The sequence below is a fragment of the Clinocottus analis genome, unplaced genomic scaffold (assembly GCF_023055335.1).
Source record: "Clinocottus analis isolate CAN_PGR_092001 unplaced genomic scaffold, fCliAna1.0.p SCAF_1, whole genome shotgun sequence".
NCBI classification, from domain to species: Eukaryota; Metazoa; Chordata; class Actinopteri; order Perciformes; family Cottidae; genus Clinocottus; species Clinocottus analis.
Genome location: NW_027175820.1, coordinates 18,804,967 through 18,949,145, shown reverse-complemented (window position 1 = coordinate 18,949,145; position 144,179 = coordinate 18,804,967). Strand labels below are relative to the sequence as shown.

The window sequence follows — 144,179 nt, the reverse complement described above, 5'->3', positions numbered from 1 at the left end:
GGTTTCGTTGGCTTTTTAAGTGTTCTTTGGAAATCAAATTACTGTTGTTTTATCTATTTCCTGGTAGTTCAAACTAGGACTACCAGTGGTAGTAGTAGTAGTAGTAGTAGTAGTAGTAGTAGTAGTAGTAGTAGTAGTATACAATGGCAAATAGTACTAGTAGATTTATTTCCATTGTGTAATAATGGTATTGCAATATTAGTTGTGTACTTAAAATATGCAATTTTTGAATGTGTATTTAAAACTTAAAGCAAATTAAATATATGGTAACATGTAGGATAATAAGAATGAGGATAATAATAGTTTTTAGCCAATACTCAATGGTAAGAAACTAAACATACATCTAAACAAATGCGTACATATCAAAACATAAATCTAAAAACTGTTATATTATGTTCCAGCACTAGGTGGAAGTATTGCCTCAAACACTGTCCAGTAGCGAGGCGTCTGGGTCTTATTGTTGCATCAGTCTATAGAAAATGAGTAGAAGGGGTGTTCCCAATAGTTTGGTATTTTACCAGATAGTTACCGTACTCGTACTGCATCATGTTTGATGATTTTTTTTCCATGAACCATTTCGGTCGACGATAACTTGCACATTCGTAGGATAATAGATCTAAAACATACACAAATGTACTGACTAGAATCTCTAAAAGGGCAACTAAAGTGGGAAATATATATTACCATTGTAACCGAAAAAGTGTTTTTTTTCTCTCTCTCGAAAGTAGAGCACGCCATCCGCTGTCACATGTTGTATTCATGGGCCGGACTCCTGCTCTACTGATGCGTTCAAGCGCTGCGATTGGCTCCGTAACTTTACAAAGCACTTCCATCGTGTACTGTATCAAGGTATCATTCCGCGTCGTTCTTACTTTTTAGTTTTAGTTTCCTAACTTGCCACACGCATAATGGTAAAATAAAAGACATGTTTGATTAAATTGTGATGACTACAGTTAGTATATTTGGGGCAGGATTGTGTGTTATTTGTAATTTATCAGTATTCTCTCGGATGGATATGTCTCAGCATCCCCAGGAAGTAGTTCCGCAGTGCGAGGGACTAAGAAGATCACCTTGAGAGCTAGGCTCAGTGTTACATCTTTATAAGCAGTTGTTCAACGAGACAAGGTGGGTGTCCTCGATATGGGCTGCTGCATCTTGATCGCTCATCGAGCCTATTAATCCTCCTGTTATCTGATAACTTGTGTGACACTCGCGCCGTCACATAACGCTAACTGCCTTCGAGACCTTTTGGCTTTAATATATCTTTAGCTAGCGTTACATCCTGCGAGGTGGTAAGTCCATGAATGTGTGATGCAGTCACTGGCAGTTAACTATCGCTGAACTATCTAACGTTGTAATACACCGTGTCTAAAAATGCTTACGTGTGTGATTAACGTAACGTTAGAAAGGCCATTTTTAGTCCTGTTATGCTGGTTTGGTATTTTTCTAACAACGTTGTCGTTCCAAAATGCAGTTAAAGATGGATAAATGGAGGGCATTTGTTCCTTCGCCGAGCAGACTTTTTTTGTAACGAACTCACTAACACGCTGTGTTCTTGTGTTCTGCTTAAACGCGTTTATTATATCAAAAATCGATGAACTAAAATGTGATGCATAGAACGTTTAACGTTGGAGAATCGCTTCCTGTTGCCTCCTTGTGTGGGTGTGGCGGCTTCGTCTTCTCGGGCTCCCATTGGTCAGTTTCTGTGATGTCGCTCTAGATCAGGAAAATGTGACGCAGGATGAGAACGTGACCTTTAGCGCATCGATTTCACTGCAGTGCATATAATAAACGTTATATTGCTATGCATTACTTTTACTTTTGTAACTCGTGACTCAAATGTATCAGAGCTAAAACTCCACTGCATTGTTAAATGTCGTGTGTCGTCGTATTCATGCACATGGCAGTTAGTCAGGAGATGCATTTGAAAACGTGCATCCTTTTATACGTCACTATTTCTTAGCATATTTCACCAGAAACACTTAGAACAACCTTGTTCACCATGTTGTAGAAAAATAACCATCCTATACCAAATATAGTTTGAAATATGTACTATACCTTAACAGCTTCACTGCAGTTGCATATTGCAGTGGTGCCAAAGAGAACAGAACTTGTTGACACTAAATATATGGACAGAATAGCAGGTCTTCTTACCCTTTGACTAGGTTGATGTTATTGCTTTGAGCTCTCTTACAGCTGTGTTGCCCTTGGTAAGAACATGTTTTGACCAAGGCGGGGCGTCATTTATAGGTCCATAATGAATAATGATGTCATATTGTGTGTCAAGTACATCTACTGTGACAACGGAAGGATATTCATTGGGCCCTGCGGTACAGCCCGCTTGTGCTGTGTTATGTTGTGAGAAATAATTATTTTGGGTACAACAAAAGCTGGAGACTGTCATTGCTGTGTCCTTCCGGGCCCTGTTGACAAAATGGAGTCTGCATCCCAGGGGCCCATCCCAGGTTATCATGTCAAGTGACCATGCATCCTGTTGAAGTTATATTTCTCTGCCTCACTTAATTATCAGTTGTTGACTTTTTATATATGTTTTTTATTTGTCCAGTGAGTATACTGTTAAATTGTAATTGTATCTGTTGCTATAGTTCTACTTTAAGAAGCACATTGGCATGTAACAATCATATGCAAAGATGACTATTCATTGTGATGTCTACCATCTACTGCAGTCAATGGATGGCAAAACTGTCAATTGCCGTTGATCCCCTGTTGTGGTAAAACAGTTAATAGCTGAGCTGGTGGTCAGTGCAGTAGACTACACCTTTTGCATCTGGCACTGTTCCCATGCAGTTCCTCCTCAGTATAGCTGCATGTATGTGTGAAGCCATAGGATGAATATAACCAATTATGGGTATGCCTTTGTCACTGCAAACAAGACAAACGTGATTGCATTGATGAAACTATGCACTTGATGAAAGATGCTTGGGTTGAATATGTTGCCAGATGATTTTGTGAGTATTTGAAATGCACAGAATTTGCACAGCATGCTGTACCATTTTATAAACTTAAACCCACAAAGTGCTCTATGTAATGATTGTTTTGGAGTTTACAGGCATACATGGCGTGAATACGATTGTACATTCTGAGTATTAGATTTCTACAAACAGCTTCTGGATGCTGTGTGTTATTTTTAGCCAAGACTCTGTTTTTAGACGTGGAGGGAGGGGGCTGTACAACCTAGGTTGGTAGTAATATTGCTCGGAAACTGCTGTCGTGTGTCGTGGCGTGTCGTGGTGGAAGTCTCATGTACTTCTACTGTATACAGATCATGGCGATTGCCCGGTCACAGCAGGTGCTTTCCATAGCCTTTATCCCTATTGAAGGGATTTACTCTTGAGCACCTGAATGTGTCATGTATGCACGTGCACTGCAGCAGTCAGCTCTGCTTGGACTGCTGTAGCAGGGAGTCGTTCGCTCATCGGCATTAGAAGATCCAACACACTGGGGTTGTTGTGGAGGTCATTGGCTGTTCCGTGCCTGTTAGTCCCTAGAAGGAACAGAAAGATCGACTGGGGGTATGTAGTGCAACTTGCAAATGGTACCTTGTTTGAGTGTGACTGATGAACCGTCGACTGTATCTGTGCGGCAACTGGGATAAGCCCAGTGTTGCGTCACATCTAGTTATGGTACTAAATGTCAGGTGACTCTGACAGCAATGATATCACAGCTGCTAATTATTGCGCAGGCATGTTTCACAAGTGATGAGGATATTTTTTCAAAAAGACAGAGATGGCTACAGAGAGTATGTTGTAACGGGGAGTATCTTTTTTCAAAGGTAAACATATTGGGAAGGGATTTGAGGGGATTAATAGCAGTGGGCTCTAAAGTTAGCCATGCATCTTTGTGTGTTGTGTGTGTGTATCATTTTATTTGTATAGCGCTTTAAAAGGTACTCAAGGCACGAACAACAGAGGCAGCATGTATATGTATGTTTGTCCTTTTTCTTATGACAGAGGAGGGTGTCTGGGTTTCATTGAAGTGACAAAGATAACAGTTGTGACTTGTTAGACAATTATATTTGGCCCCTTGACAGAAAAGACAATTAGCAAATGTTTGGTGGATGCATATTTCAAATCTGGAAAATGTGTTGAAGGTAAACAGACAAATCATAAAAACAATCCTTTTCATAAGCCCTGCTCTATATTGAATGTGCAATGAGGGACCTTGTGTGTTAGGAACTGCTAGTTTTGACATTGCTGAGTACGCTCACTTTTAGTGTTTTGGACCTGTGCACAAGCTGCTGTGCGGTGCTAATTCTGTTTTTTGGCTAGATGTAGAAAATGTCTTTATTAGCCAATTCCATGCATACATCACCGCTTGTGTTGAGTTTGAATGAAGTGTGTTTTACAATGCCTTATAGCTCATTGGTGTTTATACAGGGGTTACCCTGTATATAGACCACACCATATATATTATTCATATTCCATTAAACAATACCGCAGTGGTACTTGCGGACACCTAAAAGGAATCTATACTCTTTTTGTAATGGATTCATATGTTTTATTATGCATCTGATTTGTAGACCATATATGTGTTTGACTAGCAAAACTGCTTGTAAGGGGATTTGCCAAAACCTTCGTTTCAACCTTGCCCTTTAAGGCAAATGTGCATCCCCTTTTCAGTTTTGCAATTGCAACCGTCAGTGTTGCGTTGTCCTTAGTATTACATCAAACTCAGAAGTTGTGATAACTATATTGATCACGAAACCCAGTTTGGAAAGATATTTAACTAAATGGCCACCATTAGCATGTCTAGATAGTTCAATGTCTATTGCTCTTTTTGAAATTAAATTGATTAGTCAATGCCCTATTTGTTACCAAAGCCCAAACATTATTAATGATAGTACTATGCAACAGGTTAGGATAACAGCATATGCTCACATTGTAACCAGCAACACTGATATTTCTAATGAATCAAATACTTCATTGAATATTCTTCCATTCCCACAGGAAATAATTTAAAGAAAACAACAATACCACAATCTATTACAGTTACTGCGTATATTTCAAGCTCTTTTCCCCCTCTGCAGTCTTTCCCAGTGGTTCAGCCCACTCGGATGTCTGCCCCCAGCCTTTTCATGAGTCTGTGTGTTGCAGTAGTGCGATGTGACTGAGCTCACGTAGAGCACTGGTCTGCCCCATTGCCTGTTACATCATCATCAGCCAGCAGCTCCATCCAGTCTGTCGTAGTGTCTCTTCCTGGAATCCCCCACCATGATGCATTTATCATTAGGATGTGAAGAGTAAGAGGGGATTAGAGTCAAATTACTTAACTGTTGAACGTGTCTTCAGTGACACAAGCAACTGCTTCAATTACAAATTTGCCATTCTTTGTCTATTTTTTTAAAATTCAGAACAGGTATTGAGTCTGTGGAGTGGTGATCAGAAAAAAGGGGGGATCCTCTCATAATTTTCGCCTTGAAGTGACATCCACTTGTTATCCTGTTGCTCTGCCAAAGAAGCAACCAGTGAGAGTGTTCTTCGTTGAAGTGCACTTCAATGTATAATTTAAACTATAGGAACCTAATCTCTCCGCTGGGTGGTTTGTCAAGCCTGAGTTTGCGTTTAGCAGGGAGTCATTATATTTGAGAAGTCACTGAGTGAAATGTACAAAAGGCTATTGGTATCTTCTAGCAACTACTTTTAAATCTCTCACACTATAGTTTCTTAATTTATTTTATCCTGCACATTTAGCTTTTTTTAAACTTCAATCGTATTATTTATTGTTATTGTAAAGTGCCATAAGTTTAAAATGTTTAATCATATACAGTATGTACAGTTTCTTCATTGTATCGATGGGAAATATTGATAGTGAAAATTACACAAGGTGCACAGGGTGCATATCTAACCACACGTGTGTACAAGTGCATCATCAGTGTATTGCATTTAAAAAATATAGTATTTATTTTTTTATATCCCAGTTTCTGTAAAGAATTACATTTAGAAATAAATACCCAGAGTTTTTAAATATGTCATATCACGAGACTGACCACTCAACCAAGCATTTTAGCCTAAGTCAGCTGGACTGTAGTTATGTAGTTACAACAACCAGAGCCATAGTGTGAGCAACATTCCTCATCATTATGCTTCACGCTGCTCAAACACACCGCACGTGATGCCTTAATCATGTGTATAGTGTCTCTAATTCTGTCGAGTAGACAGAAAGGTAAAACAGGAACCACCTCAGGCAAGCCACTGTTCATCTATGTCACTATTGAGCCGTTTAAAAAATGCTGTAATATCGCTTTTCTGCGACCATGTGCAGTATTTAGTAATATTTTGTCTCTTTTCAAGCAATAATATAATAATGAAATATTGCCGTTCCAACCCTGTAGGTTCGCTTTGTGATGGTGTTGTTGCTATGGGTGACTCATGCGTGGGAACAGACTGTACAATATGGTGTCACGACTCCATAAGATATACTACTCTGCTCAATGTGGTGGCAGTGTAGTGCAGACGGCCTTCCCTTCACATTTTCCTTCGTATTTCATATCAACATTCATGTATCTGTTGTCAAATTGTGAACAATCGGAGCCTCACTAAAAAGTCATTTGTCCTAAACATACATTTAGTCACTGTAAAAGTTTTTGGTTGTGCAACCTGAAAAGCAAATAGAAGCTCAAGAAAAGATAGTATTGTGCAAGATAGCTCACAATATCCCTGTTTTGTTGAAAAAGAATTGCAGCGGCTACATTTTATAAACCCAATCTTAGTCTTTATTATACTTAGTCTTGCTGGCTGATGTTAGTTGAAAAAAGATATGCTGAAGGCAAAAAAAAACGTTTTTTTAGTCCTTGTTGTCATCAATGAAAAGGATTAATTGATTCCTATTGGGACTTTTCTTTTTTTATTTATTTATCACAAGGTTAGCCACGCAGCACAAGTACAGTGTGTCGCTCAGGCCTCTCAGAACGGAATACATTATTACTTTCTAGCCAGTGACTTTAGTGTGAAAAACAGCCCTCATCCTAGGTCTGTGGTCATTCAGATATATACGTGTGTGTGTGTTTGTGTGTGTGAGAAATTCTGGTTCTGTGATAAACCAAAGAAAGCGGTCAGGTGCCACGGCTGTGTCCTCTATATTTACTTTTTGTTCTCTGCAGGACTTCTTCAGCTACACCAGTTATCGCCATGCCTCAATTAAAGTCTCCAGACCTGGGCTCTGCCTTCATCCAGACACAGCAGCTCAACGCTTCCATGGCTGACACCTTCCTCGAACACATGTGCCTGCTGGACATCGACTCCGAGCCCACCACCGCACGCAATACTGGCATCATCTGCACCATTGGTTGGTCAACATTTAGTTGCAATATGGTTACTACTAGGGTTGCATCAATAGCGGCTATTGTTTATTACAATGATTAACATTTCCTAAAAAATGTAACATTTTAAAACCTTGTCCTTTCTTTTCAATGACCCCCTGCAGGGCCAGCATCTCGTTCTGTGGAGATGCTGCAGGAGATGATAAAGTCTGGAATGAACATTGCTCGCTTGAACTTTTCCCATGGCACACATGAGGTGGGTCTTTGTAGTCTGTCTGCTATACATGTCTTGGTCAGGTACAGATAAATAGTCCCATTGTTAAAAGTCACTCTCAAACAGTGCTGATAATTTCCATCGAACATGGTTTCACGTTTTATCAAAGAATTGTATCGGTTGGTATATCGATTTACATGGGAGTCTTGCTTTTTCTTGTTTGTAACTCTTTTCATAAGATAACTATAGTGAAAGAGACAACAATGCTCATAGTGAAAAACATATTCTTTTTTGACGTCTGCAATAAGCTTGGCACTTGGAGCTAGACTTGGCCAACCACTTTGACTGGGGAAAAAATAGTAGCACTGTTAAATTAATTAGGATTAGAGTCTGGGCTAACCAACAAAGTTCATCTTAAAGTACTGCAGCTATTTCTGTCACTCAAAGCATGCTCAGGTGAGTTGCATTTATGCCCCAACCCAGTTCCTGTAACCAAACAAACCTGAGGGGTGGAAGTCAGCAAAGAGTGAGTCTACCATGCTGCCATTAGTTTATATAATATAATTAGGCAGTTAGACCAGGAGAGCTGTATCTCATTGGCAACCTGACTCTGCCCTCCAGGTCCCTGCAGGAAGAACGAGATGGCCATCTTGTTTTTATCCAATCTAATTAGAGCATTACCCACATGGAACAAGTGGGGCTTTTAAAATGTATTTTAACTTTTTCATAGTGTCAGTTTAGTCTGATGTTACCGTGTAGATTAAGAGTCTGCAAAATGCTCACTGCATTGACGTGACTCATAAATGCTCCACATTTTTGAGTTTTGAAAATATTTTTTTTGTTTAGATAATAAGGCTGTTAATGCTAATGAAGGTAATAATAACTGGTTAGCACAAATGTGTTTCACGCTGCTAATTCCTTTAAAGCGGTGACACAGGTCTGCGTGAAATCATTTGAATTACATCCAATGGCTTATAAATTGGCTTCGAGGACGACCACCATAGAGAATATGCACAATGTTGTTTGAAGACCAGAAAACAAAAGTAGCGGTTGGAGTTGAATATTAGTGAAAAGTTTTCGATGGTTTGTAGGGGCTTGTTTGTTTCAACAAGATCAAACATTAGTCTAGATTTGGAGAACAGCAAAATAAATCGGAGCTTTGTTGGCTTGGGGTTCTATAAATAGTACCTGTATCTGTAGCCTCCTGGCCTTTATCTCCTCAGCTGGCAGCACGCCTAGACTCTGTCATTCAGTGTGTACAAAAACCAACACTAAGGTCACTCCACTTTAAAGTGTATAGTATATAAAATATGTTGCAAATCCCAAAAATGTTAAAGGTGCAGTGTGTAGGATCTGGTGACATCTAGCGGTGAGGTTGCAAATGGCAACCAACTGAAATTTCTAAAATGGTAATGGCTTAGAGCCAGTGTTTGTCAATTCTGGGCTACTGTAGAAACATGGCGGCCGGCTATAGAAGAGGAGCACCTCATATGTAGATATGATCGGATCATTCTTAATCAAAGAAAACACAACCTTTTTTTAAATGTTCAGATATTCTCCTCTAAACGTTAAACGTATTATGTTTTTAACAATGGATCCCCCTTGAATGCTACACACTGTTACTTTTACTAATGTTAAATGACATGAGAACTGCCAGAACATAAACTAGAGTTTCACCTTACATTGTGTCCTGATGTATACTCATACATAGAGTTAAAAGTCACCTGCTCTAAATTTACTGCAACATTAGTCTTTGCACTGTTTACCAAACGCTGCAGTAAACTTGACAGCTGCAAAGACATCATCCTCCTTTATTTATTTTTGGCTTGAAAAAAATTTAAACTTTTTGAAGCTAATCTTTCAAAAGATTTCATTTCAAAGCCTGGGTGCTGAGTAATGTGACTTTTTTTCAAATTTGTTATTAGTTTTTATTTATTATTTGCTGTTGGTGAAACCACCATGCTTCTTTTACTCATAGTGCACAGGCTCAGTGAATTGCCGTAGTGAAAGGCAGCGAGCCAATGTGATCACCTGCCACTTAAGTTATTACTGAAAGCTCCGGTTAGCCGGGTGGGAAGTTAAGCAGTGTGTTTGAAGACAGCTCTCGGCTGGAAACGCTGTGCTACATTTTCATAAGCCTGCCTTAAATGGCCAAGAAGGCTGAAGCAGTAATATGTATTTTAGGGTCAATGCCTTTATGACCATGTAGTGATGTCGACTCATGTTTATTACTGGGCGAGTTGTCAAACAGACCTTATCTGCTGAATAAAACGTCAATATAAAACATCTAAATCACCAGTGCCTCTGCATGGTTGCGATTTTCTTTTTATTTCAATGTGTACAATAAAATCAGTTAATTGGTTAGAAATATACGTTTGAGGTCAGCATCACAAGTGTGCTCAAAATGAATCTTGTTTGGTGTTTCCTCTGGAGATATTTCAACGTGTGTCATATGTCTCTTCCTTTTATGTAGTACCATGCTGAAACCATCAAGAATGTGCGTAAGGCCTGCGAGAGCTTCGAGCCTGGCAGCATCCAATACAGGCCCATCGGCATTGCCCTGGACACCAAGGGCCCGGAGATCAGGACTGGCCTCATTGCGGGAGTAAGATCAGCATTGACTACTCGTCTTCAAAATGGCGCTATTAACATTTTTGCATGCAAATAAAGCAAACTGATGTCTGTTAATGATTTGACAGAGTGGCACAGCCGAGGTGGAGCTGAAGAAGGGCAACATGATCAAGATAACCTTGGACGATGCTTATCAGGAGAACTGCAGTGAGGAGATCCTCTGGCTGGACTACAAGAACATTCCCAACGTCGTCGAAATCGGAAGCAAAATCTACATCGACGATGGACTCATGTCCCTTCAGGTCAAGGAGATCGGTGAGTTGAGGAGTGGCAAACATGAATAAAATCTCTTGTAATCCATTTGAACGTTTAGAAAACCCCTGCTGTGCATTAATACCCAATTAAAGGCTCAGCCCATTAACAATTTCTTGTCTCTCCAGGTTCGGATTTCCTCATGTGCGAGATTGAGAACGGCGGCACCCTGGGCAGCAAGAAGGGAGTGAACCTCCCCGGTGCTGCTGTGGACCTGCCTGCTGTTTCAGACAAGGACATCCAGGACCTGCAGTTTGGTGTGGCGCATGGCGTCGACATGGTCTTCGCCTCCTTTATCCGCAAGGCAGCAGACGTACACGCTGTCAGAGCGGTGCTGGGAGAGAAAGGCAAAGACATTAAGATCATCAGCAAGCTTGAGAACCACGAGGGTGTACGCAGGTGTGTGTATGGAGATGAAGTGTTTTCATCTTTTCCGTGTGTGCGTGCGTGGTTAAGTCATTAAAGTCATTCAGATCTTTAGTTTACATCAAAATATACTTGTTCTGAATATATTTATTTTAGCTGTGTTTTTAGGAATGCCTCGCGTTCACATGGTATTTTGAAACCTTTAGAATCACATAATGATTTACAGTTTTACTGTTTAATGAATTATTTTCTATCTCCTGTGCAGATTTGATGAGATCATGGAGGCCAGCGATGGCATCATGGTTGCCCGCGGTGACCTGGGGATTGAGATCCCCACAGAAAAGGTCTTCCTGGCCCAGAAGATGATGATCGGTCGCTGCAACAGAGCTGGCAAGCCGATCACCTGCGCCACTCAGGTTAGATAAAAGCACGTGCTCTATTTCTTCAGCTGTATTATCCCCAGGGGATAGGGTTTAATTGATAAAAGACCAGCTGCACTGGGCAGCTTGTGTGTCAGTATCTGCATAATGTGAATGCGCTGGAGGGCAGTCTTACGTTAAATCTTTGTAAAACATAATGCGAGCATTCAATTTTATTTTGTCTCACTCAAAAGGCTGTTATTTTGTTAGATGGATGTATGCATGCATGTTGCCCTCTAACACGTCACATGGACACCCTTTTTAGATGCTGGAGAGCATGATCAAGAAGCCCAGACCCACCCGGGCTGAGGGCAGTGACGTAGCCAACGCCGTGCTGGACGGAGCCGACTGCATCATGCTGAGCGGAGAAACCGCCAAGGGTGATTACCCTCTGGAGGCAGTACGCACACAGCACATGGTGAGTTAATGTGTGTGTATGTATAATACAAATATTTGAAGAATGTATTTCATATCAAAGCTTACAAGTTATAGTTTTAAAATGTAAGGATTGGTATTTAAAGAAATGAATTATGTTTTATGGGATGATTTTGCATGATTTGTCTCTTTATAACTTCCAGCATGCTTTAAGACTGAGAAACACCTCTTTCTTGTTTTCTTCATTTGTGTGTTCCCCTGAACACATCTATTGCTTCTCTTTTTCCACTTGGCCTAATAGCTGCTGAAGGTGTCAGCAGGATTGTTAGGTCAAATGGAAGTGACTCTCATTCATTAATTGTTTTCCATCTACCTATTTTCAATTTAGATGATTACTGCCTTTTAGGTATGATAATAATCAGTGAATAATCAATCATCATTACAATAGTTGATCACTTAAAGATAATTGTAATAACACAACCCTATTTGTGCATCCCTGCAATATAAGTGCGAGCTGTGCAGATATCTTAAATGTCCGCATCATTTCCATACAGTTGGGAGAATTGTGTATATAATACAATGTTTTTTATACAATAGAAACACAGTAATATCTGTAACTTACCCTAATAAGTCCGTCCAAACTGAGGTAAATGCCTGTAAACAAATTCACTGTCCTGCTCTCCCTCGCCATTTCTTAAAATTTCTCATGGTATCCCCCAACTGATACACCCAATTTTGTCAACAAGGATTTACAGTGCACATTTAAGTCACCCACAACTAACTACACTGGCATTCTTAAATAACAATAAGGCTGGTGTAGAGAGAGTGGAAAAATCCGCTATGGGTGATGACAAAAAGGAAATGATGCACAAAGTGGCTTGGAATGATGCATTTATTGTGGAAGATTTGTGCTCTCTGTATTTTATAAACTTTTAATGATTAAATAATTATTGATCATTAACAAGGCAGATGACGGGTTTAGTAAATGGACAACTAAATACCAACAATTGTGTGTTTTGTACTTATTTTCAGTCAGGGACAGATGCAAGTAAACACAATCCTGAGATGTTCGACTTAATACTGGTCTTTACTTATATAAAAATCACAATCGGCATCAACTAAACAGATAACACACTAATTGTTCAACACACCAGTGCAGTGACAGGTGTGCACCTGCAGAAGTGACTCAGCAGCACTGCAGCTCCTGCCTTTGCTGCTTTTATGCTAAAGTTGCATGGTGTTCTTCACAATGCAAGGTAAACAAAGACTGCCGGTGACCTAAAACATCCTCTTATCAGGAAGATTTAATATTCTCTTAACATCTGGTAGACTAACAGTGATTATATTCTTCTCATTTATTTCATATGCTTTTCTTGTTCTATCCAACTAACAGTTTTTAACCATTTCTTCACGTATTTGATTGACTTATTTTTTGTTTTTAATAGTTTTATGTCATTTATTTTGATTAATCTTGTCTCTGTCATTTTGGTACTTTAAATATTGATGTTAATTAGTCCTCGCTAAAAGGTTATGCTAGCAGCACAGTTGTCTTAACTCCAGATTAGCACAAGTTATATTGTACTGTTTTATTTCATTCTAATACCTCATGTAAAAGTTTGTTGTGAGATTTTGCCTCCTGGATATGCTTTAGCATTGATAATTCCTTGTTTCCCCTACTAACTCTACACCTAAACTGTTCTATGACTTGTCCCTTTTATCTTTCTCTTCTCTAACTTGGGTTCTTCTTGTGTGACTCTAACATTGTCCGTCTCTCTCTCTCTCTCTCTCTCCTGTGTTCCCGTCCTTTTCTCCTTTTTCCACCCGTTTTCCTCATTTTCCATCTGTGTGTACCTGGTGTGGGAATGCCTTTGCTTGATGCATCTTGCCCTCACTTGTGCCAGATTGCTCGTGAAGCCGAGGCAGCCATGTTCCACCGGCAGGTGTTTGAGGACCTGCGTCGCTCCACGCCGTACTGCAAAGACCCCGCCGAGGCTATTGCAATCGGCGCTGTTGAGGCTTCTTTTAAGAGCTTAGCCTCTGCCATGATTGTGCTCACTGGCTCTGGAAGGTAGGCAGGTTATCTGGTCCGAGGAGGACTATGATATCCGTACTTCAGGAGTCTGAGGAAGAGTAGGGCCAGACAGGGACTGACTGAGAACATAAACTGGCAAACGCCTAATGGACTGCTGGTTGATATTTACCCATGTGGACAAATTTACACAATCTTCAAAGCCCTGCAGTTTAAAGGCTCAAATTCACACAACCCAAAACTTTGATGTCTTTTGGCCTTTTTCAATGTGATTAGTGTTTTTAAAAGGAACAATTAGACCACATTAAACCCACAGCTAACCTTTTAACCATGAGTCCTGCTACGCTTTTGCCAGTCACAGTCAGTGGTGTGAATGACTCGGCGTTCAGTCGTGGGTGATCGAGAGTAACCCCGCCCTTACCTCATGGTCCCTCTGGACTTAGATAGCACGAGAGGCCGAGGCGGCCACCTTCCACAGACAACTGTTTGAAGAGCTGAGGAGACACTCCCACCTGACCAGAGACCCCTCAGAGGTTGTAGCTGTTGGTGCTGTTGAGTCTGCCTTCAAATGCTGCGCTAGTGCCATGATTGTTCTCACTAAGACTGGAAGGTAAGATAGTCAATGGAAGAGGGGAAATGATCCTGGTCCTGAAGGTAAGGCGTCGCCAACATACCTCCTGATTTTACCTTCAACATCTAGTATGCTCCTGCAGATTCCCTCTCCAATGATTGTGTGTGTATGTGTGGCTGTCTGAATTGTGTTATATAGGGTGGGTGGAGATAGCAACAGATTTCAAGAGTGGGGTCCATCATTATTCCAGTCCCAATGTCCATCCTTCCCATACTTTCTTTGATATCACACGAGATTTAATCAAATTGAGTGCATTACTTGTACACATCGTAAAGGTACATGCATGGAAACTTGTTGTTGCAACCTGAATCCATGTAAATTGCGGGTCTGGTAATTTCTTCAGCCCTGAGGCCTCACTGGTTTAATGGAATGCACATTGAAATCTGAGTGTGTGTGAGTGGACATTTGGATTGGGCCACTACTGTGATTTTAAGCCTCTGCACACCAGAGTTGTCATTTATTTTAGCTAATTAGACGTCTCAGTACCTCACAGAAGTGTTCACTCTGCTCAGCTTTCCTGACTATCCTATTAGTTGTGTTGCACCTGTGTGGGCAGGTCATTTGTTTTGTACCTAAATGTTTTGAGCTCAGCAAACACCAAGTGTACAGGAGTCCTGCTGGAGGCCAAAAACCTCTGAAAACACCTCCCTTATGTGGGGTTCAGGTTGTTTAATCTCACTGAATTGCTTTCTCCAAGAATCAAGCTGACATAATTCACATGTATTAAGGTTAATAGCTTATACAGACCAAAATCATTATTCGACGTTAGATATTATACTATAAATATGTTTTGTGCACAATTGAAGTAATGCTATGCAAAGATACAGTTCTCCTCTGTAATCATCATCATCATTATGTATTTATACTGTTGCCATCATTAGTTCAAAGGAACTTAAAATGTGTATGTGTATTTGCAGGTCCGCCCATCTGATCTCCAGATACAGGCCCCGTGCACCCATCCTTGCTGTGACCCGTAATGCCCAGACGGCTCGCCAAGCCCACCTGTACCGCGGCATTTTCCCCGTCCTCTACACCAAACCTGGCCACGATGTGTGGGCAGAGGACGTCGACCTGCGCGTCAACTTTGCCATGGATATGGGTAAGTAACTACTGTATGTCACGTTGAGTGTTTTGTTTTATGCAACTACTTAATAGAAGTAAAAGTGTACATTTTTAAGACGACAAGCACACAAACGTAGAGTGAATTCCATTTTGCAGGGTCCACCTAGTGACACTGCACACTGTAAGATGTCAAATAAGCAATGTTAAGTTAAAGTTCCAGTAAAATGCAAGTTAAAGCGTCTTAAGCTTCTGTACCGTGAATATGCCCAAGCGAAATTGAATACTTGAGCTATAGTTGTACAGTTACAAAAGAGATGAAAATTAAATCCATTGCATTTGATTGCACTGCTAATAAGTGGGCGGGCTTAGGTAGCATGGAGCTGCAGAAGACTGAAGCTCATCCCACTTCCCATTGTTGCTAAAAAAAATGCTTGTATAATGGATTTCATATCTTGTTTAACATAAAGTAAAATGATAAAGAAATTACCACAATTTCTTTTTTTTAATATTGTAATAGTTTTACATATCTTGTTAAATACGTGCACAGTGTGACTGGATGGGATCAAAAAGATGTGAAAAAAGGCATTGTTAATTTCAACTTGACTTCACTTTCTGTTTCATTTTCAGGCAAGGCCCGGGGCTTCTTCAAAGCGGGAGATGTTGTCATCGTCCTGACCGGCTGGCGCCCAGGCTCTGGTTACACCAACACCATGCGTGTGGTTCTGGTGGCTTGATCGGCCCACGGTGCCGCTCTGCTTTCTCCCTCCACCTTCATCTATCTTTCAGAGCTCTCTACACCACTCCAGCTCACAGCCCCTTCTTGTCCAACACCTGGGCTCAGACTCAAGTGCTGAACAATTAATCATTTAGGCAATAATGTAACGTACATAGAAAATAAATAGATAGCCTAAGGCTGGCCAAGGAGGGGGTTTCCAGTGGGTATCGAGGCTCCATTCATAAAATTCCATTTAATGTCTCCATTCCTTTCACGTTGATTATTCAAATTTAAAACCAGGCTGCAGGGCCTCAGATTAACAAAACCCTGACCAGAAACTGCTGTATTTATTCACTCAAACACTTGTATTATTCAAGGTGATCCGGTCTTGAGAGTGAATGCATCCTGGTCTGTGTGCATGCGCATACTGGCTCTCGTTCAGGTGGAGTTGGTGGTGGGGCAGGATGATCTTAAAAGAGCACCTTGAGTACTGTAGTTTACTAATCACACTCCTCTGCCGATGGAACGAACAAATTTGTGGCATCCTAAATCAAAGGGCTCCTCCGACAGAACTGCACTGGCTCCACCACTCCACCCAACCGGATCCCTTTGTAGTGCCGTCTGTTTGAAGTGTCCTCTCCTAATGCATCGAAGTGTATCTGTAAGTGTGGCACTCCCAATCTCCTCCAGACAATGTTACATATGATGTTATACTTGACTTTTGGGAATGGTGAGGGTTTGGTTTCGGGACATCCAATACTGCTTATATTTTGTCTGACTGTAGAGAAATGTTAGTTTTGGATGTCCACCTCAGGTGTTGAAGTAAGTTACTGTATTTGTGCTAATTGATGCGTCATAAAGCCTTCACCTTCTTTTGCATTTGGATCATATGTAAGTTGGCACTTATGAATCATGTATGGTTCACTACTGTTGGCTGATATGAATAGGCACTTTTAGAGTTGTTGTTTTTTTCATTGGGGATCTGATGACGGGTAGATTTCCCGTCCCTCTCAACCCCAATTGGTGATGGGTAGAAACCCTCTGCTTCTCCTTTATGTTGGTGCTCCACTGTAGTTGTCTTCATGTGTCTTACATGCTTTTGATTGTACCGCTAGAGTGTATGAACTAATGTTTAGCTGGTGTACTGTGCTGTCCTAAAAGACTGAGTTCCATCAATAAAAAATGAGCACTTAACGTCTGTTTGCCTGGAAAATGTTTTGTTTGGCAGTTAATAATCATGGATTTATGTTCAAGCGTGGTAGTGGAATAAATGAACCCATCAGTGAATGATTCAGGTGAAAAACTCTTAAAATACTCAACAATGTTTTCATGTGTGGTTAGACCTACGACATCTAGGGCGTAGGTGTGATGTATTCAAGAGCTTACGAATACCGGTATGTTAAGCATCTTTATCAAAACACATCAACCATGTTGAAGCTAATCATTGACAGCCGGATGAAAAAAAGTGTGTCTTCACAGGAAGTTAACATGTTCCAAAACTGTTAGTGTATTATTAAGTCCAGTTAGAACAAAGAACCATTCATGCTCCAGAAGGAACTTGTTTTATTTAACACGGGGATATCATCCAGCTTGTTTCACATTACTGGCAGTCCTGGCTGTACACCACCCCCACCTGCCTGCGGATCTCATCCTCCACCTCAGCCAGCAGAAGAGAGTCTGCATGGGAGACGACTGCACTCTCCTTTAACCCTACATGGAGAAAATCACACGGTAAGAACATGTACAGTACTGATCAGTCTGCAGTTAGAAACGTAGTAAATAGCCATTAGGATTTCAGTGATGCTGATGCCATCTTGTGGGGAAAGTATGGAAAACATGATATGTTGAATGTCACAGTACCTTTGAGCAAACACTGTCGAACCTCCTCTGCCTCGTAACGCATCCCGGTGCTGTTGAGGAAGTTGAGAGGCAGATGGGGCTCTGGTACTGGGTACTGGGTCTCCTTCCCGTTCACTACTAATGATGTGGGGCACCACATATGGGTAGGGATCTAAAAAGCATGCAACAGGATATTTAAGACTTTTTTTTATATTATAGACTTTTTTTGTTTTAGACTATTATAAATGTATTTGATCATGCGGCTCTGCTGGGATGACCTACCGTGATGCTGCCCTTTGTCCCCACGATAATGGCATCATTTGGCAACTGTATACCTGAAGAGCAAGTAAACACTGCCAGCCTGTTCCTGGAGAACTTCAGAGTGACAACTACAGTCTCATCCACTCCTGCAACAACACACAGACATATGATGTACATTTGACGAATAAACAAAGTGTACATTTAGTGACATGATTTTCAAAAGTGCAACATAAATGACTGTTGCAGTGTGTCCAATGCGTCCTCTGCAAAAAGAAAATGTTGAGTGAGTTCATTTTCCTTTATAGTGGGGAAGAATATAAGTGTCTGGATTATCATATCTTAACTTTTATTGTGCCAGTTAAGACATAAGATGCAAAGTCTTTCCAGACACAAACACTCCCTTGGTTAACGATTCTCAATTCATAAACGGCGTGGAATCCCACTGACGAATATTTTACGAGCTCCGACTTAAAAGCTCTATTTAAATTTATTATTATACGAGAGACGGCAAATGAATATATATGTCTGAGGTCATTGGGCAACTATCCTGCCACTGTCAACCTGTGATGATGTGTTTCAAGCAAACAGAAATGATTGAAGAGGAAGACTTGGCCACTACAACAGTCTTTTTAATGACTCTTATCACTCATATCATGTGTTTTGGGAAACGAATGAGCCATGTTTGCAACACTTCCCGAGTTTTAATGAAGCGACACAGCTTCATTGAAATACACGCATATCATTGAGATCCCGCTATTCTCATTACCTGTCTCATGTAAGACCCCCGTGGCCTGGATGCACTCCGGCTTCTCTCCATTATACACCATGCATATGAACTGCAAGCAGTAGACACCAATATCTAGCATCGCTCCTCCGCCCAGCTCCTTCTGCACTGATCTCGGCACGTCCTTTAATGGCGCGCCAAACTCAGATCTGACCATCTTAACCTCGCCCACCTCCCCCTGGGCCAGCAGCCGTTTGATCTCCACTGACGCCGGGAAGAATCGGGTCCAGACAGCCTGAGACAAGCAAAAGGCAAGGTACTTTCTACAGTTATATTTGAGTTACTCTGCGTTCTGTTAGGTAGGTGTTGACTTACAGGGGAGCTCAAACCTCACAGCTTAAAATAAAGGGTTTGCGAGCTCATTTAGTTATTACATCAGTTCTTGTTTCAGTGCTTTTTTTTTTTTACAGAAAACAAATTGCTGTGTTCATTTTGCACTGATGCAACATATGATAACCAATAATAGTTTGTAGCGTGACAAACCCCAGTTTTAAACATTTTACGTACATATAACATTAGAAAAGAGTATCACATAAACATGCTGCAATAATTGTTCTGTCTCTTAGTACACAGTGAAGAACAAAGAATGCTGTAGATGAACTTTTTCACTCGAGAGATCCCGGCCCCTAAATGAAGTAAAAAGTAAATCAATTAAAGCATTGAAGATGTTTCCCATCCGTACCTCCATGAAGAAGACTTCGTTCCTCTTGGCAGAGGTCAGGATCTCCTTCACCTCCTTGCTGTTCATGGCCAGCGGCTTCTCACACAGCACATTCTTCTTGGCATTCATAAAGAGCTGACAAGTGCTCAGGTGGTAGGGGTTGATAACGCCAATATACACCACATCTAAACAAACATAAGCAAACAATCCAGAGAGAATGTTGTCGCAAGAGAGATTGTTGAGTACATGTTCCACCGGAAATGAAAACAGTCAAACTGAACTGGAAATAAGTGGAGATTTAACAGAGGGTTGAAGCTATAACTGCATTGTGAAGCTTCAGCTCACACTGAAGTGTCCTGAAATAGCAAATGCAAATAACCATCCGCAAATCTAATGTGACACAGGTCTGACAGAAACCAACCTATGTCTGGATCTCTGGCCAGCTCCTCATAGCTGCCGTATGCACGGGAAATGTTATGCTTTTTGGCAAACTCCTCTGCATGCTCTAACTGGCGAGCTGCCACAGCCACAACCTGAAAATACAGTTTCATGATATTCATTGTTGCAAGACAGTGCTTTTGTTCCACCATAATGAAAGGCCCCAAATTATAATCTCTTGATGTTAAGTCTCTAAGGAAGAGTCAATATTGCAACATCACATGTTCTGCATTGTGTAATGCATCTCATACTACAACTGAGCTTGGACCAGAATGGCAAAATAGTTGATTTGGCAATTTCTTACAATCTCCCCCTCTTCAGTTTGTAGTCACTACATGTATTGACTTAAATATGCCACTTGGACAGTTGTTCTTCTAAACATGAGATCAAACTATTTCATCTGAACGTCTTTAATTATCACGTTTGCCTCAATAAAGTAACATGATTTACGGTACAAAGAAAGCGTGCTAAAGTATTCTAAAAGCTGCAAAAGGGGGCTTGCGTTGCATTTAAACTCATTAACGAGTAATCGGCAGTGGACACGAAAGCTGCAGGTGACAGATCTGTAACGTTTCCTGCTTTCAACACCGTGACCTGTGGCTAGCCGGAAACGTCAGAAATAAAGGGGTCGAAACCGAGTGATAATCCTCGTCGAGTCGGAGATTATTTGAAACCAGTTCATTTATGTCTGCGTATCGACTCATACTGGTACCTGATGCTCTCCAGCAGGAAGGGTTTTCAGGGCTACAGTGAAGTCATGACTGATCTTCCCGGCGCTACAGATTCCCCACTTGGTTGCCATGTTGGACACGGTTTAAGAGATTGAGAGTAACAGATTGAGGTAATATATCAGTACCACATCACTGCCACACGGTGGGGGAAGAATACTGGTTTTAACTCGCAATATAAAACGATGAGTTGAACAAAAAGCGTGGATAATATAAATGTAATATTGTTCAGTCTTCTCTTATTTCTTCCAATTGTCAGAATTTCACTTTTATTCACGATTACGTTTTGTAATTATCTACTATTTACGTATTTTTTTAAATCTAATTCTTTATTGTTCATTTGATAAAATACAATAAAAATAATCATTTATTAGTCCAGCAGTGGGGAAATTGCAGGATTACAGCAGCAGGTAAAGTGCACACAAGAGACATAAAAAACACTAAAGACGGACAGACAGACAGACAAACAAACAAATAAAAAGTATTTATAACTGTATTTATATTTGAAACGAAACATTACATTAATCACGTATACCCTGACTTGTACAGGGATTTCTTAGTGACTATTTATAATTAAATTGCTTGGCATTATATTGAAGCCATATGGTTTATTGTATTTAACCTCTGCACTTAATAAGTCATATTAATAGGTTGAAGTTGCGCCACAGAAGCCACATAAATAGATTAGAAAGAAAAGTATAACAATTTCCTCACAAAATTAACTTAAATATGTTTTGCTAATGGACCCCTCCAATGTTCACAGTCCAAAAACAATATTAGGACGGGAGTAAGAAAGTAAATGTGCACGCACTAGGACCATGCGGAACGCACCAGGACGCACTAGGACCATGCGGAACCGTCGCCCGCTCAAGCTTCCAGGCCCGACCGCTGTGTGGTTTTTTAGAACTTGTGAAGCACAGCACATGACATAAATATCAATGAATAAATAAATACAAAATGGTATGAATAAGTACAGCAATACATAAATAGATGTTTGAATACAGAAATAAATAAAATAATAGTTATGCTTCACCAAAATGCTTCACCAAGACATTCTGTATGGAAGATGAGACATAAAAGCGAGAAAATCAACAGCAGGAAGTGGACCTTTTTGTAAGGTGAGATGAGGCCAGTCAGAAGTAACACAAACAAATAAATACAAACACATGGTTGCAGCATCCCATGCTAGCTAGTGTGCACATTTAAACAACTTTTAAAGCAAAACAAGTAATTATATGACCAGAGTCTACGTATCTACTCATACTGATACCTGATGGTCTTAGAAGAGGAGTTTTCAGGGCTACAGTGAAGTCATGACTGATCTTCCTAAACTACAGATTCTCCACCTGGTTGCCGTGTTATAAACCAACAGATTGAGTTGAGTTCAACAGTGGCACTTTGCTGCCACAAGATGGAGGCACAGTGTAATTTTTATTATCTCTGTGCCGTTGAACAGAAATAATATGATGATTTGTCCAACAACTTAACCCAGAGAGTGATCATGACAAATAGAATACCAGAATAAATAGAATATGTTTTTAAAAGTTGTTATGTAATAGCTTATTCCTTCCTTCTTCCCTGCCTGGACTCCAGGTCGACGCTTGTTATTAATATGTATCTAATATATCTAACCCATGTATTATTATATTCCTTGAGGCTGAATGGTCCATATATTTAACCTTTGTACTAAATAAGTAAATGTAAAAGGTTAAAGTTGTGGCATGGAAACAACATGCATTGTTCGTAATTTACTCATAAGTCTTTATTTTTATATCTGCAAATTTCAGCATTGTTCGTTCACAGAGCAACAGCAAAATAATGTTACTGCATTAGCATTCCTGGACTGCATCCTGTATCACTGAGACACTGCACAGTTTTTAGGAGGCCTACACTACGAGGCCGAAAGGTTGGAAAACAAGTATTAACTGAGCCGTGCTCTTTGCTGACTCATAAAGGCCTAACCTTGAAAAGCACGCTTTGCAACCTATTTCTATATAGAGACCGTGAGCCTATTTATACACGAATGCAGGGGTCAGACATGACAAAACACTTTGATTCAAATGTGCCACTCAAAGTCTCTTCTTCTCTCCAGTGGATTGTGTTTGAATTCAAACACGGCTTTTACAATCAATCCTGTATTGGGTTCATCAATCACGCACCCCACAGTGACAGCTGGGGATGCCTTTAGAGGCCTAGGACTTGATTACAGAACATGGCTGCTCTGTGTGTTTACATTGTGATTTATCTGGTTTAAGACCTTTTAAAACTGTCATTTTTAAACCGACAGTGTCAGCGTGTTGTGTACTGTATTATAAGGACCTGCAAGGTCTTTTTCACAGTGACTCGGGGGTAGGATTACAGTTTGGCAATCTAACGGGTCGATAACATGCAAAACCCAAAAAATGAAAAGCAAACAATACATGCATTGATTTGCATGGTAGATTAGATTTGTACAGCTCACTACAGTATGTTATCCAAGTCACAATTGTCTCACTGACACTGTGTCTGCTCGGGCTTTGTCACACACTGCCATGAGTGATCTGCTTATACCAAAGATCCAAAGCCTGCCTCGAGCAGCTCCCCCTGTTCCATCTGAGTAGGTTAAGGTCAGGTGAAAACAGCCCGGCTTTGATGTAACTGCCTGTCCTGGTAGAAGGCAACTCCCACCTGTTTCCTGATTTCATCCATGATCTCTGTCAGTCAGACGGAGTCTGCCAGAGGCATCCGTGGGCTCTCCATAAGTCCTGCAGATGAAGAGGGGTTTAACAAGGACATCAGACTGACTGAAAGACATGTCCGTTTATAACCACAGTTAAATTATGGACACATCACAGTGAGGCGTGAATGATCTCATAGCAGGGATGTACAGAGTATGTAAATTCATAAGAGGCTAAACAAATAGGGGTGTAATACAGTATAAGCTAGAGGACATCCCAAGGACTGATAACTGCATTCTGAATCAATCTGATGAGTGCATTCATATATTCATATACAGTTTCTGACGAAGCTCCATTGAATTCTTGCAAACTTAACTATTTGTGTTGTGTCACCTCTTTGAAGACAAATACACAACTTTCCTTTTCAGCCTCACTTCTTCTGCCTCATAGCGAAGCCCAGTGCTGTTGGTGAATTTCAGAGGGAGGCCGGGTTCAGCCGTCGTTCACCTTGACTGCCGAGGATCTGGAGGGGAAAGAGGACATGCCTTTTGGTGTTTATCCAATTACTCAACTCGTAACTCAACTGTCAAATGCAGTGTATATGGATCCTTGACTGAACGCTTCAGTTTAATTAAATGTGAAACTAATTAGCAGTCAACTCATTTTTTTCCACGTCTCGATCATTTCTTGATTAAGTCAAATGTTCCTGTGCAAGACTACCATAACTTACTTTAATCGAGGCCCCGGTGGCCGCTGATGATGGCGCTGTTCGGAAGTTGAGCAGCAATTGAAAAAAACGCAGAAGGCCATCCTGTTCCTGGACAACTTCATCACCACAACCTGAGTCATCCACTCCTGTCAAACGTTTGGAAAGGTAAATCATTGAAACAATGGTGAACAGCAAATGGCTGAAAGGTAAAACAATTCTATTCGGGATTTACTGGCATAAAGTCAAAAAGACCGTTTTTTGTGTAGCTATTAAATTCAACATGTTATATAACAATAAGTAGAAGACAAGAAAAGACTCATTACATAGTGTGGTGGACTTACATTGAAGGATTTATTGCCGTGAGACAGTATTCCCCTGTCAATTTTTGTGTATTACTGTATTCTCCGGGGAGGCTTTGGATTAGTCTGACACTTTAAAGATAAGTCTGGGATTTTCTGTGTGAAGAATTCTTCCCTGAGGTGTTTACATTGGACAGTTTCTTTAAAAAAAAAAGTTTCTTATGCATCACACAAGGGATTCTCATTTTTTTATGGTTTTAATAGCTACTTTGTGATCAGTGATTCATGCAGTGTGGTTAATGAGGATAATCTACATCCCACCTCTGCTGCATGACCGGTGTGCTGAATCATACCTGAGTCAAGCAGCACCCCTGTGGCCTTGATGGACTCTGGCCTCTCTCCATTGAACACCATCAGCACAAGCTCCAAGCAGTACACTCCGATACCCAGCAGCGTGCCACCGCCCAGCTCTTTCTCCACAGAGCAGGGGGATGTGGAGCTGAGGGGAGCAGAAGTAGGCTTTGACCAGCTTAAGCTCTCCTATAGGGCCGTCTCCGCCAGCAGCCTGCGTACCTCGCCGTGTACGAGGAAACAGCGTGACCAGATGGCCTGAGAGGAACAGAGCAGAAAACCTATCACCACTGCGACAGTAAACAGAAACAGTTTATACTGGAGTTTCACCTGAGTTCATCAGCACAGCTCTCTACTTTCTCCACCTGCCATGAGAGCTGTGTGCAGAGATGCGCTGGTCAAACATGACGGACAAGATGTGTTCTTGCGCCATGTGGCATGAATATTCCCAGGACATTCAGGGTTTTGCTTCGTGCCTTATTTCTTCTTCCTTTTTTACTTCCACCGAGCAAGAGAAGAAGATGGAAAACACTCTCAGCAAATGGGGACGGTTTACATTGTCATCTAATTATTCGCAGGAAAGGAAATGATGCAAAGTCTTCTTACCAAATGGTCAAAGAAAAAGTCATTTATGAGCAACATTATCAAAATAGTTTTCTGCATGTGATACATTTGTATTTCCACAGGACATTAAAAGGGAAGATGTCTGTGTCTTATGATTATTACCTTCCGGTTTTAGCCTATAATCACACCTTCATTTTGTTTTGTGTTGGCACCAAACCTGCACCTGCTATGATTCCATACTGCCATATAGTCGCCCTTCGGCAAAGGGTCCTTCAACCGTACCTTCTTCAGGAAGACATTGTTTTTCTTGGCCGGGCGACGAGGTCTTTCACCTGTCCGGAGTTTCTACGCGACACGTTCCCGGCCTTGAGGAAAAGCAGACCGACTGGCCAGTGCTCTGTGTGCACTCCCAAGTACACAATGTCTGTGAGGACACAGATGTTCCAGGCTCAGCTTCAAACAGCGACACCAACAAGCCATTATCTCTGCCTGTGCAGCCGCTCACAGCTCTTAACTCACCAATGTCTGGGTCGTTGGCCAGCTCCACATAGCTGCCGTAAGCCTTAGGAATACCATGCCTCTTGGCAAACTCTTTGGCATGCTCCCAGCTTCTCAATGCAATCACTGCTATCTGTGTGAAAGAGGAAAAACACACACACACACACACACACACACACACAAATGCATCACAGTGCTGCTCTGTTTAGTGCAAATGAGACAACTTGGGTGAAAATGAAGATGAAGTGAGCTTGTTTGGACAGAGTACCTTGGAGCACCTGGCGAGTTCTCGGGGGCGGAGTCTTCTTAGCCACGCTGAAGTCGTGGCTGATCTTCCCCGCACGACAGATCCCCCAACGGGTTGCCATGTTGACTTGGAACGTATAAGTGACAAATGAGGGGGATGCTGGTCTAGTAAAGATTTGAGCTGCTGGCGAAGTGTGACCTTGGGAAAGGCTGCATGTTCGGGGGGAAGAAAGCTACTAAACTGTCATGCCTTCGAGCCAGCAGCACTTCAGCGAGAAGGCTCCTGAATTTATATGCTGGGGAGGCTGGATGTGTCACCTTCCCTCTGCTCCCACCCTGAGGTAGAGTGTGCAACACACACAAACACACACACAGACATAGACACACACACACACACACACACACACACACACAGACTGCTGTGTTGTTGCTGACACAGACCTTTCAATTTGGGCTGAAGTGGTTTGTACCAGTTGTCTCTCACGATCTGTAACCGGATTATCAGTGGGGGCTCTAAACAATAACAAGCTGAAGGGGAAAAAAGCTGAAAGTTGAATGTGTACAGGGCGAGGGCTCACCTTGCCCGCTGATCAGCACTCTCCCACTGTACAGGTCAAGTATTTGAACCAAGAGCTGCTTTGTTTCCCACTGAGAGAGCCACTGATTAGCCTGCGTTGGTCCATCAGTCACACAGAAGCCAGCGCTTAAACCCGAGTCTCATGGGGGTTTCTGGGATGAATAGATATGCTGGGTTCACAGAATGCTCATAGTGCCCACGGCAGGGCAATTTAACTGGTCAGTAAGCTGAGCCAGGATGACTATGGAAAAGCATCAGCTCAGTTGCCCTTGAGCTAAATATTATCCGTTTAGACAGACAGGCGGTTGTGTAAACTTCCTGCCACGTGCTGCCAGTAGAGGACACTGTGTTGTCAGCAGAGTTTACTTTCTCTCTCAAGCTCCGAGGAGTTGGCGTTTGTCATTGTACGGAATTACATAAAGGTTTGCCAAATCAGGTGAACTAAGGAGAAGGGAGATGCACTTTCTATCTGCCAGAGTTCATATAACTGTGTTGAATTTGTTGTCATCTGTGGATCGTAAAAAAAATTAAGTTTCACATCATATGAAACATATTTTCTATCTCAATGTATACCCATTTAATATTGCAGTCAATTTAAAGTAGACTCCAGTGATTATCTTGTCCAAGAATGCCAGTCTTGAGTATACATGGTGTTTTTGGTCTATGTGGTGATTGGATTTACATGAGGACATAGTGTCAGAGTCAGCAACTTCCTCATGATGAAACAAATATGTTTTATCAATGACTCTACTCGATGGCGGCTTTCCTTTTGCATTTCACTTCCAAATTAATACTGGGAGCTGTGTGCCGTCGTCATAACAACAAGGTACCAGCTGGGCAATTTGTATGCAAATGGTATTGGGCTTGGCCTGATATCCTTGCCTGTACCACAGTACCTGGTTGCCATGGGAATGCCCAACTCCTCCTTGAGTACCTTTTTTTTCTCACTTTTCTTTGACCACGCACGGACACAGCAGTGTTTCTCTGGTATCGCCACAGGTGTGAAAAAAAAAAAAGAGGTAAAAGTGTGAGGGAGGATGTGCAACCTGACAGGGCAAGTGCAACTAGATTTTCAATTGGTGTGAAGCAATGAATTGGTTCTGTGCGGCCTGGCTGGACTGCCAGCAGACAGACACGCAGCACAGAGGCTCAGGTGGTCGGAGAAGGGTGATCTGAATAGGACTTGGACGGGGTCGCCCGACCGCCGTGCACTGGGACCCCGAAGCTCTCACCCTCAGCTGAGCCATGGATGCCTACTTTTCAGCCGAGAGAGAAAACATAAAACTGCAGCTGAAAGCGTCCCTTCCTTTCATAAGCTCAAGGTCATGGAGGAAAAAAAAAAAACCCACTGCAAACTGACCTGTTTTACCATTCGTGAAGAGTGGCTGAAGAGTGGAAGGTGCTGCAGGCCCTGGGATGGAGGTGGATGGTAAAGACGGCTCCAGAAAGGCAAATGCTGATGAGCCGAGTCATTCAGAAACCTGGAATACAGAAAAGGGAGCCAGGGCCTCGCTATTCAGCACGGCTGGGAGGATTGCCTTCCACTCCTTTCACTTCTCACTGCCTTTATTTGATTAAGAATTCATGCATCATCTCTTGTCTGCGTCCCTTTTCCACCAGGACACGCATGGAGCAAGACCGGTCACAACAGTTTACTTTGAAGGTGCGTCCCGTTTTGCATGTGAAGGTGGCTGATCACAGCTGACAGTTTTGTTTTACACATTGTCACATCATTTCACCTGTACTTATTGCTATCAACAACAACAAAAAACTCCCTTATTGTTGTTGTAACAAAATAATTGTGTAAAGAAAGAAACATAAAACACAAGAAACTTGTTTTCTTTTGTTATGTGAAGTTGTGGAATTCTTTTAGAATTTGTATTATTATAGATAGTACTGCCTACATTGTGGCTCTGCAACCCCAGTTACCATGTAACAGCTCCGTATTTCATCAGCAACTTCAAGTTAATGGGAAATAAAAAAGGACCAGAGAGAGGCACCCTAATCCTATTTTGATTGATGCGGATATGCAGAGGGTTATTCCCCCCTTCCTCCAGCTGTCAGTGTAAGTGAGAGCCATCTTGCTGCTTTGTATTTTTTTTTTTTTGTCGGGGAAAAGAAACAGTATTGCAGCAGTTATGGGAGCCCCATCACTCCGTCTCAAGGTCACTGCAGAGGAAGGGTGTCAGGCTAGACAAGCGCCAGAAGGCGCCGGCCATTTTGAGGGGAGGTTGGGAGCCTGATGAATCCAGGGAGGGAGAGGGAAGTGTGCAGAGAGGAGTAATAAGTCATTTTGTCAATGCTACAGCATGTTCTGATGTGTGGGACGGGTTATTTATTTTTTTTTCCATTAGAAAAAGTATGATAGAAGGAGACTGAGAGGAGCAAGCAGAAATGGGAGCCTTTGAGCCGCCCAGCATTGTGCTGGCCCTTTGAGAGTCCTATCTTTGTCTGCAGTACACACACACAAACACACACACACACACTGGGAGGCTGAGCTGTGGAGCAGGAGCAGGCTGGACCAGAGCTGACTTAGCAGCCCTTCATCTGGATGTTAGCGCTGATAGCGAGGGTAGCAGGATGTAGAGAGAGAGGAGAGCAGAACATGAAGCTATTACACCGAGTTACTGCTCATTTCAACCAACTCTTTATCCATTTCATGGTTTTTGTCAGCTGTTTTTGTGAGGCTGAAAACTCTCATGAAAGTGAACAGAGAAGACACATTAGGCAACACGTCAGCAGCCTGGTTATTGCATGTTTATTTTACATAGTATTATTCGTTGCACTGTTAATGACAGTACAGAATAAGCACGCATCAATTGTGTGCATTACAACTAAAATGCCCCTGAATGATGGGATCTAATCCTCACTTCTGCAAACCTACAAACCCCATATTTTAAGCAAAATGAACTTTGGTCTAACACTTGCAATGTCTCATTGTTGTTATCTTTACATATACAAGCAAATATTAATTGTGTATTACTCTGACCAAAGTTGCATGCAGAAGTATACGGCGAATGGGTTCATCAAGGTAAGTTTTTATGTTAACAATTGTGCTAAAATGTGTTTTTTTCCTGTAATGTTAACACTTAACGGACGTGAAAAGAGGGGGTTTCCAACCAATGAAGAATGCACTTTGAGTGTAAGTTTTGCCCCTGTGGTGAATGTCTATTTCTATTTGAGTGCTAAACAAGGTGTCTACTCTATCAGTGCTGTTGTTCCACTGGAGTAAGTACTATCTGTCTCCATTAAATGCAGCTTGCATCTAGAGGACATGGGACACCCACTGCCTCTCTCTCTCTCTCTCTCTCTCTCTCACACACACACTAAAAACCAAAATGAAGTAGTGTCTCTATCCAAGTCCACATGGTGCCTCCTGGTATCGGCTGACTGAGATTGTGTGAGGCGATATGTAGCCCATCTCAGAGCCACTGCTGAGGTGAGAGTGATAGACATGCCAAGAGCCAAGACATGGAGCAGATACCAACCTCTATCATCGTCGAACCGATGTCATGTCCATCATGGAGCGTAGACGTCGACGTCTTGAGGTGAAGCAGGATCAGGAGTAGGATGTCGGCATACACAGTCACCTGACCAGCCAGATGGTTTGTTACAAGGAACCGACTGAGAAGCCGTCATTAGAAAGGTGAAGGCAGGCACTTTCAAAAAATACTGACGGTGATTGGATGAACCATCTGTCAATCCAACTATTGCTGGAGCCAGTCGAGAGAAGAGAAAACACACTTGTTCCATTGAGAATAGCCTTTACTGCAGTTCTTTGCTTTTCTTTAAATGAAGATATTATGAAGATAGAATCACCTCTGTTTTTCGTTTCTCACACTTCTAAGCCACACACATGGCTGCCAGCAGCTCCTCACAGGACGCTGATTTGTCCAAGCATAAAATACATTACTTGAAGCCTGAGAAGTTGGATTTTTGTTGTGCTGTGTGGAGAGAACCCAGAGAATACAACGTTTTTCCTCGATGTGATAATACATTTAAGTGTAACTGCTGTAGTGGAGCCCAGGGACATCAATATGTTGTTGGATACAGAGCAGCAACAGCTGGTAGTCAATAGCGTATTCCACATATTTAAAGTATTGATGAATTGAATCCATTAAAATGTACAAACCATTTCAAATAAGCTAAAAATACAAATGTTTTGAGGATAAACACCATCAAGCGTTCTCGTTATTGACACATTATTGATACATAGAGCATTGCCAAAGCATGCATTACCCATTTATAAACCCACAACTTTAAAGTTTATAAATCACAACCCATTAAAAAGTTGTCCCGACATGTTGTAATATTGATGAATACTCTCCTTATTACAACGCCTAACTTAACTTCGCAGTTTAAACATGTCCTCCTCCTGGTAAGACGTCCCTCAGCCCCCTTCCTCTCCGGCGTGACAGAAAAACTGTTCACTGAGACCAATGTAGCCGCTTCACCCACCTTTTGATTTCCCACTCCATCAGCGGTCTGTATCCCCCTTGTTGGCCAGTCACACTGGCTCCTCTGCGGGGAGGCCGAAGCCATTAAGCAGCCAACACACTCCGCTGCGTCCCCGTGTTTAATTGCCTGATAGGGTTTGTGATATTTTTATCAGCTGTCCTGTGGCGGATGGCTGCTAAGAGGGGATATGTGTGTGTGTGTGTGTGTGTGTGTGTGTGTCTTTATGTGTCACGCCTCGGTACACCTCTGACAAGAGAACTGCCGGGGCTTGGTGCAGGAAACCCGGGGCTTCTGTGCACCTGCATATCAAACTGAGTGACCCAGCCTCTCAGCCGTGACATAGCACAGAACATCCGTACCTAAATTGAGCTTTCGCTTTGACGCCTCATCGCCATCTTGCTACGATAATGAACTCTGTCTTCAACACTTAGGAGCTGATTTTCCCACATACAGCACACATTTGTTCCTTCGCAGAGGCGAAATGAGGATATTTTCATCTTGGTTATGAGGTTTTAAAAAAATGGCTCTCGTGGATTGATGTTTCACTCCAAGCTGCCGTCGGTATCAGATATGGTGGCTTTTCCGGCGGGGACTTTACATACAGATAGAGGACCAGGGTTGCTCTCGCTGTCGCTCACACGCATGCACAAACATACATAGGTAACATTAGCACTTCCCTGCCGGCAGTTAGGTTTATTAACTGTATGCTTCAGAGTCAGAGTGATTTGGGGCTTTGGAGGGAGGTGAAGGGAGAAAGGAGTGTCGGTGGGAGAGCTGAGAGAGAGAGAGAGAGAAAGAGAGAGAGAGAGAGAGAGAGAGAGAGAGAGAGAGAGAGAGAGAGAGAGAGAGAGAGAGAGAGAGAGAGAGAGAGAGAGACAGAATTGGATACTTATTAGAGCACTGGAGCCTACTAACTGCCGACCAACACAAAACCAGGGAAAAACCAATTCGCTCACTTTTTTGGCAGGGGATTAGGAAGTGGATTGCACCTCTTTGAGTGCAAGCTCTGTCTCATGTGGGAATTATTGAATTCGTTCAGCAACTCCCTCAATGCAGTTTAAGAAATTTCACTGCGGTCAATCCGCACACTGATTGGATACAGCCAGTTAGTCACACCAGCTTACAAAGCAAGCACACTTTTTCCCAAAATATGGTAGGTGTACAACTTACCTTGGAATAAATACATAAATATGCACCACATTTCGTGGTATGTCTTGATCTTTCCTGACCATATTTTCTGAGTGGGCAGTTAACTCAAACAATAAAATGCTTACAATTTCTCAATTGCCAAAAATATTTTTTTTATGTTTGCTTCAGGTGGTTTTTGTCTTTGTCGAAAAGAAGTGATGAAAACCAATAGGTTTTTTTTTTGAGGGGGGGAGGGGGTAATACTGCGGTAAAAAAATACTTTGTGGCAAATACGTTTATGATACATGCATGTTTTAAACTATGAAAATCCACTTCCAAATGAAGTCCACTTTCATGATTTTTGAGTGTGAATGCATTTCCCAGAAGTAAAACGCATAATAAATCAACACCATGGTAGCATGAGTGACTAGTTTCATTTCAACAGCTTTTAGCAATGATCTTTTTTCTCTTACTAGCGTCAAAATTCCCAGAAGAAATACCTACTGACGTATTTAACCTATTGAGCCCGAATCCCCCCCTGGGTGGGGCGAGAGCTATTCGAGGTCTGTTCAAGTAGTCATATGAACCCCAAATGAGTTCTAATACTATTTGTGAACAAATGTAACCAAGAAAAGAAAATGTGTACCATATTTTCATTATAACTATAAACATCCAGCATGATCTGAGCAAGATTTCCTAAAAATACCTTTTTGAGCCGCCTCCGAGTTTTTCCAACTTCATGGTTCAAGGCCTAAACAACAACCTACAGAGTTGTAAGACCCCGTTTGTAACGATGAAGACCTAAACAAATCGGAATCTGCAGGAAAAATCATAAAACAAAGACTTGGCCTGTTCCTAAGGAGTTTTAGTCAAAAAACTGTGTCGTTCAGTTCAAAAACGGAAAAAAGTTATAACCTTTATGCCTAAACATGCTTGGATTGGGGCCTGTTAGGTATTAACATTTGCATTAATGCCTGCTTAAGAGTGTGACGCGTTAGAAGAAACATCCCCGGACCACGGAAGCCGTTACAGTCTGAAAAGTCAATGGTGTAAAAATAAAAAAATAACCTGGCCGCACTTGGATTTTCGAGGTACTAATATACTACCCACAATAATCTATCGTACTTTATTAGATTCCTACAAGCTCTGAGGGTAAGCAAGGTGTCTTATTGAAATCCGACTTTGTAAAGTTTATTTATTAACGATCTAGTGAAACATTATGGCCACGCGCAAAAGTGACAGCAAGGTTATGGGGTTTATGTAATTACATAATCTTATTAACAGTAAGTTTTTTTTTCTGTTAGGCTATAACTCTTCCCACAAGGCCCTACTGTATTTCAGCAATTTAAATTAAGTTAATCAACATCGTGGTTCCGGAGAGCCTGTAGAAAATGTCACTTGACTTATTTTATAATTTCCTTGTCTGATAATGGCCGCTGCGGGGCTAGGGCTGCTCGAGGCAAAAAAGGTTTTAATATTCTAAAACAAAACTCATAAACATCTTAAGCTTGTGTTAAACACATATTTTATTTCCAAAAACAGATTATTCATTCAAAATCGGTTAAAATACTTTTTAGCCACATTTCAATAGCAATAACAGGGGCATATTGTTTTGCCACTCAACATGTTTTAGTAGTTATTGAAACAAGGGGTCCTTAGTTTCAGATAGAGGTAAACAATCTGGCTTCTCATTTCAGCCAGAGCTCATTCTCAGTGTCAAATACTGACACCTTTTAGCTTCTGTATGCATCAAAAGAAAGTCAAAACATGATGACATAGAGTGTGTGACATATAATACATTTCACTTCACAAACAGTAATTTTAATCCAAACCCAGATATTATTTCCTTAACCTAACTAGGTTTCGCTGCCTTTAAGCAAGTGTTTTTTCACTACGCTAACAACATGTTAACGGCAAACGTACCTGAACGTAATTTTGGCGCGTTAGAAAGTGACACCGAGGGGTCCAGACCAAGCATCATAGGAGTTTGGAATGAGAACAAGTTTCTCATTTCTAGCTGGCGACTAACAATTTTGTGGCCTAAACTGACTCACGGATTGTATCAGCTGTAGCTGGCAAGCTAATCAACGTTAATCAATAAGTTGGTATAAAGACGTTCTCCAATTGACTTTAATGTTGCATGCTGACTTTGTTATTTTTAAGTTTATAAATAACAATCTTGTAAAGGAGTCGTAAATATGCACTTGATGGCAACACACATGATATGATGCTGCGTAAGACTGAGGCTAAAGCTGCATGTCCCAAACAAACAAAAAACAGCATCCTTACCAGCTGAAAAGACTTAAAGAAATAAAGAAAATGTTAATTGTTGCAGTGGAGAGCCAGTAAGTCCTGGTACTATGAGTATGATGAGTAAATAAATACTCACACTCCAAATATAACTCCTAATGGAGCCCGATGCAAACCACTTTAAATTGCTGTGCCTATTGTCGTTTCGCGGATTGTCGATTGGGCAACAGGGAAAAGGAGATATAGGTCAATAAGAAAATCAAGAAACACGTCCGACTCTTCTAATCACTACATCAGAACTGAGCATGCATAATTATCTGAATGTCTTTGTGGTAGACAGAAAAATCATGAAATATTCAGAGTTTAACTGCCTCCTTTAATCCCAACGGCTGTGCCAGGATTAGAAAGGAAGCAGAACTGGATGTTCAAAAACACCGCCTCTTTCTCTTCCTGTCTGTCCGTCTCTTCCTCACAATCGAACGTGCACACGCCTACAGTGCACGCAGCGTGGCCGCGGACGACGCCATTGCTCGGCCATCACCTTATCGTTTTTTCCTCTCCCCTGCACAAGCCTCACATGCTCCTCCTCTTTCCTTCACTACGGGTCCTCTCCTGCACCCTATCCTCCAACCTTCTTATCACACACACACACACACACACACACACACACACACACACACACACACACACACACACACACACACCAAACACAATACAATTTTCCTCCCTCCTCCCTCTTGTAGTTTTTTTCTCTGGGGAAGTTGGCGGCGTACTGTAACTCTCTATTGTATCCACTGCTGTGGGCTATGTGGTTACACACTCAAACAGACATACGTGCAATATAAATCTTGCACACTTTGCAAATAAAAAAAACGAATCCCTGAGACACCTGAGGAGGAAACATCAAAGGTACAATAGCTCCAAAGGATCCACCTCTGCTAATGAAAGTGAGTCATCCTTTTACACAAATTAGCATCTGCTTCCTTCATGTTATGTATAGACTCTCGCCTCTGGGAAACCTGCTTCCTTGATGGCTGTTGGTAAAGATACAGACAGGAAGATTATTTTTAGAAGACACCTGACTCTGAACCATGACACTCGACTGTTACAAAAACAATGGAAAATACCTCGGTGGAAAAACACTCCTGTGTGGTTATCATCTACGCCAAGCATTTACATAAGTTACGACGAGCAACACATACACATCTGAAGTCTCCAGCTAATGTGCACACTTTTTAAATATACCATAACCAGCAGTGATTTGAAACAATATTTGGAAAGTGCAGATTTGTTGCACGTTTTTATTTTATAGTAATACCTTTATTTTGTATGTCAGTCACATAGCAACGTTTTACAGATATATCTCTGTTATCAAGAACCTGCCATAAATGCTCCAACTTCGCAGTGCTGACTGGCAGAAAGAGAGAAAGGCTGCATTGGCAAATGCCTGAATGACCTGCATATCACCTAAAGCGGTATGTGACTTGATTCTTTCTGAATTCATATTGGCAAAAGTGCCCTTCGCAGCAGCAGCCAAACAGAGGACCAGCCCTGGTCACAACAGAATATCAGTCATTTATTGGTGTTTCACAATTTATTAGGCCGTGTAGATATTGTGTTGAACTTAATACATTTTTCTCGAGGTCTCCCTTTTTGCACACGTCTCATTCTTTAGTCTCCTCTGCCTCGTTCTTTCCTCACCCACCCCTCTCTTTCTCCCTCCACAGTCCTCGTTTTGTGAATGTGCTCATTCAGTGGATTGTTCAGGAGTCCTTTAAGCCATATAGTGAGATCTATTCCTGACTCTTAAGCACTCCAGAGGTGGTCAGCGACAAATTATTATTATGTTCCACAATGGGAAAAGAAATCATTCAGTGAAAAAGCTTTCAGGCTTTCATTGTAGTGAGGTCTAACAATCCCAGCTGATTCGGACTCCACTCACTGCTGCATGTAACAGCTCTCCTGGGCGATATGACATAACATTACAGGCCACTTGACGTGAAGAGGGCGAACGCAATGTGGACTGTGACTCTTTTGCTATGTGCATTCCATCTGTTACCTCGTTGATAAGAAACATTTTGTCTATGAATTTGGGGCACGCATCAAGATGGCCACCACATGCCTGTTTTTTTTTTTGTTTGTTTGTTTTCACATAAGGACTTCAACCCATTAATCCAGGGGATTCTACTCATAATTGATATGGATGCCTACCTCCCCCCACCAGTTTAAAATACATTAATTTGCAGGTGAGATGAAGCGTGGAGGTCAGCAGGGCCAGTGTGACATTCAGTGCATTGGTTGGCTGACTTCAAAATTGCACCGCCTTTCCGCTGCCCTCCAGAAATGATTCTGCTCAACAGACTGGCTCTTCTGCACCGTTATAACTTTGGGAGTCAATTATGACACTCAAACTGTCTTAATTATTCTGAACAATGGCTGTAATTATGCTTTTCTAGATACGGTTCATGATAATTTGATCCCAACCTCCCTCAGCTATTCATGGCTCTCACATCGGCATGATTTTATCACGCAACATATTGTGCTGCTAATATTAATTTTTGTTTTCAAGGCCAAAGACAATTTAATAAAAAATGATTTTATGATCGCTCTCAAAGCTGGAAGAGGAGACATGGAAGGAAAGCAAGCCTACCACCACAGCCAACCAAGACGCTCCATTCTTAAGCCTGGCAATGGTTTAGTACAAGGCCATTTGCTGTCAGAATTTAAACCCACATGATTTATGGTATGGCCGCCCGGGTCTGCTTTCTCTCTTTGGTTCAAAGGATGAGACTGGCTGCAAAATGCTCAAGGGCACAGGCTAATATGATAAACTGGGAACAGAGGCTGCAGGCTGAGGGGGTTGGGCCTCCTGCAAACTACAGGTTAACCTCAGCCTGTGAGAAGCAGGCGCTGGTGTATGTTGAGGGATGCTGCAGCATCTCTGGAGCCAAGAGAGGAAGAGGGATGAGATCTTTTTTTCCGTATCAACTCACACTGGGGGAGAGGATGAGGAGGAGGATGGTATTGTAGGGATCACCAGTCATGGAGGATTATCATTGCTAAAAATAAGAAACTGGTATTTTCCTCTCATTCAAATTAGTTCCTCTTGGGTTTTTTTTTTCAGCTATTATTTTTAGTAGAGAGAGTGGTTTATGAAAAACGCATGAATCATCCACTGAACGGTATTGCATGCTAATATATTGAAATGCATGTGGTCTCTTTGCAATGTTAAGTTTGTTGTGGAGAAAACAAAATTGCAGCTTACTGCACAGCGTTTCAAAAACCAGGAGCAAACATCGCTCGCCTTCAAATTAAAAGTCAAAAAATATCCACTGGAATATTTTACTCTCATGCAAGCAATCGGTTAGACAGAGTAGGGGGCATATTTTGGGGATAGCGGATATCACATTTTGGAATTAATCTCTGCAATTCAATTCCAAGGAACAAATCAATAAAAGATATTTAAACATTTTATGAGCAACACAAGAAGGATTTAGGCCTCCCTAGTCAGAAGTGGGCATCTAAGTGCATCAGCCTCTCAGGGTTGGTCTGGAGGGGGGATTGGCTGTGCTTAGAAACAGACATTTAGGACGGACTGTTAGCAGATGGCTGGGTGACAACTTGAGCTGCTGGTTCTTGTGCTGACATATCACAGTGAGGTCGCAGCTCAAGGCAGCACGTCGTCACATCAACATCTGTCTCTCAATTCCGATTAACACTCACCGAATAACATAAAAATGACCAGCAACGGTTATTAAAAGAAGAGTTGACTGTGAAATACGTTCAATGTATGTACACAATATGAATAAAGCAGGGGTGGAATAAGTAAAACTAATGTCACAAACATCACCTCCACTGAATCTAGATCACATGATACGATGAGCAAAGTCTTTGGCAGTCCGTACAAACATCAACATCCTTAATTTGAAATTCTAGTTAACAGAAATACAGTTGCCTAACTTGACGAAAAAATCTTTCAAATTTGACTCCTATACACGCATTCACACACCAATAGTAGTAAGCAACAATGCGAGGTGAATAACGGGAGAGGAAAACATATATAAATAAAAGAACAAAGTTCTGCTCCACAAATCGTTTCTTTTGTTGATCCTATATGTGGGAAAGTCTCTTTGATGGGACTAACAACTCATCGACCCAGAGCCGGAAGACATTCTTTTATGGTCACAACATCACCAAAAAATGCGGGTTTAATCTTACATTTTTACTTGAACACTGTATTGTTTTTCATAAGCCTAGCTGTTTCTGTTTGTAAATTTTTAAAAAAATGTAATCTGAAAAATAACTAGGAACCCCACAAAATTAGCAATATTTCACAAATGTATCTGGATGCAAGTTTTAAAGTGGACCCTGAAGTACCTTTTTAATTTATGCTCTGTAAATGTACCTGTAAATGTTTCCATCACAGTCATGTGTATAGAACTCATGGACAAGGAAATCTAATTTGACATGCGTACACTGAGCTAATCAAATTTCACATGTCTTCTCCTGACGATAGGAACTATTAGCTTGGAGCCTTTTTTCCTAATTCTAACCCACACATAGTTCAGCTGCTTTCCTCTTCCTCTAAGTAGGGCATATGTCTCTTTCCTGACCATCATGATATTTCATTAAAAGGACAGAAGGACTGAGCAGAGGGCCTGGGCTTTTTGGGTGTGGGGTTGGCAGAGCAAGGGGCAGAGTGGGGACATCAGGTTGGCAACCTGTGGCCATCTTTCTGATGTTATCCATGCGTATGCTTTCATGAACTTAAACCCAGGAGGCATGCACAAGTACAGAGTCACCCACATGCATGAAAACACACGCATACACACGGACACAGAAAGAAAACTTTCAGCCATGTGCGTCAAAAGCTGGAGCAGTGCAAAGTTGGCATTTGGACAATATTTGTGAACAAACTGGCAGATGTCAAAAGGCTTTGAAGGCAGGGTTTTAAAGGGAAAAAATGCACTAATACGGATGTGCTGTAGTTACTGTGTGCTTGTTTCTGAGTGCTCTGGGCCCTGGGCTGCCAAAATAACATAGTGCCAGCCGGCCAGGCATCCTACAGGCGTGAGAAGATGTGGGAAAAGTAAAAGCATTTCACTGAAAAACAAACTTGTAAATATAAAAGTTAGATAGGACAAAAAGAGGATGTGATAAGAAGGTAATGTAATTTGTGATGTACTGGATATAAGTAAGAACACTACATTTTATCCATTACTGATCTGTACAGATCTTAGACTTTCAGGACGCTCAAGTTTCTCTGAAATCCACCCAAATCCCCATGTCCCTCTCACATGCCACTACTAACACATTCTAATCTATGTAAAAGTCGAGGCTTTCACCCTCCTCCAGTACCAGAGTGAAGATGAAAATGACTATCTGGAAAAAGAAAACACTTGAGACACATGCATATACAGTGCTTTAACCCTGAGGCCTGCAGGGTAATGGTGGGATTAATTACTGTTGAGTTTGACACAAGAAGAACTAGAGCAGATTATCCCAGATGCTGCAGAGGAAAGCATTAGTGCTGGTGCTGGTCGTCCCACTGTATGGCAGCAGAGAGACAGCCACCTCAACCGCGAGGATGTCACCGTGACATCGCTGATTTGGCCCGCTGTAAAAAAAAACAAAAAAAAACATACCGAGGCAGCAAAGGGCTCACGTGGCAGCAGCGGCCATTCAGCGATTACACCGCGTTCCCGCGTGCTCTCTTGTCGCCATCAGATGCCGAGCGGGCGACTGTAAGCTGGCCCCTCTCCTCCCAGCAAGCAGGCATCAGAGAAGGGGAATAATGTGTAATTACAATAGACAATCTAAAACAAAGCCCTTCACTTTCAATGAGTTGCTCTTGGAGAAGGGAAGGTTACCTCAAGGGGGAATTCTAATGAAGCAGATGGCTGAGTGTTCACAGGGGCCGACGCAGACTGTCCTTTTTACGGACTGCCAACATTCCCAGTATTGCGAGGAGTCTCACCTGCCTCTTGACCGCTCTTTGTGTGCATCTGTGAGGGAAGGTTTGTTTGCTGAAAGACCCATCTCAGAAGATGGAGGGGAGAAACGCACACATTTGTCATTTACTGCATCCACACACCTGTAGGCAAAACATAAACGATACAAATTGCCTCAGAATGCCCCAGAGGGGTGCACATATTGTATTCTGCTCAGCGACTTTGTGATGTGCAATAAAGAGCATGATGCATGTCAGCAGAGAAAAGAAAAAAAAAGACTCCAGGCAGATGTTCCTTATTTTTATTCTATACCGTTTTATTTCATCCAGTATGTGTGCTTATCGACAATGCAGGTTCCGCCTCACTCTTTTGACCGCCACACAAACCATGAGTCACGGCTACTGTGTGTGTGGTTGTCGCGTGGGTCAGTGCAATGTCCCGCAGGTACACATCCAGTCACACCATACCTGTACAGTTCCCTTATTGCTTTTGCCCATAGTTCCCGTGTTAAATGCAGAAAAAAATAGATATCCAGTGATCAATAGCAAAGCGGTCAAAATACTGTCTTCCCCAAAAGGTCAGGTGTCCTTGTAAGAAGTGTTGAACCAGTCGCTGCCTTCGGATAGAAAGTCTTGTTCTGTAGCATTATGAAACAATGTCCCGCTCCTGCGCCGCACCAAAGTAAAGAGAGTATACAATGCAAATGACACGTTTCCTTAAAAATCATGAATATGTTATGAACTCTGTACACACACAATTCGGTGAACATTGCTTATCATTATGGTGATGATGACATCACTTATTAAGAGAGTCTAAAATAAATACAGAAATATAAATAGGTCCTATGGAAATATATAAATCTGTATAAGTACCATGTCAACAGTAGGTTTCCAACATCAGATTAAGTGGAATTATAGTACACACTTCCACAAATGAAGGATAAATTCGAAAGCAGGATTTTTAGAGTAAACCTTTATCTCTCCAAATGTAATATAAACGTGCCCTTTCTGTTTCCCCCCAGTTTAATCCAGCGAAGAGCAGCATCACCTTTGGCTTCCACACAGGATTTTAAACCAGTAGAAAAACATATGATCCAAATCTAAACATCTAAGTATATTTGTTAGTCTGTTATGTTCAATTTGAAATATGAAAACGCACAAAAGTAGGATGAATCACTGACTTCATATTGACAGCTACAAAGAGAGACTCAAGCCTATTAGCTATACAGTGCCGTTACCATGAAGGATCTGAAGGTGATACAGTCGTAGTGTGAATTTATTTGCTCCCCACTATTGCATGCTTTCCCTAAACTAGGTCATATCCAGGTAACACTGCCCAACAGCTCACTTTGTGGTCAAAATAACATTATGTGTTATTCCATCTCACTGGAGTGGCAGCAAAAGAGGTCAGTCGTATTAGACGCTACGATAAACACAACTTTTCACTACATATAGCAATCTTCATATCATATCCAATCACTCTGAGGTACATTGTCATACGGAGCACCTGATTCTGGTGTAGGAAATAAATTGAGCGATTGGAGAAGGTAGGAGGGATTTGTGGTCATGAATGAATAACGAGGGCCTCGGAAAAAAAGACACACGTGCCTTTTTCTCCCGAGAGAAATTGCAGGTTCGATTCCGCTGCTGCTACATCTAATCCTCAATCACAGCAAATGATTTCATTAGTGTGCATCGCTGATTCACCAACCCGTATTCATGGGCGAGTAGGGTAGTACAAAGGGAGAGGGAGGCTAACATTAGGCAGTGAAATTGGAAGTGCACCAAACAGAATCGGAGAGTGCTGCTTTACAGAAACAACCATGAATTTGGAAATGATACAGAGGTGCCATGTGGAGCCCCACCAAAGCTCTGTGATGGGGGGTTACGTTGAAGCAACTTACAAACCAGTTGGCTGCTTCACAACACATCCAGCAAGGGCCAACAGCAGGGCCAGAGCCGGGCCTGGTCTCAAGCAGAGGAAAATATGAATAACTTCTGCCAGACATTATGAATTTATGTATATTTCCCTTAGGTACCCCTAATTCTCAAGACCTGGTAGCCCTGACCTAGATTTGATTCAGTTGAAATAGAACAACATTTTCACACAAATGCAAGATATTGAAATTACACAATAATACCTTCCAGGATCAAAACACAGACATGGCAGGTGTTCTTCCATCATTTTCTCTGCGCTGACTTCTGAACAAATTAGCTTGGAGCGTTTTGGACAGATTGCTATTGTGATCTTTCTGTGACTATTTCCTTTGTTTTTCTCATACAACTGTTTTCTCGCCATGTTCAGAAGGGTGACGCAGAGAGAGACATCATGAAAATAGTTCCCCGCATGAGCAGGTGAGTCACAGTTGTTTTCCATATGTCGCTTCTCTCAGAAGACAAAGTTTCAAAGGCTCCATATCTAATTCCCAGCTGATTCATCTAAAAATACTGTTCCTCTACTACATTACGCTACTAGGCAGCAACAAATAGTCTGGTTGGATGCAAATATCAAATCCTCTATTAGAATAAACATTGATGTCAGGTGAACATCTTGTTACTCCTCTTTTAGTTATTTGCACGGAATGAAGGATTACATGGTCTTCTGTGAGTTGAGAAAACTATTATGAAACCCATTTTAATTTACATTACATCATTTCAAAGCTGCAATGTCATCAATAAAAAAAAAACTGCTTTTCTCAATTCCAAGTTGGCAGTTTTCTTGCATTAAAAGTCCAAGACAGATTTTGCAATGATGTTGCCCCAAATTAAACAGACAGGACATCATGCAGATTGTGTCAGCTCTCTAACTGACAGTGACAGATTTAGCTGATACACTGTGCCAAACCTCCCCAAAACCACTTATCTGTGATAATGGACCAGACTAAGTTCAGGCTGACTAATCAATCCCTGTCCAATGTCTATCTCTCAGTAAACTATGACCTCTGCCTCCCTTTCCCACCTTCCTCCGACAGCGTCCAGCCTCAGGCATCGACCGTGCTTGGCAGTGCGGGAGACACACTCAAACGCGCACACACACACACACACACACACACACACACACACACTAGCAGCTAGCTACATATCAATGCTCCATATGAATTGATTGAACATTGACATCCACAAGCTATATGCCACAAGTCCTCACGAGAAAACAGATGCCCTGTCAGCATGAGGACCCCATAGGGTAGTCGTCTACCTGTCCTCCCTGTGGCTGAAATTCTGACTGCATCATTCCCTCAGTGCATCAATGTCTCCTCCATCTACACATTTGTCTCACAGATCAACTTCAAACTGTTCTGCAACTCCACGTCTTAATAAGGTCATATTGTGAAGAAAAGAGGGGGCTTTACCTGATGTGCGAGGCAAGCAGTCTGTTTGATTATGTGCAAGGCTAGCAGATACAGGAAGACTAAGGTTTTAATGCCTATGTGTTTTTATTGTGTCGTGTGCTTCAGAGCTGTGTCTCTCACCACCATGAGCCACTCTGGATGGTTCCTACCATAAGGCTCAAGGCCAACAAAATGATTCAGAGACTTTCAGATAGTTAACTGCAGATGCAGATGAAGTGTCTAATGTGGGAGATGTGAACAAACAACTGCTCAAGCTATTAGTAACTGTTACTCCATCTTTGAAGAAGACCATGAAAAGGTCATGCGTATCCAGATGAATGCTATGATCCATTATTGATTTCACTTATGTAATCTAATTCAAAAGTAATTCTATAATGATAAGCTAATCATGGAGTTCTTGCTGTGTCTACTTCCCCTAATTCTGCCTAATCAAATCACATGTCAGTTGTTGATAGACTACATTTCCCATGACTAGTAACACAGCTCATTTATGGGCATACTGCATTCAGCTGTTGGTCATGTGGCTCCATACAAGTGCTGCCTATATAACTGGCCTGTCTAATCTGACTGCAATAAGTGGAAAATCAATTGGTCATAGATTTGTTCACTGCAAATTCTGTAATTTTACAAAATGTTGCGGAAAGAAAAAAAGTTTAGTTGAATATTTATTATTTTTGCCAGGAGAAATACATGTGTGCATTTCAGTAAATGAGCATACGTTCAGCTGTGTGTCAGGTCATTAGTATCCCTATACCTTATTATAGGGACTTCTGGGAACTTTAATGAGGGAAAAACGTGGTCACCGTGCACCTCTGTGTGCGAGTCCATGATAGCCTGTGAGGGTCAAGAGATTACAGACACGTCTTGTTAAATTAGGCTGCTGTGGCTGAGTGCTGTGACTGAGTTAGGGACTCAGCTGTCTGAGTGGAACCTGGGTATGTCTTGGTGATGAGCAACAGAAAACATGTAGAAGCATATCACTGCTCCTGTCCTTTGGGAGTTTAGTGATAGCTTCCTCCACTGTGTATTCGGTTTTCTTGACCACTTTGAGGCTCTCTGACAGCTCCACTAGATTTTGAATGAATACACACATATAATATACCTTTTCCCATCTTTGATTTTTACTGTTAAATCTAAATGCTCCATGTATGTACTTTATACTATTCAGAGACGAAATGTAAATAAAACTGAAGTCAAGATCCTTCAAACATCTTGACAAAACTCAAACCAAAGGATTTCAAGGTCTTTCCTGTTCCTTCGTGCGAGCAATTTCTCTCGGAGTGACAAAAGCAGCGCAGGAGTATGATACAACTTTAAGGAGAACATGCAGTAAAGAGTTGGCTGTTTTGGACAACTTACTGAGTCGTTTATTCAGATTGCCTGACACTAATTGAGTCAGTTCTGTGTCTTGCTAAAGGACACTTTGGCAGAAGAAATGGCTACTGATGAAAACGTCAAAGATATTTAACCAATGGCCATTTCAGTTAGGGAACAGTCTCTTAAGCCCCGAGGGCACAGTGCTACCATTGCTACAGTATCTACTTTTAGCAACATCTCAAACTCAGCACTGGCCCTCAATGAGGAAACATGTCTATATTGATCACATAGCAGCTATAGTAGATGAAGTAATGTAGAAATCAAATATCAAGTGGCATATTTCCCTTTTCGGATATTTCAGCATGTTTACTGTATGTACTGCATTTGCCCAATGACTGAATGTCTAGTTTTGTGGTCATTATATATTTGATTATTTTTGAGCAAACGGTTCATGCAATACACAAGCTGTAGTTAATGGAAGTCCTAGGTTTTGAGTGAAAAAGGCCAACATCCTTTTGATCAGTCTAGGAAAAAGTCTTTCCTTGCATCCGACTGTTCCATTGAATCACACACTTATCCACACTAACACACATTAACAGTTGCACACAGTCAGGAAAGAAAAACAACACATTAGCTTTCTACACACATTGGTGGCATGAGTTTGGAAGACAAAGTGAACTTCTTCGGACATGGTTGAGGACTCTGCAGAAAGCCAGTCATTCACATATTGTTATGCTTCAATATTGATATGGAGGGTTGCTTCTTGCACCCCTTCCCCCTGCTTCAAAAAACATTATTATTACAATAAAGTGGTATAAAATAAGGATTGACAGGCCAAGAGGAGGTGGATGAACCCCACAGGAAAAGTCTTTTTGGTTTCCTAAAATGTCTTCTCCATCTCTTATTAGGTTTTGGATAAATAAGTACAATCTAATAGATACATTTAAGGATCAGCAATATGTGATCCTGTATGAGATGGTACAAGATTCAGCTTTTCAAAGCATTTTGTTTTAGCTAAAAAGTTAGATATTTTTTTAAACACACAAAAAGCATTTATACATGCAGGTATTAGTGCATAGGTTCCTGCGGAAAAAGAGTATTATTGTGTAGTCAATTGAATTGTCGTCCAAAACTACACCAGATGAATTTGGCATAGGTAATAAAGAAAATGACTGTCCTTTAGATTTTTTTTTTCACACCCTCCTAGTCCATTGAATAACTTATCATTTAAATATATATGTATATATTTATCTATGTACAGTATGTATAAATAAAAAGACGTCAAAACATAAAATATATAGAGAGTATTCTATAGCTCCGAGTTACCCGGTAAAGTGTCATTTAAATCACAGTAATTTTAAAGATCTTGGTAAAATGAGGTGGGACACAGTGAAGTCTGAAGACAGAAAAAAAAAACATCTCACACATGAAGATAGTTTGTGTGTGTTTCAATTTAGAGGAGCACAGGAGGGTGTGATCAATCCTCACAAATTGGAAGGGAGTTTAGAGCGAACAGTTTGAGGTTCTAGATCTGATGAGTAGGCAGCAGAGGCCCTCCGTAGAGGCAAGGCCGGGGAGGTTCCAGGGGACTGGTGAGTCTGGTGAGTGTGCCCCGGAGATATGTGGATTGGATGAGTCATGTGTTCTGGCACTGAGCTACAGGGTTTGGGCACAAGAGTGGGCGAGGAAAACGGTGAGGGGTAATATCCAGTTTCTACAGAGGGGCAAGCGGTATGGTGGCCTAAGGCCTGGACCACCTCTTGGGGCAGAGATGGGTGCGAGCTGGATAAAAGGTCCTCAGAAAAGTGGCCCAATGGAGAATCTCTCTCTGTTGTGTGTAGCTGGCTGGGAGGCTGTGAAGGGAGAAAAGAGTGAGGCATGAACGGAGAACTGTAGGATCCTGTGGCACTTGAAGGTTCGCTGTAGTAGAAAGTCCTACCCGCCACTGGGCTTTGAATAGTAGGGCTGGGTGCCACTGGGGTAAGGCAGGGGGAGGCGTTTGCTGAACCATACTGGGCTAGGGAGGCTAGGGCAGACCTCTCCAGGGACATCTGGTGAGGCAGTAAGCCAGACTGGAGGCCTGCCAGGCTGAAATGGCTGAGAGAGGATGGGGAGCCCTCAGCAGGCTGCTGGCTGTGCTGTCCTCTGCTAGAGGAGGGGGAGCCATGTGGAGGGGAATGGAAGAGGTTTAAGCCACTAGTAGTCCTTCCTCCTCCAGCAAACTGCTGCAAAGGAGCTACCTGAGGCGGCTTGGGAGGTGGCTGGCTGTGTAGAAGCTGCCCAGGCGTAGGGCTGGATGAGCCGGTAGATATAGGACTCTGACAACACGAGGAACCAAGAAGCCCAGCTGTAATTCCAGCAGATGTCCCTCCTACAGTACAAGCAGTAGGACCTCCTATATGGCTCCCTACTGCTCCTCCTGATGCTCTGCCAATATGTCCTCCAATCACTGTTCCCCCAGGCCCACTCTTGCCTCCTATACCTACTATATCGCTAGTTGTGGATCCATCTGAAACCCTTCCCAACAATCCTCCATTATTCCCTGACATAGAATTGCCAGACACTCCTCCAAGTGGTCCCCCAGAGGCCCCTCCTGTCACTCCCCCAGAAACCACTCCTATTGATCCACTAGAAGCCTTTCTGAATGATCCACCAGTGGTCATCCCTCCCATTGACTCTCCAGAAGCCCCTCCTACTGAGCCCCCTAAAGCTCTTTTTATTGATCCCCTAGACGTCCCTCCCATTGATCTCCTGGCTGCATCTCCTATTGACCCGCAGGTAATGCCCCCGGCTGATCCTCCTGATGCCCCACCTGCTAACCTGACACAAGCAGCACCTCCTGGTCCTTCAGATATTCCTCCCATTGAATCCCCTGAGATCTCGACTACTGATCCACCAGTAGCTCCCCCCAACCCAAAGTGCACTCCAGGCAGTGGCCCTATCGTTCCAGTTGTGAAGTCCTCTCCAGCCCAAGCAGTGTCTCCTCCCATGGCTCCTTCCAAAGACCCTCCAACTGCGCCACCTGAAGACCACCCTGTAGCACCACCACAGGCTCCAACTACCCCTCCACTTATCCCTGACCCTGTGCTTTCACCTGTATATCCTTGGTTGAAGAGGTTTGAGAGAGGTGGGGTGCTAGACCGAAACGGCTGTTGACACTGTGGTTGTGGGTGTAGTTGAGCCATACTAGATGAAGGTGAACCGGAGGAAGAGCATGGTCCAAAAGGGAAAGCAGAGGCCCCTCTACCACTGGATCCAGAGCCAGTCCCACTAGGTCCATGCTGGCCTCCGCTACCTGAGGCCTGTTGACTAGAGCCAGTTGGCCCTGTACCTGACGTCATGTGCAGAGCCCGAAAAGAGGCCAGCAATGGCATGTCCATCGCAGTGTCCAGTTTAGAGGCTGTGCTGAAAGGGGAGTCCCCGGCAGAGCCAGGTTCTGTGGATGGAGAAACAAATGTGTGGAACTTCTTTAGCCGGCTAGGAGGGTCCTTCAGGGACCCCAGAACAGAAACCGGAGGCCTGAAAAGACTATGTGGAAGGTGGGGATGGTGTGTCAGGGCAATGGCTACTGAGGTGGTGGCAGCTGCTGCTTGGAGAGGGGCTTGGATGAGGGGGGCCCAAATGACAGGGGTAGGAGATGGAGGTGTCTGGGGTGGAGCGTTCTGGAAGAGGTGGGCGCAGTGGGCCATATCCCTGTCATGCTGCACAATTTGCTGAATGATCTCACTCTCCTGGTAGTTCAGTACACCGGAGCTGAGGTCGTGTTGTACCTTGTGTTGCAGGATTGAGTTTTTCTTGCCTGTAAAAGCAAATTCAAATACAAAATCAGACACATAAAAAGGGACAGTTGAGAGAAAAAAACATAAAAGAAAAATTTTAGAACCGGTTCGACATTTGGGCGTAACCAAACTATTTTCACACAGCCCTTTCCAATAGAATAAGCTGGCACAGCAGCAGCGATGAAAGTACATAACAAAAGAAATGTGCACCTGAAGATCACAAGTGAGATAAAGGAAGGAAAAGAGATTTAAGAAAGAGACAGAGGGATGGAGCAGAATGGGAAAGACAAAGCATAACAAAACACGGAAAAGGAGAAACAACAAAAGATAGGTGGGAGATAACTACCCGAAGACAGAAGCTCAAACTGACAGCTGACGGTGTAGGCGTTGTATGTTTGATTAGTTCTTACTGTGATTATCTAGGTAACAGGGACAAAAAATAATGCAAACATTGTACCATAAGGTGCCAGTTCTGCCTGAGATAGAGTGTGAGCTTCACTGAGATAATAGGTCTAGTCATCTCTATCTCTCTTTCCTGTTATGGGCTGTTGATATAAAAAAAGGAGCATCTTGAAATCAAAGACAAACTTGAAATTGTATTTTTTTCAAAGTTTATAACTTATATGGGATAAGCCACTTGATGACACACGAAAAGCATAATACCTGAATTTGAGATTCAATACAGGAATCCAATTCAGATTCAACTTTATTGTCGTTGCACAGAATACAAGTAAAAGAGCAATAAAAGCATCTGTCCTGAAGTGCAAAAGAATGGACTTTTTCACAATATGTTTGCTCCTAGTTGCTTCCTTCCACTTTCAGCCTACAACCACAATTGCTCTGAAGTCCCTGTGAGCTGAGCACAAGGTCAAAGAGACAAAATGAAGTTGCATCACTATGACAGGCATACTAACTGCTGACCCGACCTTACACAGAAACGTATGCAACTCTGGCCACAGAGTCCATTAGTCATTGTTGAATGGTCGCACTAGCAATGACAGGGTTAATTCATATGACTGCCATTTTCAATTTGGAGCGCACAAAAGGCAGTGAAATCCGAATCTATTGTAAATGCAATTAGGCCCAGATCAATCTCTCCATTTTCTGGTATGGCTGTTTGCAGATTAGAAGAGATGCTGCATTGAGGTATTGAATCCACATCCAGCTTGACCCTGTCGCGATCGGACCCTTTATCACCTGCATACCTCAAATCAGATTCTGAGCCCATCAAGACAGTAATTACTTTGTGGATAATTGCTGTGTAAGTTACGTAATAAGTAAAGAAGGGCGTATATGAGCATCACGCCCAGGAAAAAGGACATACATAGGAGACAGAAACATCAATATCAGCCCACCAAATCTTTTCAAAGCAGCCATTTTCTACAAAGAGAACCCCTCAAGCAGTTTCTCTATCTTCCATTCTAAACATAGCTGAGGATAAAACTGAGCATGATGCGATGGCTGAGTGATGATACAGGCATGCCTTTCATTGTGAATTTTTCATCTACTCAGACTGAGCCTGGGAACAGCGATGGATATGGAAAGAATATCAATTGTATGCGTCAGAGAAGTCATACATTTCAATATCAAAGCTCTATCTGCATGTTTATATGCAGATGACTTTGAAAGTAATTTCTGAGTATCAGTGTGGATTGTTATACATTTCTTTACAGCGTATTGGACCATGCTGAACATATATTTTCTTACCAATACGGTCCAGCCTGTCCAGTGCGACAGTCTCAAATGCCCTTCTCATCATAGGATACTCCTCCAGCACCTCATTGAAGTTGTCCACGGAGAGAGAGTACAGGCGACAGTATGTGTCCGCTCGGACACTGGCTGTTCTTCTGCCCCGCGTCAGCAAACAAATCTCTGCAACAAAACACAGCAGACAAGAGACGGTAATGTAATTGAGTTCATTTAAATTTTTCCCCCAGCAGATACTGAATGCTAAGTGGCACTGTGTAAGCAAAACGTGAACCCAAGACTGGGTTTGTGTCATCTTTTAGCATTACAACCTTCTCTTTAATTGCATATGGCATTACTCACAGGAATGGCATATTCAGAGGTGAGGGGTCTACCAGCCCTCATCTGCCTTGCCCAGGAAAATAATGGCCCAATAAACAAGCTATACGGCTATAGAGCCCTGGCAAGTGTGTCTGTACTGTATGCAGATGTAGCACGTGCATGCATGCACTAGTCAAGTGGGATGTGTTTCTGTCAGAGTCAGTATCTGCACATAAACAAATGTATGTGAAAGTACTTCATTTGTGTGTCTGCATGACGACTATGCCAGTGTTTTATTCATGAGAGCAAGGCAGTATGGGAGAGTAAGGTATAGTTAGATATTCTATATATACACTTTATATACAATATGAAAATGGATATACTTACATTGATATGTACTGTATGTTTATATAAAATGGTATTTATATGGACAGGGGTTAGATGACTTTGATGTATGCGTTAGTGTGCCATGTGTTTGTATACATTCCCTAATGTCTTTTCTCTTTAGCTTTCATCTCATCTTCTGCCCTCCCTTCCTTTGTTTGCTATCACACTCTCTTTCTCAGAAACCCATTTCCAGCTCATCTTCACACACATGCTCTCAATTCTCTCACATAATGCATTTCCCACCTTCCCCCCTGTAGCCTACATCAAATCCATTTTAAAAAAAAATAATTCTTCACCCAAGTTATCTCCTGAAATCATATGCATAGTTTGACTCTGCACCATAACTATATTTTCTCCATTGTCCCATTCCCTTTTTGGATATTGCACATCTATAGAATGTTGATGTTTGTGGGTTTTGTATTAACATTTCCCTGACCTCCCGTCACACACAAACAGATGCACGCATACACGCACAGAGATGGACACACAGTTAGAGCCTCCTGGTACAGTCTTGGCTAGTGTCTGATTTCGTGAAAAACATCAGTAACCCTGTATTTTTCGTCCTCTCTATGTGGGTATGATGACATTGAGCTGTGTGTGACAAAATACAGTATGATGCTGTCAACACGTCTGTGTGTTTTCAGGGATAGCTACATCCATAGCAAATCATGACAGAACCTCTCTAATCTCTTTTAAAAGCAGTTCCTATCAACATATTAACAAAACCTACACATTAGTCTGGACAGTGTTCACTGCCTAAGTGCTTTGATAGTACGTTCGTACTCAACCTATGCATACTATTCATACTGAAGGCATGATACATTATGTTATGGAAGCGTCTAAGTCTTGGTTAAACAACTTTACAACTTAAAAGATGAGATGGGACATTAACCTTTTGTGTTGTACCACCTTTATGTTCCATCGGTTGTTTCTTAAGGATGTCAGAGTTTTGCTGATTTTTAATGCATATAACTTTTGTGTCAACAAGAGAGTAGATGTTTGTGTGGTTTGTTGTGGCCTTCTGCTGTTTATGCAAGATTTGATCAAAGTAGCCAATTGCAATTTGACAATGCACACCACTCACATTAGGAACTGCAGGTGGAAAACTTTCTGTAAATGACAGCCGTAGCAGGCAGCTGCATAAGGAGATAATTAACTGAGAGGAAAAGCCTTTCAGTTAATTAGCCACAGCATGATAGCTGTTGTCGATGACAGATGCTGGCAAGCACCAGATATTAAATCTTCCCTCTGTCTTCCTGGTATTACTGAATAATCAGGTTTTTTTTTTTTTTAAATATCTGTGCAATTTAAGATTAATTAAAATCACTATTCTCTATGGTCAAAAAATTAAAATACAGAGTGACCCTAAACACCACCAATAAAAATGGCCTCAAACATTGTCTTGGAGCCGAGTGACCGCAAAACAGTGTAAAACACGACCTAATTTACATTGTGTAGCGTTCACAATCCAGAAATTGTAATCGATTTCATTAGATTTTACAGGATTTTGTGGTTGAGATGATTGTTAATGATGCTTTAAAATATAGGATAGGTCAGTGGATGATGGGAAAATGCATGATTTGACAGAGCAGAAAATGAGTAATGTACTCTGTACGTGGCATAAAAAACAACCTCATGTGCAGTGCATTACTGTTGATGCATATATGTGAGAGGGAGAGAGAGCATGGGTGAATTAACAATGGCCAAGTTAGCAAGAGAGCAGCGTGCATGTGAGAGAGTAAAAATACCACAATCTCCTGTCTCTGCGTGCATGTGTATTCACTATATTCCCTATATGTGTATTTACGTGTGTGAGCGTGCGTGTGTGTGTGTGTGTGTGTGTCTGTGTGTATGTACTGTAAGTGTGTGTTAGCGGGACAGCCCTGGCCATTTCTGTGGTGGGGTTCTATTTCCCAAAGCACTGCTCCAGTAATCCCCTCTGGAGAGGAGCATCATAGCTCTGTATTAAATCCTCTTGTCCCGTGGCCTTCTGGATGAAGCCCACACTGAAAAGACGAGGCGGTGAGCTGCAGTGAGCCCTCTGGCCTCATCCAACTGTCTTTGCAGAAAGAAAGTGAAGCCCAGACACTTAGCGGTGCCATCTGAACTACAAGTGCAGGGCAAAAATCCTTGGCAGGGTCCAGGTCTGGTGCAACTCGGTCCGAGTGGACAAAAAAGTGATTTGCGGATGTCTTTGAGTGCTGAGTGGCTACAGCATGCGGTCGGCCTGAAGCTCAATAATCTCCTGAATATCAGGACTTGTACAACATATTTGGCTTCACACAAAATGCAATGAAAACAACTTTTTTGCTCATATTAACGCAAGATTACTATTATTTTTCGAAGTAATAGATCATTCACAATTAATCTATTGAACATTTAAGGTTCTGCATTTTATGTTTCTATTCGTCCCCAAAAATACATATAACCATTATTTTATTTCTACTAAGTGTAATGTGTACATGTGTCACAAATGTTAAATAAATAAACTTTTTTTTTTTTTAAATTAAAAGCCGCACAGTTGGGATTTGAATCATCAATCCTCTGATTGACAGACAGGCATTATAACCACTTATCCATAGTCAATAGATGGAAGTTCTGATATTACAAGAGATATTGCCCAACAGGCCATATTCATTTGTGGTGTTGATGAGATTTTGTCGGTCACCGAGGAGTTCCTTGAGTTGATCCCCATGACAGACATCACTACAGTGAATTACATTTTTAGCGCTCTCGTAGAAGTGCTGGACCGGGTCACAGTGGACTGGACCCGTGCTGTCTCAGTGGGGCTACAGACGGTGCTCCAGCACTGATCGGGAGAAAAACAGGCGTTGTGACGAAATTCAGGGAGAAAGTACAAGCTGCAAATGGAGGATAACGTTTTTAGACATTTCACTGAGTTTATCATCCAAAAACCTTCACCAATGACTTAAACAGAGAAATACTGTCGTCATGTATGCGTTGTTATGCTGTGATTTTACTGGTACGGCCCACTTGAGATCAAAATGGGCAGCACCCTTCACTAAAATGAGTTTGACACCCCTGCTGTAGATTGTGTGTACAATATATATATATATATATATATATATATATATATATATATATATATATATATATATATATATATATATATATATATATATATATGAACAGATTAATTGTAAAAAAAAATGTCATGAGTTATTAAAAAAACTATACACTCATCATTATGAAATGTTAATTATTTAAATAAATAACATCTCAGGGAAAAAAAATCCAAATGACCCAAGGTTTTATTTAATGACAGTGGTTTGTCACCACCCCTATATTCAGCCAATTGCACTTCTCTGTCGAGCTCAAAACGGCTTTTGCTGACGGTTCGTGACTTACATTCAATGTATTTATGAACGCTCTACTCCCACTGCTTACTCACATCAACCCCTGTGGCTCTTCGCAATGCTCCCCAAATCCTGCATGAAATCATGGGACAGGCTTATGGTGTAGCTATCCTGTAAGGGGCGTATGTTTTCTCCTGAGACTGACTGCCGCCTCTACAATTATCCATTTCTGTGTGGTCCTTAACAACAATGAGATGATTCACAATCGGCCCAAAATTGTGGGCTTTGTCAGCTCAAATTAGCAAAGCTATAATATCGTCATGACACAAGATAAGTGATCACTCTGAATACAATTTCAGTGCACTCGCGTATTTTGTCCATATTTTGTTTATTCTAAAAACATGATTTTGGAAAAAGAATGAGCGCAAGTAGTGAAAGCAAAGATGCAGCTCTGAGAATACACTTAAAGGTCTACTTGATAAATCTGCCCATCTGTCCTGTCCCCTGCTGCCCTATTCTGCTTTGAGTTCAGCTGGCCCAACTGTTCTTGTTCCCAAAACTGTGTTTGGCAAGTTAGTGCTACAGACACAAAGATGCCTTAGTGTACATCGGTGCACTAAAAGATGTCACTTAGTCATATGCAGTTTATATTCACATATAAGTGACAACGCATTCATCAAAGATTAATGACACCAATTAAAATTGGATGCTGCTCAGGGAAAGGAGGACTACGACGTCATGTGTTGTGACCTTGGAGAGAACACATTTGACTCGTCTTTTGTAGGATGTTGCACCCCACATGTCCTAGGCTCTTACTGGAAAGACTCTTCCCTTGAGTTCTTGTGCCAGCTCTCAAAGTGGAGAGCAGACGGCATGCATGCAAGATGCGTGTGTGAGTATGTGCGTGTGTGCAAGAGAATGCAAGAAAGGAAAAAAAGGGCTCTTCTTGTGTGTCTTTACATTTTGAATACCGCACAGTGTAAAGCCATGTCTGCATGTTGTACAGATACTTAGAGGGCCAACAACTATGCTCTCTAGGAGAGTTTTTATTGACTACAACTGCACAGGGAGCAGCAAGCAGAGCAAAATACAGTCAATAAAAACAAGTCTTTTCGAGGTAAATCTGGTGAACCACAGAGATACAAATGAAATTTTAAGCTCGAGAAATCATTAATAACCAAGAGTTTAGTCTTTAAAAAATAGGCTTGCACTTATCAAAGAGTTCATTTAGGCAATGAACACCGTGGTAAATGGAGGCTCAAGGTATCACTGAAAAATACAACATTATAACTTGATGGATGGATGGATATATACTTTATTCATCCCCAAGGGGAAATGTGTAGGTGAAGTAGCAGCTTAGACACAACAATAAAAATACCAGAGATGAAAGATATTTAAGGCGCAGAGAGTATTCATTTAGGAAATTAAAGCAGGAATGATTTCCTGTAATGGTCCTTGTGAAAACCACAGACACATATCACTCAAACCAAAATCATCAATCTTCTAAAACAAGTGTGTAAAACAAATGAGCGCAATGTGTGTTGCCTGGATGTATTTTTAACGTGCATTTCTAGATCTACATTTCAATCTCAAAAGCAGATACAGGCCACTTACAAACTACTGCACACCAGTCAGACTGAATGTAAATTTTGGCCTTTGAATGTGCTTTTAAATAAGTCTCTGTGCGCATGTATCTGCATGTGATTGTGCCTGCCTTCCTCTCTGCTTATAAGTATGCATGAACGTACATTAACAAGTATGAGAAGGACTGGTCTGGGATAAAGTATCTGTGTCCTGCAGCCTGGTCTGGCAAAGCTCACCTGGACTTTGAGTCCTACTGTCAGCTTCCATCTCCCTCCCCAAACACTGCCCCCAGCCCACAGAGCGGACACTCTCTAACCTTTGAAACATCCTCGGTGGGCTGCCTGATTCCCCATGACGCACCATGCTCACTCCCTCTTAACATTAGCATAGCTGTGCAACACCTTAGGTTTGGCCGACATGCAGACATTTGGGGTATTTCTGGTGTTTTTCTACACTGTGGGTGATGCTGAAGTCCCGTCACATCTCATTGTCTCTTTTTCACCCCCTGACCTGAGGCTGGTTGTGTTAGTAAGGGACAAAAGACACAATAAAACAGTGTATGTGTTCAAATGCAAATCCACAAATCAAATTGTTTGGGGGTTTAACATGCTTAAAGTCACACAGGCACTCTGTACTTTTAAACATATAGTCAGTAACTACTGATGATGGCAGCACATATCCATGATGCAAGTGGATGTCCAGTAGTACGTGAGCATTTCTTTATAATATTGTATCATATCATTGTATCACACATTTGTCTATCCAGTAATACCATGCAAACTTGTATGTATTTGTATAATGGTATGTGTATTATGTGGCATCACATCATATTCCCAATCTCGCATTAAGCCCTTAGTGTTTTGATGACAAATAATGTTGTACAACATATTGTGTCGTATCACATCATAAATCAAAGCATGTCATATATATATATATATATATATATATATATATATATATATATATATATATATAAAGACTACTCTATATATCATCATATCCCTCTTTCTGTCACTCACTCAACTGCTGCAGCGCCTCGATCTTCAGCTGATGCTGCTTCAGAATAAGAGGTGTAGGAGTGTTAACTGGGTTAAGGGCCCGGAGGATTACCTGGGCCATTGCTGCTGCCAGGCCCTCTCACTGACTCATTCAGTCAGAGGGGCCATTTGGCAGCTCTAAAGCACAGCCATGTCTAGGGCGTTGAGAAGGGAAAAAAAACGACAACAATAAAAATGAAGTAAAAGACAAGGGCGATGGGAGGAGTGTTAGTTCCCTGACCCAGGATTCATAGGAAACCGGTCGGAGATCTGGTAAAGCCAAAAAGATCAAACAGGAGATTGCAAACTGTGCAGTCAACATAACTCTCTCCGTACTCTTAACTCCCACTCTTTGAATGAGCAGTTTGACTGCTACAAGCCACTCTCTCAGAGGCAAAGTGAGACATCTTAGAGGTGCAATCAAAGGCAGCTTTTGATAAGCACCTCTGATTGGCATGTAGTGACACCACAAGGTCACTGAGCTCTGCTCCAACCAAGACAGAGGAACAGCCTGAACTGGCAACACATCAATTTCTGCAGGCAACAAATGATGAACTATAACAACACAATAACCTGCTCAGTCTGGGCTCTGAGAGGGCAGCGGAGATGCTGTTAAGATAAGTGTTCCAATACTGAACTATAAGGAGAGAAAGAGGGAAGTGGAGGCAAGGGTGGAGGGTGCATGTTTTCTTTCTGAGCCCAGAGCAGCGTCCAGAGAGCAGGCTTGGCAGCGATCCATGTGTCCCTTGGCGTTAGTACTGCAGTCACATTACATTTCCTTCTCCATTGGATCGCTGTGTGCCCAGCCGACGCTCCTATCCAGTTCATGTCGTGTCAACTTTCGACTTTAGGCTCTCTGGCTCGACCTAATCCAACAGCTAACAAACTGGAGCAGACTGCTGAGTATATAATTGTGTAAATAATTCAGGTCATTGGAATGAAAGAGTTACGGTACATGAGTTTGATAAGAAGTTGATGAGCACATACGCAGGCCATTTGGCGTACTGTAATCTGGAGCCTGCCGACCCGGAGTGTCTTTGACAAAAAGAAAGCTCCTCGATGACTGGATGGAGGTTACTCTACATTCGCATGCTTAAACATTCACATGCAGGATGGCGAGTCAAAGCCTATCAATCCATGTAGAGCAGGCCGCCGTGTTGTGCAAATAATATGAAAAATACTTGCTTTTGATTTCCCGCTTGCTGATACTGACAGACACACTGACACCCACATGGGCCACATACTCTCTGTGCTGATCCTGCAGCAATTAATTTTATGAATGACTAACTTGTGTTTGGTAACAAACTCCCAGTGGCTCTAGGCTTACCTCACTACCCCCCCCCACGCCCACCCTTTCCTCCAAGGAGTGGCACTGCCAGGAGTAGTCACATGATAATGGAGTCAAAAGCCTTGTGCCTATAATGCACAAGAGGGTAAAATAATTACTGATCCAAGTCTCAAGATTAAAGCGAGCAAGCCAGTTTATGCTCCAAAACCAGTACATTTGCACTTTTGTAGATTACACTCAGGCTGCAACCTCTGGCTCTTCCCATTGAGGCACATGCTGAAGTGTCTTAAAATTTGCATTGTCTTTGCTACAGGGGGCAACTCCTCCGGTTGCAAAAAGAAGTGAGATTAAATGGAAGTCTACGAGAATATAACCTAACCTCTCATGAGATTTATGGTCTCAATCGGTAGTTTCTTCTTGGATAAAGCGTGATTGACCATAAAGCGGAGTATGCTTTAGGGCCGGCTTCCTGGGATTGACGGGTCATTACCGCTACCAAAGTCGTATATGGCATCTTTACGTCACTCCTCTGCATTCCAAATATGCTAACCTCTGTTCATTGGTTGCAAAAAAAAGCGTCGTGCCGACAGCCACAATTCAAGATGTTAATGCCAAAATGGCCAGGCTTCAAAACAGCAGTCCACAAACCAATAGATGACATCATGATGACTACGTCCACTTGCTGTCCACTAGTCTTTGGTTACACTACTCGTATAATCAAGGAAAAAAAAAAAAAAAAGAGTCAAAAGTAGATCCATTCCCACTGATGCATTTCAGTTTGAAAGTACACACAAAAACAGCACCATTCCCACAAAGCTTATGCTAGAAACAAGTCTATGAGCTCTCTTTTAATCTGATTTCTGCCTTGCTGAGGAGGGGCCGATGGATGGAACATTTTGGATAACATTTTAGACAACATGGCCCCAGCTCGCTCCGGGTCCATGTTGTCTGAAATGTTGATTAGTTTTGGCATGTGTAAAGATAGATTGCCTGCCATCTATTCATTATTTCTCTAGAACCCCCCTGGAGAGAGGGCATGGAGATGGACTTGAGCAGGCAAGGCGTAATTAAACTTCCAGAGGCAGGTCATGTGCTGTTAAATGCTTTGCCACCATTTCTCATTACTTAACAGTGTAGACTGAATGATACGCTGTCACTGGGCAAATTAATTGGTATTTGGTGAGGGCAGTATGGCAGCATTGTCTTCTACATGTGTCATAGGCTCTGTGGGACCATAAGAGGGCAATGCATTATCTGACCCTGATTAAGAGCATAACATGAGTTAAGTACATAACAGCTCTGGGTTATTGCACAAGTCTTAAGCCTTCATGCAGTATGCCATTTCACAGATTTCTGTCCCCGTTGACCGTTGATTGCATATTTCTTATTTTGTAAACCAGCAGGTACAGTTTTCTTAATTTGGGTTTGCCCTACATTGAAGAGACAGCTCATGATGTGAAGGGAAACGTCCTGCATAAAACATGAAGCAGAATTTTAAGTGAGGTGACAAGCACTCTACAACATACCACTTGTTCTTCATGATGAGCCAATAACCGAGCCAGAACAGCATTTTTTCAAATGCCTTACGAATACAAATTCAAACAAGCCAACCTCTTAAGGTCCCAAAGGAAAGCATTATTCATATTAAAACAGAAAGATGTGTGCGTATGTGACCTTTGAGTTTGCCAACTCATCTTACCTCCAAAGTAGGAGCCATCTGACAGCTTGGTCTCTTTATTGCCTTTGGTTAGTACACCGACAACCCCGTGCTGTATGAAGTACATTTTCTTGCCGATGGTGCCCTCCCTGATGATATAATCCCCAGGCTGGAACACCTCAAACCTCAGTTTGGTAAGCATGGAGGTGACAAAGTTGGGGTCCGCGTTGGCAAACAGAGGCATGGACGCCACCAGCTTTCGACAGTTAAAGTTGATGATTTCCTGCGTGAGCACACAGAGAAAGCAGTTAGCATTACAAAAGCCATTGGCCGAGCTGTTCCAACCTCAAATAAGAAAGACATTAGATTAACAAAACAAAAATGTCAGCCGTGGAAACAATTGTTTTTGTTTTTCTGAGCTCTTCTCGGTATTACTCTTGTTGGGATTCGGCAACAAGACATACAAAAAGAACTGAACTGAGGGGAATGTTAAGAAATACACAAGCTTTTGAATGCATCACATGAAGGAGAAGACAGACAGGAACTCTCATCCCACCTCTCTGAGCGGCTCGTTCAGCTCTCCCAGGATGCTGTCCTCATCAAACATCTTGCCCTGGTAACGATGCTCGTAGTAGTCATGGATTCTCTGCCTCATATCTGCTGGCAACTTGTGGAAGGACATGTACTGCTCCACCTGTTTGTACTGCGGGGACACCGAGACACACAACAATTAGGTTACTCAAAGGCCATAGTGCTGTAGCTCTGATACACAGCCACGGGGAACAGCTGGCACCGAGGTCACACACCAGGAAATGGAGACGCGTGCATACGGACCATCGGGGCGTTTGCAAGTTGTGCTCAACAAGACAGTGATTTTCCAGCGTTTGATCTTACCTCTTACAGTCTCTCAAAAGACAGAAAGCAATATTTCCATATCTGCTGCAAGCAGATTGAATATCATTGTACCGCTTTGGATAAGATATTGGAGAATTTTGAGAGGTGTGATCATTGTCGACTAAGCCACGCTGGAAATTCACTGACGCTTGTACAGCTTTCACTATTGTGGCTGATCAGGATCTGGATTGCCATCTCAAAGTTAGGTAAATGTGTCACATCAATATTCAGTTGGAGTTTTCATTAACAACATTATATTAACATTCATTCACGGAACAAAAATAATTTGCATCCATATATATTATCCATTAAGAAATAAATTGTGTAGTTTGTTTAATTCCATAGTGCCTTGAAATTAGTCTGTATTGGGAAAGTGGAGAAAGTGGAAGAAAAAAGGAATGGGATGAAGTGATTATATATCTACATAATGCATTTAAACCAGGAAAAGGAAAGAAAAACAGCCGGAATATATTAATATAGGCACTATAGATGAAAGCAAAGTCACATTAGGACAGCGCACTAGAGACATTTATGTGTGTGAATTCAGGTATGTGTGTGTGTGTGTGTGTGTGTGTGTATATATATATATATATGCATGTGTTTAACATGTATTAATATTAATATTTTTGTTACAAAGCATACAAATGTAGAAAATGACATTAGGTTCTGTCTGAAGGCGTTATATGCATGTGTTGCAATAAGTAACACAAAGCCTGAACAAAATACTTAATAGTGGATTCACTGTATGTGTCTCCACCCTCCAGTCTTTATGTTCGTTAAACATAAAAGGAATAAAATGTGTTAGACAGCCCTCTATTCATGCTACAGTATAGGAAGCAGAGATGCAGATCAAAATACACTGAGAGCACCTCGGGAATAATATCAGGTAGGATCCTTGACCCTCAGTGATAGAGGGAAAAAAGAAAGGAAAAAGAAGAGAGAAATGAACCATTCACAGGGCAATGCTGGAGGTGCTCTTTGATCACCATTTCTGCAGTGCCAATAGCCTTACCACTCAACGGCATGGCTGACCTCAGATGTCTCCCTCTTTATTATTCCACTCTACTACCCTAGTCACCACTTTTCTTGTAGGAGATCATCAAAAGGCCATTCTTTTTGGAAATATAGCACAGTAAATGAGGGCAGATGTCTCATGCAAGTCAGATTATTTTTTTGTGGAAGCAAAAAAGCTGTCAGGGTTCCTGAAAAGATGTGATTAGAGGTGGATAGAAACACATATGTGGGTTTGAATCCTCACTTAGCAAATTTTGGAATGAGTCTGATCAGAGGCCAACAACCTACTGACACTCACTGAGTTTTTAAGCCTCCACAATGTTCTCTTTTGTCACCCCTACTTTTACCAATTCAATTGTGTTTGACCAGTGCCTTTGGAGTCCTTCACAGACAAAGAAAGCCTGCTGGAGTTAGTTTGTGCGTACATATGTTACAGCTCCCTCGTCCGTGACCAGTTTACTATAAAGTGTTTATTGCTCCAGCTGGCGAGGATTTTAAATACCTTGTTAGGTACATTACGGTCTACCTGTAAGTGCAAGGGAATATGATCTGAATATGAAACGCATGCACCCACAGTCTACAAAAAGAAACGTAAGATAAGGCAGAGTGGCTGAACCATTATACTGTATGTACAGCATAAAGACATTGCTCATGTGATATTACGAAATTATCCGTTCAGCTCGCCAAGTGAACGTCAAGTGAAAGATTTGACAATGTATACGTGCCGATACCTTGGAAAGTCAAATTACTTGCAGAGGCAATAATAAGATGTGGAAAGGAGCTTTTACATATCCAGTCTCCTGTGTGGATGTGGAGAGATGGATGGGGGGTAGGGGTTCGAGTCTTTATTCACACAATCCTTTTGGCATAGAATTGAGTGTTTACTGATCTGATGATGAAATAGAAGCCTTGCACAGAGAAGACGATTCACTCCCTTACTCCAAGAAACAGACAGCTAGAAAACAATTACAGACTCCAGTCCTTTTGGCTGCAGAGTAGTGCAGCGAAGATGGCTTGTCTGCGTGTGACGCCAGGGTGAAGATGACAGGTGTAACCCACATTCTGCATCTTGTCGAATGTCTTAATGTCTCCTGCATTAGACATGCCACAGCATGGCGCTCAGTATCAAAGACGTGGATTATCATCTCCTTCAAAACGACTCTCCTTTTTTTTTTACATTCATAAAAAAACAAAGACATTCATGCTCAGCTTTGCAGCATTTTACAATTTGATTCTCCCAGCATGAAAGCGCATTAGTCAAGTGAACAAATGTAAGATAATGTCTTATTTCTTTTATATTGTGATGAGTACAAGTACAATACATACCGTGGCTGAGTCAAAGGCATTTTATATTTACTTATCACTGCTGAGTCTGAGAAGAGAAGCTGACAGGGATGTAAAGACACCGGCCGCAGGGGGACGGCGCTCTCCCGATGCTGCTATGGGCTGATAACACCCCCTGTGATGGGAAATTATCTTATCGCCATCCCACTGTCACCAGGAAGACCCCTGCTGCCCTGCTCTACTTGGCAGCATTATGGAGGTAACCATTCCAGCATCCGCTACCTTTGCTGCACTCTCTTTGGTTCAGGCTGCAGGGGGGCTGTTCAAAATGTAGATGATGAGATTCCCAGGATTGATTCTCTCTTCCGTTCCGTCTCGCTTTAGCTTGACATTTGGGATTATACGCTAAATTGTTAGATTAAACGATTCATACCCCTTTAATATCGGTGGAGTATCCACAAGCAGACTGTTAGCTGTGGGGGTGAGCCTATTAGCTTCCAATCTGGGCAATATTACACAAAAAGCATACTCGACCTACTAAGCTATACATTGCTGCATCTCCACGCGATTTCATTTCACAAATCCTTTCTGTCCCTTTCTTGGTTTGGATCTCTCTCCACATGGCTATTCTTTGGTTTCCAATTCATACTTTGCTTTTTCTTTCTGTCCCTCTCCTCTTTTATCATGGTATTTATCCCCCCCCTTCACCCTTTCCCCCCAATTCCCTTCTCTCTCACTCAGCTCTCCAAACAGATGCAAATTTAGTTTTAAAGTAAAATATGAATAAATCATTTCCCAAAAGAGATGTCCCCAACTTCATTATACTCTCTAAAACATTTATTTTTCTCCATTGGTCTTTCTCCTAATATATAACGTTGTGTTGTATGGTCAATATGTATGGGTCATACAATAAGGTTAACTAAAGTCGTAGATTTGTTAACCGACAAATGCCTGAAAAAGGGACAATAAAGAAAATAACAAACCACTTAATAGCAAATACTCCACCTGCTTTGTATGTGTAGGAGGACAGCTTAGTCTGGCGCATGGGCATGTCAATGAGAAGTCATTTATATACTGAAGTATCAAGCTAATGTGCGACAGGTGGTCTCATAAAACAACAGCCACCACCTGTACAAATCATATCTCATAACTAGCCATTGATTACCCATAATATGCTAGGAGACTGAAATGTCTAAACTATTGGATGCATAGCAAAAGTGAGAAAGCCAGCGCAGCAGCCTCCCCAAGGTCCTAGTGCCCCATGGCTAAGAATTAGTGTGTTTACATGATGGTATCAATTCGAATTTTGCTTTAGTCGGACTATGCTATCTTTCGGGGCAACTGCTATTATCCTAATATACATGGCAGTGAATAAATCGAATCACTGGCCGAAAGCATGTCATATCCGATACGATAGGTGGCGCTGTTTTCATTACATCTAGTGGTGATACAGCCATCTCCGCTCGACCTCTTCACTCTTCATAAAGGAGAGAATCCCGCTATCTTCGGTGGTTGTCGGGGAGCTAGCGGGGAGCAAATAGGGAACTAACAGCAGCGCTAGCTGGCTACAGCAGAGAGCTAGCGGGGACACTAACCGAAGGTAGTATCGGCTTGTAACCCGACTTTTACGTTTGTATGTTTCTGCCGGCCGGTTCCTGTCAGTGACAACTTATCGTCTCTTTCGACTTCCGGGTCACGACCTGGGAGGGAGGGAGGGAGGAGGCGGCGGGATCTTGCGCATGCGCAAAGACGAGTAGTTCAGCTCCTAATCCAATTCACCGTTTACATGCCGCGGTGTCCGAATTATCAACCGAGTCGGATCAAGTTATCCAGGGGTGTTAATCGGATCGTAGTCAGACCCCAATAATTCGAATAAAGGTGTTTACATGAAAGGGATAATTCGATATCAGTCTGATTAAGCTAGTAATTCGAATGCATGTAACCAAAGTCAATGACATTAGGCTTTTGGATTGTAATTTGAAGGAGGAGAAAACAAACTAGAACCCACACACATATGTAGCATGTTTGAGTTATAAATAATGTGTACATGTGATAAACAATAGTGTATTTTAATGACCTCACCAAAATAACATTTACATTTTTTATTTATTTTTTTCAAGCCAAATTATTTGTGAGGGCTGAAGAACATTTTAAGGGGGCTTCAGCCCCCCTCGAACGGTCCTAACGACGCCCCTGGTTTTGGTTATACTATTATATTACCTCTGGGCCATGTTAACAGCCCTGGACAAGTTGTGTGAAAACAGGGAGGAAAAGGGAACGTAACAGGGTTTAGATTAATGTCATTAGCCAGGTCCAGACTAATGAGAACGTCTTTTACTGTAAGGCAGAATCAGACTTAAGCTCCTCAACATGTTGACAGCTGTGTCCTTGGGCTGACTGCATGGGTAAAGCATGACTTAACCTCTACGAGGCCACACAAAGTTATTGTTATTGTTGAATGAACCGCATCTTCTTTTAAATTGTTTCTAATGCCTTTAAAATGGTTCAATACAGACGTAATTGTGTAAATATGTAGCTTCACTAAGAAAACACTAACATTGCATGTTGTAGTTCGCTGCCAGAATTAATACATTTCAAAGAAAGGGACAGATCTATAAGTGCAAATATAGTCCTCTTCTGATGACTATTTACTGTATTTCCAAAAGTCTTGATTGGGGGATTGAATTGGGGGAACAAGAGATCTCTAGAGCCTCTTCACCCGCAAATAATCAGCGTTGGGCCACTTATTTACTATTCCCTAAAGAGCTGTGTTTAATTGCCATGTGTTAATCAGAGACTTAAAGGGGAGGGGCTGCAGCACCCCATTGCCATTTCCTTCTAAAGCCACTCGGGAATGGCATGCCACAACACGCTGCTCATAGTCCCTCCTGGGCATCCCTGATTCCATCTCTAACTACCAACAACAAACAGAACATCACTCAGTTATCCCACGCTGAATAATATTAGTAATACACTATTAAAAACCTGGGATGAGAAATGCTGAAAAGGATCAGAGGGCTTCTATAAAGAAAGTGAGACAACATGAATCACAAGACACCTACAAATGAATGAGATTATCTCTTTTGTCGGGTGTCCCTATCCCCATCCCTGGATGCATTTCCACTGTAGAGGGCCGTAGTGACAGATAAGCAGCGGCTTACAGAGAGCTGGAGTGGCAGGCATATCCTGTATGCATAGTCATATGTGCAGCCATCTTGTGCCCCCAATCTGGAGAGATGTAATTCTTTTTGTGTGATAATGGCTCTCAACATGCCTGAGACAAGAGGGACGATTCCTTGGGGGAATTTGGCAGATGCTTAACCCATTCCAGCTTACAATGTTTGAGACTAACTGCTATACAGGAGTGCAATTCAATAGATTATTGAATACTACTACTACTGGGGTATTATAATGCTACAGGAGTTGACACTATATAACATACAAAAAACTACAGCATTGCACTATTGGTATAACTGTGTTACTCTCCCAGAGTAACATTCTACTCCTGTAGTGACAGCTGCATATCAAATTAATGTTGGAACAGAAAATTACTTAAAATGACTTCGCAAATCACCGCCACAGCTCAAATCTGTTGTCATATTTTACTTAAATATATCAAATGCTGACACAATTACCATTTATTCAAACAATTTATACAACAACAGATGCATATACATGATGATTTACAGCTTTATCTGTTTATTGTCACTGCAAATTGAATATCTTTAGTTTTTGGACTGTTATTTGGACAAAACAGTCTGTGGGACATTTTCATTATTTTACTATTTTATAGATTCATGTTGGATTTGAAAAATAATTCCTAGAAAAATTGACTTGGTACAATTAAACTCAATTTAACTAGCAAACAGTCTTCAAATAAGACTCACAATAAAGATTGAAAATGTAACTAACACTCATGGCTAGAGCCCTCAGCACCCTCTAGCACACGGGAGTCACAGAGTAGAAAAAGGAGCGCTTCGGGAAATTGAACACCATGTCCAGCTTCAACCTGCCTCGATTCTATTCACATCTGATTTGGACCCAACCTAACCCATGCAGTCAGATACATCTGCAACAAATTGAGTTGCAAACAGGTGGAAAATGCACCCACTTTAATATTCTGCACCAAAAGCTCTGTATTTACACACAGCAAAAGACTGGCACGCTGAAGATGAATCAAATAAAGGAATTTCTCATCTCAGTGTGAGCCACATTTCAAACCCTGATATTTAGTGCAATTGTTGGAATCTCTACTTTGTGTAACAGTTAACGAGCTGCCTGATTCCTATTTAAGAGCTCATTTAAGTCTGCGCGCTAGCTTCTGACAGCCTGGGCATTTATCACATGGTGCCATATTGTAATAGAATTCTATTCAGAAAAGATTATACCCAGGCTTTCTGATGATAATTTTCCACCATCTTCGAGGGTAGAGCTTTTTTTCTCTCCCTCTTTTCCTATTTCCCGTCTGTACTCTTCTGCAATTCCATAATAGACTGATTTTCTTCATAAAAGTCCCTCAGAAGGGGGGTTACATCTCCATGTAACTGTTACCTGGACATTGCCTCTGCTGGCCTTCAATTTCACAGCTCACCCACATGATACACATATTGTGTATCATGTGTGTGAGAGCTCCATGCTTTATGCTTTACAGCTCATTTATCGTGGATAAATAAAGAGCTAGTGTCAAATCAAAAATCTGCATGCATTTTGATGTGCCGATGGACGTTGCTGTACGGCTCATAATTTATCTGCTTTTTGAGTTCTTTTACTATTTAAAAATAATTCGGTATCTACCTTCCATACCGCTGTGGAAGTATTGGGTGTGAATTTGTGTTGATTGCCCATTGGCTGTTGCCTGCTTGCTTAGACAGGTCAAATGCCATTCACAAGGCAACTGAAATACAGCTCTGTTGTATTTAATGTTCATGATTATCAAGAATGCCAACTACTTTTGAACTTTGTAATGACTGTGTAGGCTCAACAATTAAAACACATGCCTGGGACTTAGGGGGCTGCATAGTGTCTACATTGCAGATAATTCACAATTGATGCTACTTCACAAAGTGGGGGTGGATGCAAATTATGCATTTTTGTAATATTGCTGACAGCATCTTTGGAATATCAACACGAGCAACTGCAAACTACAAAAATCCATCTCAGCTTGCCAATGAAACAGAGACCAGCATTAACTAATGAGTCAAAAAGTCTGATTCCTCATACTTCACGGTTGGTAATCTGCCACATCAGCTGTGCTTGTGTTGAGTCAGCTCGCCAAATTAAGTACTGAAAAAGTCTGAACACTGCAATGTTGTTAAAAAAACAAACAAAGCAACGGGACCAAGAAAAAAAACTACATTTAATGGCAGAGCAGTAGTTTAACATACTTTTGAATTTTGACAGTAAGTAATTTCCCTCTTCAATTTCATGATGAACGAAGAACAGAAACTATCACTTTGTGCAAACCTGTCTTATACAATGTGTTTTAAATACACTGGTTTTGATAATAATTGAAGCCTCTCGATGTCCTTGTACTTTGAGTACCCACTCTAAGACTGAGTTTGTGAGTTCAATAACACTCTCTATAGTGCCCTGACAAGAGAGCACAGATTATTATAAACGCATATGCTATTATTATTTAAAGTATCCACCATACATTATGCAAATATCAAAAGATTTCTTTTTTTTTTTTTGAAGAGTGTCTCTGGTATTTCAAAGCAGTGGACTTATTGTTTTTTTTTCCTTTTTATGTAGAGTGCCTTATGTCATTTATTTAACCCAATATGTGTCATTCTCTTTAAAGTTGTGTACCTATTATATGCTGCTGTGAATTTGGTATCCCTGTTTTTTTATCATGTCATGTATTGTATTGTTATGGTAATCAGATTACCATGCTGTTATTGTGTATGGTTTAGTAATGGTCTATTAACAGTAAGCTAACCTGCAAAGTAGAAATACCCTTCCATCACATCTTAGGTAACTTTAAGAGATGACTGTTTGCTTTAAGAGGTGGCTATTTGAGCTGTTACACAGAGCCACTAAATCTTACTTTACCTAATGAGACAGTGTCAGGTGTGTATAATAACTTTGTCCACAACGGCTGCTGTGTTATTGGTGCATAGCAGATTTCTCTCCGGACTGACTCCAACCGGAGATGAACAGCTGTCCCTGTCATGGCTGCTCAATGAAAACAGCAACCTGCCTTCCTAAAAGTCCAGGGATTGACCAATGGATTGTCTACTTCTTGAGTGCACGGATTATGGTATTAGTCTGACACGAAAAAGCAGAGTGAAATCTCCGGGAAGCAGATCCCATTGTCACACAACCGATGCGAGGGCCAATGACAAAAAGGTTTATGTCTTTGAAGGAACTAACCCTGATAAGCAGGTAGGAAGAGGAGGGGGAGGAGAAGGAGGAGGAGGAGGGGCCATAGTACAGTCGAGTAGAAATTACTACTATCTGGCTCACACAGCCAGATGTGCATGTAGTGACAATGCACCCAGAGAGTGCCTTATCACTAAGGTATGTGGAAAGATAAATGAGAGAATTTGCACTCTTAAAAATTAATTGCAGTCTGCAGTAATAACCTTTCTGCAGACAGGCACCGTGGGAAGCTGTGCAAGCATAGTGGAGCCTTTTTAGCTCACTGGGGGATTCTTACAGTGCCTAAGGGGGTGATCCCAGAAATGGCTGCAAATGGCTTTGGTACCACATGCTGACTAGTGCTGAGACAGGCCAGCTGTTCAGTCTACTTGGCAGCAAGGCATCTCTAAAGCAGAGCAGCAGACGCGTGGAGAGTGCTGAGCGGGGAGATGGTTTGCTCCTCTTTCATTAAACAGCTACTCAGATCAGCAGCATTAGTCATGTTCCGACTCACATGTTTTACTTTATGGATTTTTCACCATTTTAGCTGGTGAGAATCTGGCGGAAAACTAATCTCTTTGTTTCTCACCCCAAGATCAGTGAGGTGTTAATTTATCCTGTGCCCATTTTCTCCGTTTGAAGATGTCGTACCACGCACCCATTACGTCAGCTAATCTGTTGCTCTGCTCGTCTGCCTGGATCTTTTCCTCGGCCCTCTTTCACCCACACTCTCCCTCTTTCATTTGGGTGGGGCCTCTGGGGCCTCCGCCTCCATTCCCTAGAGGTCATCCACTCCCGTCTCTTCCTCGCTAAAGACAGTGGGCAATGTGGCAGCCTGGCAGCTCGGCTCATTATCGCCCACGCTGCGCAAACAGAGGGCATGGCACTGTGGAACATGGCTTGGCCTTCACAGCCAACTGTTAGGGGGTTTCCTTTCCCTGAGCTGGGGAGGCTGGGGTTGTAGTCACTAAGAACCACTGCATCAACCCGTCCAGTCTACGATGAAAAAAGTTGACTTGCAGGAGCAGAGAAGATGTGGACACCTTGCTCAGTATGCCCTGATACCTATTAGTGCTTTCTGTGTGCTGATCTAAGAAGACCATGTATTTCCAAATTAAGTGTCTTTTCTTCCTTTACAGGGTGAGAGAAGTCATGAGTACTATACTCATATACTGTGTGAGGTAAAGTCTTTTGCACCGTATTGCTACAATTTGCTTCAAAACAAATTATCTTCCTGACAGTGAAATCTAACCACGCAGACAAGATACACATATTTTTTGATGAAGTGTGACTCGCACTTTCCTAGAACAACCCCGGAAATCATCACATTTTTAAGTGTTCTTCAGTATCAAAGTAATCCAGTTTTCTGAGTTTACATTGGAAAAAGAAACTTTGAATCGTGCCAATTTGAAAGAAATCTAGGCTTACAAAGCTCACAGCTAACTAACCTAATACATGGCAATATTACACTACTTCGTTACATCTCCAAAATCATCATAGGGTATATAATGTTTCTTTTTATTAACATTTTTTTATCCTTGGAGTTGACATGGGAGTCATTTTTGTCTATGAAGGAGCTCCACAATACACGACTCTGGTTTAGAGGACGGATGATGATTGTTTTCCCTTTTTGGAAGAGTTATGATGGAACACCTAGATGTCTGTGTGGCTGCACAAACGCCAAGGAAATTCAATATTTGAGTGAACATTAAAAGAGAAAATAAAACAAAGCTTTAAGACAAGGACAATCCAACATTTTGCTTTACTTGGTTTTAAAAAATAAACCAAGGCAACACAGCTGTAAGCAACACGTCATCTCGACTCACCTTCTCCTGGTACTGCCGTCGAGATGAGTCGAGGGATTGGATGAGCGCGGTCGCGTGGCCCACAAACATGGCGTAGCAGGTAGCACCCACAATCATGCTGAGGATGGTCAGCCACACGTCTGTCATGCCCACAGGGGGGTACATGCCATACCCAATACACAGCATGTGGCTCATAGCTTTGAAAAGGGCGTAGGAGTACTGCTGTCCCCATGTGTCATTCTGGATGAAACAGAGGAGTTGAGGTGAGTTAGGGTGAGAACATTTTATCTCTCTCTCTCTCAATTCAATTCAATTAGCTTTATTGGCATGAACGTTGCAACAACAATATTGCCAAAGCATCAAGACACAGTACAAACACAAAAACACAGGAATATACAACTTACACAGATAACAAAAATAATAACAACAATAACTAGAAAATTTCGCAAGAAATTTTGAAAGTGTGGCTACTACTGCCGTAAGACGTCGCAATATATAGCTTTTGTTTCTGACGCCCGTCTCTCCTCCAAAGCACTTGAGTTGGTTTGTGTGTTAAACTGATTGGCCGATATGAAGCACCTGTGTGCTGCCGTCGTCATGGTGACCAAGTGAGCGCCAGCAGACTGATTAGAGGCAGACTGGACTGTGGACTTAAGGAAATAAACTACTGAACGTCCTGAACACACACAAACGTATATGAAATATCATATGACCTTATTAATGATCACAGTGTTGACAACTACACAATATAAAACACACGTAAACGTCTTTGTGTGTGTATGTATGTGTGTCTGTGTATGTGTGTCTGTGTGTGTGAGACAAACAGACAGAGAGACAGAAGTCATCTGTGTTGTGTGTGTGTGTGTGTATGTGTTTGTTTGTGTGTGTGTATGTGTTTGTTTGTTTGTGTATGTGTGTATGTGTGTCTGTGTGTGTGTGAGACAAACAGACAGAGAGACAGAAGTCATCTGTGTTGTGTGTGCGTGTGTAAGTGTCTGCGTGTCTGTTAAACTGCCCTAACGAGAACACCTGTGGGTCGCTAGAGCAAAGGTTGCCATGGTGATGACTTCAAAGGGACTTCCTTACGCTGAGCTTAATAGACCTAAATACTGTGGAACTCCTTTCAAACTATTTAAAAAAATGGTACTTTAAAAGCCACTATTGCTTCGATATCGCATATTGAGCGTTAGGAAGACCTGATGAACAGATACTGTAACTGGCGAGTCTGTACGATAAAACATGTGTCTGTACGGACGATTTACAAATCAGGTACGAGCTTCAGGGGAGACGTGGCTTTGGAGGGAGATTTAACATGGCGGTGGATGGCAGAGCGAGGTGGACTTGCTCTCACATTCAGTCCGATTTCAAGACGTCTGAGTCTGTTGGATTCCTATTGACCGCAGTTTATGACAGAAGACAAGATTTCCAACGTTTCTATCCAACAATGGTGTATGAAGAGTGAACATTGTGGGAGTAAAGACAAAATACGTTTTATTTTTTTAGCAGTTTCTGTCGCTTCTTCTCACTCTGTTAATTGGTGCGCCACCCTCTATGAACATTTCGTGAAATTTTTTTGACAGTTTTTGACGTTTTTTGCATTTTTCGGGAAAACGGCCGGGCGAATCTCTTAGAAAAGTCATACCTCACGATTCCCGCGCAAACCGCACGTTTCGATGTATTTTTTACGCATGTGCTGGCAACGCTCTGGGAGGAGTAGTGGTTTGACTATAAGAAGAATAATAACTAGAAAGAGCATTTCCTGCTGAAAATGCGTTGGAATGCAAAAAGCTGAAGCTTATAGCTGAAATATTTGAAAGAAATAGCTGAATATAGCTGAACATAGTGGAATATAGCTTAAATTAGCTAAATATAGCTAAATATATTTGAAAATGAAAGAATAGCTGAATATATGTAAAAATAGCTGAATATATTAATATAGCTGAAAATAGCGGAATAGATGAATATATAAATAAACAGCAAATCATTATTGAAAATATAGAAAAGGCAAAATACCTGCTAAAATTTTACAGTTCAAAGTCATTTAATTGAACTGTTGAAAATCCTTGTCGTTTAAATGTATAATTGGAAAAGTTGAAAGGAAAACTGCATCATCTAATTCAGGGGTGTCAAACATATGACCCGGCCCACCATAGTGTCAAGTCCAACAGAAGAAAAAAAAAAAAAAAAATTTAAAAATTAAAATCTGCCGTAAGTGGGGTTTGAACCACTGACCCTTTGCTCCTAAGGCGGAGTTGCGAACCACTGATCCACAGGCGTAGTTGGTGAGAAACCTGATATTATTGAGTCTCTACAAAACCATCTGTCAAACCTCAGGACGTGAACGTCAGTGACGCTGTTAATCCTGACGTCAATAACAAAAGTGACCTGCACACACGCGCGCACACACACACGAACGTGCACGCGACCATAATAACACGTTAACGCGGCCGTTCGCGCGCGCGCACGGCCGTTCACGCGCGCGGCCGTTGAGGCGCGGGCGCACCCGTTGGCGAGCGTTTACACGCGCGGCCGTTTCACGTTAGTGGGCGTTTACGTGTGCTGCCGTTCACGCGCGAGCACGGCCGTTCATGTGCGCGACCCGTTCGCGTGTGCGGCCGCTTACGTGCCTGCTGCCTGTAGATGCACAGACCAAAGGGCTGCTGCTGGGGACGGACCGGCTCTCCCATTCAGTCGGACTTCAACACGTCTTATCTGTTGGATTCCTATCGACCGCAGTTTACGGCAGAAGACAAGATTTCCAACGTTTTGAGCTATAAATTATGTCCAAAGAGTATACGGTTTGGAGTAGAGAGCAAGTTTAAAATATGTGTATCGCCAAGTGCCCTCGCTCTGGAGTATGACGTCACCGCTGTGAGCTGCCCAACACACAATAATGAGAAAGGCAGAAAAGGTGCGGAAAAACTATAAAACGAAAACGCCGACAGTTAAAACAATATAGGATATATCAAAAAGATGAGTAATACAATAACAGCTAAACGTTTTGTCAACATTTTAAAGGTGGAATGGTGTCTCTAGTTGAAGGCATGACAGACTCTTTCCCTTTTGAAGTTGAAGAGTTGAAAGCGGATTTGAAGATGTTCTTCATTGGAAACCATTCATTTTTTTTTTATAAAAAGCTGAATCATTTTGAAAATTGAGAAAATATGAAAAATGTAAAAGCGTAGATTAATAGCTAAAGGTTTTGTCAACATGTGAAATTTTATATATTGTCTCAAGCTCAACGTATGAAGAAACTGTAAACGTTTCAAGTTGAAGATGATTTGAAGATTTCCCCATTGGGTCCCATTATAAAAAAAAATCATAAAAAGCTTAATAATTCAAAGATTTGAAAAGTCTGAAATATGAAAGGTCTAAGCCATCGTGTCCTTAGGTAACTGAATATTTTTATAATTGAACTTTTTTCTGTAGCTGAAAATATGAAAGAGTTGAAGAGGTCCAAAATACGGATGGAAGAAATAGAATAATAATAAAAATAATAAGTTTAATAAAGATTTGAAGAACAATAGTTGGAATGCTTGCAGCATTCCAACTAATAATAAGCCCGCAGGAGAACATGAAGTGTGCTTCCAGCATGGGGTCTATGACCCCATGCGGCTGAAGCCACACTTAATAAAACAGACTGAGAGTGTGTGTGTCACTCACTGTCCCTCAGGTTGTGACACAACAGGACATAAGGAGCAACAAGTTGTGCTGTTTTCTTCTCCCAGGAAGATTCTCTCTCTCTCTCTCTCTCTCTCTCTCTCTCTCCCTCTCTCCCTCTCTCCCTCTCTCCCTCTCTCCCTCCCGCCCTCCTTCCCTCCCTCCCTCCCTCACCCTCTCTCTCTCTCTCTCTCCCTCTCAATGGTGTTGATGATGGCACATTAAAGGTCAATGAGCACTCTAAAAAGCTCACACACATACACGCACATGTTCAATTACTACAAAACTAATGGCAGACGTCCACTTCGCATTGCCTTGGTTCAATACAGAGCAGCTGGCAGGGTAAAACATACTTTTCAATCTGCAAACATTTGGAGCAAGCTGCAGACATTTGGGCAAGAGCCTAAAACAGAGCCCCGAGAATGGAGCGTGAGGCACTAGAGGTTTGCATGACAGAAACTAGGTCAGCTATTTAAAAAAAAGAAGTGATTTCTCTTTGAGTTTTCTCATTTGTAGATAAATTGCCCCTTTTCCTTTAGATCCCGGTAGTAGTTCACAGCAAATCAATATCAACTCTCTCCTGAGGGTGACATGTCCAAATTGCTTTCAAACTCATTTCCACAGCGGAAAAGCAGAGAGAGATAGCAATTTTATTAGTGCCCTCCTGAAAAGGTAAGGAGCGATGACCCTGCAAGATAATGGGACAGCTACTGTAAAAGAAGACAAAAAGTGTCTCTAATGATTCTAATCAGAGCCAACCCAACCCTGACTGAGTCAATACAAACTCGTCGTCTCGCAGGTAATGTGAGTTAAACATGAGAAACTTTCCATCAGACAGGTAGCTGGCCTCAAGGCTTGAATGAATTCATAAATATATATTTGTTATTGCCTCACATTGAGAGACATTCTTCTACGTAATCCAATTAATTGTACAGTGTTTACAATCTCCATTTTGATGTTAATGAGAGGCTACACCCCTCACACAGGATTTGAAACTATAAGTACATTATATGAGTGTTCCTCCTCACATCTCAGGGCCTCTGTGCTACGAGATGCAAAGGGCGGTTTTGGAGTGTAGAAGTTTGAGGAGGCAGCCAGTGGGACCTTTTTGTCACTTTGTCACAAGGCATTTGGCATTGTGAGTCCATATTCCAGAAGTTTAAACATTTAAGAAATAAGTAAAGCTTTTTTCAAGATCATAAAAGTAATAGTAATATTTGTCTGAAAATGTTAACTTTAGAACAGGACTTTGTTTTTTTTGGGACAGCAAATATTTGCAGAACTTTATTTCTTTGTTGTGGTTTTATTTATTTCTGTATCTACATCTGCAATGCGTTTAAGGTTTAAAATATGTCCTGCAGAATAAAACAAACAGATCGTTTACATCCTTGTTTTCACTGTTGCAGAAAAAGCTTTCATGATGAGTCTTAGTTTACATTACGCTGCCTGACAGCTCAGCCTTATGTAACTTAATATAATCCTCTTGCAACTTGGTTTCATGCATTATTGAACTTGTATTAAAATGCATCTTTAATCAAATAAAAATGGACGTGGATGTGGTCACGCATTGTATGTCACCACATGCAACATAGAACTCTAAATGAATGTATTTTGTTTTAATCCATATAAGTGAAAGACAAGGAGGTTTGGTAAATGGGTTGGTCAACTCGGCTTCTGGTTTGATCCCCATTGGCGACGCTGTACCTGAGCCGTACCGTCTCACCTGAATGTGTGTATCGAACAGGTATGGAAAACAACCAAAGATTAGAAAACGTGTGTAACATCTCAAGGGACAGTGGTTTGCAACATCTGTCGTTTCCTATGATTAGATATAACAAGTGAGCATGTCAGGGATGCAGTGAGGCACGATGAACCAAATGCATCATACCTTGAGCGATGTAACTACTCATGTGACATCTGTTCTGGCACGGAGAGCTGAACACACAGCTGACTAGTGCTGGTCTGTGTGCAACTCAATGTTGGCTTCCTTGAATTTGTTGCCACAGTTTAATCTGTCATTTTTCCGGTAATAAATAAAGTGTTCTGTCTTTTACTTGAATTACTAAATTACTTTAAACAAGTAACATCAGACTCTATTATGAATATCAAATCCTACGAATGAAAATATCATTGTGAATTTGCCTCCAATGGGAATTGTGACAGAGAATAGTGATCATTGGATGGATACTTAACAACTAAATTCACTAAACTGGCGGCTCTGTTGGTTGAAAGCGTTGCCAATACACTTATGTAATCCAGGGAGCTTTTATTCCACTATTTGGACATCTTTACATTTTTCTCTGAAATTCTCTCGTCAGCTTCTTTCCTTAAGGGTTAAATACATGTTGATTTATTGGTAGATTGTACTGAATCAATGAGGGCCCCACCACAAAATCTGACAATAACTCTAATGCTAATTTAGCATGAGAGCCATCAGCTGCAGATGAATCAGAGTCACGCATCAGGTGTGACACAGTCTGCTTCCATAAGCAAATAAAATACATCTCTATCCTGAGTCGGCTTTAACGGAGACTCTTTTAACAATACAGCTAAATTAAAGCACAGTGTAAGTCCTCATTGGAAGCTGTCAATATTCCACCAGTGTTATCCAATATCTGTCCTCCTCATAAAATCAATGTCCCCTGCAAAGCCGTCAGTGTCTCGACCCTTTTAAAATATGGACAGATCTCGGTAGCTCCAAATAAATAAAAAACAAATTGAATAAATTGTACAAACGTAGCAGATAAATATATATTTGATTTGGAGCTTAACATTTTATATATTACAGATATGCGAGGCAATCTTTCCCAGGATGCTAAAGGGTTTTAATACAATAATTACTAAAGCTGACAGATGAGATAAGACAGGGCATAATCTTATTCCAGAAGGCAGGGGGGACTGGATGCAGGAGAAGCACTCACCACCATCTTATTTTTGGACACCCAACAGTCGGCAGGGAAGTCTTGCAGCATGGGCACCAGGAACTGCAAGCAGCCGTCCCAGTGACACAGCAGCAGCATCATGCCGATCAGGTTGACTATCCTCACCATGGCGCTGGCTAGGTCATAGGTCATGTGGAAGATCTGAGGAGTGGGAGAGGAAGGAACCAGGAAACGGGTAAGGGTAGGACGATTTAACACGCTAAAGGGACAAATCCCTGATACCTCTTACAATGAACACGCACAAACACACACACACACACGTCCTCAACATAGATTGATCCCTCCACAATCAGTGACTTCTCGGTTAATTCTTTGATTACGTCATGCACACAGTTTGGGGTTTAAGAATTAGACAACAATGTACTAGCCTGTATAAATCATAGCTTTTTTCCTTTGTACACGGATGAGCTGGTGGATGCAGATGTTGCCGTTCTGAGAGCAGTCCACCGGGGATGGTCGGCAGAGTGGGACCAGAGCTTTAGCTCCCCTGGTGCCAAAGCGCTCTTATCATCAGCCACTCAGACAAACACAATAATGGTACAAGGGTAGAGGTGGCTGTGCTCCTGGGGTGGAAGTGTTCACAGGCTGCGTTTGTTAATCCTAATGATAAATATACTCATAAGGCGCTTCAGGACTTCTGGGCTGGTGACTTTAATGGCCTCAACCATTCAAAGCCTCTTAATCCCATTGAAGACCACGGTGTGCACTGCTCACTGCTCCACTCCTTATTAAAATCCACTCAGTGCCTTTTAAGAGCTTGTGACTGAGAGGGGATATTTCATGTGCACTTTATTGTTCAGCAGTAGGGGATGATATCGAGGAAGATGAAGAGATCCACATATTTGTCGCACAACTTAGCCCTCCTTCCTAAAGCACTGGGCTTGTCCACTGTACTGTTTCCCTCTGAACACATACAAATGTGAGTACGCATCTGTGTACTTTTTCTCTGTGCGTGTTAAGAAGAGGGCTGGCAGGGATCAGTGTGGTGTTTGTCCAGGACAGTGTGGGTGCTGCTGCACCATCGAATCACATCAATTCAGCTCCGTCTACAGGCCAGCATGAAGCCAGAAGTATGCCCGGAAAAATGTGCTTGGGCTAAGAGGGGAGCCAGGCTCTCTCAGAGTGGATGGAGACATCCCCACTCACGCACTCTCTGTGTGTCCACACAAACACACACACTGAAAGCAAACATGTCTCTCTACCACTCCGTCCCTTCCCTTCTTTCTTTTGGCTGTTGTTCAAAATGTTTAGCCTTAAGCACTTTAACATCACCTAAGCTGAATCATTCGCTCAGCTGCATCTTTTCTTGCTCAACCCACCAAATCCCTTAATTGTCTCCACTTCTGTTCACAGCTGCACGACAAATGTGAGCTATTGTTTTGTTTTTCGCAAACACAGTGACAAATAAGGTTTGTTATCTGTGAATCAATGTTGTGTGATGTCAGATTTCCTGCTGGAGCCGTAATAGTAATCCATAACATTAAAGTGTTAAATGTGGCGAATGAATAAATCACAAGGTACCTTTTTCCATTTCCCACGTTGAGACTGATATATTTTTTATTTTTGAAATTGTATTTTAAGACAGGAAAAGGAAGCTTTATAAAACACCGGCTGTTTTTAAATCTATAAAAACTTGCTGTCGAAGATGTGTAGGACAATAGGACAATGTGTAGGAAATTCCTGGGACAATACAGATTGGCAGAGCTATAAATCATACAGTGCATTGTTTATGTTTTATATCATTATTTTAAAGTTAGTCATATGAGAATTTGGTATCATTAACAATATATGCAATATTACATTTACTCAGGCTCACAATAAACGCCACAAGAGGTTGATGTTACATGTGACAATCGCGGAAAAAAATGAAGCACATGTAAAATGTATTTTTCATAGGTAAAAAAAGTAATTTTCACTGATAAACGTGTTTGTGCTTTACATCTCAATTGTTGATACAAGCTGAATGTGTCTACAGCAAAACCTTGTTATTCAAATCTGTAACACAAATCCCAGAAAGCGTGATTACTGTTGCCACCCAAAATGATGCAACACATTTGTGGAAAATACTTTTTTATGGGTCACGGTGATCAAATGATCTCCTCGTGGACCCATCCAATTCTGTCGGTTGTCCTTGAAACCGTCGACATACTGAATACTACTGTACTCTCTGCAGTGTCGGTATATTTTTGAAGCGGGATGAATTCCTTTCAATATCTCGTGGCGCCGCCTGAATGACTCATTACTGTTCAACAATAGCTCCTGGTGCATTCCTACCGTAGCTGTGCCCTAAAAAGACCTCTGGTACTTAACCACCAAGAGGAGAATAAAGCCTATGCAGACTGTCACGAGGAGTAATACCATGCAAATCTCCAGTTTGTAACCCAAAGTGTACAGTCACCGGAGGAAGGTGATTCCCCTATCTCTCTCCACAGCTGTAATCAATTCAAATACACTCATGCCAAGCAGGAACAGACTTTCTACTTATAACATTTTTTCCCCCCAAGATTGGTTCTGTTAGAAGGTTGTTAAAGAATCATTACTCTGAAGCAAAAAATGATTCTCCCTCTTGTTTTATTTCTGACACCTTTTCGTGAAACAGAAAAAAGACAGCACACGCAGGAAGCCTGCGCTCTGTGTGATTTAACATGCACTATAAAAGTGCGTATACATAGTATTTAACGCGTATTTCACACATCATTTGCATACACACCATTTCACAACATGCCGTGTTATAAGAAGGATGATGGATTGCTGACCACTTTGTTTTAATTGATAGGGAAGCAGAGTGAGCCTGGCTGTATTAGCATCAGGATAAACAAGAGAGCTTTGATTGATGAGGGCACGGAGACGCAACGCACACGCTCGTTGTTACTCTCACTACCCTCATTAGGGCTCTCCATATGAGAGGCCATGCTGATATGTGCTTGCCTTTTTTTACATTTTGTTTGATCAAAAACATGGGTCAGATTACATGACCGATATAATAAGTCAATGCTAATGTTGTAGTTTCATAAATGCAACTAATGAAATAGCAGTTACAAGTTTGTAAGCACTTTGATCTTGAAGGTGTATTTCACAAACGGTAATTGTGTGGAAGAAAGAAAAATCTCAGTTACAAGGCAAAGGAATGGAAAAAATGGAAATGAAACTACTACAACTACAACCCCTAGCACTATTGCGGCTACTAATACTAGTATCTTAATGTACAGTTTTACACGGGCAAGCAGCTAAACCACATATAAACCAATGGAAGTAATAAACCAAATATATTCACAGATAAATAAAACCTGTAAATGAAGAACAAAAATCTGAACAGGGGTTGCGTGCTAAAATCAAAAAGTAATCTGTATACTTGTCGGCCAGCGATCATGCCCACACAGGCAGAGAGAGAGAGAGGGTGAAGGCAGCTGCAGAGTCATCTCAAACAGATGGAGTTAGGGAAGTGTGATCCAGGTGAGAGAATAGATGCATATGTCCCACGGTGCTGATGGTAACTGCCCAGACACATTTGATGTAGCACTATAACGAGGCATCTGGTGTTTGGTGCTCACGCTGCTAATGATGATGAATGTTTGTAATGATGGAGACTCGACACTTAAGAGAAAGCTAAATTCTTCACTCATATTGTTTTTTTTTAATTGATTTTCAACACGGATTTACTTTTTGCATTGTTTTGTTTTTTTACATGGTTCAATTATTGAGTATGTACTAGTTAAATTTCAGTTTTATTAAATGATTTAGAATTTAATTCAGTTTTTACACTGCACTGCATTTGTTTTGGCTCAGCACCTGTCTTGTAAATCTTTTGTTGTAGTGCAGTTCAAACGTTGTAAACAGAACAGCTCTCCTTTCAAGTAGTTTATTATTGGGTTTAATGTTCTAGTAAATCATGAAATTTCAGAGATTTCTGAGTTTTGATTCAGCACCCACGCACAGCGTCGCTCAATATGTTGGTTCATTATCATCTGCTTGTACTACGAAGACGTGGTTTACAATATACATAGGAAAGCATGACCTTTTATTCACACCAGAGGATGATAATCTTATTAAATCAGGTTTAAAAAATACAGTTTACGCAACAAAAAACTATTTTAGTTTAACAACGGTTGCAGTTTTAGCTTCATACTTCAAACTTTTTATAAATTTACTACATTTTTGGATGGATTTGCTAGTGATCTGTCTGTAGTACTGCTAATTTCATTCATCTACAGCACTGTATGTACTACATTACATATACAACACGTAGTATGTAAATAGCCGCATGCTGCACTTTCCCGTCTTTGAGTGGGGATATTTTATTCTTTGATGAGTAACAGAGTGTTATAGCGCAATCAAGCCGTCTTGTCTTCTTATTTTTTATCAGCCCACATGGTAGCGGATTCTGGGAGCAGGCTGTGGGCAGGGGTTAGTTTTCTCACTATAAATGCCTTGACCAAAATGTCATGCTCATGCATGCTGTCACGATGGATGAAGCACATGTGGAGAATGAGAAGTAGGCCTGGGAGTGTACCACTGGGAACACCCTTCCATCATCTGTCTAAACAGGCCTGGAGGGCTCGGATCACAAAAACCACTCTAGCTCCGCTCCCTACCAAGATGTGCCATAGGGTTTCTGGAGGATTACACACATTTTGTGTAATAGTTTTAGCAAATCCACCGTGGGTATTGATATCACACAAGGCTCATTCAGAACATTGAGGACCTGTCACTATTGCTGGCAAGCTTCATTGTGCACTCAATAATAGCCCATCAAATATATTCTTCTTTTTTTCTTATCTCTGAAAGACCAGTCTTTGCTAAGGTAATGGGTCAGTGAGTGGGTGACTGATTAGTTGATTGACCCTATTTAAATATTTTTGTATAGATGTACTGGCTGGAAATGAAAGGCATTGGAATCCTCTGGACCCACGAGGCAGCCACATGGCTGACTTCTATCAAAGCATGGGCATTATACTGACGTATGCCTTTGTTTCTTCCTTAACTGCAGCACACTGCCACTTGGGCAGGCAGAGTCCCAACAATCCAAGATGCCAATATTAATAGAGATTAACGATCTGCCAACTTGTAACAAATAAACACAGGTGGTAATGCAGAGCTCCGAACACCTTAAGTCATTTGTATTACACCACACCCTAAAATATCCTCTTCCGAGCCTCCATTCACGCTAAAAGCAGTGCTTACTGGGTTGGCCAGTCGAGACTGTTATGTTGTACGCATCAGGCACGGTAGGAGGAAGCCCTCAGAGCTTAGTCATTAGTGCACTGCCTTGAATCTGATTTAACAGGATGACTAATCTCATCCAAGTCACTGGTTCGTCAACAGGAGACAACTCGAATGAGGAGAATATCCGGTCACAGTCTTATTTTTATCCCGGTGACAAGAGGAAGCTGACAAGAGGGAGACAGGGGAGACGCCATAACGGCAGTCTGCTCTGTGTGTGGGTGATGGATATCTGCACACCATGTGGAACGCCATTAGGCCACCACCATCAAAATCTCTTTGTTTGTCAAGAGCATTTTGCCAATATGGCAAGCATAAATGGAAGTAATCAGTTCATTTCTGACAGCTGTGATAAGGAAATAAAAAGGGACATTGATGGAGATCCATGAGCTGCTGGGGGATCAGGGTATTCCTTCAGTTGTGCAAAAGGGTACGGACGGTGTTAGTGGTGTTCAGATTACAGTTTTTAAGGAAGTGGAGATGATGTGACAGTAGTTTCCTGGGAGAATGTTGTGCTTTGTAAATAAATTAACAACATTAAGATATTGTGAAGACAACATCATTTACATTGAGGAAATACATCCTACTGTTTGAGATCATTATGTACAATATTTATTTTATAAATTATTAATACTTTACCCAATGGGGGGGTAGAACTAAGATGTTTTACTTTTGTATCATTACTCAGGAGAGAATTACAAGAAGAAAACAAAAGTATTAGTATCAAATTATTCTTAAAGTGAAACAAATAAAGCTATGGCTTTATTCATATATTCGTGGAAAAAAACACTTAATTGAGCTGTAGTTTGTTTGATGACAATTCATGAAAGGATGTAACCTTGCTTTGACCCAAAATCCCCTCTGTTCAATTTCAATTACATTCAATTTGTAGAGCCCAAAATCACAAATTACAAATTTGCCTCGTTATAATCTGTATACATATGACATCCTCTGTCCCGGCTCCTCACCATCGGTTCAGGGAAAACTCCCCCCCAAAAAAACCTTCAACGGAGAGAAAAAGGGAAAACACCTCAGGGAGCGCAACAGAGGAGGATCCCTCTCCCCGGATGGACAGAAGTGCTGTAGATGTTGTGTACAGAATAAACAACATAACAGAGTTACAGCACGTGCAATGCAAATAACATAAATGATTCATATGCGAGTAGTAGGCATTAGGAACCACCAATAATAACAGCAACAATTGATATAATAAGTAATAATAATAATCCTATTAAAAGCAGTAATGGTATTGGCAACACTGACTGTTGTCTTCTGTAAAAACCCACTGGAGCAGTTTTGGGGTCAAGCATCACGCTCAAGGATACAACAATGTGCGGTTATGTGTCAAAATGTCTGAGCTTCAGGCAACTAGCACAGTATGCTCTATTAAGGAAATGCATTTATAGTCTATGTCAACAACACCAACAACAAAATATGCACACACTTGCGGCCAGGAAAAAAAGCACTGAACACACATACTGTATATCTTATAAATAAACAGATAAATATATTTCAATGCCAAATAAATATTCACATGTGTGTATGAAGCATATATCAGATTTATGACGTGTTAGACCGAGCTTTTGCTGTGTAGGTCCAGGTTACACTGGCGCACTGTTTTAAGTGAGGCTGTAAAAACAATGATTCACCCTTTGACAAATGTTTTTATTTGATCTCTATGGTCAGTTCGCTATTTTGATTTTCTGTATCTATTTTCCATCCCGGAAATCTTTGAAGACCCTCTTTAAGCACTTTCTGTTTAATGCCTTTGAGCTCTGTTTTTTTTTGGTATGAATTGCTTCTCCATCACTTCAGTACATGTATCATTATTTTATTCCTTTGTTTTGTTCTGCATTCCTAAAAATCTTTATTCACTGCAGAGAGACATGAGAAAATATTCTAATTTAAAATGTGTTCCCCACAGTCTCACCCTACGAGGCATTAAACCATGCAGTACAGTTCACTGAGCTGTGTTCAACACTTCCTGGAAGAAGTGTCCTCTGTGTGACTTCTTGAGGAGGAAATGAAACTCAAACAATAACACTCAAAATGAATTTGTGCCGGACTATTTATAGCGCGCAGATACTCGTGAAATACGAGTAAAAAAAAGAGAAAAATCGGCTTTTCTTTTTGGAAGACATCACAACATCAAAAGGTCTGTCGCTTCTGCAATGTGGTGTCAGAGAAGCGCACCTTATCGCAGCGCCATATTTAGAATGGCAAGCAGAATGGCATTAAATAAAGTTACAGGGGATTGAATGTGCACAGTTGTCATGAACGACGAGGATCCTGCCTCAAGTCTGTGAAAACTAGGTATAGATAGAGTATAAAAGCTAGAAATGTCCCTCTCAAAGCCAACACGTCCCAACTTGTCAAATTCGGCAGTTTGGTCAGTTGCCCCACACTCTTCTTTCTGCTCATTACACGCATACACTGTCTTTTCAAAACGAACTTCTGTGTTCACTGGTAACATCTTGGCTAAGTTTAGACAACACAACTACTCGTTTGATTGTAGGAAAAGATAGGTTACAGTCAGAACGTTACACAACATTACGTCATTTTCAGTTTTGGTGTCACATGGACACTCTTTGGCGAAAGTCCTGTCTTCTTTGACTTGTCTGTTTACCCCGACCTCCTTCCTATGAGGACTGTTTTTCTCTTTATTCCAAGCCACCGGATTTCCTCACAGTTTGAAGCACGTGAGCACGTGCTGTCCAAGCTTGATATGCCGATGAATAGACCAATGTTGGGTTCTCCAAATATTCAAATGGCGATGAGATACATAAACGTTGTCTGAAGTGTAGGTGTCAATAGAAAAAGTCAAAAAGTCAGTCAGGTGGTGAGATATTGGCGACAAGTTATTCTGCGCTGACAGATGACATTTCTGTAAGGTTGCATCTGGAGTACGCTGGCGCTGAGGCAAAGCTGGCCTTTCGCTCTGTCTGCCTAACTAGCATTCATCAGCAAACCTCACACACACACATACACACACACACACACACAAATGTAAATGGCAGCTGGCTCTGTGCGTGTAATGTCCCCTCTCTTTGTCATATTGTACCGGTGGTTTATATATGCTGCAGTCATCACTGCCCTGCAAAGTCCTTGCAATTATGTTAATGACAAAACTATGATTTATTGCTTTGTTTATTCTCACTCTTCTTTTCTTTCTAAGACATAGGACTAGTCCGGTGTGGTGATCGATTACAACCACGCAAGAGTGTCGATAAGCTAGATCAACGGGCTAAACTGATTTTGTTTCTCTTTTTTTTCTTTCCTGCAGTTCCCTCTGCCATTTCTTCCTCTTTTCTTCTCCTTCCTTTGTTGCCTCATCGCACAGGCTGAACACGTGACAGCTCTCTGTCAGTGTGTCCACCTTATTTAAATGAGGGCTAGCCTCAACTGCACGTATCTCTGCCTTCATTTTGGGCTCGGAAGCACAGCAGCAAGCATTGCATGGAGACGCAAGGTAGCAAAGGGATTCTCCCCCAATGATTCATTTGAACTTTTCCTCTCTTTGAAATGGCATCACAGAGGCCTTGCATGATTAATGTCGCCACACTTACATACACTGTTCAACACAGAGTGCCAGCTGAATATTTGAAAAGCAAAAGCTTTTACGAATGCCCAAAGGCATTTCGGAGAATATTTTGGTTTGATTGGCAATCAGTCATCTATTCAACCTTTCCAATAGTATATGGCTATGTAATTCCATACATTTAGAACACACCCACCCACTAACTGAATGGCACTGTATTTTGACCACAGTGTGCAAACCGGCTCATTAAAGTGTACTAATACTGCGTTGTGTGTATTACAGTGTGTGAAATTAGAGGAAAAGTTTTTCCTTACAGGAATTATATAATTTCTGAAAAACGTCCTTGATTAAATTCACAGTTTCACGACTTCTTTAAAGTTTGCTGGTAATTATGAGTACTTGTGTGCCTTTCATTATTAAAATCTAAGCGCGTCAATCAGTGATGGCACAAAGAGAGACATAACACTTAGAAGTCTGTTTGATCTGCGATCTACTTCAAAACACAAGTGAGAAGTGATATGAGGAAAGGCGCAAAACAGGAGTTCTTTTCCTGCATTCCACACCCATCATTTCCAAGAAGGGATGTTCGCAAGAAGCGAGCAATCCAAGTTTGTTTGTGCTGACTTGCCGCGGAAAAAAACAAGGAAGAAAGAGAAAAGAACATGGAGGAGAGAATTGTTCGGGAGACACCGGGAGCAGATTTGTCTGTTTTGCAAAGAGAGTTGGAGGTAAATAAATCAATCAATAATTACAACTTTCCCTGATACGTGGCTTTTGTGTGTCATCTACAAAAACTCACAAAACTCTAATTCATAATCTATTATAAGCGAGAATTATTATCACTGCAATAATATTTTCAATATTTACTGAATGCATCATTTAAAAAAAGTAATTCAGAGATCAGGTGGATTATATCTGGGCACAAGGGTCGACACTGGGTAAATTAATACATGGATTCCTTAAGTGAAGTCTAAGTCTAGGCCTTTAGAGAAACAACCTGACTAGTTGCTGAAAAGGTTGCTTTAATCTATGACATCAACAACAGGGCGAATTGCAGAAAAGCAATATAACATCTGTTGTCCATGCACGCATCCTGTGTCAAAGCACTTTTTATTAACACTAACCCTGAACTAAAGCCTCCACCCTGAACCATCCATTGCCTCAAAGAAATACAAGCTTGTCTGGGGCTTTGATTATTTTTCGGGAGGATATGTGGAATGACAAACAGTTCATTATAAAGCACTGAGCATCTAAGAAGTAGTCTGATTCGTGGGTAGCATTTATTAAATTATCCTGTGTTTTCACTTATATTGTGACTGACCAACAGAGCAGCCCTGATCGTCACATATTATCCTCTAGTGGAGTGTCTTCTTTGTTGACTCCACGCTGAGACTCTAATGCTTCACTTTGCACCTTTTACCTCTGAGACTAAACAACAAGATCCATCCAGTGAGAGCAATGGGAACTTTTCTAATTATTGACATAATCATAATCATGCTTGTGGCGCAGAAATGCCTCTCTGGGCTCTGTAGTCCCGTTGCTAGATGGATGGGGGCACACAGGGAAAATGCTAATCAACATCCGGCCTCATTAACTTATTGGTGACTGGGGTACAGCAAAAGAGCCTCTTCTCTCCGTTCAAGGGTTGATGTAATCAGAAGCAGCATCTATCCATAGTTCTTTCTCAGGGGAAAAGGAAAGGTACATAGCTCTGCAAACATACTCACAGTAAGTCCTCAGCATGGGAAAACCATTTGGATTATAATTGGATTTAGGAAGAAAGCCCTATGTGTTTGACTGGCTTCATCAAATAGTGTGATTATTTAAATGTCAATCATTTAGATTTCCTTGGTATTTTCTCTGAATTAGTTTTTGCTCGGTGTGAACCCACTTGTACTGTATATAGCGAGGGAATCCAGCTTGCCAAGGCTAACTTCAAATGCAGGCATCACACATCGTACAGTAAAGTAGCCAACATTCAGCACAACTATACAATAAAACACACTTTGGTGCACTTTCCTACCTCTTCCCACTGGTGGATGTAGCGAATGAGTCTCGAGAGACGCAGGAGTCGCAGCAAGCTGAGAATTTTTGTGAAGCGGACAATACGCAAGGCGCGCGCTGTCTTGTAGAAATCCGAATCGATGCGTGTCTCCACGATGAGGAAGATGTAGTCCACGGGGATGGAGGAGATGAAGTCCACCACAAACCAACTCCGCAAGTACTTGATCTTAATCTGTTGCGGATCCAAGATTATCTCTGTGTTGTCCTCCTTGACGATACCAGTCCTGAAATTGAGGACCAGATCCATGAGGAAGAAGGTATCGGAGACCACGTTGAACACAATCCAGGGTGGCGTATGTTCATCCTTGAAGAATGTGATGCCCACGGGGATGATGATGAGGTTGCCCACCATCAGCAGCAGCATGGTCAAGTCCCAGTAAAACCTTATTGCAAACAGAAATGGAGAAAGACAAAGATGGGATGGTAAAAGAGTCAGAATATAGATTTGTTTTTTCGAGGTAACGCTTATAAATATCCTGACAAGTTAGAAGGTATCACTAATCTTCTGTGTTTTTTTAAAACTAATTATTATAGAATGTATGATGTATGATATAAAAACTGTGTGTATATCTCTTTGCATTATGCAGTAAATACACTCCCGCTCAAAGTATGGACGGGCCCTTGATGAGGATATGATGAATATTAATCCAACCTGAAAATGCTTGGCAAACATTGTTGATTGTATAGAGATTGTTTTTATCCAACCAAAGATTCACTGTACAAGAAACAAGTGACGGGCGTGAAAATTGTCATTACACCAGCTCCCCACTCATGTGCACGCTCGTTAGCTCGCGAGCTAACAGCAAGCTACGCAGAACTTTACAGTTTCCATCACGCATGTCTCACAAGCAGGGTGCGATGCCGCCAGTAGGTGTAACACAGAGTCCAAAGGGAATAGTCTCCAGGTACATAATCTTCCTTCTTCTACTTCTAATTAAAATATTCTTCTTCTTTAACTTCAAGTAACGCCACCAATGTGACTAGGTGCCTACAGTGCCACCTAAAGTAGAGGAGTGTTTGGTGCAGGGTTTTTTTGTCCTCCCTCACACAGAGAGAGTAGGACAGAACCAGCTAGCAGGCATCACCGTGTTTAACCGGCGGAGAGAGAGAAGGCAGAGAGAAGAGAGAGAGACATAGAGAAAGACAGACGTGAGATGTGATTGGTCAAAGGTTAAGGAGTGCGTGTCAAACTGGCCAGCGAGCTGGCTACAGGAACAGAAAGGCAGCGGGACAGGAGCTGCTCAATGAGAACATAAGCTAATCGGGAACAAATATTATAATACATGTAGCGTATTTTTGAAAAACAATTACATTATAAAATAGATATAACTTTGTGATTCTGTTTAAGCCAGCAGAGAAGGCCTAGCTGGCCCTGACAGCCCGCTACTGCAAGAAACCAATCATGGGACCCACTCTGATACTCGTCATCTCTTTATTTGCATTATTTTACCGTTGAGTCTGCATGTATGGTGGAAGCCAGCGTATCCACACAGCATGTATTCATAGCGTAATAATCTATATGTAACTTCCCCAATATGCCAGGCCGCAGCTTGACATAAACTATTTGTGTTTGCACTGTAAATCACAACTCAAAGGTCAATGAGGGTTGAATGTTAATTACAAAATGTACTGTGACCTCATCCGTCTTCTAGGCCTGAGAGTTTGTATCTAAATTGTACTCTTTGTTGGCTTGGTAATTGAATCCAGATTGTCTCCTTTGTGTTAAGGGTGCTATAACCTGGATACTCCAGATATTGCACTGTGAGCGGGTCCTGCATGATGGACCAGCCCAGAGAGCTTTGATGATTGACCCACCTCACCATTAACTGGGCCACAATGATCTGTCTCTGCCCAAAGCCAATTTCACGAGCAAGGCCATAACAAAACAGGAAGAAAGGATATACATAACCAGGGCATAATGCACTTTTACTGCAAGCTAGCAAGTCACAACTGCAGGCTGCAAGTAGCAGACACTTGAGTTACGATGTGCTCAGGTTACAGGTTAACAAGAGCATTTCACAGATGCATGCATAGATGTAAAGTATACACAGACATCTCATCTTAGGTTCAAATTGCACACATAGAATCATATATACATACACACACTGGGGAAACAAAAACAGAAATTGGAATTCTTCAAAGTAAAAGGGTATCTACTGTTCTAGCTTGTTGTCAAGTGTTATTGTCATAGTTATATTTAGACAGACCTTGCCATCACAGTGCTTTCTCATGTTAAGACGGAAAGGACAGGACAAGAAAAATGTCAAGGGAAGAAACACAAACATAGATTATGACATTTGATCTTCACATTGCAATGTTATCTTACGTCATAAATGCTTTTTGCATACCCTTAGCCGCAGCTCACTACTAGAATGTAAGTGGGCTCTCAGAACTTTTTCTGTTTTCTGTTTCTACAAAAAAATATAAATATGTCTCTTTATTTTGATATTTGTATCAGCTGTTTTTGTTTTGATATTTGTATCAAACCGCCAACCGAGTTGCCAGAAAATGTTGACATGTAGATTTCTGCAAACCACAGGATACTTTGAATGTCAAGGTATCTCAACCAAATGATATTCATGAAAGTTTAAAATCAGCCAAGTATCATGCTTGCAGAAATGAACAATTACACATGGTTAGCGTTGTGAAATGATTGGTTAGCTTCAAACAACAAAACAACAACCAACAAAAATTGTGTCCACATTGAATGTTTCTATGGTTTGCAGAAACTTGCAATGTGAACATTTCTTCCTGTTAAATTCACTGCAACCACATATTAATCATTTTCACATTTGAAAAGGCCAATATCAGTCTTTTTGCATTCCTGTAGCTTCTTTTCTCCAAAATACAGTCACAAACGAACCATTTTTCAGAAGCATTCAATATAATTCAGGATAGTAAAATATGTTTCGTCCTATGACCATCAGTAAGTAAGTTTGAGGTTTGCCCTTAAACAACATTGTGATTGACACACTTTAATGTTTTGGGATAAGGAAATTGCTCAGCATACAGAATTTCAAAGAGCTGTGTAGGAATCCTTGTGGATTTTGAAGTGTTTTTATGTCTCTGTGTAGATTGTGTATTAACATGCACACGTTTGTGTGTGTGCGCGTGTGTGTGTGTGTGTGTGTGTGGGTGTGTGTGTGTGTGTGTAGAGTAAATGCTTGTGATTTCTCCTTTTCACTCTTGTGGTTGCCTTCTGATGGAGGTCAGGCCACCTAAAGATAGCAGGGATCCATTTACTGTGTTTTATTATTCACTGGGACCCTGACATAGAAGAACATTGCTCTATAAATACAGTTGGGGAATGCACGATGTTAGGCGGTCATTTCAAAGTCATTAAACAATCCCATATCTCTGTATGCATCCCAAATCATTGACTCATGCTGTGTGCTGGTATGCCACCTGTCTTGAAATAAAATGAAAGCAAAATGCAGCGACCTTGCAGAGCTGCTGTGAAGGTGCCATTAGCAAATGTTTGGGTAGAAGGAAATATCTAATTTGAAACGATGTCATCTTATCTTATTGGATAAATACAGTCAATGTTTATCACAGCAATGCCAGCAATTAAATTATTATTTTATGTAAAACAAATAATGAGCAAAGTGTGGAAACTGCTTAGGAATTTACATTCTTTCCTTACAAAATAGATCAGATAAAAACATGTAATAACAAAATATAATCTATAGAATCTACGGAATAACGTGGCCAGAACTTCAGTATGTTTGTTTAATTATATGACCACTGGGAAACTTCAGACCTGTCCACAACGAAAAGTAAGAAGACAAAAAAAAATGTTTCAATTGAAGACCAGTAAAGCTGAGAACCATTGGAAACATTGGGAATGAGAAGCAAAATAGCCCACACGTAACTTGTTGTGGGGAGTGTTCAATCTACTGACGAGGGGAGCCCTGACATTTTGCTGTCTGTAGGGATGGAGCTAAAGCCCACTCTGCTCTCCGGTGGGGTGACCAGGGATGGCAGGAACATGTTGTCACCCTCAGAGTGCATCTGACTACATGATAAGCCTTTCTCAGTCTTCTCACCCTGCCAGCCAGGCTACCTGAAAGGGACTGTGAGCCACCAAAAACAGCCTGATATGGACACATGCTTACCTTTCAGTAGTAGCCTATATTTAAATTGAGGGGACACAGGGGATATAGGAATGTGGGGTGTATACAGTCCTGCACATATACGGGGAGGGGGGTAAATGTTTGGGTTTGTGCATGCATAGGTGTGTGCTATTGTTTAGATTCTCCTTGTAGAGATGTCTATCTGTTGGCTGTCATGATGGGAGAGTGAAGGCAAAGCTTGCAAGCAGATCATCTGTCATGTCAGGTGCAAGTGGCAGACAGCATTTAACAGTGCCTCCCTTTATTCTGCACCACATTGACTGAATGGGAACAGCAGAAGAACAGTGAGTGCTCCCAGACTGCACTTCTACAAGGGCACTAGCCAACATTGTCTGCACTGTAAATGTGATTTGGGCTGATTAAATGATAGGAATGTGTTTTGAATGAGAAAGCCGTTTAACTTTTGAATAATTAATTAATGTGCGTGCGTGCGTGCCTGTGTGTGTGTGAAGCCAACACAGTGCCAAAAAAAACCCTGCAATTCTAAAAATGTGTGGATAGCTCTAAAAGCGAGTGGATCTCTGTAGACCCTGATGTTAAAATGGCCAACTTTACAGCTGAGATAATCATGTTTACAGCCTGGTATAAAAAAGTAAGGCAAGGGATTGGCTGCTTTGAGTGACAGATTGGGGCCAACCAGGTCACTAGCTGCTAACTGCTAGCTGCTAACTTCTAGCTGCTAACTTCTAGTGGCTAACTTCTAGCTGCTAACTTCTAGCTGCTAACTTCTAGCTGTCTGCGTTGCTGCAATACCCACGACCACCTCAGCCTCAGCAGTTCTCTGCACAATTTTGGATTAGATTAAAAATGGTCAGAGGAACAGCAAAGAAAAATACATCCCGTCATTTGGTATAAAAACACTTGACTTTTGGAGATCTCTGCTAAAACTGCATTTTTCAACTGTTAGATGGCAAGCAGTCTCGTTCTGGAAATTGCTCAGTGACCCCTTTATTGTTATTATACACAAGGAAATTAATCTAATATGCAAAAGCTATTTTTAGAATGGTTAATACATTTTAATCCATGCAAAAAAACGCATGTTTTAAAATTGCATGGAATTAACATAAAGTGGGTGTGTCTGCAAAGGGAGTCTCGTAGGGAACCATAGAACCCATTTTCTTTCAAGTATCGTCAAGTAAAAAGTCAAGGGACACAGAAAATATCCATACCTGTTATTCAAAACAAAAACGAAGCCTAACTTTGGGGCTATATTTACCCTCCTTCCCTCAGACGATCCCATGAGTATGTGGTTTAAGGACATAATCTGAATCCATATTTAAATGGCGCGTTATTGCTTAACTTGCATTGAGATGAAATAATGAACTACATGTACAGTAACCACGTAACCTGCTGGAGGTCTATGGGCCGAAAACTCTTGGCCTACGTGGGCCAAAGTTGGCCCTTTTAATATCATAATGCATACATGTATATTGTCATGTTCGATGTTAAATAAGCCACTTTAATATAATGTTCTATAATTTAATTTAAAATATGTCAATAAGTTTTAAAGGCAGAGTGAGGGTAACATATTGCATATTTATTTAGCTAATATCCGAAGTAACCACATTTTAGCTGCAAATGTGCCAATCTAAATTGTAGTTCAACTTGAAAGATAAGTGACAGCCTCATTTACCCCAATGCCATTGTTTATGAATAAAGCCAGTTGGCACTCACATCAAAGGTTTAAGTGTCTCAGGAGAAAAAATAAATTGGTTAAAAGGGTTAATCCTATTTTTGTTGTCACCCGCTCCAATGAACTGTCATACGGGTGCTATCTTTGCCAAGCACAGCCAGCAGGCACGCTGCACATGACACTAGGGCTGTGCAGTTGCAGGTGGCTATATTTAGGTGAGGCACGATGTTTTATCAAACTATGGCAGATTTCATCAGAGGAAAAGGCAAATCTCCCCAACCTCAGGCTACAAGAAAACAGAGGGATTTACTAAATACCCACAGAAGGGAGAGGTAAAATCAACTGAAAGGAGTCAACCTTACCTAACACTTATAAAAGAGATCCAGAGACCAGATTACAAGTTCTATGGTAGGTCACGAAGGTAAGGATTTTTATTCAGGGTTTTATGCAAAAGCTCTGTATAGGACTATTATTCAACACAGCCAAGAGAAAGACTACCGCTGCAAAAGAACATTTTCTAATAGATATGCCCTGCTTAAAGATCTGGCACTAACAAATGTGAAAGAATGGATCACACATTGCTCAGGTCTTTTGAATCACATTAACACATTGACTAAATGATTAACTTTTTTTTGTAAGCACAGCAGGGAAATCAACCTGTATTGAATATTATTATCAGTTATGATCAACTGACAAACTTTAGGTCAAACTTGTGTTATGTTTGAAAAGCATTTTGCATGCATGCAGTCTTTTTTAAAATTTTAAACAAAACATACTGCCCTCCCTCTATCTGTTTGTGTTTGGTGCATTATATTGTCCTACTATACGCTGTATTGTATGACAGCACATCGCATTTATGATGATTCTCTATTACTGGTTTGAATGGAATTTAAATCATTGAGTAGCATAATCGTCACTGAATTGCTCCTTTCTTTCTAGTTTTTCTTCATTCAAAAAGATATATGTGGGCAGCAAATCAGAGGTCTGGAACCAGGCTAACCATCTTAGCATCACTAAATGCCACAGCGTCGGTCCGAGACGCTAAAGAATATGCCCCAGATCCACCCATTGAAATGATTCCAGCCTAAACTCGCACTGATGTTTGAAAAGCTCAGAAGTGTGCACTTAAGAGCTCTGACTAAATCATGAGATCACCAAAGACACTTCACAAGCTCACCAGATGTAATCAGATAGCCAACTGAGAAGAATGCTCTGAAGTAGCCAAGTCATTCCCATTGTCAAACCAGGGAGATTTCTTTGGGGGCGTGGGGGAAGAGGGGTTCTGGAGACGCAAGTGGCTACTAAGTATCCCCGGCCTTATCCTTCACAACTCCCCAGAGTGCAACCTGCTACTTATCTACTCAGAAGAAAAGAAACTGTCCACGGGTAGTTAGCTGTCAACAAACAAATATGACCCTTGTGTGGAGAATAAAAGAGAGACAGTGAGTAGCAGAGCTGTATGAGAAAAGACACAGAGAGGACACAAAGCTATTGAGCCGGTGCCATCAGCATGCACTTAGCATGTGCCAGTGTCTTTGCTCCAGCTTTGTTGACCGTCATCCCGCCACTAATTGCATCTGTGTTGTATCATGATGCCTTGTTATCTCCCACAAAGTCCTTAGGGTCACGTCAAGGGGGGGTCCCCTGTTAGAGAACCGGTGGCAGAGGAAACACTGGCCAGTGCCTCCCAACTAAACGCCATGACTCCTCCCCTCCACGCGTCCGCTGCTCTGCTGAACAGGAGCATGCCAGAGAGAAATGGAGCAACAGGATTTTTTCCTAAAATAGATGAAGTGCTAAGATAATGTAATGTCTATAATGCCAGGCGCTGGTCACACTGTACACCATCACCTTATGCCCTTGCTCTGGGCTGCACCAGTACTGGGCCATTATCTTCACCACTTCAGGTGCTGCAATCAGCAAATGTAGCAGCCACAATGAAAGCCTTTTCTATCCATCTCCAAAACGGCGATCTGAGGTCAAAGGAGACAAGGAGAGAAGAGACACGGAAAGAAGAAATAAGGGGAGAAAAAAAATGAGACTCTGTATAACATATAAGGACAAAAAGACAGGGACGAGCAAGGGAGGAAGAGTATGAAGACAGATCCATATCAGTCTGGTCTTCTGGAAATAGGAGTCGTGACTTTTCTTCCCACACTGTTGTTTTAAGCAACATTACACAAAAGGTAGAGGTGAATAAAACCACAATTAATAGAGCTTAAAAGCTGATGGAAAGCCTCACTAAGAAGACATTCGGAGCATGAAATCAAATCAAATCGGAGAGGAGATGCTGTTTAGCTGATTTCTGCTGGTCTGCGTGAGTAAGCAAAAGCAGAGGCTTATCTGACTGTTAAACCAAACAGGGCAGGATTTATCATGTTTATTTGTTAGCTCTATAATTTCTCGATTGTACATGCTAAACAGGGTCAGGGTTGGATTTACACACACCAGCTTTGCCGCTGCCGCCTCTTCAATCACACACTGCGTAAAACCTTTGAAGTAAAAAAAATAAAAATGAAATCACCCCTCTCAGTGTTGCTCCGGACATCCCATCCAAGACGAGACAAAACGTCCATGTTAACTGGGAAAAGGGCGCTGGGGCTAGATGACCAAGGAAATATGTCTTCCTAATCTAGCTGTTCCTTCAGACGAGGGTTTACACAGCAGGGAGAAAGATGGGCCGGGGGAACAGTTCCTGTCAGTGCTCTCTCACTTCTCACGAAGATCAACCCAAACCTAGTCATACACCAATATTCAGACAAATTTGCTGAAGTTAAGGAGAATACGGAGAAAACCGTGAAATATTCAGCAACTCGTTGAAAAAAAAGTTCTGTTGCAATTTCTCCTTTTCCTTTTCCTGATTTGTATTGTAAAGTCCGAACAGATTAGTGATGGAATTCTTACTTAAACTTCAAAGCATTTTTAACTTATGGTCAAAAACAGAAGGTGGTGTGGCAATAACCACCTAAGTGTCTGTATTTTTAGAAAATATGAACGCAATCACCATTTGGTAAGACAGCTGTTGTCATCAATCTTAAAAGCAATTACTAGGTCAAAGATAAACAATAGACCCCAGTGGTAAATGTTTTTATAGAGTGGTATGAGCTGTCATACGGATTGGAAACCCTTTTTGATGTAGGAGAGAAGTGAAAACATTGCAGGGCAGTAGAGTAGTATCAAATAGTAAGTAGGAATGAATGAATAAAAGGCCTTTTGATGTGGAACGCTGCAGATCAATGTTCAGTAACAGGAACACTTTGAGCTTTGTACCAGCAGTATGAATCTACTTTTGTAACATTTATACAAGTGTATTGTATTTGTTGAGGAAACAATGGGGTACTACACACAGGGGTGCTATCAGGAGTCTGCTGCCTGCACACACAAACAAACAAACACACACACACCTCGCCTCAACCGCCTCGTCCCTAACCCTATAGCAGCAGCTTGTCTCTCAACACTGCATGTCTCATAATTCAGCCATTTGTCGGAGTCTTCTTGAAAACCAGCATGTCGCAGGGCCAGGCCAAACACATTGATCCAGGGAAGTATTTCTTGTGAATCACGCCAGCCACACACAGAGTTCTTTATTCAGCGCACTGGACTCTGGTTCTGTCTGAGTGGAAACCCCACTGTTTCCAAAGTGCTTTAGCCTTCTATACATTATTACAGAGTACACCTGGGGTTATCTAAGGCAATGTCATCCTCCAGTCATGTCTGCTCTGCGCAGATGACTGGAGAGTTGTATCGGGAATGGAATGATTAATGGCAAGCAAGAAAAGGAGGGATGATTGAGATGGAGAAGAATGAAACCTGATGACACAGTCCTGTCACCACGCTGTCTCTGGCGGTGTCTACCTGAGTCACCAGCAGGTGGAACTGATTATTGTTTCTGGCACATTCTGCTAATTGGCTCTAAAATGACTGAAGCTGAATTTGTAATGGGGAATGTCTTAAGTAAAATTAAAGTGACTTTTAATATGGTTTTTCTTAGATTGTGTGTCCACCCCCCGGAGCAGCATATCGGTGCCAGTTTGACAACTTTGACAACAGCCATTTCCAATCTAGGCTGGTAGGGGGGGGGAAGCAATCCAATTTCAGAGAGACAGAAGGTGTTAGAATCCATCTGGGACACAAGCAGGGCTGAAAAGGTCAACCTGTACTAGGTATAACAGAATCTATGTTAGGGGAAATGAACAGGCTGAGGTCAATTCAAGGGAAGTGGAGATTTGGTTACATGTGCTACAAAAGCATATGCATGCATAAAAACATAAGAAAAAAATAAATAGCATACCATGTTTTACTAGCTGATGGATGAATTCAGGTCAAAATATAGTTTGCAATTAACATTTGAGGTATTTCACCACCTGCATGTGGTGCAAAAGGATGGGCTTTCAATTATCAGATTATTTTTTGTTGCAGGTCAAAACAGTGGTGTGCTTAGCGGCCTTATAATAGGAGTGTATTTTGACCCTTGTTGCGTTGTTAAAATTAGCAAACCTCAACCAATGGGCATGAAGAAACCACAAAAAGGTTTCGCAAACATGATGTTTGTGAACGACGTGAATGTAAGACATCAGAGAGCATCAATAGCATACAGGAGGTATTTTAACCCAAGCTATCTTTTTATCTATTTTTCCAACTATGCTGACAATTCCCAGAAAATACAGCACGCCAGGATTTTTTTTTTTAATTGGAACCAAGGGACTTCTTATTTACACAGTTTTAATATTTGATGTGCAAAACATTCTTTAATCATTACAATATATAATATTCTTTAGTTTGGTTATCAATGAGATGATGATGCAGAGTTCTGAATCAGTGCAGCACACATAATCAAAGTGAAGAATGCCCTCTTGGGTATCATTGGAAGATTACACCTATCTGTGTTGATGTTGATTGTTTTTATACCGGAGGAGATTATGTGTCAAATGTTGTACTAAAATGAATATCAAAGATGTATCATCATAACATTTATAACGAGACCAGCTATTTGGATGGAAAATACACATTAATGTGCCACAGTCCAAACAAAGAAACATAAAGTAAAGCATTAGTGGTAAATTCAATGTGTATCTCCACACAGTAAAAAAACAGCCTTTTCTGCACAATGAATGTGTTCAGTGTCACAACACTTACACACCCTGCTGTAACCAGGGGAGGTCAATAAGGGTCAAGTGTCAGTCCATTGAATTGAGTCTCTTAGTTCATAGATTTTGTAACTTGTCTCTTTTCCAAACAAGCAAGTGGTGCTCAAACAATGCCAAAGCGTAGCCAGAAGCAGAATGTATGAACAGGAATACAGAAAGGTCAACAGATCCTTGGTCACGCTAACACACAAGGCACTTCAAACATGACTTGACTAGATGGTGATAATTTGTTACAAAATATATAAATACAGATTTCCTCCATTAACCATCCTGATATGTTGAGATAAGTGAAACTGACATATTTATCCCTGGTCAGTGGGGAAATAATCACATCTCTCCAGTGGAAAGAGAAATAAATTTGACACTGAAATGTGTTACGAGGAAAAACTCTCGGCTGAGTAGTGTTGTGTATCCACCTGGAGAGATTATAAATTGATGTGGCAGTGAAGAGGATGGTGGTGCAGGAAGGACACACCACATTACAGTTGTCAGGTGACCAAAATACATCAAGCATGCCAGCTGGGTGACGGCACTTAACAGGAAAAGCTTCCAGCAGGCTTTCCCATTTTCAAAATGTATATGATGTCCAATCAATCAATATAATCTTACCTCGACATTACCATCACTTTGCCAAGGTTAAACTCAGCTCTCTGCCTAATACCTAAAGCGGAATTAAATGACATATCAGGAAGCGGGAGAACCAAAAAACACTGACACGCGTGAAAAAAATGGTGGGAAAAAAAAAAAGGCCATTCTCTTAAAGTCGTGTTCTCGTGTCCTGATTTCACACTCCCACATAAGTGTGCCTGGTGAGGTCACGCGGTACCGTTCAATCATTCTGCCACTATGACAGGCAACATTCCACCCGCCGGCCACGCACATCATCCCTGGGCTCCCTCCATTAAATAAATTGTGCTGTAATAATCTCTTGGCTTCTAATATTCGTGGATGAGCACTGCAGCCTATTTTGATTACCCCACTTTCAGGCCCAGCCAGAACCATCTGCAATCCCCATGTTTTACCCTCACTAAATTAAAAGGAGGAATTATTTAATGGAGACCGAAAGGAATAGAGTGTCATTCATCCTATGTAGTGTCAAATAAATGTGTTTTTTTTCCTCTTCCCATGCATATTAGCACTACAGTAGCCGACGTGGCAGTGGACCGTGAGGGCACGCGCTCTGACTCTACAGTCTGGACTCAATTCATTCATCTTTTATTTAAAACATGTTCATCGCATATAGATCTTGCAATCATCATCATCATCATTAAGACGTACTGCACTACACAACTGTCAAGCGCTATTTAAATAGGGCTCTGAATTGCCAGGCTTTACATTCCTCTACTGCATCGCAAAGCACTTCACCTTGACCTTTGTGTAACTCTCACCCAAACTGTGACTCCTCCCACCGCCACCAGAAGGGGAATCACCCGTGCGGCAGCCGTGTATTTTCTCCATCTCAGTTTTCAATAAATCCACCGACGGCAAGCGAGAGGCCCCACGAGACCAAAACAAATCAATACAAAACATACTCTCAAATGAACTGTATTCAACTTGACTGAAATAGAGAATGATGTTATTAAAGCTGATCCCATTCGCTCACAAACCTAATACACACAGGCACATGGATGCACAGGCGCATACTCCGGTACAGCCTGTAACTGGTAGTAACTGCTTATGCTTCATAAGGACTACAAAGATAAGGTGCACAATTTGTGTAGATTCTCCAATACATCAAGGAAATAATAACCCCCACAAAATAAAAAAGCTCTTTCACAAAGGTCCACACCACTATGCTATTGTGAGAAGCTGTCGGAGAAAGATTTTTCTATCTGGGCTAATGCTGGACAAAGAAACTGCTATGACTCATTGTAGCAAGAGGATGAAACATAAATCATAAACTGCTCAAATTAATAAGCAACATAAACGCTTTCAGAAACACAGAGCACAATTTCATTTAGTCAACACTTTGCCTAAATGTTACTTTCCTTGAACTATATCACAGCCCTAATGCGACAACATCCGCTCTACTTTGCTTTAATGTATTCTCTGGAAGAAAAAAAAAATAACAGAAGTTGTAAGATGTCTTTTCAGAGGATTTATTTTTGCAACTGTCTAGGTAAATGTCTTCTGGGAAACATAACTGGATGTGTGGGAGGAATAAAAGGCTGTTGAAAAAGTGGACCTTGCAGAGGGGACGGAAGGATTCGCTTGACTGTTGCAAAGGGATTTAACTGATTGACAGAAACTGCAGGACAGCCAACCCCACACCCCACACCCCCACACCCCTCCTCCCCCCTTCTCTGTTAATGCGGTTCTAAAGGAAAAAATAGGGGATTAATAGAGCCTTCAGTACAAAAAAAAGTTATAACGTGCGACACCTCCTTTTCCATTTCCCCAGGGAAATGTGGAAGACTTTCCAACAGATGTGTCCTCTGGGTTCTGAATCAGAAGATAATTAAAAGGCACTTGACGATCAGAGGGATGCATTCTAATATTGCGCCGCATCACGTCTAGAACTCTGCACAATGCGGCTGCATTGATAGAATCCACTCAATGGGCTCTCTATACAACAGGTAAGAAATACATCCCCTGGTTTTCATCATGCAGATAGAGGAGCCATTGTGTGAGAAGAGTATCAATTTGTCAATCAAGCCCTGAAATATTCTTCAAAAAAAGGGACAATGAACATTGTATGACTTTTATCAATCTCTATTTACGACCACGGACATGCAGCTTTGATAGGACTCAGCACAGTTTATGATACAGCAGCTTTAAAAGTCACTTTTTTATGACAGTGACAAGAGAGCATCCAGCGAGGAGCAGGGAGGAGGTGGCAGTAATCCCACCAATCAATCATATGTATTGTTCAACAATCCTTTCAAACCCTCAGAGATATGTCATGGTCAGCGTCTGCTTAATTAAGGACACTAATAATCGTCCTTATTTAAAAGACAGTCATTTTGTAGGAAAGCTCATCTTCCTTTTTTCCCCCGGTTGAAGTTGTCGCTGTGGTGAACTGACCACATGTGCTCACTGGGAGATGCTTGTCCAGAATCGAACGAGGCTGTTCAGCTTTGGATCTGGAAATGAGGCTGTAGATTGGATTATGATGACATTTTTAATCCGTCTTTTTCCCTTGCAAGATATTGCTCCTCCCTTGCTTCTTAGCGTTATACAATACTTGACGAGGGCAGATTTTGCTAAATTTTGGAGCAGTGATGACTAGTGATTCCTTGTGACACTCTAATTTGAGTATATAGTGCCAAAGCTTTGATGCAGACATGGGAATAAAACTTTTCGTCTCAGAGACCCTTCTCTTCTTCGGGCCCATTAAAGGTCCCTCTCATCTCCTTGCGTACTTTAATTACAGTCATCTTGCCCTGTCTCTGATCCTGATTTTGGAGAAGGCACCCAAATACCATGTTTCTCTTTCAGTTCATTAAAAATAAAATACTTGCTGTAACTCATCTCACCACGCCACGTTAACTCACTGAGATGATGTACTATTTTTCCCCTCTCTCTCCTGGAGATGGGTTTCAAATATTATTTATAGCATTTTCATACTGATAAAAATGTATCATAGATGCTGACTTCCTTCAGTAGTTAATCTTTTTACATGAATTTATTTGTTCATGTATGCTTGGTCTTTTTTTTCCTGTTGGTCACACACATTTTTTTAATTTTAATTTTAATTTTACAAGAATCCTTTCATAGTCAGCCTAAGCACAGCCTCATTACTTTGACTCTCCTGATTGAGTGCTATCTGTGGTTCTAACTGAGAGCTGGGTGATAATGATGGAGTTGAGTGACTCACCACAAGCAAACTGCTCGGCAAAATGTTTAATTATGGTAATATATAGTAGACCCCAAACAAGTGGGATGCTAATCTATTTTTTTTTAGAGCACTCCCCTCTTAGTGCATTTTTATTATTTTGATAAATCTCACTGAGAGTCACACATCTATCTCGTCCATTAAGTACAGCGTGGAGCCCCGTTCTAGCATTTTGCTCCAAGACACTTCAAAACTGATGACTACTGCCAAATATCTGACCTTTCAGTATCAGGACAGTTTCCCCGAGCCCCAAATCACCCTTCCTCGTGACATTTAACACAGTGAGTAAGAGAGCAGAGGGGGTCAGACCAAACACAACCAGCTGGGAGGAGCTTCACAAAAATGGCAAACTGTCTAATGCATGTCTCACTTGCTGACGATGACCTGTCTGAACTGTGGGTTTGGAAGACGGGAAACACTAATCAGTGAAGTGTTTTAGTACATCTACAAATAGTTCCCGGACAACATTATGCTCTTGTTTACAGGTTTAGCCTGAGCAGACACTGGAAAAATACTATTCAGAGACAGACAGATTTCTAAATAAAAATTAAACCAATCACAGATTGGTTAAATAATGGTTTGATAATTATTTTAATGACAGCTGAAGATAGCTGACAAATTAGTCTATCATCCGACCAATGTTTAGCACTGTGTGCACCTTAAAACAAGCAAGTGTGCCTGTGTTATTGTAGAAAGAGTCCAAGCCTTTACCACTGACACCCTGGGCCTACAAGCAGCTCACACTTCCACTTCAACATTCAATAACACAGCCAAAAAGAAATACAGCACGTGAAAGTGACAATATTGCTCCATGAAATTGTATAACAACACAGACTTCTACTACATGATTTAAATGATAGGTGCATGAACTACATGTAAATGCCAAGGCGGACAAGACGTGAAATGAAACAAAATCAGAGGAAGATGTGTTCAATTTAAAAAGAGTTAAGGTTATTTAACGTACTTACAATACAAGCTATGAAGAATTTAAAATAGATTCATTTCCTCCCCTAAAATGTAATTAAATTAGATAGGATGAATTAAGCAAATTATACAAGTACTCACCAATCAAAAGGCATCTAACAATATCAAGATATAGTGTGACCAGTGTATAGTCCAAGCCACAGCACTGTTCTGAACATAAATAAGTTTGAACAAACAGCACACTGGGACTTTATCATCATCTGAGATGCACAAAACGTCCACATGCACTTGACTGCATTGTATGACAATCATTCTATAATCCTACAAGCAAGGATGAGAGACTTCCTCAAGGCTAAGAGCCTCCATGAATCAGATGCATACGGCCAATAACAAACTCAAGGGCATTAACAATGGAGCAAATATGTAGGCCAACAAAAGCGCGCGCATGGACTCTCTCTATTCAGTTATGCAGTTGCACTTTGTCACCTGAAAACACTATTTCAGGCGAATATAAAATGCATCGATCATTTTAAAATTGCGCTCAAATTTGAACTATTAATCAAAATAAAATACATTAACCCTATTATGTTTTAAAAGACCATTTATATAAAAGAAGAAAAAGAAAATCAATAAGTACGCCTGTAAAGACTACGTGAAGTGAAGGCCTCATTACAACCCTAATCAATGATAAACTATGTCCCCTGAGCACAAGTTTTCTCAAATAAGGAAGGAACCATAAAATGTCTCATTTATGGATAGCATGTGTCCTAATTAGCAAAGGCTGTTTTATCTTTGTGTTGTTTCATAGCACAGCACAGTGCAGGTATGTAGAGTAATATGTCCGTATCCTGAAACTAAAGAATATAATTTATGCGTACATTATTAACTTATTATTAATCCGTGAGTATTTTTTTGATGAAGCAGTAAAGTTAATTGATTACTTCGTCATCGCCTAAAGTGAATGAGAATGAAGGTCCCAAGCTAAATAAAGCAATGAATGGGCTGCTCTTAAGCTGATGAACATCTTTATGAATGCTAACACGCTGAGAAAAACACCTGGACTATGCGAAAGGCATCAGCGGTCACGTGACGCTTGATTAAACCTTTTGTTGTTCGGAGAGAAGGAGCCATACGGTGTTTACGTTTACCTGAAATCACTGTACGGGTGAATTATCCAAAATCCGGCGGATTTAACCCGCTCTTGTTCTCGTTCAACCGCCTTCTCACTTCCAAACATCCTCAGAGAGAACTTGTTGACCCCAGGTTGAAGCATTGCCCCGAGCTGTCTGTGTATGAACCCAGCTTGATATAATCTCTCGTCGTCCGGCAGAATTTGATCAATGCCATCCAACTTTATAAACCCGGGCTGCTGGTCAGTGGAGTCTTTTGGGGTACCGCCGCCGCTGGCCCCTTGCGCGCCTTGATCCGGCGGCCCATCACCGAGGGCTCCGGGGGGGCTCTCCTCGCTCGGGGTGACATCCCCCTCGGTGATGAGGCGCCTCTCCTCCGCCGAGTCAGAGTCGTGCACATGGCGACTTGTGATGGACGAGAGGCTGCCTCGAAATCTCCGACAATCTCCATTTGAGCTGGTCTTCATCGGTCTCCCTATGTCCGTCTCCATGATCACAGACTCCCCACTTTTGGTCTCCCCGATGCCTTTGCAGCTTCCCCCAGAGGTCGGCGACGGCGACGGCAGAGGCTTCATCCTAAGACTCTTCCTCCGGGTGTCCTTGTCTGCGTCTTCTCCTTCGCCCATTATAGATGCTTTCTGTCCAATGTGCTGTGGCAAACTGTAGAGCCTTTTACGCATGGAGGAGTGTAACCTGTCCATTATGACACCGAGACTTGGTGGGGAAAATGAAATAAATCCAGATTGTTAGGCTGTATAGTAACGAGTACGGCCACCAGCTCCGCGCTCCCTATCTGTTTGTGAGAGCGCTCAGTCTGGAGCTAACCTGAATCCCTGAAAGCCTGCTACACATGACATGGACCGCCGTAGCGCTGCTGAACCAGATGAGAGATGCTCTCTCATATAATTAGACTACCTGACAGTTTGCATATGTCCTCACGCACAGCCTGGGCGGTCCGCTTGGCCACTGCGTCCCCAATGTGCCGTTCCGACATTGTGCGCAAAAGTGGAAAAAACTGCTTGAAAGTCACCTTAGCGTGACATGTGAGGGACGTGCCGACGGACGGTGATATGGAGACGAGGGAAAGGTCGTGCACGACGGAGGATGCTTTTCTCACCAGATGTCTTGCCAGCTGCCATCAAAACAACGCGACACAATCATGCAAAAATACAGTAGAGCATTCCAAAGACCGCTGACATCACTGATCCATAGTCATGGTGCGTTTTGGCGAATTGTGAATATTCATTATGCTGATCTATTGGTTGCCATAGGAGCGAGAACTGCAAATAAGCTCAGCCCACCTTGTTTAAAGGGGAATGCTCTTCCCATTCTTAAAACGCTGTCCTGTTCTCTTAAGTTAGGTCCACAGGTAGCCAATGCAGACCCGTTGTTGAGCCCTGTTGTGGGCTTCACTTGGGGAGAAAAAAAACAATCGCCATTTATTATCAGTCTGATCCACTGCGTAATTTGCGCACACAGACACGGTCGAAGCTGGAAAAGACTTGTTTGTTATTTGGCTAAATGTGTTTTACTAAATAGACATATGAATGACTCTCGCATGGCAATATGTGTAAATAACAACACATCCCTTGATTTGAGGTGTCCAATTAGGTATTTAAAATGCACAACACATCGATCTTGCAAATCGTGCCATACCATGGATCAAATGAGAAAAACAATCATAATTTTACGAGACATGTATTTAAAATATTAAAAAGCAATGAAAGTTTTTTATAGGATAATATAACATATGTGGCCTATCGCAATGATCTGTAATGGCCAATAACATCCCCAATATTTCCTCCCAAATAATCACAAATTTACCATCTAAATAGAAAAATGAGGCACGTTCATTGTCAGTGACAGACAACATGTGTTATGTCCTTCATTCACAAAATGCCCTCAGCAGGAGCGTATTTTTCTCTGTCATTTCTTTCATCCCCTGTTCAAAAGCGCAATAATTGCATCATAGCCTCAAATACATTGCTCCCAGTGAGACTCCTTTCAGTTGTTTGATTTCAGTAAATACACATATTCTAAGTAGCCCGTTTCCAGAGTTGTATTAATTAAACCACTTCTTGGCTCAGTGCAATTTCAAGGGAATAGAGTACTGAACACAACAACTATAGGGTTGAAAAAAAAAAGCTTTAAACACTTTTTTAAAATTATTTATAATCAGCACATTTAATGTATTCAGTTTGTTGTGAACTTCTTTGCGAGCCATCATTCCTTTTCTTACCTTGGGTAATGTCTTACCTGTGCTGTGCCTCTCATCTTACTCAAGTTAGCATCTGGACCTAAAAGAATGAAATAGAGAGGGGAGATCAAAATGTATGTTGGCTAATCAAAACAATGTAAAATGGATAGCATCTGGACTGGATGTATTTCATATGAAGAGTTCTAGTAAGCAGTGAACGTGCAGCAGTGAGGCAACACGATAATCTAAAATCTCAAACATAATTACAAACCGAACAAAACATCACATCATTTCACAAAACTTAATCATAGTTTGAAGACCCTGAAAACTTTATCCATCTAAAAACAAAACTTTTTAAACGTTCCCAAGCTATTAAAATCAAACACAGATGGCATGTGTTTGCTCATGTTGTACAAAGCAAGACAAATATAAACCTTTATTGTGAGAAATATTAAATCAACATGAAATTAAAATGGCACAACATGAACAAAAGCTCAAAAAGCTAGTAAGTGGTCCTTTGCTTTTGTTATACAACTATTAGTGACATTTCAAAAGTGTTAATTAAATACAAATGACTAAATATTATTACATATACTGTATATATTACAATATATAATATAGACAGTGAGCAAGAGGCTTGTAAAGTCAAATTTCCAAGAGGCTATATACATTTTCGATCGCAGATAAAACTAGCCCACTGTAGTATTCACTGGGCATCATCACACTGTACTATCCCTACAATATTTATTACAGCAATCCCTTGCACTCTTGCAAGATTTATACAACACTTACCAAGCCCCAACCTCAAATATAACTTTGTCAAAACAAGTATTTCCGTAGATACTCCCTTGTAAAATCTAGATTTGCTTACTAAATCCAAAAGTGCTTTGTTGCCAAAGCAATAACTAGTATACACAATAACAGCAAAGCAACTTTAACATACCATTGAGTTATCTTCATTTGCCAAAGAAACAACTAATGTCAGCCATAATGACAATTAAAATAGAGCGCACAGACATGCAGTCTGTGTATTCACCTGTCCATAAATCCATTGCTGCCGACTAAAGATGTCACCTTTTCATTTTTACGGGTTTTCGAGAGAACCTAAAACCAGGCACGCCCACTTACACTAACTATTTGTCGCACTGTCGCACGCGTGTTGGTTAGCCAGAAAACATATAGCTTATAGATAAAATAACTTATCAATGTCACTGGAAATTGCCACCAGTCGGACATGGAGGTTAAAACGCTACGCGCGGTTCACTCCAGGCTCTACAGACGGGAAGCTTTGGAAGGTAACGGACGTTTAACGTTCTGGCACGTGACGTTCGCGCACTGCCTCATACGAGCTATCTCAGATTAGCTAAAGCTACTTTCCCTGTTGAGCTAACGTTAGCGTCTCGTTAGAGTCCGACGTTAGCTTCCGGTTAGTCACAGAAAAACACAAAAAAACCCACTAAAAACTGGTTAATTATATCATGATCACGTCATACAGAGTCATGGACGCTGCGTCATGGCACCCCGGTCTTGTCGCATGTATTTCTTCTGAAATCATTAACGACTGTTGTCATTTAAAATTTCCAGAAGATTGTTTCAGAGGAGACAACCCACAGTGAAACGTTTAACGTTAATCGATAGCAAACGCTCGACGATATCGCCATGAAACGTCCCCAGTTAAAAGGGCAATATTGAAGATATTGTGTTTGTATGTTACACGTTAAGGCTAACAAGTTAGGTTTAAATATGTGAACTTTTTTTTTAACACAACATGAATCAGGAAATACACTATCAACAGTGATAAAATATTACAAAAAGCAGACATGACATAAATTACTCAGTAAAATCCATCAGAATTTAGTGGTGACTGGAAAGTTTGGTGTATGTTGGCTAATAATTACAGAAAGGGAGAGTTCTGGCCAGAGTACTAGAAAAAGTAATTGAGATAATAAGGTCTTTGTATGGCAAAATTCCACTAGGAAATAACTTCATAACTGTGACACTTGCGTGAATAGACAAAGTGTAGTAAGATAAACACCTCAATGTGTATTTTGGATGTTTTCATTCCACTAGTCTGAGAGAAGACACATTTTGGAAGCTAAACAGCTCACCCCCACCATGTTTCAGAGTTCAAATCAATGAATTCAACATGTTCATTTCGCCAGAGTAACAGTCAGAACACTTAAATAATTCAGTTAGATATGTTAAAATGAGACAAAACTGCTCAAGTCGCTATACAAAAATAATTTAGAGCCTTTAACTTTATGTTGGAGAAAAACATGTAAACTCATAAGACCTTTGTTTGAAGCAGTTCCGCAGTAATTCCCAGCCCTGTTTTAGATTCAGTTTTGGTACTGACATGGTGGCTGATACAGAAACACAAAGCACAGACACACACACACAAACACACACACACACAGACACACACACACACACACACACACTTCAAGACACAGAAACAGAACTCCAGAAATAGATTGTAAACACGACAGTAGTCTAATCAAAACAATGTAAAATGGATAGCATCTGTACTGGATGTATTTTACATGAAAAGTCAAAGTAAGCAGTGAAAGTGCAGCAGTAAGCCAACATGCACAAAAATGGGAATCCCAAACAACTAAATGGAATTCAGTCATCAATTTGATTATTTACACCTGATTTCCCTACAGTGGCATGTCAAATGTCTGATGGAGATACATCGTGTAACACTAAGTGAGATACTGTGGGTGAGGCAAAGTAAACAATTTTAAGAACCATCATCGGGTCATTATTGTAAAAAAAATAGACTAGTGAGGAATTTCTTGATACTTATTACAGCAATTGTGTGTTGCATTCACAACATGTTTCACATGCTTCAAGTAAATATATATACTGTAAGTAGCTTTGGATATAAGCATGAGCTAAGTTAATGTAATGTAATTTGGTGACTACTGTGTGGAAGTCTGTGTTGCCTGCTAATGTCAAACAAAATCAGCTCACCCCGTCTTTACAATCATCATTATTTTCACTCACCTCTTATCCATCTTGTACTTATTAAGTATCCAGGTTGAGTTGTAAGATGTGAGATGGGTATTCAGAGATGTGTGGATGCTGTTGTGTCCTGTAACAAATTGTGACGGTCAAGCTTTAAGGATTGTGGTTTTTGTCTTTCATGAAGAATATAATATCTAACTCTAATGGCAAACTGTACCTGTATGTTTAGTGTGAAGCCAGAGTAACTGTGTGACAACTCAGAATAGGATTAGAACTACAGCTCAAAATTAGTGCATTTACACTCCACCCACATGCACTTTGCAGGGTGTAATATACAGTTCAAGGCAATTTGCGAGGGTGGAACAACAAGATTTTATCAACCGATTAATTAAAAAAATATTATTTTCTAGATACTCATGATTTTATAAAGCCAGAGCAGAAAGACCTGTGTCACTCAATACTCATGGATTGTCTCATTTAGACAACTTTAACTTGGGGGACAAAAGCACACGTTTGTTTTCCCCAAAAACATGAATTGATAAGCCCATTATGAGTTAATCAGGAAAGCAATTACTCAGTAACTTTTCACCAGCTAATATTATATTCTCTTTTCTTTTCATCAGGTTTTTGAGGCAAATGGCAACGAACCAGAAATTTTCCTCACAATCATGAATTCTCGATACTTGCTAGTTATGCAAGGACAGACAAGCTTGGTAAGAAGCCTTTCTGGCTAGTCATCCCATTTTAATTCATTGTTTTGCTTTAACATCCATGTTCTGTTATGATGTGCATACAGCTGAAGACTAAGCCTTATTTTAATCCTGATAAACTTCTGGTTTCTAACTAATTTCTTTATTTACAGCTTTCAGTTTTCAGTATAAGTTATTCAAAATGTTTACAGAAATGAATACAGATCAATCATACTTTTGAAATTGGTATAGTACAATTCAGAAACAGCAGTTTGGACCCAACTACTGATGAGGAAGCAGCAGGTAGTGTTCAATGATTTAATGACACATAATAAACTTACTGACGCAGTCCAAAAACAGGCAACATAGGTAAATACAAAATAGAAACCAGGACCCCTAAATATATATCTTAATTCCACAAATAGGTTAAAACAAGTTGTGGACAATAAAGTGAAGAAAAAAAAAATTAAAAATGACCAAAGTCACAAACTAGTGAAATAGTGGTTCACCTGGTAACCCCATTGTGAAAGTAAAACAGGAATTCTTTTTTTTTAATTTACCATTTTTTGTGTCCTTCAGACATAACAAAAGTTGACTTCCTGCCCTACAGACAACAGAAATGTGACAGACCTCTCAATGTCTCAATAATGGAGTTATGGCAGGTGACACAGCTATCTTGCTGCGCCAGGGTGTCGAGCCAGACAGATATTCAGGTCAGACTGCACAGAGCTTTCACTGAGGATGATATACTGGTTTATTAGTTTGGTGCAGTGAATGCTCAGGAAGTTTCAATACAGAGAGCTTGAACTTATAGGCACAGGGATTTGACAGGCGGCCAAGCATAGTAAAGCTGAGTTCACACCAAACGCATCGCAAATTTCACTCGTGCCTGAAAGTGGGCGTGGCTTATCTCGGTAAAAACAGTAACCGTTTCCGCCATCCACCATGGAAATAAACAGAAGTTCTGCTTTATACTTGTTGTGTAAATTCCACATACGTCGGATCATCAAACTCCATTGTGTCTGGGTTCATAATATTATCCGCAGTCCCACAACAGTGTCTGAATGACGGCCGCTATCAGCGCTACTTCAGGCGAACCAGCAGCAGTTTGATTCAGCAACGGCAGAAAGGCGGTGTTGACGGGCGGAGCTTCTCAATGGTGATTGGCTTACGCCATGCGTCAAACGCGCTATTCACAACTTTTCTTTTCTTTGGTCCACTCATTGTTACAGAAAAGCTCAATGCGGGAAGCTCTCCTGCAGCAGGAGGCGTTACAGTGGTCGTCAAGTGCCGTGCGGTCGGAAAGCCGTGTGTGTCCTCCGACCTGCCTGCCGTGTTCTGCTGCAGGAGAGCGCACACACAAGCAACCTAAAAGAGCACTGAGCAATAAATTAGCATTAAGAAACATCGATGCTGGTCTATTGCCGTCATGGTGCTTCGGGAAACTCACAGCTCGCCGGCCGTAGTTTGCCCACCGCTGGGCTATATGATAAGGTCTGAAGAAGACATTTGGAATTGTCTTAAAACAAAACTGAAATGTGCTGTATCAGAGATAATCGATGGGTTACTTGGGGAGCTCCAGTGCTCTTCTTAAGATATGGGTACTTCTGATTTCACAGGCATCACCCAACGAAGTAGCTGACATTCATTCTCACTGAGTGTGTTGAGATGTTGACAATTCAAGGGAACAAAACAACATAAAGTGTTGTATTAAACCTTCTGGCCATTATAAGCCACCAGAGCGAAGTCAGCCCTCCACAGCAGAGCTTTTGGAACACTACTAAAAGTATGAAATGGGTAAAGGTTTTTTTTTAGAATTTTTTCCTGAACCGATATGAGGTCCCAGGACAGAGGATGTCGTATGTGTACAGATTGTAAAGCCCTCTGAGGCTGATTTGTTATTTGTAATTTTGGGCTTTACAAAATCGATTGAATTGAAAGAAACGCCATTCCTCCAATAGATATTCCCTCATTTGGTATTTTGATGATCATGAAGGCTGTGAGCACTGTTCCAAATTCCCATATGTTTTCAACTGGGTTGGGAGTTGAAGGCCATAAAATATGATTCACATAATTCTCATTGTCCTCAAATCCTTTAGTGACCCCTCTTTGTCTGTGAACATCTACATTTGATAGATGTCTACACATATTTATTCAGATTATTCCTTTATTTTAAACTGTACAGTTGGTCACCTAAATGTGCATTTGAGTTGAAAATTTAAATCCAATAATGTGTTTTTGTAATTAGTATGTAATAAAGCATTTGAATATCCCACAGAAAACAATTGTATCCACAAAAAGTCTTAATGATATACTTGTTTATTTCCATAATTACATTTCCAGAAGTATATATTTTTTCGCATTATAACCTGAGTTACTTGGGTAAGCTTACTATTACTAAATTACTAAGAATGATAATGCCGTCGTGTATTATTAACACGGATGTGGAATGACTGTGCTACAGTATAGGCACCTACTTCCTGCAGGAAAATCCTGTTGATATACCTACATTGTTATTTTTAAAGTCAAATTTAAAAGCACTTTTGACAAAATAGGCTAATCACACTATTAGGCTATTGTTGTATTGTGCTTTTTTGATTCCCCCTGTGAAAAAGCTTTCGGTAAGCCTCAAAGCTGAGGCTCTGAGGTTATTAAGTAAATAGAGACCCCTGCAGACAGTTTTAGGTAACTATTTTAGAATAAATAAAAGTGAAGCTGCTTTTTCTAGGAGCAGTACAATTACATATTTTTTTTAAATATGTTATACATGAGTTAATGTAGCTTATGGATAAAAACTGTTTCCCGTCTTGCTGAAAACATTTGTCCTTTTGTCTTTTCTCAGGATGTAATCCCTTTTCTCCGTGGGTCCAATTGTGTCAAAATAAAACACAAATCTGAAACCCTGATTTTGCGATATACCGTGAATGTAAGTCTTAAGATGTATTGCAATTACACAATTGGGAGTATTTTCCACAGTTCTGTCTTTGTAACTTAATTTCCTCTCAAGATCATTACATTTATTACACTATCTGATTAAAAGCAACAACTAGTAGTCTAGGTCTGGATTCTTTTCAATACTGTTTATTCAGGTACTGTGGTGAATGGCATTGCCTGAACATTGCATTTGGAAGTCTTCTTTTTACTTAATGAGATAATGATTTAACAAAAGCAACAGACAAACCCTGGTGTTTTTATTGGCACAATTTAGATTGACAAATACAGATTTTGGAAATTTGCAGGGAGAGAGCCGCATGACGAGGATGCAGTTTGATGGAATAGAGGAGTGTTCAAGTGCCGTGAAGAAACTGACAGAGTACATGTCTTTCACCACTGAGGATGACACCCCATTGCCCCATAATCAGTCCCCTGCTGAGGCCTCTGCACAAGTGACACAGGTTTCCCACTTCACAATTTAGTCAATAAAATGTCTGCATTGTAACCAGCACTAACACCCAGATGATTTGTGTGTATGTTTCATATAAAACCTGGCCTGAAAAAGGTCTATGACAGTGGGCGACTTCATGGCTAAACAATCTCAAAAAGCAATTGCTTTGTTTCCTGGCATAGTGGCTTGGCACCTGGCTTAGTTTGTTGAAAGTGAGACCTTGATACAATATCTTGTGAATTCAAAAGCTATTTGTAATTGAAGTTGTATAGTCTGTACGGATTGCTTAATCAACAGTATTGTGCTTCAGTGCTGTAGTCAGCTAACTATATGACACTAGATGGCGCTATTTACAATACTGTTATTCTTAGAGGTGACATTACAGCTACAGCAGGTCGACTGAGATAGAGAATACCTTGTGAACATATGGTGGAGAATACAGCGTGTCCCACCCATAACACACACGCTCAGACAGGAATGCAGAATCATAATATAATTAGTATACAGTATAAATACAAGCATCAAAGTGGCATTCCCCTTTTAACCACTGAATACATTGTTTCCTATTGCCTTTAACAGTTACATTGTATATTATTAAGACAAACAATTTTGTCTCAAAGCTAATAACAAACAACAACATGCTAGCATTAAACCAGTTGAAGTGTACACGATAGGGATGAGATTGTTGGTGCTATATCATACAATTATCCTTAATTTCAGGAGCAGCCTTATATTTACTATCAAACTTGAACACACTGAAAGCAAATGTTTAATTAGTGTCTGGATGCTGAGAAAAACTTCAACCCCGCCATCTGGCTGACAGCAGTTAACATGAAGGACAGAGGAAGGAATGGACTCTGGCACGCGCTTGAATGTGACCTTTAGGCAACAGACACACTGAAGGAGTTCACAGAGCAGATGAAAGGGCTTTGAGGGGTGGATGTGTTTCTATTAGTAATGAAGCCATTGATTGGCCTCTTAACCCCGTGAAGGCATGCTGTGTGGCTCAAATCTTTTTGTGTGTGTGTGTGTGTCAGCAGAATTGTCAGGGAAATGCTGTGGAAGTTGATCCTGAGGTTGTCCAAGGATCATTGTCCATCAGGCGTCTTACCCAGGTAGTGATTGTACAGTAAACAAAATTGAACATCCTCCGTGCGACATGTTAATTGTAATTGTGTATAACTTTGACTAAGGAGCACTGTGTATTTTTACTTCATGAGACGCAAGGTGTTCGGTTAATTTACTTTCTAAATCATGAACATGAACAGACACTTCCCAATAGTTTGTGATTTTTCTTTTCACTGAAGTATTTCTTGACCGTCCACAGCACATGTTGGGAGAGACTCCTGTGACTCTTCCTCACGTATATCGCCACGCTTCTTCGGCACACGAAGACTTGGAGAACATCGTGCGTGTTTGTCTGCTGGATCCCAGCTTTCCTGTCTTTGTGGAGGCAGTGGAAGAGGAGCTGAAGAAGCTGCGTGTAGAGTGAAGAATCTCAGCGAACGCTGAAGGCAGAAAGGTCAATACAGTGCAATGTGCTTTTCGTATAGTTTGTGTAGGCAGTGCCTCGTGGTGTTGGAATGTTCCTTGCTGTGCTGCCGATGTTTAAAATGTTGCACCTTGTTTTTTTTTGTATTGTATGTGGCCTGAAGTCAATGGTTTGGGATGTGTGCGGTTAAAGGAATCACTTCCAAACCAAATAAATCTGGATTCAATTTTTCATTTTTTATTCAGAAAAAAAAAATATTGGTCTCACTCATATGTTTTATCGTGGCTATATACTCTGGTCCCTCTTTTCCCACCTTAATGCAGGTCCATTTCCACCGCAACACACATGGATACATTGTATTGAAAGAGGAGTCATGCAGCTACAGCAGTGAATTTTGCTATGCCAGCTTCCAAGTGATCCCACAATATTAAAGCTTCACTGAGTAAAACAAACTGCCCTCCATATATCTATTTAAGAATACATATTGCATAGGATTATAGCCATGCTATACAGTTAGAGAAAAACAAAAATAAACCAATTAATTGAAATTGGGAAATATAAAAAAAATATTTTTTAAAGATTTCCTATCATTTGAACACTCATACTTCAACATATACAAGACACCTAAGTTACTCTGGAAAGAAAAAAATAATAATACACTTATCATTTTTGTTTAGATAGTTAAACACACATAAGTCATTTTCTGTAATCACTCTCAATTAAATGTAAATACTGCCATTGAAGCCCTTGCTTCACAATAAAGTGGACTCATTGTCACAAAATCAAACATAGTTAACTGACCATGATATGCTGTACAAATTCTCAAGAATAAAACTAACATATGTATGTATGTATATATATATATATATATATATATATATATATATATATATATATATATATATATATATATATATATAATAAGGATAACTCCATAAAAAACATAGGTCATTTCAGATGCAAAAAAAGCCACACGAGGGATAACAACAGAAAATGTCTATTCTGAGTATCCTATTGCGTAATTATCTTGCATGCATTGTACATGATATGTAATACAAAAGGGATCACCTCATTTGAGGGTATGATAAAATTAATAAAGGAGACATCAACAGCACATTAAAAATGTGTACACCTTTATGGTGATATTCGTCATTATTCGTCATCCTGAACTCTCCACGCAAGACTGAATAAGGCATGCTTAAGACAGCCATTATGTTCTTTTTGTTGCCAGTGTTATGCTGATATTGTTTCTCATAAAATGAGACAAGATATGCTTTTCTCGAAACTGCCCGGAGCTCTATCCACCTCTGATACCTTCATGTTGTCAAAAATGCAGTTTAGCCATTTTGTCTGTGAAGAGAAAATCAAGAGAAGGCGTGACCATGGATAATCCTCACAGTGAGTTCTATATTTAGCCCACATCCCCTACAACAGTGTCTTACTTGAGTAAATTGCTTATTTTGTATTCCTCTGGCGAATGTTTTTGTCCTTGTGGTTATTTGTTGAATTTGTTTTCCTACAGAACAAGAAACAAGTTATGATTTAGTGACCTACAGGCAATTCAGCAATTTAAATCCCAGTATTTCTATATGGATCATATATTATGTAGACATAGGAATGTTTCTTTACTTACGTTGGTACGGCTGGTTCATCATCTTTGACATCAGGAGAGAGCAAGACAAAAAGTAGAACACAGAAGTAAAATATTAGAAAAGCTAAATATCCGTGGTGCATGTTTCAGCACAATTACTCCAAAAACATACGTACTTTATTTTCACATTTTTTTTAATTTGGTGTTAAAATCCACTTTCTGAAACCTGACATCTACAAGAGTTCCTATAAAGGAACACATACTGTGCGACGATGCAGCTGAAAGCTTTTGAATGCTTATAATAATAATTTGTTCATGTTTTTTAGTAATTTTTCTCTTGGACAATCTTTTGTAAATCTTTTGTAATAGTGTGTGTAGGTATATATTATGTTGTGTGATGTGTCAAGCTACTTGGACTTTGAATTTCCCTTTGGGGATTAATAAAGTAATTATCTATCTATCTATCTATCTGTATACTAGTGTGGCTGAGTCGTGCACCGGTGGGAAGCTCTGACATCACAGACATGGGAGTCAGCTGCTGAAAGAGCCTCAGAAGGAAAGCACTAAGCAGCAGACACAGAATTTAGGAGCCTCTTGCATTAAAAAAAAAAAAGGTTTTCGGACACTAAAAGCTGCTAATGGCTGTGACATTTGCAGTAGAAGGGCCGAAATGGGAAAAAAGAAAACAGTCTGGTATGGTCTCTTAAATAACCACGTCTTTAACGCCAAGTATCTACAACATAACCTCGCACGCTATCTGAATCCATGGGGTCCCTGTTTATTTCAGACTAAGCATATGTGTAGGAGGGTTACAGATGGCTCACTTAAAGCCATCTTTTAATTACACTCAGCAATTTCAGAGTGATTTTGAAAGAGCCGAGGACATGGCTGTGACATTGTGACTGACTTGGCATAAAAACACGAATCCCTTCAAAGGTTTTTTCGCAGCATCAATTATCTGCAGTGCATAGTGGATAATATCTCTTTATGCAATGTTAATTCCATTAAGATTACATACAATATATATATATATATAACATACAATATATAAAAATACACATTTTGAGTGAAAATGTTCTCAGTTGGACTACAAAATGAAGTTCTCTCATTCTCACTCATCACACAGCAGTGCAATACATAACACACAGTGCAATGAAACACTGCAGGAAGAGGAACTTGTGAACATTGTTGCATTGAGTGACAAGTTAGTTTAAAAAAACCACAGCCTTTGGGGTCGACAAGGTGGTTGGTGTATGACATACAAATGGAAATGTGTCAACAGGGTAGTAACCAGTTACAGTGAGATATTGTCCATGCAGTTAAAAATTGGAGATAATCAGCATACGCAGCATTCCAAGGCAGTAATATGGAGCAGATTATGGCAGTTATAATGTTAGACAAAACACATGGTTCTGTGATGACTTGGAGGAGGCACCGTTTTCACACCTCACACCACGAAAGCTATGTTTACTATGATGCCTTTGCAAGCGCACAACAAATAACAGGTTTTGTACTGTGTGAGATTGATGATTGAACATCGCTAATCATTGTCGTGCATTCATTATAATTTGATTTTTGTGTAATTTACTTTGCTTCGTTGCGTAAAGTGATGTGTTTTTATTTAGCAGATCATCGCACAGAAAAATTTGTAATTTTAGCAACTAGTTTTAAAACACAGAGTAGAAATGTCAGCCTCTGCCTCAGAGCCCTCGGCTCTGGAGTATAAAAGTGTTCAAACACAGCAAAGCCATCAAGAGACCAGAATTCATAATGCACGCAGACAGGGGCCAAAACCCCTGGGAATCCAGGATGCTAAAAGGAGATTTTAGAGAGGCTGTGCATCGTGAGCTTGGGGGTCCTCATTCCTGATTTGAATGGCACAAACATGGCAAATATAATCCACCTTAATCGCTTCATTTTTCTGGTAGATGAAACCAAACTAGAGGGCATGCAAAGGGCTTACTTGAGCTATGTTGTTTGTGTTTGTGCATGTAATCACAAGTATTGTTGTAAAGTTACATTTTTTCCATTGATCTGGTTTAAAATTATATTAACAGGTCACAAACAAATAATGTTATATGATAAACTAACGCAATTTTATTGAAGATGAGAAATTAGTATAGATGCAGTTATATCATCATAGTGCCTTATCAGTTTAATGAAGAAATACATTCTACATTAAATCATGTTTAGTGGTTAATAACATATTTTCAACTTTAGAAATGGGTTCTAGTAGCTACTATAAACTAAAAGTACATAATTTGTTAATATGCAACTGATATTTATACTCCACTTATTACTCTCTGATTAAGCGTGTTCATGGCTAATAAGTGGATTTTGATTGTGAAGCATTAATTTAAACTATTTTGAATCCCATTAAGTGGCGCATTGTAAGTTAGTCACCTTAAGCCATACTGTGTGATGGCCCAAGTGTAGATGTGTGGAGTTAAGAGCAAGACAATGGAGCATTACATCACACCGTATGACCCCTTAAGACATTGTCGTTGAAAAGAAGTTCATATATTTACTATTCTCCACAAATTAGATTAAGTAAATCTTGTTTTGTTTGAACTACAATTACAATTTGAGACAGCTACCACGTTAGCTAGGTCAATAAAAAGCAGGATGTACCCTGAAGCTCTATTTGTTTAGTTTGCTGTAGAGTCCAGAGTGATTCATATTAGTTGGGGTTTTGTATGTTGCTTGTGTTCATGTTTTATTCCAAAATGAACAGAAGACAAAGCCACATGAGTAGAGGTTAAACAGAACCTGTGGTGACCGAAAATGCCCGTGGGCTTTCCAGACATTTTCATCTTGTCACATTCTTATCGTGCGGTTTTGTCTGCTTCCTGAAGCACACGGACCTTTGCTTTGGCTAAATGGAAAAGCTGATCTTAAGCAGGGAAAACTAGACCAAATTTTTTTTAGCTAGAATAAATGCATAAATGGCTTATTTATGTTGACAAAATCAACAAAATACATAATTTATTTATCTGTTTTTCCCTTCCTGTGTATAGTTTTGCAATCTTTGGTCCAGACCCAGACTGCAGACACTTGTAACCTCACTTGGCCACTACAGTCGGGGAACTATGAGGTTTATGATGTGCTCCAACAGCCAAGTAGCTCAGTGATGCTCCAACTCTATTGGCCTCAATAAAGTGTACAGTGTTTACTTTTATTCTTTTAAAGAGGACTAAACATTTAAGTATTAATAACATTAGTTGGTCCTACTGAATTACTATTGAATTACTAATATGTCCAGGCTAGATGGGACTACCTGCCCATCTACAGTGTGTTTACTGGACTGTGGGAGTTTTGTTTTCAATTATATGTCAGTTAGCGTACAAATATGAGGGGGTGTATTTCGCAAGCAGGGGACGCAGCTAACCTAAATGATTGTGAAGCTGAAATAAGGCATGCAGGCGGTTTGGATTTGAATCTGGAAAAGTACAACTTAAGTTTGAGCAATGTTCTGTTGTCAAAGTGGATCCCTTTAGCTCCTACTCCCATGCCTGATGGAGGGGACATGCTTTATCACTTCTTTCAGGCACACAATTGAGTTGGGCTGTAACATTAGGACTGCTAACATACTAGAACAGGTCGAGCATTTTTAATCAGTTGAGAAAACTAAATGTTTGTAAAACATTTGACCATCCCCTGTGGAAACATGTCGGACCTTATGGGTTCAACCGAATGAAAAAGGAAATGAAGACACATGTTCATTACACACTAAATTAAATAAACGTAATACTGTGCTCATATCTCAATCAAGATCGGCATGTTTTGGATGGACTGTAGGCTCGTAGGAACATACACATTGACAAAAAAAAAAAAAAAAATAGAATCTCCAAAACCATGCAGGAGCTCTCACTTACCACCCATTTAGATTATGTTGCCATTTGGAAAGAAAGTGAAGGGGAAAAGCATAGTAACCAATTAAGTTACATAAGACGGACTGATATGTGTTATAGCTACAGGCTGATAACCTCACGTTTATGAACACTGCTATCAACATGGAAACACGTGCAGTTACCATTAGCATTCAGCACTGAACACAGATAGCCAAACCCTTGGAAAAGTTTGCTATGGACCCTCTGTTGTACACCTATGTAATGATATAGATGTATCAATTATTCACACGCATCTCATATGGGGCTTAATCTTGACAACGTTCTCCTTTTCTCCTCTCGCCACATCGCTCGAGAAGCAAGGCAGCAGGCCCTCTGATAGACAGTTGGCCACGACAGATCTCCTCTGAGAGCAGATGCAACCCTTGCAGTTCTTGCATCTCTTAACATCTCAGTAGCTTGAAATCGAACCGGCTCCTCTTTTGATGACATTAAACCTTACAGCCATTGTCATTTTGGTAAAGGGAGTTACTCTGTGATTTCTTGTACTAATTTCTTACCATATAGTTCTAAGCAAAACTTTAACCATGGACCATAATTATAACTGAGACTTTATCTGCGTTTCAGGGCTGTATGTACAGTAGTGTTTTTATAAAATAGTGTATTTCCTTAAAAGCAAAGATCAGACACCAGACAAAATATAAAATTGAAACTCCCAAAGGTTTCAAATTGGAATGTTGTAAATTGACCACAAATAATGTCATATCTACTTTCATAGTTTCATTGTTTACCTATTAGTGTCTACTGCTTGTAAAAGAGAAAAAGTCTTATTCACCATCAATAATGTCGTCCGGCCTCTTGCGTTTCTCGTACACAACGATGATGACGACTAGGATGATAATTTCTGCGAGCACACCCAGGAAAGGCCAAAGCGGTGCCAGGTGGCTGCGCACCCGAAGTATAGTGGTCTCAGCGGTGTTTCCTATCATGTTAGTAGCATTGCATTGGTATATTCCAGGATCGCTGCTTATATCCAGGTTCAGTATGTTGAGCTCCGTGTAGTTGTCTCTGATGGTGATGAAGAAACGTCCAGTGGAGTTGTCGATGTCCTGGAACACAGTGACCATTTCTCAAAGTTGATTACATTGAAAATGTAAAAGAAAAAAAGCTGAATTTGGAGAAGGTATATGGCATGCTCTCTATTGTGCGTACCTATTGTACCGAAATAGCTGTCTCTCTGTCTCCTTATATGGACATTCACATACTGCATATATGCAGTAGGCCTATATGTATGTATTATATATGAATGTGCATGTACCGTGGAGGATGTTCCGTCCATTTTACGCCATGTCCAGGTGGGATGTGGGTAACCAACAGACTTGCAGTAAAGCATTGCGTTTTCCCCCTCGTTCTTGTTTTCACTTCGCTTGTGGCCAGTGACATCAGGTTTTGCTGGAAAGGTAAAATAAATAAATAAAATGAATCATTAGCTGAGTTGGCAGAAGCAAGACATTCAAAGGCATGTTTTAACTCCTACCAGATGGCCTGAAGAAGGAAAACATGATTGGCTGTCATGTGGCTATGGTAATAAGTTGTGTTATTCAGATGTCTATTTAACAGAGAGATGTGTAATTACGAGTCTGTATAACAATATTGATGCAATGAAGCAGCTTATTTCTTTAGTACTTAATACCTGATGAGCTTAAAAGGACACACCCCAGCCATTTTGCTTCCATAACATGCTTTTTCCTGAGTCTAGTTATAAGAAATCCTCCAAAATCCACATCGGTGTTCTATCTATTTGAAATTGTATAATTCCTCATATGCATCTTTAAACCTACAATTACAGAAAACTTGTATTGCAAAATGATATATCACTGTGGAAGTTTATTGGTGACATTTATTAATCATTTATTTATTTGTATATTTAGTATCCCCCCTAATCAACTGCGGTGATTCCCTTTAAAATATAGACAAATGGACAAAATAAACCATGTTTTTTTTTACTATATTGAGTCCAGTAGAACAGGGGCTTGCCCATGAATAGGAGTGGACTATAGTTATTCATTTAAAAAAGGATAATCTTGAGTGTGCAGTCATTCGGTGAGCACATACACCCCAACCACAAAACCTCAGCGAGGGAGAATATCACTCTGGTTGAGATAAAAAGCATTTCAATACAATCCATAATGAGGTCAGGGAAGAGAGGGATCAGTATGATATGAGCGGTTCCAGATGTTCCCATTCAGAATAATTCCACTATGAATTCCACAAAAGAAATTGATCCAAAGGAAAACGGTGTAAATTAACTCTGATTAATGAATAAACTGATGATAAAAAATGCAACACAAAGGTTAGAAATTAAATAAATGCCGGCATATGTCATAAAGCACTGCAAGAGATGCCAAGTCCAATTGAACCATCAATAGAACACAGTATTTCCCAAAGGTGAGACACAGACTCCCCATAACTCTGCACAGCATCAGGAAGATAGCTGTTCCTGCTTTTCCACTAATCCTCAAAATTACAATAATTCCTTCCATGCAATTAAGCAGGATAAGAGAGAGGCCTGGAGTGAGCATTTTTCAGCTGCGCATGGATAATAGAGCAGGAGGGGTCTGAGCTCTTTGGTGACATCACCCCACTCTAATTATGGGGCACACGTGCCCACTGAGCGGGGGCGTGGCCAAGCTCATTTGTGCCTTATCCTGACTGTATTATCACGGTGACAGACAGCATAAAAGACCGCCCTCAGAGTGGAGCTAAAACAGGCAGAAAACCTCCATTTCACAGTGCTGACTACAATTACACTGATTATTAATCTGTGTGTGCTAGAAAGAGGTAATGTGACGTATGAATTTGAGAAGGGCGTGTGAGGAGAAGCAAGGTCAGAGCTGTCAGAAAAAAAATGGGAACAAAAATGGATTAAGATGACATCAGATTTAAAAAGACATCCAATCAAATCCGTCGTTCTGTATTTTGTTTCGATTTTGATGATTTCAATCAAATTGTATTAACTTCGACCATCAATATTGGTTATCTTGGTGAAACGGTGAATTTATCGGCATTTAACACACTTTGAGAAAAACGAGGTACCAAATACGTATCTGTGGTAAGCTTAGTATCACAGACAATAAACTCCACTACTGCCACAGAGATGGCTGGGACCGGATTCAGAGCCTTAATCCTACAACATCACAGAACCCTCCATCTGTTGCCTCTGAGCTGAGTCCTGCAAGGATGATCGTGCCAAGGACACTGTAGGCGAGGGATCTCAGTGAACTGCTGCCAAAAGCGCAGTGCAAAGCTGGCTAGCAGAACAGTGGGCTTGCTACCTAGGTCACACAAGATCTCAAACACCTCTATCAAATCACGGGAGTATTTAAGAAAGTGAAGAAAATGCTTTGTTTAGAGCCAGTACCGTCTCTCAAATCCTACCATATTTTAATGTGTTTTAAGACCTCCGTGACCTATTTAAAGGGCATGAATCATCAGTTTAGTTCAGGAACTGACTTTTTCCTCCAGGGGACAGACATCAAGTCAGAGGCCTGCAGCTCAGTGATGGCGAGGACACTTCAGTTTGAATGCCGATGAGTCCCATCATCTCACAATCCAGTGAAAGCAGAACACACACGGTCATCACCCATGTTATGCAATCATGCAACGCTTGAAGACAGCCGTGAAATAAGAGGCAGGGCATGTTCAGTACGCACCATAGCTATGCCGCGGCAAATTGGCTTAAGCATTACGCACAGGCAAGTTTCTCTTGGACAGGGTTTCACTTGCCCTTTCTCAAAAAAGATTCCTTATTCAAGTTGATGGCCGTCAGCTTGAATGAAACCAACACAGCACTTCCTTGACTAGGTTTTAGTGTTCTCTTAAATCAACTTTCTGTGCTTTTACTCCCATGATGAGTTATATGAAATGTAAAAGTAATCAGCAAACCTCAAACCGTCAGTTTAACGTGCGCAACCGCCTTCATGGATGCCTCCTAGTGGGCTTGGTGTTTTGCAGGCTTTGGTCCGCATATGCAGTGCCTGTCCATTTCGCTACACTGTCTTCTCAGTAAAAGCCAATAGTGACAGCCCCAGGATTGCCTCGTCATCACCACTGCACAGGATGAATTCAAACATCTTTGTCAACAAGAACCGCTTTCACACTGCTTTGGATGGTTGACGTTGGCGGGACACTGTTATCTCTCCATCTCTCAGTAGAACAGCACAGAGGATGAGGGGAAAGCTGAATCTACAGCCAGGGCCTTTTCTGAATCTGACTACATTGTGGAGTGAATCAATTGTCAGACGATGGCCTTTTCTGTGATACTTGTGTCACGCGTGTGTCAAAGGTTGTGTGTCAACATGGGACAAAGAAATCTTACCTTTTACTTCGATCGTAGCGTTTGCGTTCGGTGCCATAGCAAATGTGTAAACGCACATGTATTCCCCGGAATCATCTGCCCGCGATTTAATGATTCTACAACAAAATACAAAACACCAATTGATTCAATAACTTTAATTTACCAGTCACTTACTCTGTAAGTAGTCAAGTCATCAAAGTAAACTAACCTCAGTTGAACTACAGTAATTAGTTTGGACTAGAGTAGTAGATGCTTAAGGGGCCGACAAACCTATGGGAGATAACGTGTTGGCATACGAAGCAGCAGCTCTGGATTTTACAGGGAAGGGCACTACAGGCATTTTAGCTGTAATCCTCAGATAATTGCTGATGTAATGTGACAAGGAAGTGACCAATTGGTCTCATCTAGTGGCAAGGGAGAGTCTGGTATGTCTACAGGGGTGACTGTAGCTTTGTGCTGAAGTGATTATATTGTGTGACAGTAGGAACTAACAACTAGTTGCTACTTAAGGGGATGGTAGTTTCTGTGTCATCAAACGCATAGGTTTAGATCCATACTTGGCTTAAAGTAGTGATATATGGGATTTTCTTCAATTAAAAATTAAAAAAAAACAGGTGACAAAGTTAGAAGTTACTTAAACGTTGATTTCAAACAATAGCGACCTGGAGATTCTCGCAAATCATTTTCAAAAAAATCAAAATTTAGAGAACTATGTGTTTATGAATTGCCTCAGTAACGGCTTGAAGATGACATGTATTTTCTCACTTTGACAAATTGTGGTCTTTCGCATGTTTATGGGAAAAAAAATTGCCGATTGTATGTGGTCTGACCCATTTACAAGCAAACACTAACAGTCATCCAAACAAAACAACAACCTCAAGTTACTATTTCTGAAAATATGAACTACACTTTTATCGTCGTGCTTTCCAACATTTCCTCTCAAGACTTTCTCCAGACCCCCACTGTTTGAGGTTTGACGATGCAGGGCTACCTCAGCATTGATTTTTTTTAAACTTGCAAAGCCACTTTCATTTTACATAAAACATTTAGATACATCGTGGGTACAGTCTTATTCCATTGCTGGGAGCACTTTCTGTCCCCAAAATATGTCCTACCTACTTACTCCATAGAGGCAAAGCTGTTTGTCACCTGTATGCCGTGTTCCTCAGCTCTGTCCGTGTGTTTTTGATTTCCTGTCCATTCTTCACCCAGAAGCTCTCCTTGTGGGGCGTGTGGGCAGTGGTGAGGTTACACTGCAGGGAGATGTGTTTGATTGGGTTGTCCGCTGACAGGATGGTCTGATCAGAGGCATTGATCTTTGGTTCTGTAAGACAGAGACAGTCAAACCTTATCACAGAAGTGGGGCTCAACACATGTCCAATGCTTCCTCACATGATGTAGTAGCTGCAGGGTGTGTGCTGTTTTTAAACGATCTGTGTAGGAGGGTGTCTATGAAGTGAAGACAAAAGTGCACACAACAAATAAACAAAAGACAGAAACAGCTGTACACCTTATATTCAACATTCATCTTTAGAGTGGAAAAGAAGTGATGAAGCAGTATTTCTGGATGGATCAACATTATGAGTATAATTGAAACTGCTGACAAAACTTCTATCTGATATTGAGAAAAAACACACAATTTAGGGCGATATGGTCAAAATCTTTCATCACGTATATGTCAACGGTTTATATCTTTGTGGATTTCTAAATGTTTAATACATAAATAGTCTTTGTGAAACAAACACAAGCATGTGTTTTATGCCCATGTGTGAATGAAGTACTTAGTCAAGTATTTTCTCATTGAATTAATAACCTTAGTGCAAAATGATAAGTGATATTTTAGAGAAAAAATATGTCCAGCTTTACATTTCTTTTGCACTTTCGATGTGTGCACATAAATACAGAGTAATCCGATTAAGACAATAGTTTGATTTAACTGAATTTGAGTTGGTATGTGCTTGTTATTATCAGTTTAGACAATTACAATATCACAATATCTCGATAAATAATTTTATCGCAACACACAATACGATAAATTATCTGAATGAATTATTGCCCAGCCCTAAATCAAATATTGATTTGACTGATTTGACCTATCTTACATGTATCTCTGGTAAGAGCACTGTAGCTGATAACTGCGGTCATTTTAATGTTTAATTTGAACAGAGGAATCTGGATCTGCATCTCTCTGAGATGGCTGATCCTAAGTTCGAATGTAAATGTCATCAGAATATAGAGTCGATGAATATAGCCATATGCATAGAGATCTGAGCTGCAGATACACTGAACAGTCCTTTGACATTTTACATTACGGCTGAACGACTACCTACATTACTTCACCCTCTAAATTTCTAAGCACACTGGTTGCTAAACAATACCAGGGTCCATTTCTCAAGGACGTTCAGGGAAGCAGGAGGTGTCATCTGAGAGCGAGGCGCCCTTTGCTCTGCCTTGAGTAGTGAGCAGGAAGCCTCCTCTGCTCTGCCACTCCTCCTCCTCCTCCTCCTCCTCCTCCAGGGCGGGCCAACCATGGCAACGATGGAGCCCCCGAGGGGAGGAGCAGAGAGGAGAAGCATCATAATCCTACTACCGGCTGCTGCTGCAAGGCCACACTAGCAAGGCAAAGGGGATGAAAGGGGAAGGACAGGCTACTGAAACCTGCAAGTGTCTTCTATTAGCATTCATGGCACCTTCTTTTAGCATTGCTGTATAGTCAATAGCTAAGGGGGTATCGCTTCCCTCCCCCTTTACATCTCTCTCTCTCCCCCCTCCAAGCAGAACCAAATGTACTATAAATAGTATCTTTGAGACATGCATACACACACAAGGTACATAAATTAACATTTAGCAAACACGGCACAGTGGTCCACAGGCAATTTTACCAGAAGGTTGTTTGTAGGGCACCTTGTCAGAACTTAAAATGTGGAAACAGTTGGATAATGTATCGCCATATCAGAATGTAACGAAACATAATGTGTTGCTCCAAATGAGTCAAGATGTAATGAAGCGTGATCCCCTCTCCTCTCGTTGGTACTGAAATGCAGCATTTAGATCGATATTGTATCCGATTAACTGACAGATTGATGAATGAATTTGATTGAATATCAAGTAGAGCTTTGTTCTGTTACATTTTGCCAAGTCGTATTAGATATATTTAACTGAATAGCAGTGAAATAGAAACCAACTTGGCAGAGTCTATATTTAGGGGAGCATTACGTCATTGTAAAAAAAGGCAAAGCTAGCCCCAAATCATGATACTGTAGCACATTACAATGCAAAAGGTGGAGCGCCAGAGAGATGTCCCAGTCGCTGTGCTGGCACAGAGAGAATAGTGGGCCTCCTGAGCATGTGGTTGAGCTAAATGGTTGGAACCCATGCTTCATAAGAATATGCAATTTTCAATACATTCTTACGTCTAATTTACAACACACAATTGTATTACTGCACATCAGTATTCACATATAATTTTAGCTGGAACAAGCTAAGTCTCCCAAACAGTGTTAAAGCAGTGTAAAATAGCTTTTAGTTAAGGCGATGAAACATCTGTGTGTATTTATTTGAGTATGAAACACTCACCCTTTGGAGGCTTGAAAGGTGTTTCAAAAGGGTTTGAGATTTACCGAGAAACCAGCTGGGTTCAGCCAGAATTCAGGCTGAACACAGCTGGTTTCCAAATATGAAAAGCTTTTCAAAAAATAAATCCCCAGAAACCTCAGAAAAACATTCCTGCACCGCAATCTACTCCTCTGATGTCTACAAAGTATGATCAGTTAACAGACACTTCACCAAAATACAGCGAAATTAATTACTTTAATGGGAATTTTAGATTTCTGAAGATTGATGAAAAACCAGTGTGACACTGAAGAATTGCATTGAGGCATATTAGTGGTTCAAAAAAGTTTCCACAGACATTTTGAAAACTGTCCATCGCTGGAGTCAGTTGTATTTTACATGGATACATAAATTAAAGCTGGAAACAGCTGGTGTTCTTTGGAGGATATGCTTATTTGTTTCTTGCTATGATGTCACCACTTCAATGTCTTCAGACATTGAAGTGGTTCTCGTTAAAAAAACAGCACATTCCACAAAATGTCAAACTAACAAAACCACAATTTCTTTGAGATTTTCATACTCAAATGATAATGTTATATTCGGGTATCACTTTAAGCTCATTTAAAAAGTAACTTAAATGTTAAAAAAATATGTATCTTGAGTGTATTTTCCATACTAAGTCATGAGAACCGATATTTCGGACAACTTACTCGGATTCCCATGTTTCTAATGGGAATGAATTACTACATACATATACTGATTATGGGTGTATTGATTAAGAGTGATTTACATTCACAAACAAAATAAAACCAAAGGACAAATCAGACTTTGACATGTTTCCCAGATACAAACTATACATTCATATCAACAAGCTATGATGTATAGTCTGTTATATCCATGTAATAACTTGCATAATATTACATGCATATGTGGCAGACACTTACTCCTCAGTAATGACAGAATATATTTAGTGAGTATTTGAATTGTATTTTGTAAGTATGTATTGTGGCAGGGAAGTAGTAAACAAGTCAAATTGAGAAGTTAACGGCTGCTGTCCTTTACACGTCCTATAATAGTTTAAATCCGATCACCTTATCAAATAGTGTTCACACAGAAATACAAATGTGTCCGTCCAATCAGAGGAGCCAGCAAGGATCGAACACCTCTAAGCTCCTCAGAGAGCTTCACTATGACGAACAACATTCCTCATGTCCCTGTGCTCCACTGGGCAGAGGAGTGGAGCATGTACAGATTAGAAAGATCCATCAGAAATAGAGTTTGTTCAAATGTTTGTGTGCATAGAGCATATAATGTCATTACTGATTCACAGTCACACACATAATGGCCGAGAAGGCACAAGGTTACACGGCGCTCGGAGACCGTTTTGTAAAAGTGAAATCTCTGCCTCATCTGAACGAGAACTGAGACACTCAAGGCCCTCACGTGGTCCGATCCTTTATTGGATTACCACACACAAATGATTTGAAAGCAGAAAATGTTTGCTTTTATCAGGAAGGAGTTGACAGCAGGAATCACTCTTTTACACCTTAACGGATCTCTCCTTGTGTCTTCTCACAGACCCATTTACACTGTTACCAGAGTAAGAAAGCCGAATCAAAAGCACCATTACTTCAAAGCACCACTAGATTCCCGCTGCATTTAGCAGGGCAGGGCTTTGGAGTGAATAAAACAATCCACGTAACACAGGAGACACAACAAAAATGTTGATTGAATTAGTATCACAAATAAATCCGGGAACAGGAAATGAGTGAAGTTAGGATACAGAGGAAAAGATAATGCTCAGAATCTTGTAAAAGGACACACAAGACAGCAAGAACAAAGGTTTGGTTGTGGGAGGAAAGACAGAAATGTAGATAGAGACTGGGTAAAGTTCCTGGGTTTGTGGTCCTTTACAACAAAAAGCTCAAGGGATTTGGGGGAAGACATGGAGTTTAGTAAAGAACATTAATATTTACCAAAACAAATGAATTGAAAACAGAACACAAAAGGAAACCCCTGGCATACGGGATTTAAACTTTAAGCAAGGTAAAAAAAAAAAAAAAGGAACAAACAACATTAGTGGTGTTTGTTTTATTTTTGTCTTGCCAGTGAGCGCTGTGTTGAGGGTGGGCTCTTTGAGAGGTTTGTACGAGGTTAGTGGTTGGGATAGGGAATTAGAAGTTGGTTCATCATCTAGGTACTAAAGGACATAGACCACTCACTCTGTAGCACCAAAATGGTGGCCTGGGCGCGGATCCAGGTGGTGGCAGGGTTTTGTCGGAGGTCATTGCGCTTGGGGTCGTTGCTGGCCCGGCACTCATAGGTCCCAGAGTCCTCCAGCGTGAGACGCGTGATGCCGAGCACACTGACCCCATTGGTGCCGTAGGCCGTGTTGATGGATACCCGCCGCTTACGGGCTCCGTCCCACAGCTGCTTGAAGGAGTCTGCTCGGTTGATCTCGGCATACCACCACTGGATCTCAGGAGTGGGGTTGCCGACCACGTCGCAGTACAGCTCAAAGGTGTCCCCCGTGAGCTTAGTCTCAGACATTGGCGACTTCACAAACCCAGCTGGAGAGGAAAAGTGTATCGGGGGTGGTAGGGAAGGAAAGGAAAGGGTAGAAGAAGTAGGAAAAGGCCAAGGGATGGAGAAGGAAATCAAATAGGATCAGAGTACATACAAACAAAAGAGTTGATGATTAAAGGCAAATAAAAAAGAAGCAAGCATCAAATCATTGATAGAAGAAAAAACTAAAGGTTAATGATTAGCAGTCCGTTCAGCGTCTGGGTGCCTTGTCTGAAGTCCCCGGCAGCAAGTAGTGCTGGTTTCTTTTCCTTTTCTCCTTTTTTCTGTCTCTCTCACGTTTAACCTTTATCCGGAGGAGCGCAACAGGAATTTGTAATTGTTCTTTTCATGTGCCGTGTGTAAACATGGGAAATAGTGCATTGAATATAGTACATGTAAAGCACACTGCTCCTTAAAATGTCATAACAAACTCTATTTGCACATTCTCTCTGAGTTTAATTGGTGGCCTTAAAAGGTTTGTTTGTCAGTCTTCTCAAGTAAGTGACCGATGACTCAAACCCTTTCTACCCTCCCTGTGTGACAACAATCAGTGGCACCACTCCTACTTGACCCCATTGACATACACACTGACAAGGGTGCCACACGTGTGTCATTGCAGAAAAGAAAGATGCATAGAAAATCACATGATATGTCAAAATCATTGGCTTGGGAAATGTTCACCTTGAGCTTTAAGTCTCTCTGACACCACTCTGTCACAGAAAGAAATGTCACTTATGAGTTATTACAGCTGCTGAAATTAAGACATATGTGTCTTCCTGGGTATAGTGAGCATTGTCGGAAAACGATTATTTTTTTGCCTCCACCAAAGATGTTAGAATGTTTGTCCATCAATACAATCTTGATTTTTTTTAAATTAATTTGTGGTTGGGAAAAAACCATGACACAGCCATTAACAAAGTAATTGTTATTTTCAGAATTTATATTTCCACAGTCCTGAAAATGTTTCTTGATCTTTACTACCTTTGGTAAAAACTATATTGTGTATACTCTGGTATGAGTTTGTTTGATTTTTTCATTAACATGTGAATATTCCACAGTGTCTCATAAGCCATCAATCCATTTTCTACACCAGTTTGTTTTGTTCAGGGTCACTGGAGTGCTGGAGTCTATCCCAGCAGCACACATGGGTATGTAGGGTACACCCTGGACATGTCCCCAGTCTGTTACGGGGCTAATGCATTCAGACGGACAAACACATTCACACTCATATTCACACCCACAGGAAATTTAGAGTCACCGGTTCACATAATATGCATGTCATTGGACTGTGGGAGGAAACCAGAGTTCCCGAAGGAAACCCGTGCAATTCATTCCTAGGATATTCCAGCATCTTAAATGACCCTGGGTTTTTGGAAAGAAAAAGGCTCACATCAATTTTAAAAGTCTGCATTCTGTGTAGTCATACAGATGTTTGACTTCCTTAATACAATCACATATACTGATGCCAATGGTCATTTGACATGCCAATTAAAATAAATTCACAGAAATTGTCACAAATATATGTGACTGTATGTATGTATGAACCTAATCTCTTCATCCATATTAGCTTTTACTAGTAACACCATGAATTAGGTCAACCAGCTCTCTTTTTGGATAAGCTGGACTTTAAGAGCAGGTTTTCAAAATCCACATATGGCCATAGTGGTAAAGGAGAGTTGGGATAAAACCACACACAGCTGACTTGTGCTCTTCAAGCTGAATTGACTTCATATAAGGTGGAAACGGAATAAGCAGATGGCATTGAATCTCATACGGTGTTGTACAAATAGCCCCCATTTGTCCTAATAATCCTACAGCCTCGTGGAACAGGGCTAACCCATCTACAATATAAAATGCAGTGGAATTAAAAAGAAAAAGGATCCATAAGTATTATTACCACAACTGTGAGTGTACCGTGCTGTGCTTGTGCCTGATTCATGACCCTGTTTCACATCAGTAGTTAGCCCAACAATACAGAGTCAGCCTTAATGAACCTCATCTAATGACAAATCACCTGGACCAGAGACACTGTTCTCTGCCGCCCCTGCAGCCTGTCAGCTGCAAAGCTGTGCTTGAATATAAAAATAAAAGAAGACAGTGCCTTCACTCTGCCCTGAATTGTAGTAGAGGAAACGGGAACAAAGAGCCTGTGGTCTCTTGGGTGTTAGACTGTGTGTTGCGTCTAAATACCACAGCTTACAGGCCCTCCCATATCTGTCTGCCCTGCTCAAAGTAATGTATCATAAGCACATGAACAGATAAGCCTCTGGAAGCCTGATGAAGGAGTGTAAACAACGACAACCAGCTCTCCCCCGCAATGAAGGCAGTTATATTTCATTTAAAGAGAATAAGATGAATACCATGCAGAGGGTTTACAGTACATTGTTCTCTGTGCACTGGACTCAAAAAGGCTGTCAGAGTGCAGCCAAATGATTTCACATACTTAACAATAGACAGATTTTAGTTTGTGCCATGGTGACACGTCTTCTGCTTAACACCAGTGTGTGACTCACATGGAGATTAATTAGATGATAAGAAAGAAAGAGAGGATAATTTTGCAAATAAATCGAATAATGAATGCAGTATTCCTGCAAGAGATGTGTCTGAGGATATTTGGCGCTCATAACTTGTGTTTCTGTGTGCGATGCCTAGAGATATGCAGAGTAATTAGCATTTGTTTCTTTTCTCTGGAAACATCTGGGCCCATCATGCTCACCCCATAATCCCAGAGGGTGAATCCAAGCCTATCCGCCTACACTGTTAAAGCAATATTTCAGTTTGACAGAACATTTACTATGGCATTCTTTACTATGAGTATGGCTAGGGCAGTAAATAGGTTCGGCACATGGCACAGATAACTAACGTCAGCCAGGCATAAGTGCTCATAATCACAGGATAGTATCTGCTTTAAAATAAGTGATGAATATCCTCCAAGGTGATGGCAAATTGAAATGGGAAAAAAAAGGAACAGATGACTTCATTTAAATTCAGGCTGAGGGAGGCTGTGTGGAGAAATACCCACAGAACAAACTACAGACGACACTCGGCCAATGAGCAGACCAATTTTTGTGTTGTTTAGACAAGGAACTTAAACTGGCAGAGAAAACAAGACACTAAGCAGCCAGCCGGTTCTCATAAATTTCAAAGGCGTGCTGAAGACGAGCTGGATGCAAAACACTTTTTCGTGAACTTGGCCGACACGACAAAGCCGCCGCACAGTTAATGTACACGTGTACATACAAATAAAAACAGCAGACAACAAGCTCTCAAACACATAGATTAATAAAGGAAATAATAAAACAGCAAAGTAAGTGACCAACGGTAACATTAGTTCCCTTTAGAGAAGCAGACCGAGCTGTGGTGGGGTGATTCTCTCTGCTCGGTGTCACAGGGTAAATGAAGGGGTGTTACATCACTAAATGTAGCATTCTCAAAATAATATTAGGGGTCAGTTACAAACCGACATTCGTGCAAGAAGAACCATTGCGTTTTTCTCTATTTTAATTCACAATGAGGTCAACATCTCCGAATTAATGTGTGCAGAGGTGCGATTGCTACGGCCGGTGTGCAATCAAACCACGAAGGTCAAACGGTCACATGATGCAGCAGATGATTTCACAGAAATCATTTCGCACAAAATAATGAAATCCCTCGCAGTGCTGTGTCTGACTCCCTCGCGACATGTGCATGATAGAATCCCAAAATAACCTGTAGTTTTCTGTCACAAGCTCTGTCTTCGGCTGTGTGGAAGTCACAGTCATTACAGCCTACATACTCCACTGATGTAGGTAGAGGAGAGCTTCCCTGAGGACTGACAGCAAGCCACACACCACCATCATGCAGGCGGAGAGTGAGTCAGCTTTCTTCCTATAAGCGGAAAAAGCAGCCAGTAGGAAACCCCCCCATGGGCACTGAACTATGTGCTAGTAGGCAGTTGGTGTGTGTTTGGGTTAGAGTGCATCTTTGTTGTACCTGCAAGGTACTGTGACAGATATGTGCACTCACAATATTGTGTCGTTCTGACGGTCGCTTATACTTTAATATCTTTTACTCACTGTTGTTAGATGAAGGAATTGAGCAGTTGTTTTACGATATCGTATCATACAGTATTACAAGTTGCACAAACTCATGTTTTTCCATCCTTATGTCCATGTATTTTTTTTATAAGTGAGAGATTTTGGTGAAATTTAAAGGCCACCCATATCCAGAGAGGTGTATCAGGTATTCTTGATGATTTTTTGGTGAAGCTATTCTGGGAATGTGTCAAGGTCACCAGTCAGTTGCTCTGCCCTGATAGAGGTCATCAAACAAATAAGTTGTCATTTAGGGACGCTTTGCATGCACACGCTCACAGCTCGAAGAAAATGTTAGATGAGGCCTACGTGAGAACACCGGTGTGAATTTATTTTGGGTGTCTATATATCAGCCACAATATCTCAGCCTTATTATGTTTCCCCCAAAATTACTGCGTTCTCTATCGGGAGTTAATTCCCGGCCCTTCTAGAGTGCTACATAACACAACTTTAGGAAATTCTGGGGGATTTAAATATTGTATTGAAATAAAGTTTTGTACAATTGGAGAGCAGTCGCATGGTTTACCCATTTGGTGATTCTAGTGTGAGTGTGAATGTGCACAATGTTATCCTCATTTAAGTGTCAACAAGTTAAAGATCCTCAAAGCTTAAAGGGCGATATGTGGTGGTTTTAATTTCATGACTAATTAACCGCGAGTCACGTGAACTGCACATGACTGTCAGCCATTTACGTAACTTCTACAATATTTACACTTTTTAGAGTTTTCGAGACTTTTCCCACTTGAGCTAAATTACACTTCTGTACACTGAGACTGGCATATACTTATACGACATGGTCGCTGTTTGGCAGCTGAAACATACACTGCTTTCCAAATGGCGTACGTTTTATTTACGACATACTGTAGCTGGCCTTACAAAGTACCATTGCATGGAGTATGCGTTCAACTGGGACAAACTACTTCATCATAACATTGCACCTTGAACGTTGACACTCTCGCTCATATATCTACTGAGCAGACCACCGTGGGTCAGAATAGTCAGAAAAGCATGCTGGCTTGCAAGCTGCAAAATGTGAACAGATGCAGGAGGACATCCTGGTATTTTTGGCATACTGTATTTGATATAATATGCATTGAGACATACTGAATCTTTATTGGCTTATTAAATAATACACTATATATGTGCATATTCACTGCTTGCATCTGAATTACCCAAATCAATTCATGAATACATCTTATTAAATGTAATTGAATGAATAAATACATACATTGTTTTAATGTACACTATGATAAAGTACATTATGTCTATAATTGCTAAAATTGATGTAAAACAATGTATGCTTGGACATTGCTAAATAGTAAAGGTCATAGTCATAGTAATGTTATAGGCTTTGTTTAGTAAACTGATTCTTGCAAAACACACAGTGTAAGTCCCGAAACGCCATTGTCTGTCCCTACAGTGAAATTTGATGTTATGCAGAAAAAATGCTATTATGTAAAAAGAAGTTTACTTCAAAATTGACAAATTCATCAAGTATTCATATAAGAAGTTCAAATAGAGTTTGGAACATACACTTTGAAGGTGTGATATGGGGTGTGCAGCAAAATTAGTGCCAGAGAGGCTGTGATGATGTAAAGCCTTGAAGACACGGATGACGTGAGTGGCTACAGCTTTCCTCACTGACTTCACCACACCACTGAAATACAGCAGATACCTCGTTTGATGTCACCGCATTGGAGCAACGTGACAAAATATTGCCATTACTTGCAAAGCTGAATTTCCAGAAGAAGAAAAAAAGGCTCTGGGCTGACTTTCTCCATTTTGGTGGTAATACTTGGGTCTGTCATTCAGATCACAGAAGAGAGGCAACAGTTTAATGAGATTTAAATCCCTATAACCCCTGTGCTGGGTAGAAATGCTCTAATCCCATCCTCTAATCACAACCAGCGAGCACTTCCTATTTCTCTTTCAGAGGTCAAAACAAGGGAATTCAAATGATTTGATGTTAAACCAAAGAAACGCTGAGACAGGTGCATCATGGGACACTGATTCTCATCATCAAAGTAACAAAATAATACTAAAATTAGAAGAGCCGCACCTTCAGGAGAGTCTCCCCTACTACTAGTTGTTCTGTTGCATGAATGCTGTTTCTAAATCACCTATACACTTCCAAATATTACTTTTTGTCAATTTAAATGAGCCTGGTATTCTGAACCTCAGCTGACACCTTATTCTGCTGGCTGGCTAACTAAAATACTCAGGCGGATGGGAAAAAGCAGGCCGGGTGTAAGTGAAAGTAACCTCTTTGAGTATTCTGTCTCTGAACTGCCCTTGGGCAGCACACTTAACTGCTGGCTGTTCCGGCAGAACGGGGCTGCGACTAAATTGGGGAATTTTCAGCTGTGAATGTGTGTAACTGTCTGAATGTGTGCTGAAAGAAACAGCATGCATGATCAGCAAAATTCTTCCCTTAAAAAATCATTATTGAGAAGGAAAAAAGAAAGAAAGGAACACTGCTCACCTTACAGTTGCGCATCTAAATACCTGCAGTGTGTTTTATGCTGTTTGATGCTGCTCCCAATCAGTGCGGTCCATATCAGATTTCACAGTGGGCAGGCGTGACTCAGTATAAGAGCTGGCTTGAGTCCTACAGCATATTTTCCAGACTTACAAATGTGCCTTTGTCCAGCGCTTAGACAGAAACATGATAATGGACAAGCTGCTGCATCATATAAATCTATCGATTGAATGGTATGTAGCTGTAAAATGCTTATCTGAAAACACACTGTTGACCATAGAAGAATTAGAGGGCCACTTATTGACAAGAAAAACATTGTCGTGCATCTATGTAGGCATTGCTTTCTCTACATTGTGCCTTTATACTTTCTGCAACCTTAACAAGAACCAATCTTTGCTGTTGTGTTTAACTGCTAACAGTTAAATTGCAGAAAACAAATATAAATAGTTCATTTTTCACATGGAAGTAATAATATCAGCTCGCAGTGCTAAAGGTTGTCTTGCCATCATCTGTGTGTGTCGATTCACACAAGACAATCAACAACAAAGTTGGCAGCAGCAGCCGGCTACATGCTTCGTGGGGGGAACTTATATAAGACACAAAAGCACTTCCTCAGGTCGGCCCCAGTCACCTTCTCAGCAGCCTCTATTTTCTTTGCATAAAGATCACATCATCTTTTCAGCTCAAATCGTTGACAGCCACCTAGCGAGCCTTTAGAAGGCTGTGCAGCTGTGCACAAGGAGGCCGTCCATTAAGAGTTAATGAATTCACTTTCACAAAAGGACCTTAAAGCCACAGTTCTCCGTGCTGTGTCTCGGCGGTAAAAATAGAAACGAGGCAGAATGGACGGACGCTATTTACAGTCCTCCAAATATCTGTCGCAGGAACTGGCCACCTATAGTAGGCCTTCTTTTCCCTGAACATGAGGGAGTAATGGCACGAATTCCCCCAGCTTCCCAGATACAGTGATTACATCTCATGTGCTTATAATTATTATTATCCCCCACGCCGCTGCCTGAACTCTCTGCAGAATCACAGGGAAATCAACGATTGCATAAGAAGCCATGCCATGTACCTATTAACTTTAATCTGAACTGTGAGGGAGAAATGAAATGGCTTTAGGATGCATGCGATGAGAGGAAATGTCTGAATACTAGCAACAGTGTTAAACACCAAGTGCAGCCTGTTACTGTGCTGACACCTGTGATGAATGCTGGGGCTATTTACTGGATCATGAAATGCCTGTAGATTAGCCAGGACTTCAGGATGTCTACATTAAACAGACAAAGCACCCACACATTTAGTGGCATGGTGACACCAGCATGTCTCCCACTGACCCCTGGTTGTACAGTATGTGTGTTTCTGAGGTGTGACCTGGGCATCAGTGAGTGGGCACTAACTCTGGGCAAAGACCACATGAAGTGTTTGGAATGCTTGCACTTAAGCTTTGTCAAACAATGGAGGGCTTATTGGGTATTTGATTTTCCAGATAGCAAGATCAGAGAACATCTCAGTGAGCGTGCACTCACTTCAAGCACCTCAGAGAAATTAACAAAGAAGAAAGAAAAGAAGTCAGCAGGATAATATTTTGTTATATAACTGCTGTGGTATTTCAATTTCATTGTCTCCTGTCAAGATGAAGACGGAGGTTGTTTCTATGCTTTCTTGTAAAATTATCTAGATTTTACTTTATTTTTTTGTTTTCCTACAGAAACAGCACAAACGGGTCCAATGTTTACACTTAGTTTAATTGCTTAGACATACATATTCTGAAATATTTCAAATATTAGAGCAATAAATCCATAAAAGGTTGGACAGCGCTAGAGTGAGGTTTTACACCACCTTCTCATCACAATGCATGTCTTGCATGGTGGGTTTGCGATTATCCCACAGAAGAGACAAAGTCGACTTTAAGCATTAACGTTTGAAATCCCTGCCCTATTTTTCTCTAAAAAAAAAAAAGGATTATATCATGTCAATGATATTGATTTGTCAACACACGTGTCTTGGCACGTGGGTACTGAAGCTTCTTACATTATTTTAATACCGGAAGTGATTGTTTCATTTGTATATCAAAGCGCCTGCATCTTAACAATCATGTCAGGGTTGCTCGAGGGACTCAGTGATGTTCTTTTAAAAATGAAAGAAGAAAAAAAATAAAGATTCCACTTTCATCTCATGAGTGGCTGCTGATTTCTGTGCCCCTCTGGGTGATGTGATTCATCAGACTCTGAAGTCAGGACATGCTGTGTCAGAAGAGGGCAGCCTGGAACACCCCAACAGCATGCTACTTACATTTACCTAAACCAAACCATGTCATACTTATTGTGATGTATGCGTGGTGAACTTTTAAAAAATAAAGTCCCAAACGAGCATCCTCGTTTCCCTCATTTCCTACTCCCCGTCTTGAAATGTTTGGAAAGGACAAACAACTGACACTCAAACATCAATCCTCTAACTAAATAAGGCTGTTGTTTGTGCATGTGTCTCATTTGGCAATAAAGCACAGACAGAATCAATTGGGTTGGAGAGAAAGAGCAACTTGACAGGAAATGTGGCATAACAGAGGAGTAGTTTTGTCATTTCAAAAGATGCATAGGCCCGATAACTGTGATCAAGAAGGGCTCTGTATTTACAGTCAGCCTACACACTCTGGGCTTAGACACAAGTCTTAAGCCTGTGTTGGGTGTTGATAATATGTTACTAGCTCAGCAGCCATAGCAGTTTAGTCTTGCTTGACACACTCTGCTACCCAACCCCCTCTGACCATACACACTACACTGCACACTGGCAGCCCGAGGCTACTACTAGCATATATGTCATTATTCAGAACTTATCCCAAGATGTTATGTATACCTCAGCTTTGTTCCCAGCAACACTATCATCTGTTCTAAAACACATTTGAAAACATGTTCCCTCTCACTGACACACCTACAGTGCGTTAAGCTCCCTGTATCAACATTTAGGCTGAATTCCCTTTTGAACAAAATGTTCTCCAAAGCATGTGAATACTTTCTGTGGGCATATGAGAGCAGGAGGAATTATACTCTACAGCCTGCTCAGTCAGTTGGCAGTCAATAACCTTGCAACAAAACACACACAAAATGAAGAAAAAAACCTGTCACGTCAGTTTTCTTGCGAGTTCATTCGTTGAGAGTTCCGTGTGGTTGTCAGCAATTGAACATTATTTTTGTCTGGCCTTGTCGAGATGCGTGGGGCTATAGTAGTGGCGTTAACGCAGTCATTCTCCAAATCCTCTTTAGAAACATTTCATCCTCACGCAAGTCAAGTCACTTTCCCTCAACGCGTTGTTTACAAGGATGCCACGGTCACACCTGCTTGCTTACCGTTTTGAGCCGAGATGAAAGGCAGCATCAAGTTGCCCAGAATGAGGAGCACCGCCAGCATCACTGCGTTAGGATGCATCGCAGGGGCTCGATGAGAGTACTAGGGTCTCGGTCGGACGAATGTGGGAGGAGAGATCGTGTATTAATCACAAGATCTAGAGAGATGGGCCCAGCATAGCACCGGGTGCTTTTAAAATAGTCTGCCGAGGATGATTTAAAAAAAAAGAAAAGAAATGTCTCCCCGATTCAAAGACCTCGTTGAGGACAGCGATGGGTAAAAGGTCCGGCACGAGGCCAGCGGCTCAGGGATGCCGATGTGCGGCCATAGGCGGTGAAGAAAGCCCCGTCGGATTGCAGAGGAGAGGTCTTTGGATGTCAGGGAGATTGTCCACCGCGTAGTTGTAAAGATTCAAAGATGCGCAGACCGATGCGCATTTGCACACTCGCGGTCACGGTTCGCTGATTGCAATGAAAGTAGCGCGGAAATTATTCCCGACGGGAGATGATGTCTCCGAAATATAAATCTGTTCCAAAAAGAGGAACAGATGCTGGTAGGACTGCGGTCAACTGAGCCCACATCCGCCGAGTGAGCCTCCGTTACCATTCTGAATGCACCTCTATTCCAGGTGTTACGGTACGGGGGCGGTACGCAGCACAGGGAAGCCAAACTCAAATGAAATGATGATATTCACCATTTCATAATTTCACAATAGTCAAACGGCTATAAAAGAAGGTCATTAAAGTTGTAAAATTAAAATTCCAATGCTTGTTCAGGGTGACCTCTGCTATGCACATGTGTATGGCTTTGGAGATATTACTGTACAGGTTTTTTTTTTGGGAGCGGATGGAGGGGGGGCAAGAGGGAGGGGGGGTGAATGCAAAGTCATCTTAAATTAAATAATGATATTCATAAGTGTTAATAATCTTCCAATATTCAAACATCTTTAAAGGAGATCCTCAAAAGGACATTCCAATTGATTCTTGTTCATGGAGACCTCTGCTATGTGTATTACCATGATATTTTAAAAGTTTATATTAAACTGTAAATCAATTTATGTTCAAAAAAAATTGACCAAGTTACTCTCCTGTACATTTTAGTGTGCGAGTAAATCAATGGTCCCATTATGATGAAGGGAATGGCTTGAATGCTGACTTAGATACATGGCACAACTATAGCGATCACAATGGGCTGCTGAGATTTGCTATGTTTGATTTCTCATCGTCACGGCGTTAGGGTCAAGATTATTTGAAGAAAATGCTTTGTTAGTCTGTCTGTGGCGAGCTGTCTTCTTTTTTCGTGAATGCTGGCAAAGTTCTGGCTCTATGGTTACTTTATGAGTGGATTTTGTTAATTACAACTGAATCATGTGTGTTGGAATATTGTTGTATATGATGTGTTTTTTTAATTTAATGGCTTATACTTAAGCCAATAAGTGTGCCATGTGTTCTGCCAAAAAGCCACCCACTCAGGGGCCTCCAGTCACTGAATGGGTAGGGTGTTGTTTTACTTCATATGATTTGTGCATTTTGTTAATGGAGCTGTTTTAGTTTGTGCATCTTGAAGATTTAATTGGGAGTGGACAGGAAATGAGGGTACAGAGAGAATTGGAATGTTATGTCATGTGTCAGAAGTCACCATCCAGAGTCACATCAAAAATTGTGGTTCACCCCTCTTCCTCACCCCGTGTTTTAATCTAGGCAATGTAAACACAATGGTTTACTTTGTTTAAAGATTTGAGGAATGTGTGTAAAATAATAGTACAAAGAGGTATTATTGTCCATCAAAGTCTCGAGGAACATTTCACATCATCTGTACTAAGCCATTCGGATACGTGCATGTACTCTGCCTCGTTATTTTATTTGCATTGTACCATGGTAGCTGTCAAATTTAGTATTCTGTATTGAAATAATGTCTAAAGGAAAGTCTCTCTTTATCAAATTGAATATCATTGTGTCT

General features: G+C 41.0%; 5 protein-coding genes and 1 pseudogene across 10 annotated transcripts; 2 read left to right on the top strand and 4 right to left on the bottom strand.

Annotated features, from left to right (window-relative positions):
• The first annotated feature begins 3,359 nt into the window (after positions 1-3,359).
• Positions 3,360-17,167, top strand: pkma (pyruvate kinase M1/2a). The gene is given in 12 exon segments (XM_068603117.1): positions 3,360-3,380; positions 3,382-3,533; positions 7,121-7,305; positions 7,444-7,535; positions 9,967-10,098; positions 10,193-10,379; positions 10,505-10,775; positions 11,008-11,158; positions 11,427-11,579; positions 13,438-13,604; positions 15,114-15,295; positions 15,886-17,167. Coding segments are annotated over 12 exon segments (1,785 nt in total). The 5' UTR covers positions 3,360-3,374; the 3' UTR covers positions 15,993-17,167.
• Positions 17,168-17,516: 349 nt separating this feature from the next.
• Positions 17,517-20,790, bottom strand: dhdh.2 (dihydrodiol dehydrogenase, tandem duplicate 2). Its single transcript, XM_068573398.1, has 7 exons — positions 20,669-20,790; positions 19,940-20,051; positions 19,540-19,703; positions 18,840-19,092; positions 18,095-18,219; positions 17,834-17,984; positions 17,517-17,683 (listed from the first exon to the last, which is right to left on the bottom strand). Exons 1-7 carry the CDS (start codon positions 20,756-20,758, stop codon positions 17,574-17,576), a joined length of 1,005 nt encoding a protein of 334 aa, XP_068429499.1. The 5' UTR covers positions 20,759-20,790; the 3' UTR covers positions 17,517-17,573.
• Positions 20,791-23,291: 2,501 nt separating this feature from the next.
• LOC137784788 (trans-1,2-dihydrobenzene-1,2-diol dehydrogenase-like) lies at positions 23,292-26,130 on the bottom strand (annotated as a pseudogene).
• Positions 26,131-43,610: 17,480 nt separating this feature from the next.
• hcn4 (hyperpolarization activated cyclic nucleotide-gated potassium channel 4) lies at positions 43,611-107,965 on the bottom strand. 4 transcript variants are annotated; one of them, XM_068602897.1, is made up of 9 exons: positions 107,934-107,965; positions 106,979-107,089; positions 88,835-89,258; positions 78,033-78,194; positions 71,473-71,691; positions 60,651-60,797; positions 60,137-60,377; positions 50,525-50,689; positions 43,611-48,837 (listed from the first exon to the last, which is right to left on the bottom strand). In XM_068602897.1, exons 3-9 carry the CDS (start codon positions 89,237-89,239, stop codon positions 46,523-46,525), a joined length of 3,654 nt encoding a protein of 1,217 aa, XP_068458998.1. In that variant the 5' UTR covers positions 89,240-89,258; positions 106,979-107,089; positions 107,934-107,965; the 3' UTR covers positions 43,611-46,522. The 4 variants fall into 4 exon arrangements, with proteins under 4 accessions (XP_068458998.1, XP_068458829.1, XP_068459081.1 ...); XM_068602811.1 differs by lacking the exons at positions 106,979-107,089; positions 107,934-107,965 and adding an exon at positions 105,696-106,889 and having other exon boundaries at positions 46,713-46,891; positions 46,978-48,837; XM_068602728.1 differs by lacking the exons at positions 106,979-107,089; positions 107,934-107,965 and adding an exon at positions 105,696-106,889.
• A 1,046-nt stretch (positions 107,966-109,011) lies between these two features.
• Positions 109,012-116,636, top strand: rec114 (REC114 meiotic recombination protein). Of its 2 annotated transcripts, none has more exons than XM_068573991.1 (6): positions 109,012-109,169; positions 111,468-111,557; positions 114,376-114,459; positions 114,773-114,928; positions 115,959-116,033; positions 116,246-116,636. In XM_068573991.1, the coding sequence occupies exons 1-6, from the start codon at positions 109,080-109,082 to the stop codon at positions 116,408-116,410; spliced, it is 660 nt and encodes a 219-aa protein (XP_068430092.1). In that variant the 5' UTR covers positions 109,012-109,079; the 3' UTR covers positions 116,411-116,636. The 2 variants fall into 2 exon arrangements, with proteins under 2 accessions (XP_068430092.1, XP_068430083.1); XM_068573982.1 differs by having other exon boundaries at positions 115,956-116,033.
• A 1,216-nt stretch (positions 116,637-117,852) lies between these two features.
• On the bottom strand, positions 117,853-142,813 carry LOC137803753 (neuroplastin-like). Of its 2 annotated transcripts, none has more exons than XM_068602510.1 (8): positions 142,223-142,813; positions 131,981-132,328; positions 127,356-127,530; positions 126,228-126,322; positions 123,168-123,301; positions 122,685-122,958; positions 118,044-118,065; positions 117,853-117,926 (listed from the first exon to the last, which is right to left on the bottom strand). In XM_068602510.1, the coding sequence occupies exons 1-8, from the start codon at positions 142,299-142,301 to the stop codon at positions 117,866-117,868; spliced, it is 1,188 nt and encodes a 395-aa protein (XP_068458611.1). In that variant the 5' UTR covers positions 142,302-142,813; the 3' UTR covers positions 117,853-117,865. The 2 variants fall into 2 exon arrangements, with proteins under 2 accessions (XP_068458611.1, XP_068458698.1); XM_068602597.1 differs by having other exon boundaries at positions 118,044-118,053.
• Between the last annotated feature and the right edge of the window lie 1,366 nt (positions 142,814-144,179).

Bases quoted from the DNA above. Each gene is read 5' to 3' on its own strand.
- rec114 (XM_068573982.1), top strand. From the start codon at position 109,080: ATGTCACTGGAAATTGCCACCAGTCGGACATGGAGGTTAAAACGCTAC. The intron at 109,170-111,467 runs GTAACGGACGTT...TCTTTTCATCAG, and splicing joins CAGACGGGAAGCTTTGGAAG to GTTTTTGAGGCAAATGGCAA. The intron at 114,929-115,955 runs GTTTCCCACTTC...TGTGTGTGTCAG, and splicing joins CCTCTGCACAAGTGACACAG to CAGAATTGTCAGGGAAATGC.
- dhdh.2 (XM_068573398.1), bottom strand. From the start codon at position 20,758: ATGGCAACCAAGTGGGGAATCTGTAGCGCCGGGAAGATCAGTCATGAC. The intron at 20,052-20,668 runs GTACCAGTATGA...CTGTATTTTCAG, and splicing joins TTCCTGCTGGAGAGCATCAG to GTTGTGGCTGTGGCAGCTCG. The intron at 19,704-19,939 runs GTTGGTTTCTGT...ATGTTTGTTTAG, and splicing joins GGCCAGAGATCCAGACATAG to ATGTGGTGTATATTGGCGTT.
- hcn4 (XM_068602728.1), bottom strand. From the start codon at position 106,378: ATGGACAGGTTACACTCCTCCATGCGTAAAAGGCTCTACAGTTTGCCA. The intron at 71,692-78,032 runs GTGAGTGCTTCT...TGTTTCATCCAG, and splicing joins TGTCCAAAAATAAGATGGTG to AATGACACATGGGGACAGCA. The intron at 50,690-60,136 runs GTAAGATGAGTT...GTTTTGTTGCAG, and splicing joins AGATGGCTCCTACTTTGGAG to AGATTTGTTTGCTGACGCGG.
- LOC137803753 (XM_068602510.1), bottom strand. From the start codon at position 142,301: ATGCATCCTAACGCAGTGATGCTGGCGGTGCTCCTCATTCTGGGCAAC. The intron at 123,302-126,227 runs GTAAGATTTCTT...TTACCTTTCCAG, and splicing joins CGCTACGATCGAAGTAAAAG to CAAAACCTGATGTCACTGGC. The intron at 122,959-123,167 runs GTACATGCACAT...ACTGTGTTCCAG, and splicing joins TGGACGGAACATCCTCCACG to GACATCGACAACTCCACTGG.